Source organism: Ornithorhynchus anatinus, chromosome 7 (genome assembly GCF_004115215.2).
Source record: "Ornithorhynchus anatinus isolate Pmale09 chromosome 7, mOrnAna1.pri.v4, whole genome shotgun sequence".
In the NCBI taxonomy this organism is placed as follows: Eukaryota; Metazoa; Chordata; class Mammalia; order Monotremata; family Ornithorhynchidae; genus Ornithorhynchus; species Ornithorhynchus anatinus.
The window spans coordinates 82030164-82151858 of NC_041734.1; the positions used below are offsets into that span (position 1 = coordinate 82030164).

Sequence of the window (121695 nt, forward strand, 5' to 3'; positions counted from 1 at the left end):
TCAAGCGCTTAGTACGGTGCTCTGCACACAGTAAGCGCTCAATAAATACGATCGAATGAATAAAGGGAGCGAGTCAGGGCGACGCCGAAGGGAGTCGGAGAAGAGGAAAGGAGGGCTCAGTCAGGGAAGGCCTCTGGGAGGAGGTGGGCCTTCGATAAGGCTTTGAAGTTGGAGAGAGTCATTGTCTTTCGGATCTGAGGAGGGAGGAGTGTTCCAGGACAGAGGCAGGACATGAGTGAGAGGTCGGCGGCGAGACAGACGAGATGGAGGGGCAGTGGGAAAGTTGGCATTAATACTAATAATAATGTTGGTATTTGTTAAGCGCTTACTATGTGCAGAGCACTGTTCTAAGCGCTGGGGGAGACACGGGGGAATCAGGTTGTCCCACATGGGGTTCACAATCTTAATCCCCATTTTACAGATGAGGTAACTGAGGCCCAGAGAAGTGAAGTGACTTGCCCACAGTCACACAGCTGACAAGTGGCAGAGCCGGGATTCGAACCCAGGACCTCTGACTCCCAAGCCCGGGCTCTTTTCACTGAGCCGCCTGCTGGTACTGGTAGACAAACAAAGGAGCGTGTCTACCAACTTTCCTGTACCGTACTCTCCAAACTGTTTAGTACAGTGCCCTGCACCCAGTAAGTACTCAATAAATACCCTTGGTTGATATCAGATCGCCAAACAGCTGTCTGAAGTGGTTTGCAAAATGTCCGCCTTTCAAAACAGGAAAAATATAAATAGTCAAGGGGAGAAAGAAGTGATTTTGAATGAAAACAGGAACAGGATTCAGTGGAGCCTCTAGATTCTTTTAGGCTCGTTGTGGGCAGGGAATGTGTGTTTTAAATTCTTACAGTGTCCTCTCCCCAGGGCTCAGTAAAGTGCCCTGCACACAGTAAATGGTCGATAAATACGATCGACTGACAGAATGATGGATTGAGTAGGAAGCGGCGTGGCGGGGTGGATAGATTACGGGAGTCAGAAGGTCACAGGTCCTAATTCCGACTCGGCCACTCACCTGCTGTGTGACCTCGGGCAAGTCACTTCACTTCTCCGGGCCTCAGTTCCCTCATCTGGAAAATGGGGAATGAGACTGTGAGCCCCATGTGGGATCGGGACTGTGCCCAACCCGATTTGCTCGTGTCCACCCCAGGGCTCAGTTCAGTTCCTGGCACGTAGTAAGCGCTTAACAAGTACCATTATTATTATTATTATTATTATCAGAGTGAGAAATATAAACCCTGATCATCTTTCTGAAACACCATTAAGTCCAAATCTCCCCAGTCCTCAAAAACCTCCAAAGGTTGTCCATTCCACCCGGAACCAAGGAGAAACTCCTTTAATCCCACCCTATTTGGGTATAATAATAAGAATAATAATAATAACGGTATTTGTTAAGCGCTTACTACGTGCTGAGCACTGGGGTTCTAATCGCTGGAGCAGATACAGGGTAATCAGATCGCCCCACGTGGGGCTCACGTTTTTTAATCCCCATTTTTACAGGTGAGGTCACCGAGGCACCGAGAAGTGACTCGCCCAAGGTCACACAGCAGACGAGTGGCAGAGCCGGAATTAGAACCCACAACCTCTGACTCCCAAACCCGGGCTCTTTCCGCTAAGCCACCCAGCTTTAATGCGTGGGGGTTTCCGCTTCCCCCACCTCAACGCCCCTAGCTTACGCTCTCTTACTTCTGAATGGGTCATGCCTAAGCTCATCCTCAGATCTTATGTAATAATAATCATACTCATTATGGTTATGCTCCTCATTATGAGGAGCAGCGTGGCTCAGTGGAAAGAGCACAGGCTTTGGAGTCAGGGCTCATGAGTTCGAACCCCAGCTCTGCCACTTGTCGGCTGTGTGACCGTGGGCGAGTCACTTAACTTCTCTGTGCCTCAGTTCCCTCATCTGTAAAATGGGGATTAAGACTGTGAGCCCCACGTGGGACAACCTGATTCCCCTTTGTCCACCCCAGCGCTTAGAACAGTGCTCGGCACATAGTAAGCGCTTAACAAATACCAACATTATTATTATTATTATTATTATTATTTGTTAAGCGCTTACTATGATTCAGGCACTATACTGAGCGCAGGGGTGGATACGAGCAAACTCGGCTGGACCCAGTCCCTGTCCCACGTGGGGCTCACACTCTTCACACTCGTAGAGAAGCAGCGTGGCTCAGTGGAAAGAGCACGGCCTTGGAAGTCAGAGGTCATGGGTTCGAATCCCTGCTCTGCCATTTGTCAGCTGTGTGACTGTGGGCAAGTCACTTCACTTCTCTGGGCCTCAGTTCCCTCATCTGGAAAATGGGGATGAAGACTGTGAGCCTCACGTAGGACAACCTGATGACCCTGTATCTCCCCCAGATACAGTGCTGTGTACATAGTAAGCGCTTAACAAATACCAACATTATTATTATTAGTAGTATTCATCGCCATTTTACCGATGAGGGAACTGAGGCACTGAGAAATGAGGTGACTTGCTCTAGGTCACACGGCGGACAAGTGGCGGAGCGGAATTAGAACCCAAGACCTTCCGACTCCCAGGCCCGGGCTCTACGCACTAGAATCGACTCACTCCCGTAATCATTTAACAATATTTTGACTGTTGCAACTGCGCCTCTGTATTTTCCCCTGCTCTTTTGTTTGTCGTTTCGCCCTGCCTGTCTCCCACATTAGGTTGCAATCACTTTCTGGGGAGGATGTTATCTTCTACTTACTAATTAATAGCAATAATGTCAATTAATAATTAGGGTACTTGTTGAGCGCTATGTGCCAAGCATTGTTCTAAGCACTGGGGTAGCTACAAGGTCATCAGGTTGGACGCGGTTCCCAGCCCCTCGTGAGGCCCTCGGTCGTAGCAGGAGGGAGTAAGATTGAATCCCCATTGTGCGGATGAGGTAACTGAGGCACAGAGAAGTGAAGTAACTTGCCCAAGGTCACCCAGCGGACTCATGACAGAGCTAAGATTTGAACCCATGTCCTCTAACGCCCACTCAGTTACTCTTTCCGCTCGGTCACACTGCTTCTCTGCTGCGATTGCAATGTCACAGGCCCTCAGCCCGGTGCTCTGCAGACATTGATAATAATGTTGGTATCTGTTAAGCGCTCACTATGTGCAGAGCGCTGTTCTAAGCGCTGGGGTAGACCCAGGGGATCAGGTTGTCCCACGTGGGGCTCCCGGTCTTAATCCCCATTTTACAGATGAGGTCACTGAGGCCTAGAGAAGTGGACGTCCCCACAGTCACACAGCTGACAAGTGGCAGAGCCGGGATTTGAACTCATGACCTCCGACCCCAAGCCCGGGCTCTTTCCGCTGAGCCACGCTGCTTCTCCGTGGCACCCAAGTACTAATCATAACGGTACTTGTCAAGCGCTTACTGTGTGCCAAATACTATTTTAAGCACTGGGGTAGATACAAGTTAATCAGTTTGAACACAGTCCCTGTCCCACACGGGGCTCACAATCTTCATTCCCATTTTCCAGATGAGGGAACTGAGGCCCATTCATTCATTCGATCGTATTTCTTGAGCGTTTACTGTACTAAACCCTTGGAATGTACGATTCGGCAACAGATAGAGACCAATCCCTGCCCAACGACGGGTTCACAGTCTAAAAGAGAAGTGAAGTGACTTGCCCAAAATCACACAGCAGACATGTGGCGGAGCCGGAACTAAAACCCAAGACCTTCAGTCAATTGTATTTATTAAGCGCAGGATGATGAAGTGCTTTAAAGCCAATGGGGAGGAATTTTTGTTTGCTACAGAAACGGGTAGGCCACGACTGGAGATTTTGGAGGAGGGGGATGCCATGTCCCGAATGTCATTTTAGAAAGATTAGACTCCCCCTATGAATAATAATAGTGTTGGTATTTGTTTAGCGCTTACTATGTGCTGAGCACTGTTCTAAGCGCTGGGGGAGATACAGGGGAATCAGGTCGCCCCACGTGAGGCTCACAGTCTTCCTCCCCATTTTACAGAGGAGGTAACTGAGCAGCGTGGCTCAGTGGCAAGAGCCCGGGCTTGGGAATCAGAGGTCATGGGTTCGAATCCCAACTCTGCCATTTGTCAGCTGTGTGACTGTGGGCAAGTCACTTCACTTCTCGGTGCCTCAGTTCCCTCATCTGGAAAATGGGGATGAACTGTGAGCCTCACGTGGGACAACCTGATGACCCCGTATCTCCCCCAGCACTTAGAACAGTGCTCTGCACATAGTAAGTGCTTAACAAATACCGACATTATTATTATTAAGTGACCTGCCCACAGTCACACAGCTGACAAGTGGCAGAGCGGGGATTCGAACCCATGACGCTGACTCCCAAGCCCGGCCTCTTTCCACCGAGCCTCGCTCCTTCTCTAATTGGACCGCGAGCCGGTCACTGGGCGGGGATGGTCTCTATCAGTTGCCGAATTGTCCATTCCAAGCGCTTAGTCCAGTGCTCTGCGCATAGGAAGCGCTCAATAAATACTACTGGATGAACGAATGAATGAAAGATGATCCGGGCAGCGGCGTAAAGTACGGCCTGGAGTGGGGAGAGACTCCCAGGCCCCGACTCTACCCTCCAAGGCATGTTGTTTCTCACTAAGCCACGCCGCTTCTCCGGCCCAGTCCAGTGGTCAGCAGCACACGGTGGCCATTCGATAAATACCATTTTGCTATAAAAACAAAAAAGACCTCCAAACAATAGCCTGGGAGAATGTAGGTTCCCCCTGTCTGTTCTGAGGGATCTGGGGACTTTTTCGGGGCGGAGTTGGGTAGTTCTTCCTGCCATCTGGGGGGGGAGGAACAGTGCTTAATTCAGGGTTCGGCACAGAGTAAAGCGTTCAGTAAATAACACGGATTGGCTGTTAGGGGCAGTTCTGAAAGAGACCTGGATGGGGGGAGGAGGAGGAGGAAAGGGTGGCAGGGCGAAACGACAAACAAAAGAGCAGGGGAAAATACAGAGGCGCAGTTGCAACAGTCAAAATATTGTTAAATGATTACGGGAGTGAGTCGATTCTAGTGCGTAGAGCCCGGGCCTGGGAGTCGGTCATGGGTTCTAATCCTGTCTCGGCCACCGGTCTGCTGTGTGGCATTGGGCAAGGACCTTCACTTAGCCGCGTGGCTCAGTGGAAAGAGCCTGGGCTTCGGAGTCAGAGGTCATGAGTTCGACTCCCGGCTCTGCCACTTGTCAGCTGTGTGACTGTGGGCGAGTCACTTCTCTGTGCCTCAGTTCCCTCTTCTGTAAAATGGGGATTAAGACTGTGAGCCTCACGTGGGATAACCTGATTACCCTGTATCTACCCCAGCGCTTAGAACAGTGCTCTGCACATAGTAAGCGCTTAACAAATACCAACATTATTATTCTCTGTGCCTCAGTTCCCTCATCTGTAAAATGGGGATGAAGATCGGGAGTGCCCGTGCAGGACAGGGATTGTGTCCGATCTGATTTCCTTGTATCCACCTCAGCACTTACTAAAGGGCTTGACACACAGAAAGCACTTACATTCCACAATTATTACGAGAAACTGCATGGTGTGGTGGCTAGAGGGTGGGACTGGGAGTCAGGAGGCCATGAGTTCTAATCCTGCCTCCGCCACTTGTCTGCTGGGTGACCTCGGGCAAGCCGCTTCACTTCTCTGGGCCTCAGTGACCTCATCTGGAAAATGGGGATGAAGACCGTGAGCCCCACGTGGGACAACCTCATTACCCTTGTATCTACACCAGTACTTAGAACAGTGCCTGGCACATAGTAAGCGCTTAATAAAAACCATTATTATTATTATTATTAAAGGGAGGTGATAGGGAAGAGGTGGGGGAAGAAAGGGAGGAGGGGAGGGAGAGGAGGAGGTAGGGAAGGAGGAAGAGGAGGGAAGAATGGGAGGAGGGAGAGAAGGGAAGAGGAAAGGGAGGAGGTAGGGGAGGAGGAGGAGGGAAGAAAAGGAGGAGGAGAGGAGGAAAGGGAGGAGGTAGGGGAGGAGGAGGAGAAGGAGGGAGGGGAGGAAAGGGAGGAGGTAGGGAAAGAGGAGGAGGGAAGAGAGGGAGGAGGGAGAGGAGGGAAAGAGAAAAGGGAGGAAGTAGGGAAGGAGGAGGTAGGGAAGAAAGGGAGGAGGGAGAGGAGGGGAGGAGGAAAGGGAGGAGGGAGGGGAGGATGGAGGATGGAGGATGGAGGAGGAGGAGGAGGAGGAGGAGGGAGAGGAGGGAGAGGAGGGAGAGGAGGAAAGGGAGGAGGGTGGGGAGGATGGAGGATGGAGGATGGAGGATGGAGGAGGAGGGAGAGGAGGGAGAAGAGGGAGAGGAGGAAGGGGAGGAGGGGAGGGGGGCAGGCGGGCGGCGGGGGGAGGAGAGGCGGCGGCGGGAAGAGCCTCGGGCCATTGGTGGGGGCGCGGAGGCGGACGGGCGCGCGGGCGGGCGGGCGCGCGGGCGGGCGGGCTCCCCATTGGTGGGGGCGCGGAGGCGGGCGGGCTCCCCATTGGTCGGGGCCGGAGCGGGGGAGGGGGGAGTCTCGGGCCCCGCCCCCTCCACGCGCTGCCTTTTCTCCGCCGCCGCTTCGGTTTCCCGTCAGTCCGTGGGGGCCGCGAGCGCCGCGCGGGGAGGGGGAGGGGCAGAGAGGGGGAGAGGGGGAGAGGGGGAGGGGGAGGGGGAGGGGGAGGGGCGGCCGCCTCGGAGGGGACCGGCGCTCTCGCACACGCACACACACACACACACACGCACGCACGCACACACACACACACACGCACACCCCGATCCCGACCGAGCGAAGGTGCGTCGTGCGGACGGTGGGGGAGGGGGAGGGGGAGGGGGAGGGGGGAGGAAGACGCGGGGGGCACGAGCGCGGGCTGGGGAGGCCCGGGGCCTGGGTTCGAATCCCGCCTCCGCCCCCGTCCGCCGGCTGACTGGGGGGCGAGTCACTCGGCGGGGCCTCAGTTCCCTCCTCTGCCAAAGGGGGGGTCGGGGCTCCGTGGCAAGAGGCCGGGCTCGGGAGTCACAGGTCGTGAGTTCGAATCCCGGCTCGGCCACTCGGCACCTGGGGGGCGGGGGGCCAGTCACTTCACTGCTCTGGGCCTCGGTGACCTCATCTGGAAAAGGGGATGAACACCGGGAGCCCCACGTGGGACCGCCTCATCACCCTGTGTCTCCCCCAGCGCTTAGAACGGTGCTTTACACAGCGTAAGCGCTTAACGAATACCAACGTTATTATTATTATTATTATTATTATTAGAACAGTGCTCTGCACATCGTAAGCGCTTAACGGATACCAACATTGTTATTATTATTATTAGAACAGTGCTCTGCACATCGTAAGCGCTTAACGGATACCAACATTATTATTATTATTATTGTTATTATTGTTAGAACAGTGCTCTGCACAGCATAAGCGCTTAACAGATACCAACATTAGTATTATCCTGTGCAGAGCACTGCTCTAAGCGCTGGGGGAGATACAGGACCATCGGGTGGTCCCCCATGGGGCTCCCCGTCTTCACCCCCATTTTACAGATGAGGGAACTGAGGCCCAGAGAAGGGAAGTGACTCGCCCACAGTCCCCCAGCTGACGCGCGGCAGATATTATTATTGTTGCCTGCTGTGGGACCTGGGGCGAGTCACTTCCCTTCTCTGGGCCTCAGTGACCCCATCTGTAAAATGGGGATGAAGACGGGGAGCCCCACCTGATTCCCTTGCATCTCCCCCCAGCGCTTAGAACAGTGCTTGGCACAGAGTACGCGCTTAACACATACCGACGTTATTAGTGTCAACTGTGTGACCTTGGGCAAGTCACTTCACTTCTCTGGGCCTCAGTGACCCCATCTGTCAAATGGGGTTGGAGACGGCGAGCCCACGAGAGACAACCTGATCACCTCCTATCAACCCCAGCGCTTAGAACAGTGCTTGGCACATAGTAAGTGCTTAACAAATACCAACATTATTATTATTATTATTATTATTATTATCAGGTTGCCCCACGTAGGGCTCCCGGTCTTCATCCCCATTTGACAGGTGAGGTCACAGAGGCCTAGAGAAGGGAAGCAGCTTGCCCAAGCAGCAGACAGGTGGCGGAGCCGGGATTCGAACCCATGACCTCTGACTCCCAAGCCCCGGCTCAGGCCACTAGGACACGCTGTTTTGCTGGAAGACTCACCTCCGGCAATCTAATTCTCTTCCCCTCTTCAGATCCCTACTTAATAATAATAATAATGTTGGTATTTGTTAAGCGCTTACTATGTGCCGAGCACTGTTCTAAGCGCTGGGGGAGACACAGGGGAATCAGGTTGTCCCACGTGGGGCTCACAGTCTTCATCCCCATTTTGCAGATGAGGTCACTGAGGCCCAGAGAAGGGAAGTGACTCGCCCACAGTCACACAGCTGACAAGTGGCCGAGCCGGGATTCGAACCCATGACCTCTGACTGCAAAGCCCGGGCTCTTTCCACTGAGCCACGCTGCTTCTCACCTGCTTACCACGCTACTTAAAGCTCACCTCCTCCGAGAGGCCTTCCCAGACTGAGCTCCCCTTTTCCCTCTGCTCCCTCTACCCCCCCTTCACCTCTCTGCAGCTAAACCCTCTTCTCCCCGCTTTCCCTCTGCTCCTCCCCCTCTCCCGTCCCACCCCCTCGGCACCGTACTCGTCCGCTAGACCGTATAGAGCTTCATCACCCTATTTATTTTGTTTAATGAGATGTACATCACCCTGATCCTATTTATTTGCCATTTTTTTTTTTTACGAGATGTTCTTCCCCTCGACTCTATTTATTGCCACTGTTCTCGTCCGCCCGTCTCCCCCAGTTAGACCGTAACCCCGTCAAAGGGCAAGACTGAGCTCCTCATCTTCCCTCCCAAACCCGGTCCTCTCCCAGACTTCTCTATCACCGTGGACGGCACGACCGTCCTTCCCGTCTCTCGGGCCCGCGATCTCGGTGTCATCCTTGACTCGTCTCTCTCGTTCACCCCACACGTCCTATCCATTACCGAGACCTGCCGGTTTCACCTTTACAATATCGCCAAGATCCGCCCTTTCCTCTCCACCCAAACGGCTACCTTACTATTACGGGCTCTCGTTGTATCCCAGCTAGACTACTGTGTCAGCCTTCTCTCCGACCTCCCTTCCTCCTCTCTCGCCCCGCTCCGGTCTATTCTTCACTCCGCCGCCCGGCTCGTCTTCCCACAGAAACGATCCGGGCACGTCACTCCCCTTCTTAAACAACTCCGGTGGTTGCCCATCGACCTCCGCTCCAAACAAAAACTCCTCACTCTAGGCTTCGAGGCTCTCCGTCACCTCGCCCCTTCCTACCTCTCCCCTCCTCTCTTTCTACCGCCCACCCCGCACGCTCCGTTCCTCCGCCGCCCACCTCCTCGCCGTCCCCCGGTCTCGCCTATCCCGCCGTCGACCCCCGGGCCGCGTCCTCCCGCGGTCCCGGAACGCCCTCCCTCCTCGCCTCCGCCAGACTGATTCTCTTCCCCTCTTCAAAACCCTACTTAAAACTCACCTCCTCCGAGAGGCCTTCCCAGACTGAGCTCCTCTTCTCCCTCTACTCCCTCTACCCGCCCCCCTTCACCTCACTACAGCTAAACCCTCTTTTCCCCCTTTCCCTCTGCTCCTCCCCCTCTCCCTTCCCATCCCCTCAGCACCGTACTCGTCCGCTCAACTGTATATATTTCCATCACCCTATTTATTTTGTTAATGAATTGTACATCACCTCGATTCTATTCAGTCGCCATTGTTTTTACGAGATGTTCTTCCCCTCGACTCTATTTATTGCCATCGTTCTTGTCCGTCCATCTTCCCCGATCAGACCGTAAGCCCGTCAAACGGCAGGGACTGTCTCTATCTGTTGCCGACCTGTTCATCCCAAGCGCTTAGTACAGTGCTCTGCACATATTAAGCGCTCAATAAATACTATTGAATGAATGAATGAATGACTTTCTCTGTTGCCGACTTGTCCATTCCAAGCGCTTAGTCCAGTGCTCTGCACATAGTAAGCGCTCAATAAATACTATTGAATGAATGAATGAAAGACTGTAAGCTCCTCCGAGGCAGGGATCGTGCCTGCCAGTTAGGGTTGTGTTTTAGTCTCCCAAATGCTCAGTACAGTGCTCTGCCCAGGGTAGACTGTAAGCTCCTCGAGGACAGGGATCATGTCTACTAATTAAATTTTACTCTCCATCCAGGGCTTCTCATCCAGGAGACTGTCAGCATCTTGAGGCTGGGGGGGGGGGGGGGGGGGCGTCTGCTAACTCTAATGTACTCTCCCAAGCGCTCAGTACAGTGCTCTGCAACCCGTAAGCGATCGAGGCCGATTACGGGCTGATCGATTGAGGGGGATCGGGCCACCCTGAGTTCCCCGTGCCCCGTGTTGCTCAGAGACATGGAGGAAAGTTTTGTAAGGGAAGAGAAGCTTCCGGACCAGAGGAGTGCCAACTCCAGCTCGGGGGAGACGGGAGCCCTTTATAATAATTATATTATAAAATATAATAATAATAACGTTGGTATTTGTTAAGTGCTTACTATGTGCGCAGCACTGTTCTGAGCTCTCGGGGAGATCCTGGTCATTAGGTTGTCCCACGTGAGGCTCCCGGTCTTCATCCCCATTTGACAGTTGAGGGAACTGAGGCCCAGAGAAGTAAAGTGACGTGCCCGCAGTCACAGAGTTAAGTGGCAGAGGCGGGATTCGAACCCATGACCTCTGACTCCCGAGCCCGGCCTCTTTCCACTGAGCCACTCTGCCTTATCCTCGGGTGGGCAGGCGGGACTTTATCGGTCGTGGCGAAAATGAAAAGTCGCACCCTCCGTAACTTATCGGGCCTCGGTTCCCTCGTCTGTCAAATGGGGAGCCGCTCAGTACCCGTCGTCCCTCCTGCTGAGACGCTGAGCCCCATGGAGACTTGTTGAAGGCCCATCTCCTCCCAGAGGCCTTCCCTGATCTGATTTGGTGGTATTCATGCATTCAATCGTATTTATTGAGCGCTTACTGTGTGCAGAGCACTGGACTGAGCGCTTGGAATGGACAGTGCCTGGCACACAGTAAGCGCTTAACAAATGCCGCGATTATTATTATTATTCGTAGTACAGTATAACAGTGAATAGAGAAGCAGCGTGGCTCAGTGGAAAGAACCCGGGCTTGGGAGTCAGAGGTCATGGGATCGACTCCCGGCTCTGCCACTTGGCAGCTGTGTGACTGTGGGCAAGTCACTTCACTTCTCTGGGCCTCAGTTCCCTCATCTGCAAAATGGGGATAAACTGTGAGCCTCCCGTGGGACAACCTGATGACCCTGTATCTCCCCCAGCGCTTAGAACGGTGCTCTGCACATAGTAAGCGCTTAACAAATACCAACATCATTATGCAGAAACGATCTGGGCACGTCACTCCCCTTCTTAAACAACTCCAGTGGTTGCCTATCAACCTCCGCTCCAAACAAAAACTCCTCACTCTAGGCTTCGAGGCTCTCCATCACCTTGCCCCCTCCTACCTCTCCTCCCTTCTCTCTTTCTACCGCCCACCCCGCACGCTCCGCTCCTCCGCCGCCCACCTCCTCGCCGTCCCTCGGTCTCGCCCGTCCCGCCATCGACCCCCGGGCCGTGTCCTCCCTTGGTCCCGGAACGCCCTCTCTCCTCACCTCCGCCAAACTGATTCTCTTCCCCTCTTCAAAACCCTACTTAAAACTCACCTCCTCCGAGAGGCGTTCCCAGACTGAGCTCCTCTTCCCCCTCTACTCCCTCTGCCATCCCCCCTTTACCTCTCCGCAGCTAAAGCCTCATTTTCCCCTTTTCCCTCTGCTCCTCCACCTCTCCCTTCCCATCCCCACAGCACCGTACTCGTCCGCTCGACTGTATATATTTTCGTTACCCTATTTATTTTGTTAATGAATTGTACATCGCTTTGATTCTATTTAGTCGCCATCGGTTTTTACGAGATGTTCTTCCCCTCGACTCTATTTATCGCCATTGTTCTCGTCTGTCCGTCTCCCCCGATTAGACCGTAAGCCCGTCAAACGGCAGGGACCGTCTCTATCTGTTGCCGACTTGTTCATCCCAAGCACTTAGTACAGTGCTCTGCACATAGTAAGCGCTCAATAAATACTATTGAATGAATGAATGAATGAACACATTCCCTGCCCATAACGAGCTTACAGTCTAGAGGACGGGCTTCCATCCTCCCAGGCGTTCCCTGCCCTCGAGGAGCATCCAGTCCGGTAGACTGTTGTGAGCGCCGGCTCCTTCCCTCTTCCTGCCGTCTCCTACCCTGCCGGGTGTCCCTTCCTACCCAAAAATAGCGTTATTCTTTGCAGCTGAAACAGGCCCGCCGAGAGGCGGTCACAGCAGCCAGAAAGCCAGAGCAAACGGATGCCAGTGCTCTGGCGAATGACTTTCCCAAGCGCTTAATACAGCTCTCTACACCCAGAAAGCGCTCAATAAATACAACCGAATGAATGAATGAACCGGTCCTATTAACTGAACGCCTGGTATGTGCAGACCCCTTTGCTGAGCACTTGGAAGAGGACGGGAGAGTTAGAAGACCTGAGGCCTGCCCTCAAGGAGCTGCCAGTCTTCTGGACTAAGCGCTTGGGAGAGAGACTTAGTAGACAAAATCCCTGCCCTCATGAAGTTTACAGTCCACTCGGGGACTAAGCGCTTGGGAGAGTAATAATAATGATTGTGGTATTTGGTGAGCGCTTCGTGTGTGCCAGGCACTCTGCTAAATGCTCTACAAGCAAATCGGGTTGGGCACCGTCCCTCCTCCAAATGGGGCTCACTGTCTCCCTCCCCGTTTTACAGATGAGGGAACTGAGGCACAGAGAAGTGAAGTGACTTGCCCAAGATCACACAGCAGACCGGGACAATCCAATAGACTCGGTAGACCCGTTCCCTGCCCACAAGAGCTTACAGTCCAGAGCAGCAGCGTGGCATAGTGGGTAGAGCCCGGGCCCGGGAGTCAGAAGGTCTTGGGTTCTAATCCCAGCTCCACCCCTTGCCTGCTGGGTGGCCTTGGGCAAGTCACTTCATTTCTCCGCGCCTCAGTGTCCTTCTCTGTAAAATGGAGATTGAGATTGTGAGCCCCACGTTGGGCAGAAACTGTGTCCAGCCCGATTTGCTCGTGTCCTCCCCGGCTCTTAGTGCAATTCCTGGCTCATCCCAAGTGCTTAACAAATATCACAATTATTATTATTTTTAGAGGGGGAGACGGACCTTAATAAATTCATTTATTCAATCATATTGATTAAGCTCTCACTGGGTGCAGAGCACTGTACTAGGCGCTTGGGAGAGAATATAACAGACATATTCCCTGCCCACAATGAGTTTAATAATAGTGGTATTTGTTAAGCGCTTACTCTGGCTTCCGTCCCCTCCACTCTACCGAGACCGCTCTCTCTAAGGTCACCCATGACCTCCTTCTTGCCAGATCCGATGGCTCCTACTCCATTCTGATCCTCCTTGACCTCTCTGCTGCCTTTGACACCGTCGACCATCCCCTCCTCCTCCATACCTCATCTCACCTCGGCTTCACGGACTCCGTCCTCTCCCGGTTCTCCTCTCACCTCTCTGGCCGGTCATTCTCGGTCTTCTTCGCCGGCGCCTCCTCCCCCTCCCATCCTTTAACTGTCGGAGTTCCTCGAGGGTCAGTTCTCGGCCCTCTTCTGTTCTCCATCTACACTCACTCCCTCGGTGAACTCATCCGCTCTCACGGCTTCGACTACCATCTCTACGCGGATGACACGCAGATCTACATCTCCGCCCCCGTCCTCTCCCCCTCCCTTCGGGCTCGCATCTCCTCCCACCTCCGGGACGTCTCCGCCTGGATGTCGGCCCGCCACCTAAAACTCGACGTGAGCGAGACCGAGCTCCTCATCTTCCCTCCCGAACCCGGTCCTCGCCCAGACTTCCCTATCACCGTGGATGACGCGACCGTCCTTCCTGTCTCTCGGGCCCGCGATCTCGGTGTCATCCTCGACTCGTCTCTCTCGTTCGCCCCACGCATCCTATCCGTTACCGAGACCTGTCGGTTTCACCTTTACGATATCGCCGAGATCCGCCCTTTCCTCTCCACCCAGACGGCTACCTTACCGCTACGGGCTCTCGTTATATCCCGGCTAGACTACCGTGTCGGCCTTCTCTCCGACCTCCCTTCCTCCTCTCTCGCCCCGCTCCGGTCTATTCTTCACTCCGCCGCCCGGCTCGTCTTCCCGCAGAAACGCTCTGGGCACGTCACTCCCCTTCTTAAACAACTCCGGTGGTTGCCCATCGACCTCCACTCCAAACAAAAACTCCTCACTGTAGGCTTCGAGGCTCTCCATCACCTCGCCCCTTCCTACCTCTCCTCCCTCCTCTCTTTCTACCGCCCACCCCGCACGCTCCGCTCCTCCGCCGCCCACTTCCTCGCCGTCCCTCGGTCTCGCCCGTCCCGCCGTCGACCCCCGGGCCGCGTCCTCCCGCGGTCCCGGAACGCCCTCCCTCCTCACCTCCGCCAAACATTCTCTTCCCCTCTTCGAAACCCTACTTAAAACTCACCTCCTCCGCGAGGCCTTCCCAGACTGAGCTCCTCTTCTCCCTCTACTCCCTCTACCGCCCCCCCTTCACCTCTCTGCAGCTTAACCCTCTTTTCCCCCCATTTCCCTCCACTCCTCCCCCTCTCTCTTCCCATCCCCTCAGCACTGTACTCGTCCGCTCAACTGTATATATTTCCATTACCCTATTTATTTTGTTAATGAAACGTACATCGCCTCGATTCTATTTAGTTGCCATCGTTTTTACGAGATGTTCTTCCCCTTGACTCTATCTGTTGCCATCGTTCTCGTCCGTCCGTCTCCCCCGATCAGACCGTGAGCCCGTCAAACGGCAGGGACCGTCTCTATCTGTTGCCGACTTGTTCATTCCAAGCGCTTAGAACAGTGCTCCGCTCATAGTAAGCGCTCAATCAATACTATTGAATGAATGAATGTATGTGCCGAGCCCTGTTATAAGCGCTGGGGTAGATGATAATAATGTTGGTATTTAAGTGCTTACTATGTGCTGAGCACTGTTCTAAGCGCCGGGGTAGATACAGGTTAATCAGGTTGTCCCACATGAGGCTCACGGTCTTCATCCCCATTTTGCAGATGAGGTCACTGAGGCGCAGAGAAGTGAAGTGACTTGCCCACAGTCACACAGCTGACCAGAGTTTACAGTCTAGAGGGGGGAGACAGACATCAATACAGATAAATAAAATGACAGGGACATAAGTACTGTGGGACGGGGGGACGTGCAAAGGGAGCAAATCGGGGCGACACAGAGAGGAGTGGGAGAAGAGGAAAAGTGGGGGTTAGTCCGGGAAGGCCTCTTGGAGGAGGCGGGCCTTCAAAAAGTATTTGAAGATTGCCTGGCGGATTTGAGGAGGGAGGGAGTCGGACGAGTTTTTCATTCGCTAGAAATGAATAACTGAAAGATACGTACGTCAGGGCTGTGGCTCTGGGAGGGGGGATGGAGAAAGGGAGGCGGCCCCGGGGCCGGGCGCTGACCCCCACCCTCCTGTGTCCTCTGTCCCCTCTCCCCACCGCCCACCCGGCGTGGGTGGGAGCAGGCCCCGGCCCCGGGATGTCTCAGTGGGGCGAGCTGCAGCAGCTGGACTCCAAGTTCCTGGAGCAGGTCCACCAGCTGTACGATGACAGCTTCCCCATGGAGATCCGCCAGTACCTGGCGCAGTGGCTGGAGAAGCAGGACTGGTGAGAGCGGACGGGGGGGCCGGGGGCCGCGGAGACCCCGGCGGCGGGGCCCGGCCGGGCGGAGGGGGCAAGCCGGCGGGGTCCGCCCCGGGGACGTTGGTTCTAGTGCCGCGCGGGCCGGCCCGGGGCCACCGCCGAGCCTCGGACCCTCCGGTCGGTCGGGTCTCCCCCGGGGCGCGGCGGGCAGCGAAGTGGCCTCGGGCCCGGCGGTCGCGGGGTCGGGGTTCTGGTCCCGGCTCCGCCGCCCGTCTGCTGGCTGACCGTGGGCGACTCACTTCCCTGGGTCCGTTTCCTCATCCGTAAAATGGGGGCGAAGACCCGGGGCCCCGCGTGGGACGTGGACTGGGTCCAGCCCGATTACCTCGTATCTACGCCAGTGCTCGGTACGGTGTCTGGCGACTAGTAAGTGCTTAAAAAATATCGTGAGAAGAAGAAAAACCAGGTGAGGAGGCGGGCGAGAGGGCCGCCCGTGGCAGAGGGCGGGTAAAGGCTTTCGGCTTGGTGGGCGTGTAATCACGGGCCCGCTGCCGCGATCCCAGGAGCCCAGTACTGCGATCTCGGGGCCCCAGCACTGCAAAACGGGCCCGCTACCACAGTCCTAGTGCCCGGTACCCCAGTCCCAGGGGCCGATATCACCATCCCAGAGGCCGGTACCACGATCCCAGGGCCCCAGCTCTGCAAAACGGAGCCCACTACCACAATCCCAGGGCCCCAGCTCTGCAAAACGGGGCCCACTGTCACAATCCCGGGGGCCGGTTCCACAATCTCAAGGATCGATACCACAGTCCCAGCGCCGGTACCACGATCCCGGGGCCCCAGCACGGCAAAACGGGGGCCACTACCACAGTCCCAGTCCCGGTTCCACAATCCTAAGAGACAGTACCACAATCCCAGCACCCCGGCTCTGCAAAACGGGGTCGTTACCACATCCCAAGGGCCCCCGTACGGCCAAACGGGGCCCGGTACCACAATCCCAGGAGACGGTAACAGTCGCAGGGCCCCAGCTCTGCAGAACGGCCCACTACCGCAATCCCAAGGCGGGTACTGTGATCCCGGGGGCCGACGACACAGTCGCCAAGCCCGGTACCGCAATCCCAGGTTCCGGTGGCTCCGGACTTGGGAAAGCATCCACTTGACGGGGAAACTCCATCGGGGCCGGTTCCACGGAACCCCAGGCTTACTCTGTACCGGGCTCCGTGCCGGGCGCCGGGTAATCGGATCGGTGCCCGTCCGTCTCCCCCGCTCTCAGGGTGGCAAGATGGGTACAGAGAACGGTGAGGATGAATTTTGGACAACAGGCGCGTTAGAAACCCGGCGACCGAGGCGGGCGACGGTCCGGGGCCGAAATGGAGCTGGGATTAAAAACTAAAACAAAATAATGGTATCTGTTAAGCGCTTAACTCCGTGCCACACACTATACTAAGTGCCGGGGCAGATACAGAGTGATTAGATCGGTCCCCGTCCCGGTCCCACCCGGGCTCACAGTCTTAAGAGGAGGGAGAAGAGGTGTCGAATCCCCATTTTGGAGATGAGGCAATTGAGGCAGGAAACCTAGCTGACCTGCCCAAGGTCACACAGCAGACAAGTGGCAAAATAGGGATTAGAACCCAGGTCCTCTGATTCCCTGGCTGGAGCTCTTTCCACTAGGCCACGCTGCTTTCGTAGAAGTGGGTAGAGCCCGGGCCCGGGAGTCAGAAGGTCATGGGTTCTCATTCCGGCTCTGCCACTTGTCTGCCGGGTGACCTTGGGCGAGTCACTTCACTTCTCTGGGCCTCGGTGACCTCATCTGGAAAATGGGGACTGAGACTGTGAGCCCCATATGGGACGGAGACTGTGTCCGTCCCAATTTGCTTATATCCATCCTAGCGCTTAGTATGGTGCCCGGCACATAGTAAGCGCTTAACAGATACCGTGATTATTATTATTTTTCTTGTCCGGCAAGGTGGGGGCTTGGGATCACCACGGGGAGTCGGCTTTGCCCCGGCTCGGCTCCCGTTGGGGCCGGGGCGCCCCGGGGACCGTGGGCGGGTTTCCCAGACCCACCCGGAAGCAGCCGGAGGTCGTTCGGGGAAGGGAAGAAGGCAGGGAGGGCCGGAGGAGCGGCCCCGGAAGGTCCGAGGCCTCTCCCGGTGGGTGCCGGCCTGGGGCCCGGTGTCGGCGCGGGAGGGGCCTTCGGGCCACCCTGAGTCCCGGAAACCCCGACCCTTTCAGGGAGCACGCGGCCAACGACGTGTCCTTCGCCACCGTCTGCTTCCACGATCTCCTGTCCCAGCTGGACGATCAGTACAGCCGCTTCGCCCTGGAGAACAACTTCTTGCTGCAGCACAATATCCGGAAAAGCAAGCGAAATCTGCAGGTAGGTCTTGCCTCCGGGGCAGCCGGCCACCGCCGGACCGGCACCGGCTCCTCCCCTTCGGCCGAGGCCGGCCCCCGGGTGAGCCGGGCATCGCTCTGGGCCGGCCGAGGAGGCAGGAGGGCCGGGAGGGGGAAGCTTCCAGAACCAGGGCTCCGGTAATCAGAGGTGACCGCCCAACCAGAGCAGAAAGGCCAGGGGCAGACCCGGGGGCGGAGGGCTGCCAGCCCATTCCGATTCCGCCAAGGAAAGCGTGGAAGCCCTGGCTCAGGGCGGTGAGTGATGGCCGTACCGCTCTCTCCGGGCTGGGCTTGTAGGACAACTTCCAGGAAGACCCCATTCAGATGGCCATGATCATCTACAACTGCCTCAAGGAAGAGCGGAAGATCCTGGCTTGTGCTCAGATGTTCCATCAGGTGTGTGTGTGTTTTGGGCCGGTGGGGGGGGGGGTGTCTCTTTCCCCTGACCCGCCCCAGGACAGGGGCAAATCGCCCCCTCGCGGCATCAGCATCATTTGGGGTCCGCCCCGACCCAGGTGACGGTGGGGACGGAGGGGGGCGGTCTGGCGTCCCGGAGCGGAAACTCTCTGCCCCGCCCTGCCACCCGTCCCCAAGAATGACCGGGAGGCACCTCAGCGCCCCCTCTCCCATTTGGCAAGCGCTCAGCCAGTCCGTCGACTGACGAGTGGGGTGCGTCGAGCACTTACCTTGTGCGGAGCACTGGACCAAACCCTTGGGAGAGGGCAGTGCAGCAGAGTGGGTAGACGCACGGTTCTCGCCCACCGAGAGCTGACCTGCCGCTCGTGGCGGCTTGAGTTGGGGTGGGGGGGCCGGGGGTGGAGGGGGAGGTCCCGCGTAATCTCCTGACCCGGGGCACCTATAGGTCGGGAAAGCTCAGGCAGATAGCCAGCCGATGGCAGAGAGACTGGTGGACGGCGGGGGCATTTTCTTGGCTCCGTTGGCCTTCTCTAAAGGCCGAAGCCACTCTCGCCGCGGGGTTCGGTCAAGAGCCGCATCCAGGGTGGCCCGGGTCACGGTTGGCCGGCTCCTGTCGGGCGTCTCGTGGCCAGCTGGTTCCCCGATGGCCCGAAGGGCCGCCTCGGCGTGGTCCCGGGGACCCCCACCGCTCTGGGCGGACCGGACGGTAGGACAGAGCGGGTGGGCCGGACGCTCACGTTAGGCCTATGGTCTCCAGACCCAGGTGGGGAACGTTCAGAACACCGTCATGTTGGACAAACAGAAGGAGCTGGATATAAAGGTCAAATCCCTGAAGGACAAAGTGATGGTGAGTTTGCCGGGGGCGGGCGGCCGCGGGGCCCCGGCGGCTCCGGACGTCTGTGGCCTTGGGGGAGGGCGGGGGACGCGAGAGCTTCTTTTCCCAGGTGTCGCCGCGGGCCTGCCGTGGCGAATCCCAAACCAGAACGGGCTCGGCTCCCGGGGGGCCGACGGCGGAGCCTCTAGCCGGGCCCTCCCGGGGATGGGGGTGGGGCTGGGGAGAATCACACTCCCACGGGAGGGTGGGGGCGGGGCTCGTGCCCGGCCCACAGCGCTCAGTGCATCTCCCCTTGCCACGTCAGAGGGGAGGGGACGGGCATCTCCCTGAGTGTCCAGGGCCCGTGTCCGGCCTCTGGGCCCGGTGTTTCCGGGGCCTTCCCGGGCCCGGTCCCCCGTGACCCAGATGAGGGCCTGGCGCGGTGGACTGAGACGCCTCCGGCGACGTCACCGGGCGGCGGCGGGGATGAGGGGCGGCTCTTTGGGAAAGCCACCGGGAAGAGTCGGGTCGGGAGCGAGTCCCCGGACCCCCGGCCCTCCCGGAGCCGCAGCGGGGACACGCCGCACGCGTGCGCAGATACGCACGTCCGTCTCCTCCGACGCCACGGCTCGCCGGGTCGAGACACACGGTCCCTAGACCCACCGCCTGTCCGGCTGCCCTCCCGCCCACCTCGGACAGCCGAGCGGCACCCTGTGCCCCATGCCACCGGGCGCGTTTTCAACCCTTTCAGCGGCGGAGCCACCGGACGCGTCTTTTCCGGGGTGGCAGAGAGGCCAGGGGTGCAGGCAGCTGGGCCCGACGGCGTAGGGGCTCGCCGGGCCCTGCCGGACCGGGGGGTCGCGTGTCGGTCGCGGACCAGCGCGTGTCCTCCCGCGCTTCGTTTTCAGGACATAGAGCAGGATATCAAGATCCTGGAAGATTTACAGGACGAATACGACTTTAAGTGCAAAACCTTGCAGAACCGAGGTAAGGGAGGGATCCCATCCCAGGAGGCCAGGAGGACCCGGGGGCGGGACGACGAGGACCGTAGTTGGAAGAGAGAGGAAGCGGAGCCGATGGAGAGCGCTCAGGACAGCGCTCCGGCCCCCAGTAGGCCCCTGAGAAGCCGCGTGGCCTAATGGATAGAACCCGGGCCCGGGAGTCCGAAGGTCATAGGTTCTCATCCTGGCTCCGCCACTTGTCTGCTGTGTGACCTTGGGCGGGTCACTTCACTTCTCTGGCCCTCAGTTCCCTCATCTGTAAAATGGGGATTAAGACCGTGAGCCCAGTGTGGGACAGGGACTGTGTCTGACCCACCTTGCTTGTAATCCCCCCTCAGCGCTTAGTACAGTGCCTAGCACGTAGTAAGTGCTTACAACTACCAGTACCCCGTACGGCGTTCGGCGTGCCTTAGGTGCCCGCCACAGCGCTCTGCCCTCCGTCCGAGATGCCGGGCCGGAGTCCCACGGGCCCGACGTTGGCGATGCCGTGGCGTGTACGGCGAAATGGGCCGTGACGTGCGCTGGGCTGCGTTGGGAGGCGTCCGCCCCCGGGGGTCCTTTGGGGGGCGGCGGGGCCCCGGGGTCCGCGGTGGAGGGTCGGAGCGGGCCGGGGCCCGGCCGGGACCGGACGTCCGCGCGTCCCGCAGAGCACGAGCCCAACGGCGTGGCGCACAGCGACAACAAGCAGGAGCAGCTGCTCATCCAGAAGATGTACCTCGCGCTCGACCTCAAGAGGAAGGTAACGGGGCCGACCCTCCCCCCCCCCCCCCCCCGACCTCCGGGGTCCCGGGTGGGGGTGGGAGCCGGGGCGGGGTCCCCCCGGGGCCCGCGGAACGGGCTCGTCCTCCGAGCGGCCCCAGCCGGGCGGGGGGGGCGGCGGGCCGGAGGGCGGCGGCGGGCGGGGGCCGCCCCTCGCAGCGTCCGCCCCCCCGCCCGGCCCCAGGAAGTGGTCCACAAGATGATCGACCTGCTGAACGTGACGGAGCTGACCCAGGGCGCCTTGATCAACGAGGAGCTGGTGGAGTGGAAGCACAGGCAGCAGAGCGCCTGCATCGGCGGCCCGCCCAACGCCTGCCTCGACCAGCTGCAGAACTGGTGAGCGTCCGGGGCCCGGCGGGGTAGGGGCACCGCCCGCTCGCCCCCGGGCCGCGGGGACGCCCTCTGCCAACGCGCTCCGCTTCCCTCCCCGCCGGCCTCTGGGGTCTAGATCCCCGGGAGGGCTGGGCTGAGGGGGCCCGACCACATTCACCTGCCCTCGCGTGCTCCGGCACCCTCCCTCTACCTCGCCAGTACCCTGGGTAGCCCTCTGTCCGCTCTACGAGGCCCGGTCCAGGCTCTACTCAGTCGGTGCCCACAGTTTGCATGCAGCGAGACACCCGACCCTGCGTCCCAGTGTGTGCCCAGATACAGCGCAGTGCTCCGCACGTGCTAAAATGCCCAGTCCAGCGCTCTGCCCACAGTTGCTGCCCCGTAGAGTGCTCCGCACGCATAAAATACCCAGTTCAGCGCTCTGCCCACAGTCAGTGCCCAGTAGAGCACTCTGCACACAGTAAGACACCCAGTCCAGTGCCAGGGCTTAGAACAGATATAGCGAAGCACCTTGCCCATCCAGCGCTTGGCACGTAGTAAGCACTTAACAATTACCATTATTATTATTATTATTATCTTAACCCCCACCCCAGCCATCTTTAGCATTTGGGGTATTTCTTTCCATTTTCCTCAGCCCTTGTGGAGCTAGATGTATATTCCACTCAAGCGATCAGTAGTATTTATTGAGCGCTTACTGTGAGCGGAACACTGTAGTAAGCACCTGGGAGAGTCCTACGTAACCGAGTGGGTAGACAGGTTCCTTGCACCCGAGGAGCTTCAGCACACCCCGCGTTACTTACTCCGCTTACTCCTCCAGTGAAAACTTCCTTTCATTCATTCAGTCAGACAGTCGTATTTATTGAGCACTTACTATGTGCAGAGTACTGTACTAAGCGCTTGGAAAGTACAGTTCGGCAACAAATAGAGACAGTCCCTACTCAACTATGGACTCACGGTCTAGAACCGGACTCACAGTCTAGAGTCCATTCATTCTTGCAGTTGTGTTTGTTTCTTGAGCGATTACCGTGTGCAAAACACTGTAGTCGGCGCTTGGGAGAGGACAGTATAACAACAATCAAAACAAAACGAACGCGTTGGGTTGGTTCCCACAACGAGCTCACAGTCTAGACGGGGGGACAGACATTAATAGAAATAAAGGAATGGTCAAGTCGATCACTGAAGGCCGGCCGCGTTATAGTTCCTGGGCGGCTCCCCGGGGGCCCGTGGCCGCTGGGGTACGGTGCAGTGCGGTGCAGTGCGGTGCAGTGGCGGTGCAGTGCGGGCCGGGCCTCCCCGCAGGTTCACGGGGGTGGCGGAGAGCCTGCAGCAGGTGCGCCAGCAGCTGAAGAAGCTGGAGGAGCTGGAGCAGAAATACACGTACGAGCAGGACCCCATCACCAAGAGCAAGCAGGGCCTCTGGGACCGCACCCACGGCCTCTTCCAGCAGCTCATCCAGAGGTGGGGGCGCCCTCCCTCCTCCCGTGCCCCTCCCTCCGCCCCCAGCCCCAGGCGGGGGTCCCGCTCGGGACCGCGAGGAAGGGGTCGCGCCCTCCAGAAAATCCCCGGCCAGAAGGGGGGATTTGCCTCCTTTTGTGCCGAAGCTCCGAGTCCCCAAGGCGGTCTGCCGGGCCCCTCCCCGCGCCCCCTTTCCCTCCCCACGCCAGAGTCCACCCTGGCGCTGCCCCGTCCCCTCCGAGTCCTCAGGCCAGCGCAGCCTCTCGGCCCTGCAGCTCCTTCGTCGTGGAGAGGCAGCCGTGCATGCCCACGCACCCGCAGAGGCCCCTTGTCCTGAAGACCGGCGTGCAGTTCACCGTCAAGCTCAGGTGACCGAAGCCGGAGCCCCCCGGGGCTCCCGCTCCTGTGAGCGCGTGTGTATGTGTGTGTGTATAGAGTTGGGGGCCTACCCACGTGCGTCCGCATCTGCCCGCGTGTGTGCGTGTTTGCATACAGCGCGGCTCAGGGCCAGAGGCCGGGCTTGGGAGTCAGAGGTCGTGGGTTCTAGTCCCGGCTCCGCCGCTTATCAGCAGTGTGACCCGGGGCGAGTCCCTTCACTTCTCTGGGCCTCAGTGACCCCGTCTGGAAAATGGGGATGAAGAGTGTGAGCCCCACGGGGGTCAACCTGATTGCCTTGTATCTACCCTAGTGCTTAGAACGGTGCTTGGCACATAGTAAGAGCTTAATAAATACCATCATTATTATTATTATGTTATGTGTATAGGTGGATGTGTGCCTTCCCACATCTGGGTCCATGTCTGCCCATGGGCTTGCGTGTGTGTTTGTGTGTACGAGCGTGCACATCCATCAACTTCGTACTAGACTGTGAGCTCATCGTGGGCAGGGAACGTGTCCGCTAACGCCGTCGTATCGTCCTCTCCCGAGCGCTTGGTACAGCGCTCTGCCCAAAGTAAACGCTGTAGAAACAGCATCGATTGATTGACCGATGGATCGATTTCGCTGGACTTCAGCCAGCGAAACCGGGTCCGTGGCCGATCGGGGACCATCTCCCGCCCTTGTGTCTCCCCTTTCCAGGCTGCTGGTCAAACTACAGGAACTGAATTACAATCTGAAAGTCAAAGTCCTCTTCGACAAGTAAGCCGCCTCTCCCGTCCTAGACCCGGAGTTAGGGGTGCCGGTCTCGGTCCCCCCCAACCCGAGCCAGGGTGAGGCCGGCCCCGGCTGGCCTGCGGGCCGCCCGTCCGTCGGGGGGGACGCGGGATTCCCTCGGTGCGCACGGGGGCCGGATCTCGCCGGGCCTACCTCGGCGCACGGCCTTGTCCGTGGCGGCCATCCCCCGGACTCCGAGCTTTCCGCGCCCTGGGGCCCCGCTCCGCTTCCCCCTCAGCCTGTGTGTCTGCCCCCCGCCCCTCCCCTCCCCCACGCAGATCTACCTCGCAACCTGCCCTAGTGGACGCGGCCTGGGCCTGGGAGCCCGAGGACCTGGGTTCTCATCCCGGCTCCTCCGCTTAACCCGCTGTGTGACAGCGTGGTTCAGTGGCAAGAGCCCGGGCTTGGGAGTCAGAGGCCATGGGTTCTAATCCCGGCTCCGCCTCTTGTCAGCTGTGTGACTTGGGGCCGGTCACTTCACTTCTCTGGGCCTCGGTGACCTCATCTGGAAAATGGGGATGAAGACTGTGAGCCCCGCGTGGGACAACCTGATCACCTTGTATCCCCCCAGCATTTAGAACAGGGCTTTGCACATAGTAAGCGCTTAACAAATGCCATCATCATCATTAAAACGGGATGAAGACCGGGAGCCCCATGTGGGGCGAGCTGATTCCCTTCTATTTACCCCCAGCGCTTAGAACAGTGCTTCTTACCATTCCGGCGCTTAGAACAGTGCTTGGCACCTAGTAAGGGCTTAACAGATACTGTCATTATTATTATTATCACCTCGGGTGAGTCGCTTCACTTCTCCGGGCCTCGCTTCCCTCACCTGCAAAATGAGCATTCATCACCTGCCCTCCCTCCTACTTAAGACTGCGAAGGAACCCCACGAGGGACCTGACTTGCATCTACTCCAACGCTTAATGCAGTGCTTGGCACCTAGTGAGCCCTTAACAAATGCCACGATCAATAGTATCGTCTTTTTTTCTTTCTTCGCAGAGACGTGAACGAGAAGAACACCGTGAAAGGGTAGGCCGAGCCGCGGATTCCCACCATCTCGGGGGCGCTTTCTTTCTCTGGGCCGGACCGCGGCCGGTCCCCTCTCACGGGCCCCCGTCCCCTCCGACCCCGCCGCAGGTTCCGGAAGTTCAACATCCTGGGGACGCACACGAAAGTGATGAACATGGAGGAGTCCACCAACGGCAGCCTGGCCGCCGAGTTCCGCCACCTGGTAGGCGGGGGGACCCCGGGAGGGGAAGTCAACCCGATGCCCTTCAGTAGTACCAGTCGTTGGCATGTATTGAACGCGTGCCCTGTGAAGAACATTGGGCTAAGCGCTCGGGAGAGGACGGTGTCCCAGAAGAGTATAGTAGTAGACTGTGCGAGAAGCAGCGTGGCTTAGTGGAAAGATCCGGGCTTGGGAGTCAGAGGTCGTGGGTTCTAATCCTGGCTTCGCCACTTGTCTGCTGTGTGACTTTGGGCAAGTCACTTCACTTCTCTGGGCCTCAGTTCCCTCATCTGTAAAATGGGGATTGATCGATACATTAATTAACGATGGCATTTGTCAAGCGCTTACTATGCGCCAAGCACCGTTCTAAGCGCTGGGGGGCACAAAGTAATCAGGTTGTCCCTCGTGGGGCTCACAGTCTTCATCCCCATTTTCACCTGATGACCTTGTATCTACCCCAGCGATCAGAACAGTGCTTGGCACATAGTAAGCGCTTAACAAATACCATCATCATTATAATTATTATTATAGAGTGTGGATCGAGCACCTGCTAGGTGCAGAGCACTGGACTGAGCACCTGAGAGAGGACAGTGGAGTTAGCAGCTCTGGTCGCTGCCCTAAAGGGGTTTCCAGTCTACTGGGTGCCGAGCACTTGGACTGAGCGCTCGCAAGAGAGAAATAGAGACAGCAGCCAGGATCCCCGCCCTCAAGGAGCTTAATAGTCAGAACTGTAGTATTTGTTAAGCGCTTACTCTGTGCCAAGCACTCTACTAAGCGCTGGGGTGGATATAAGCAAATCAGGTGGGACACAGTCCCTGTCCCTCGGGGGGCTCACAGTCTTGATCCTCATTTTACAGATGAGGGAACTGAGGCACAGAGAAAACAAAAAATAAATAATGGCATTCGTTAAGCGCTTACTATGTGCAAAGCACTGTTCTAAGCACTGGGGGGATACAAGGTGATCAGGTGGTCCCATGTGGGGCTCCCAGTCTTCATCCCCATTTAACAGATGAGGTCACTGAAGCCCAGAGAAGTAAAGTAACTTGCCCAAGGTCACACAACAGACAAGTGGCGGGGCCGGGATTAGAACCCATCGGCCTTCTGACTCTCAGGCCCGTGCTCTGTCCACTACGCCAGTCTACTGAGTGCCGAGCGCTGGACTGAGCGCTTGGGAGAGTCCAGTAGAGTAGTCACGGTCTCTGCCCTCAAGGAGCTTCCTGTGTACGGAGCGCAGAACACCGGACTGAGGACTCGGCGAGAGTATCGCAGAGTGAGCTGACACGATCCTCGCCCCCTAGGAGCTCACAGTCTAGCAGGGGAGGACGGACGTTAAAATGAATTGAGAGTAGGGAGAAGCAACGGGGTTTAAAGGTATGGGCAGATGTGTCTTGCTAGGACGTGTATTTTGGAAGGGGGGCAGGGCGAGTCTCAAGGTTTCAGTGATGGGCCAAAGTGCGGAAGCGGCGGGAAGGAGAGAAAGCGAGTGGGGAGCTGGGAGATTCATCCGGGGAGACCTCCTGGAGGAGGTGTGATATTGGAAGGGCTTTGAAGATGGGGAGAGTCGGGGCGGAGGGAGGCGGCGCGGACAAGAAGTCAGTGCGGAGAGAGCCGAGAACGAGCCACAGTGAGGAAGTGGGTGTGAAAGGAGGGTAGTGGGTGTGAGCTGGGGCGGGGTGGGAGAGGAACGACTTTAGGCGGGAGGGAGAGGGAGCCGGTCGACTGACTTAAAGCCGACGGTGAGAAGCTCCCGCTGGATGCGGAGATGGTTGGGCAGCCGCCGGAGAGTTCTGAGGATTGGGGAGACGACGATTCAGAAAAATGAGGGAAGTAAGGACTGGAGAAGAGAGAAGCGGATAACAGAAGTCAAAGTCAGGGTAGGGCAAGTGCTTGGACCCGCATGGCGGGACACGAAAGGGCTTGGCTTAGTGGGAAGAGCCCAGGCCTGTGACCTCGGGCAAGTCACTGAGAACTTCCCTGTGCCTCAGTTTCCTCTATAAAATGGGGTTTCGATACCTGTTCTCCCTCTTGCTTAGAAGGTGAGCCCCAGTTGGGACGGGGACTCTGTCCCACCTGATTAACTCGGGTCTACCCAGTGCTTAGAACAGTGCTCGACACAGAGTAAGCGCGTGAGAAGTACCACACGAAAAAGTTTGGGTAGTTTGGAGGGGTAGATTCTGGAGACGTGAGAGAGAGATCTAACAGGTTTTGGAGGCTGAGCGAATACGGGGTCCGAAGGAGATGAGTCGAGGTTAACGTCCAGTCGACGAGCTCGGGAGACAGGAGGGTGGTGGTGTCTACGGGGATGGGAGAGTGAGAGGAAGGACAGGGATTGGGTGGGAAGGTGAGTTCGGTTTTGGATGTGTGAAGTTGGAGGCGTCGGCGGCACAGCCAAGTAGAGATGTCCCGAAGGCGGGAGGGATTGCGAGACTTGGGAGAAGTAGATTTGGGAATCATCCACATAGAGATGGGAGTTGAAGCCGTGGGAGCGAATGAGTTCTCCACGGGAGTGGGTGTAGAGGGGGAATTGAAAGGGACCGAGAACTGAGCCTCGAGGGACCCCCCACAGCTAGGGAGTGGAAGGCGGAGGAGGACCCCGTCAAGGAGACTGAGAAGGAGCGGCCAGAGAGCCAGGAGGAGAACCAGGAAAGGACGGAATCAGTGAAGCCGAGGTTGGATGACGTTTCCAGGAGAAGGGGGTGGTCCGCAGTGTCGAAGGCAGCCGAGAGGTCGAGGAGGATTAAGATGGAGTAGAGGCTGTTGGGTTTGACAGCAAGGAGGTCACTGGTGACCTTTGAGAGGGTGGTTTAGGTGAAGCGGAGCGGTCAAGGGGAGAATTGGAGAGCAAGAGGAGGCAGCAGGTGTAGGACAACTCGGTCAAGGAGTTCGGAGAGGAGTGGTAGGAGGGAGGGGGGACGATAACTGGAGGGAGGGATATTTGAGGACGGGGGAGACCTGAGCGCGTTTGAAAGCAGTAGGGAAGAAGCCACCAGAGAGTGAACAGTTGAAGATGGCGGTCAGGGAGGGAAGAAGGGAGGAGGCAAGCTCTTTGATAAGGTGTGACGGGACGGGGTCAGAGATGCGGGTGGAGGAGGTGGATTTTGAGAAGGCAGGAGATCTCCCCTTGAGATACTGCTGGGAAACATGGGAGGGACTGGAGAGGAGCAGGGGAGGTTTTCGGGAGATCCCGTCTGATGGTTTCAGTTTTCTCCGAGAAGGATGAGGCCGGGTCAGTAAGGGAAGAGATAGAAGGGAGGGTGGGGAAACGGGGAGCCCGAGGAGAGTTAAACGTCTGAAACAACTGGCCAGGGCAGCGGGCATGGGAGTCAGGGATGGAGAAATGATGTTGGCGGGCGGAGGAGAGGACAGAGTTAAAGCAGGCAGGACCGAATTCGAGGAGGAGGAGGTCGGCCTGGTATCGGGATTTCTGCCAGCAGCGCTCTGCGGCTCGTGCGCGGGAGCCGAGGAGGCGGATCGTGGAGGTGATCCGGGCCCGTGGCTTAGTGGAACGAGATCGATGAAGGGACAGGGGAGCGAGTGAGTTGAGTTCAGGAGAGAGCGTTCTATTGAGGCAGTGTTGCCCAGTGGCAAGAGCCCAGGCTTGGGAATCAGAGGACATGGGTTCTAATCCTGGCTCCGCCACTTGTCTGCTGTGTGACCATGGGTGAGTCACTTCACTTCTCTGGGCCTCAGTGACCTCATCTGTGAAATGGGGATTAAGGCTGTGAGTCCCACATGGGACAACCCGATTACCTCCTATCTACCCCAGTGCTTAGAACAGTGCTTGGCACGTAGTAAGCGCTTAACGAATACCATAGTTATTATTGATTGATGTGTTGATCGATGGACCAATTGATTTCTCAAAGGCTCAACGTGACCCCAAACTCCTGAGAAAGTCACTTTGTGTGTGGTGAGAGATGCCGTTTGTCTGTTGAGCGACTGAGTCTCTGTCGGCGGCGGGTCGGCCCCACCCCCCGTGCCCCCCGACCCCTAGCCGAGCTTGTCTTTCCTCGGGAAAGCGGTGGTTTTGTCCGATTCTCAGAGGCGCCTTTCTTTTACAGCAACTAAAGGAGCAGAAAAACGCAGGCAACAGGACAAATGAGGTGAGAGAAACCTTGGGCCCGGCCAGCGTCCCCCCCGAAAGGGTGTGAGCCCGGGCCGGCCGGAACCAGGGTCGTGGGCGTCGGTCCGGCTGGATGTCCTTGCTCGCTGGGAAGGGGCCTGGGCTCCGGTGAGAGCTGGACAGCTTCAGACTTGACCGTGGTCACCTCCCGCCGGGGACCGGGATCGAGTAGCTGTTGGAGGAGGGAGCGGGGCGGGGGACGACCATCACCTTCTCCCGCTGCTACCGCTGGGGAATGGGCCGGTTCAGGTCCACAGAGGGCCAGGGAATCCATTCCCGCACTCATCGGTTGTGTTGTGTGTGTACGTAGGTTCCCCTCTTCATTCATTCAAAAGTAATTACTGAGTGCTTACTATGTACGGAGCACTGTACTAAGCACTTGGAACGTACAGTTCGGCAGTCGGTCGGCCTGCGTACGTAGGTTCTCGTATTTACTGGTTGGCTTGTGTACGTAGGTTGTCCCGTTCGTTGGTTGGCTTGGGGGGGACACGCAGGTTCTCGTATTTACCGGTCGGCGTGTGTACGTAGGTTTTCACCCTCATTGGTTGGCTCGTGTCCGGAGGTTCTCGTATTTACTGGCTGTCTCGTGCGACTACGTAGATTCTCGTGCGAAGTGGTTGGCTTGTGTTGACAGGGTCCGCTGATCGTCACGGAAGAGCTCCACTCGCTCAGCTTTGAGACCCAGCTGTGCCAGCCCTCGCTGGTCATAGACATCGAGGTAAGAGCGGGCGGGCGGCCCGGGGCCCGAGGCCCGGCTGGGGAGGGCGGAGGAACCCCAGCCGCCTCTCCCGCCGTTTCCCGTCGGCTGCTTTGGGGCCGTCTCCGGCCCTAATTCAGAGCCGTCCGCCCGGAGGGCCCCCCGCGTGCCCTACCTGCCCTGTGTGCCCGCGGGGCGGCCGGAACCGGGCGACGTCTGTGCCACGGCTGAGCCCTCGCAACCTGCGGTGGGCTCACCGTGGCCACGTCTGGGTCACCGTCCCGCCGCCCCCCGGCCCCGCCTTCCTCGTCCTGGGCTCCTCTCCCGGAGGCTCTGCCGCCCAGGGCAGCCGCCCCAGCTCTCAGGCCCACCCAGGTGCCCAGGTGCCAGGCACGGAGGCCAACGGCCGCACCATCGCAGTTGGGTCCCGCTCGCCTCCCCCTTTCAACCCCAACCACAAGGCCACGGACCTGCTATTGCACGTGTCCGAGTGCCCCGGGACCGGGGCGCTCTGCCCGCACCAGGTCTCCGGCACAGCCCTCTGTCCGCACCGGACACTCGGTACAGTGCTCTGCCCACAGTAGGTGCCCAGTCCAGTGCTCTGATCACAGTGAACACTGCTCAAACACCGCTGATTCGAGTTCGGGCCCCTGGTTCCCACCGCCCCACAGCTCTGCTTCCTCTTCCAAAACCCCCCATCCCCGCCCCCTGCCCCGTCCTGCCCCGACCGCTACCCGTCCCTCCGCTGCAGGCATGAGCCCGCACAAAGCCGGGCCAGCCGACCGCGCAGACGGGACTACCCGTCGCCCGCCGGGGAGAGCCCGGGACGCCCAGCTCGGGAGGCCCGCGGGGGGCTCGCCCGCCCGTGTCCCCCCCGCGCCCTGTCCCTCCGCCATCCCACGGCCCGGGGCGCGGACGGATCGACCCCGGCGGGACGGGGGCATCTCCCGGCACTGACCAAGCGGGGCCGGGGCCTCCGCCCCCGTTTCCGTGTTTCAGACGACATCCCTGCCGGTGGTGGTGATCTCCAACGTCAGCCAGCTGCCCAGCGGGTGGGCCTCCATCCTGTGGTACAACATGCTGACCCGGGAGCCCAGGGTAAGGGCCGGGGCCGCGGGACCCGCTCCTTTCGTCGCGGCGGAGGTCGGGGGTGGGGCGCGGACCCCCCGGGGCCCGTCCTGAGGCCCGGCTCCTCGTGTTTCCCCCCCAGAACCTATCCTTCTTCCTGAACCCGCCGTACGCCCGCTGGGGCCAGCTCTCCGAGGTGCTGAGCTGGCAGTTTTCTTCGGTCACGAAGCGAGGCCTCCACGCCGACCAGCTGAGCATGTTGGGAGAGAAGCTCCTGGGTGAGGAGCCGAGCCCGGGCCGGCCGCCGACGGGAACGGCCCCGGGGCTTCCTCCGGCCCTCCCGCCTGCCCGCCTCTTCCTCGCGACTCGGAGCCGAGGGCGGCGGCGGCGGCCCCGACCCCTCGGGTGGCCTCTCGACGAGGGGGGCCGGGGGAAGTGGCTCCTCGAGGCCTCCGCCTCGGGCTCCCGAGTCGTGCCGCTGTCGTGACGTCGTCTCCGTTCGATTTAGGGCCCAACTCTGCCACCTCCGACGGCCTCATTCCCTGGCAGAGGTTCTGCAAGGTGAGCTGCCCCCGGGGCCTTGGCTCCGTCCTCTTCCCTGCTCCGCTCTGCTCCCAGACCTGCGGCCCCGTTCTCTCCGTTGGGTTCTCCCGGTGGTATTTATTGAACGCTTACCGTGTGCAGAGCTCTGTCCTAAGCTCTTGGGAGAGTACGAAATAAGAATAAACAGACACATCCCCCGCCCACAGGGAGATTCCCCGCCCGGCTCTGCCCCCGGGGCCGCGGCCTCATCCTCTTCCCCGTTCCACGCGGGCCCGCCATCTTCTTCACGGCTCAGCTCTGCTGCCCCGGTTCCGTCTCCTTCCCCTCCTCCGTTCCTGGAGCTGGGCTTGGAGCCGGAATTCTGGGGCACGGGGCTCTCCCGCTACTCTCCTACCCGCCCCCCAAAACACATACTCCCCGGGCTGGGGTCTCCACTGCCGCTCCCCTGACCCTCCCACCCCCGTTCCCCGGGCCGGGGTCTCGGCTCTGCCGGCACCGGGCGAATCACTCGCTCGGCACCGCTCTGCGCCGGACCCACAACCAGAATGCGCCGGGAAGGAGCAGGGGAGGCCGGGCCTCCCTTCTCCGTCGACCGCGAGGCCAAGGGCTTGCACCTCCGTCCGGCTACCGGGCCCCGGGTCCGTCCGGAGCCCCCTCCGGTCCTAGTGCTCCCGGGGGCAGGAGACCATTCGCCGGACACAGCGTGGCGGACCTGCGGCGACGGGCGAACGGGTGGAGAGCGTGTGCTGACCACGGGCTGGCCACGGGCCCAGACGGCCCAAGCGCAGACGGCTCCCGCCGCCCGACATCGGCGCATTTTTTTTTTTTCAGGAAAATATAAACGACAAAAATTTCCCCTTCTGGCTGTGGATCGAGAGCATCCTGGAGCTCATTAAGAAACACCTATTGTGCCTTTGGAATGATGGGTAATTAACCAGGCTGCCCCGGGACTAGGGGGAGGGAGGACCTATGACCCCGGCCGCCCCAGAATAATAACGATGGTATTTGGTAAGCGCTCACTATGGGCCGAGCACTGTTCTAACCGCTGGGGTGGATACGAGGTAATGAAGTGGAAGGGTCGGGGGGGCGGTGAGGGCTTGTCCTTGTAGCTCAGTGGAAAGAGCCCGGGCCTGGGAGTCAGAGGTCATGGGTTCGAATCCCGGCTCTGCCACTTGTCAGCTGGGTGACTGGGCGAGTCACTTCACTTCTCTGTGCCTCAGTGACCTCATCTGCAAATGGGGATTAAGTCTGAGCCTCACATGGGACAACCTGATTACCCTGCATCTACCCCAGCGCTTACCACAGTAAGCGCTTAATAAATGCCAACATCATTATTATTATTATTATTATTGTCCTCTCCGTAGGGGAGCTGCTATGGAGTGTGTGTAGGGACGTGTGCTCGGGCGAGCGTGGGAGTGAGTGTGTGCAATCAGTGGCATTTATCGAGCGCTAACTGTGTGCAGAGCACTGTACTCAGCGCTTGGGAGAGTCCAACACAACAGAGATGGTCGATACCTTCCCCGCCCACGAGGAGCTTCCAGTCTAACGCGAGGGACCGTCACACTCAGAGAAGCATCTCAAGCAGCAGGCTGGCCTAGTGGAGAGAGCCAGGCCTGGGAGTCGGGAGGACCTGGGTTCTAATCCCAGCTCTGCCACCTGTCTGCTGTGTGACCTTGGGCAAGTCAGTTCACTGGGCCTCAGTTCCCTCACCTGGAAAATGGGGACTGAGACGGTGAGCCCCAGGTGGGTCAGGGACTGTGTCCAACCTGATTACTTTGTATCTTTCCCAGCGCTTAGAACAGCGTTTGGCACAGATGAGGTAGCTGAAGCACCGAGAAGTAAAGTGACGTGCCCGAGGTTACAGAGCAGATAAGTGGCAGAGCCGGGATCAGAACCCAGGTCCTCCCGACTCCCAGGCCCGGACTCTGACCGTTAGAGCACGCCGCTTCTCTGTTAAGTGCTTACTCTGTGCCGGACACTGTAATAAGGTCTAATGTAGATATAAGATATCCGGGTTGGACACGGTCCCTGTCCCACGTGGGGCTCTTCATCCCCATTTTACAGATGGGGTAACTGAGGCCCAGAGAAGGGAAGTGACTTGCCCACAGTCACCCAGCTGACGAGTGGCGGAGCCGGAATACGAACCCATGACCTCCGGCCTCTTGCCACTGAGCCACGTCGCTTCTCTGTTGCATTTTTAACCTCAAAGGGAGGATGGCCACCTCGGCGCCGGGGGCTCGGTGGTGTCAGGGAGTTGCGGGGGAGGAAAACCCGGCTGTGCCCCCTCTCCCACCTTTTGCCCACGGTGCGGAGAGACAGAGACAGAGAGACGGACATAGAGACAGGGGGGATGGAGGTGGAGGGAAGACCGCCGTCGGAGACTCGGTCATTTGAAATCCAAGTTTCCGAGACCCTCGCGGGTTCCTGGAAGGCGGAGCGGGGCCCCCGGGGCGGGGCCGGGCGCTCACGGGCACCGCTCTGCCCGCCCCAGCTGCATCATGGGCTTCATAAGCAAGGAGCGCGAGCGAGCCCTGCTGAAGGACCAGCAGCCCGGAACCTTCCTGCTGCGCTTCAGCGAGAGCAGCCGGGAGGGGGCCATCACCTTCACCTGGGTCGAGAGGGCCCAGAACGGTCAGTGGGGCGGGCGGGTGGGGCGCGGGAGGTCAGCGGGGTGGCCGCGGGGGGCACGGGCGGCCTGGGAGATCGGTCGGGCGGCCGCGGGTGTGGTGGAGCTCGGTCGCTCCGTCGGGCGGCCGAGGAACTGGGCGGCGATCGGACGGTCGGTCAGCACGTCCTCGCTGGGGCCCGGGAGGGTCGGCTGGGTGGCCTCGGGGGTGGGGCCCGGGGCGGTCGGGGGGCGTCAGTCGGGCAGCCTTGATGGGGGCGACCCGGGACGGTCAGTTGGGCAGCAGCGGGGGGACCGGGGGTGGAGCGTGGGATCGTCAGTTGGGTTGTCTGCACAAGGTGGGGTGAGAGGGGGCGTGGAGAAGGCTCAGAGCGGGCGGGCCTCCGGGGGCCGGGGCCGGGCAGGTCTCGGGAAGAGCGGCAGGCCGGGGCGGAGGAGGCCCCGGGGCCGGGCTGGGGGCTCGTCGTCCGTCTCGGGCCGCTCCGCTTTACCTCTCGCCCCCCGGAGGGGTGTACCGAGCGCCCGCCCGCCCGCCTGTGCCGGCCGCCGGGAGCCGAGCCCCCCACGGCCCGGGCCGAGCGCGGGGGCGGCAGCGATCCGGCCGTCCCCCGCCCGGGCGGCTCGTCGGGGGCTCCCGGGGCTCACCTGTCGCTGTGTGTGTGTGTGTGTGCGTGCGCGCGCACGCCTGTCCCCGCGTCCCTCCGGGCGTCCGCGCGTGGGTCCCCGCGTCGGCCGGCAGAGGCTCAGTTCCACGCGGTGGAGCCGTACACGAAGCGGGAGCTGTCCGCCGTCACCTTCCCGGACATCATCCGCAACTACAAGGTCATGGCGGCCGAGAACATCCCCGAGAACCCCCTCAAGTACCTGTACCCCAACATCGACAAAGACCACGCCTTCGGCAAGTACTACTCCCGGCCCAAGGAAGGTGAGCGCCCCCCCGGCCCCCGGGGCCCCCCGTCCCCTCCCCAGCCGCCGCGGGGCTCCCCAGAAGCCGTGGGGCTCGCACACCTCGCTCCCCGGCGACCGCAGCGCTAACGTGCCCGTTCCCCTGGCGACTGCTGGGCTCCCACACCCGATTTCCCCGGCAACCACGAGGTTCGCACACCTTGCTCCGTGGCAACTAGACTGTCGGCCCGGTGTGGGCGGGGAACGTCTCTATTGCTGAATTGTACTTTCCAAGCGCTTTCTACAGTGCTCTACACACAGTGAGCGCTCAGTAAATACGATCGAATGAATGAACTACACCGTGAGCTCCTCGCGGGCAGGGAATGTCCCTTTATTGTTCTACCGTACTCTCCCAAGCGCTTAGTACAGTGCTCTGCACACAGTAAGCGCTTAATAAATACAATTGAATGAATAAGTACGATTGAATGAACTATAGAGCTAACATGCCTGTTCCCCTGGCAACTGCAGGGCTCTCTTACTTCGTTTCCCCAGAAACTGCGGGGCTCACACACCTTGCCTCCCTGGCTACCATACGTGGCTCAGTGGAAAGAGCCCGGGCTTGGGCTTCAGGGGTCATGGGTTAATAATAATAATAACGTTGGTATTTGTTAAGCGCTTACTATGTGCCGAGCACTGTTCTAAGCGCTGGGGTAGACATAGGGGAATCAGGTTGTCCCACGTGGGGCTCACAGTCTTAAACCCCATTTTACAGATGAGGGAACTGAGGCACAGAGAAGTTAAGTGACTTGCCCACAGTCACACAGCCAACAAGTGGAAGATCTGGGATTCGAACTCATGAGCCCTGACTCCAAAGCCCGTGCTCTTTCCATTGTTCTAATCCCGGCTCTGCCGCTTGTCAACTGTGTGACTTCGGGGACGTCACTTCACTTCTCTGGGCCTCAGTTATCATCTGTCAAATGGGGATGAAGACTGTGAGGCCCACGTGGGACGACCTGATCACCTTGTATCCCCCCCCAGCGCTTAGAACAGTGCTTCGCACATAGTAAGCACTTAAATGCCATCATTATTACTATTATTATTATTGCCATAGCGCTAACACGCCCGTTCCCCTGGCAACTGCTGGGGTCCCGCGCCCGGTTTCCCCGGCGACGGCGGGGCTCACACACCTGCCTCCCTGGCAACTCTGGGGCTCACAGACCTGTTCCCCCGGCAACCGCAGGGCTCAAACTCCTTGCCCCCTGGCAACCGCGGGGCCCGCGTGCCGGTTCCCCGGGCGGTGGCGGGGGGCCCCGTCCAACCCACCCACCTCAAGGGCAGAGGTTGAGCGGGTGAGCCACGGGGAGGGGGCGGGGGGGGTCTGTCGGGCAGGGACGACGGCGGGGGGTGACGGCCGGGGGTGACCGCCGGGGACCGGGGTCCGTCTGCCCCTCAGCCCCGGAGCCGATGGAGCTGGACGGCCCCAGGGGGACCGGCTACATCAAGACCGAGCTGATCTCCGTGTCCGAAGTGTAAGTCGGGGGCCGGGTCGGGGTGGCCGCTTGGGCCTCGCCGCGTCCGCAGGGGGTCTGTAGTCCGGGGCCGGGGGGCGGGGACCAGAAGGAGCCAGCGCGTCGAGCCCGGCGGGGGGTGTGGACCCCGGCCTCTTCCCCGGGGAGGCGGCCCGCGGGGTGAGGACGGGTGGGGCGCGGCTGAGAAATCCACCCCTTTCCCTCCGTCACTCGGGGGCATTTGCTGAGCGGCCCCCTGATGCGGAGCGCTGCGGTGAGCACCTGGGGGAGGACGGCGGCATTAGCAGATTCGATCCCCGCCCTCGGGGAGCTGACGGTCTGCGGTGTGCAGAGCACTGTGCTGAGCGCTTGCAAGAGGACAACAGGAGGAGCTGACGCAGTCCTGGCTCAGGGGAAGCTGACAGTCTGCTGTGTGCAGAGCGCTGAAATGAGCACTGCGGCGAGGACAATAGAGTGCCCGGAGAGCCCAAGCGACCCGCCTCAGGTCGCACAACGAAGCTGGGCTGCCCGGGCCACCACAGGTGAAGAGCAGCCCGGCCTAGCGGGTAGAGCCCGGGCCTGGGAGCCAGAAGGACCTGGTTTCTAATCCCGGCTCCGCCCCTTGTCTGCTCTGTGACCTTGGGCGAGTCGCTTCACTTCTCTGGGTCTCCGTTCCCTCCTCTCTAAAGCGGGGATGAAGAGTGTGAACCCCGGGCGAGACAGAGACCGTGTCCAACCTGGGTATCTCGCCCAGCGCTTAGAACGGTGCCCGGCATATAGGAAGCGCTTGACAAATTCCGTAAAGGAGGAGAAGGGTGGGACAGCCGAGGGTCCCAGGGGGCCCAGGGAAGAGGGGCGTGGGTCGGCGGTGGCTGACGGCAGTGTCGTCGCGCAGCCACCCGTCCCGGCTCCAGACGCCCGACAACCTCCTGCCCATGTCCCCCGAGGAGTACGACGAGGTGTCCCGCCTGGTGGGGCCCGCCGAGATCGACACCGTGGTGAGGGCCCGGCTGGGCGCGCCATCGGGGCGGGGGGACCGGACCCGGGGCCCGGGGGGCCGGGGCGGGGAGGAGGACGGGCAGCGGGAAGCCGGGGAGGGGGACCGGCTCAGCTGGGGGCCGCGGGCCGGGGGGTGGGGGTCCCCGGGGAGCGGGAAACGGAGCGGCATGTAGAAGCAGCATGGCGTGGTGGATAGAGCACGGACCTGGGTCCTAATCCCGGCTCCGCCCCTTGTCTGTTCTGTGACCTGGGGCCAGGTTTGGTTTTTTTTTGGTATTTAAGCGCTTACTATGTGCAGAGCACTGTTCTAAGCGCTGGGGTAGATACAGGTCAATCGATTAGACCGTGCGCCCGTCCAACGGCAGGGACCGTCTCTATCTGTTGCCGACTCGTTCATTCCAAGCGCTTAGTACAGTGCTCTGCACCTAGTAAGCGCTCAATAAATAATGTTGAATGAATGAAAGGTTGTCTCACGTGAGGCTCACAGTCTTCATCCCCATTTTGCAGATGAGGTAACTGAGGCCCAGAGAAATTAAGTGACTTGCCCACAGTCACACAGCTGGCAAGCGGCAGAGCCGGGATTCAAACCCATGACCTCTGACTCCCAAGCCCGGGCTCTTTCCACTGAGCCACGCTGCTTCTCAAGTCAGTTCACTTCTCTGGGCCTCGGTTCCCTCATCTGTATAACGGGGATGGAGACCGTGAGCCCCACGTGGGACAGGGACTCTGTCCAACCGATTGGCTTGTATCCACCCCGGCGCTTAGCACGCTGCCCGGCACCTAGTAAGTGCTTAACAAATACCGTAAATACCACAATTAGGGAAGGCTTTCTGGCGGACGGGGCTGTGCAGAGGGGGAGAGCTGGGGGTATTCATTCACTCCAGCGCTTAGAACAGCGCGTGGCCCATTGTAAGCGCTAAACAGATACCATCGTTATTATCCGATCGTATTTATCGAGCGCTTACCGGGTGCGGAGCGCCGTGCTAAGTGCTCGGGGGAGGACGGTAGAACAACAGACACGTTCCCTGCCCACAGGCAGGCCCGGGGGGTGTTCAGCCGGTCCAGGTGGCTGGTGGGGGTGAGGACGGGTGGCCCGGCCCCCACCCGCCGGGTCCGGGGGTCCGCGTCGGGCTCGGGCTCCGACGGCGGGGTCCCCGGGGGTCCCCCGCGGGGTCGGGCTGGGGTCAGCTAACGGGCCGCCACCCCCTCAGATGAACGCAGCCTACCGGACCTGAGCCGGCCCGCCGCCGGGGCGAGCCGCGGGAACCCGGCGCCGCCGCCCGGGGCGGCCGCGGACTCCTGCTGCCTCGAGGCGCCCCCGCCCCCGTCCCACCCCGCCCCCACGTCCCGCTCCGGGCGGCGCCGCCCCGAGCCGCCTGGCCGGAGACGTGACCTGGACTCGCCGGCCGGCCTCCCGCCTCCCGCCCCGCCCCGCCCGCTGTCCCGCTCGCTGTCCGGCCAGCTGGCCCTCGCTCCCCACCCCGCCTCCCAGGTGGACTGGGAACCGGTGGTCGTTACTGGGTCCGATCTCCAAGTCCTCAAGGTACGAGGTGGTGCGTGTGTGTGTGTGTGTGTGAAAGAGATGCCCCCTCTGGGGGAGGGGAGGGGGACCAAGCGGGAGCTTCCAGTGGCCCCAGCCCAGGGTGACGACGAGACAGACACGCGCTCCGCCAGTTCGGGCCCGTGCCCCCTCCCCGGCCCCCGCAGGCTGGCCGGTCAGCCCGGCGACCGCAGACACCGCGGCCCCGAGAGCACCCGGGGGGGGGGACGGGGATCCCGATCCGGCCCCTCGTCCCGGATTCCCCAACCTCGGACGAACCCCCGCTCGGGCGCGACCTCACGGCGGAGCCCCACCCCGGCCCCCGCGGAGCCGAAGCCGAGCGCCCGCCACGTACCGACCCCCGGACGGAGCGCCCGCCGGCTACGGAGACCGGGCCGTGACGCCCACCGCCCCTGGGGCCAGGGTGCCGGGGTGGAGCGCCTGAGAGAGGACTCCCGCCACACTGCAAAAACGCGAAACGTTTGCCCAGACGAGACCAGACCAGACGGGAATCCTGGCTCCGACGGGACGTGTGCTAGCCGCCGCCACACGCAGCACGTGCGGTCCAACGGACGACGTGGGTGTGACCCAGTGGAGCACACGTGCCGCATACGTGCCCAAGCCCGTGCGTGCGTGTGGGGATTGGGGGGGGGGTCTCTTCGTGCCTCACGGTTTGTCCTTCCACCCACCCGGGGTGCGGCGCCAGCCGCCAGCTTCTGTTGCCACGGCACTTTGCTTTACGGTGGACAGACGGACGGACGTGCGGCCGTCCTGCCTATTTATCGTCATCTCATTAAACCGTCTCCCAACTTCGGCTGCGGCGTCCGCTGCCCCCCCGCCCGCGACCCGTGCTGGAGCCGCGTCGCTCTCCGTCCCGGGGACGGACGGCGGAGTCGGGGGTCCCCGGTGGGTAGGGTGGCCCGGCCGGATGCGGGGGTTTGGGCCCGTGCCAGGGGTGGGGGTCCCGGGGACCGCGGGGGCGAGACTACGCCGTTGACCCGAAGCACCTCGGGGTCGCAGGGCCCGGAACTGTAACCGACAAAGTCCCGGGCCCTCCCGGGGCTCCCGTGGGACCCCTACACCCTCCCAACATTTGTGCCACCCCCCCGCTGTGCCTGTGCGGCCCGTAGTGCCCACCCCTCTGAGACACACACACACACAGCACCCTCTCTACTCACCCACCCACTCGGCCACCTTCACTTCTTCTGTCCGGGGCCTCCTCCCCTCACACCCGCTTGGGGCCAGCACCCGGTCTGGTCGGCGGGGGCGGCCCAGGAAAATCAGGGCGGGCCCCTCCCTCTCCCGCCACCCACTGCGGGGACCCCGAATGGGGGCACCAACCTGCTTGGGGTGGAAACGCATCCGCCCCCGGGGGGTCTCCACCGAGCAGAACCTTAGGCGCTCTCCGGTCCGGACCCACCCAGTGGGCCTGAGGCGTCCGTCCGTCCAAGCGTGCGCCGGCCGGCCCACCGGGCTCCAGCCCCCGAGCGTTGAGTGGGGACGCCGCGGCCGCCCTGGGGTCCGGGGCCGGGTCCTTTCCGGCCGCCCGGCCCACGTAACCGCCCACCGGGCCGGACGGGGCAGCGGTCCGGGAGGACGGACGGACGGTCGGCCAACCCCGCGGGGAGCCGGGTGGGACACAAGGATGGGGCCGAGCTGGTCAGACACTCCTTTATTTGGCCGGAGGACGCAGCGAGCTCTGATTTCGCGGACAACGAAGACGGCCCCGCTTCTGAATGTGATCACGGCTCCCGCGCCTGATCGGTCTGAGCGGCGGGGGGGGGGGGCCACGGGAAGCGACAACGACCGCCGCCGGGCACCTCGCCCACCCGGCGGGGCGGTCCGCAACGGGGAGCGGGGCGGGGGGCGGGGACAGCCGGGAGGCAGGGGAGATGGGGTGCCGAGAGCGGGGAGGGGGTCCTCGGGGACCCCGGCGGGGGCAGCCGCTGCCCCACGAGAACAACTCCGCCTCCCCCGCTGGGGTCTCCGGACCAGCGGCGACCACCGTCCGACGGGCGGGGGCTCGGCGCGGTGGGCCGGGGAGGGGCCGGGGAGGGCCGGAGGGGGCCCGACGGTGTGAGGGGGTGGGCGCCGGGTACCGCGGGGGTGGGGGGAGGGCAGCGGGGGCTCTGAGGGCCCTCCCCTCCGCAGCCGGAGGGGACGACCCCCAGCTATCTCACTAGCGGAGGAAGCCGAGAAGGCCGGGGCGGCCGGCCGGCCACCGGAGCCGAGCTAATCCGCCTCGCCCAGAAGGCCCCTCGTGGCCTCCCTCGGGTGGCTGGGGGGCTGGCATCATCCCGGAGGGGCGGGGGAGGGGGCGGGGCAGGGGGGCGGGCAGCACACGGTGAAGGGCGGCAGCGCCGGGTTGCGGTGGGGGTCGGGGGCCGTGCGCCCAGCCCGGGCCGCCCCCAGACCCCCGGCCCGCCCGGGAATGTGAAAGTTCGGTGCCTTTTGGTCAGAAGGGGCCGCTCCCGAACGTCGACGGTCCGGGCCGAACCGGCCTCCGTCTCCGCCCTCCGTCTCCGCCCTCCGGGCCCGCCCCGGCCCCGGCCCCCCACCCCGGGGCGGACGACGCCGACCCAACCCGGCCCTCCGGCCCCCCGTGGGTGGGCCCGGCCCGGTCCCGCTGGGACACGGGGCTTTGGGGGGCGGGGAGGCCGGCTCCGCGGGGGGGCACGGGCCACCCCCGGCCCCGGGGCCCAGCTGCAGCGCCGAGGTCGCACGAAGGACGGACTCACGAATAAATTAGGAAGACGACGGCGAGGGCGGCCTCGGCCTCCGCCTCACGCGGCAGGAAGCGACGTTGCTCACACGGCGGGGGGGGGGGGGGGGGGGGGCGGGGGGGCGGGGAGGGCCGGGGGCGGCTACAACAGCCCGTCCAGGTTCTTGTGCGCCGTCTGGCTGCCCTGGGCGCCGTCGTGGCCGGCGTCTCCGGGCGGCGTGTACTGGACCTGGTATTCCTGCAGGATCTTGAACACGTCGTGGTGGCCAAAGTGCAGCGCCTCGTCCATCGGCGTGTTGTTCCACCTGCAGCGAGGGCAGCGCGGCGTCCACGCGGGTGCCTCGGGGCGGGGACGCGGGGGAGGGTCCCGCTCCGCCTCCCGCCTCCCTCCCGCCGGACCCGGGGGGGGGGGGGGGGGGGGGTGTCCGTGGGAGCCGGGGCGGGCGGGGTTGGACGCACCTGTCCTTGGGGAAAGGGTTGACCTTGCAGGCCTCCAGCAGGAACTTGACGACCTCCACGTGCCCTAGAAACGCACGGAGACCGCTGAGCGCGGGGGGGCCGGGCCCGGCACTGCCGGGCTCAGAGGGCACCCGTGGGCTCGGTGTTCACACACGCACAGGCTCAGTGGGTACACGGGCTCGATGAACCCGCACGGATACGGGACACACACACACGCTCAGGGGGCACATCTCTACGAGCGCGCCGACGGACGTGGGCCGAGGGGGGACACGCGGGCGGGGCGGGCGGTACCTTCAGCGGCGGCGACGTGGAGGGCGGTGCGGGAGTCATAGTCACGCTGTTCCATGTCCATGGCCGACAGGGCGAACCTGGGGAGCGGCAGCGGAGCCCCCTCCCACAACCGCACGCCGCTCGGGCCTCGCCCCCTCCCCGGACCGCCCCCCTCCTCCGCCCCCCAACGTCTCCCCGGGTCTGCTGCGCGACCTGGGACGGGTCGCTTCGCTTCTCCGCGCTTCAGTTACCTCATCTATAAAACGCACATCGTCCCACTTGGGACGGGGACCGCGTCCGATCCGATTTGCTTCTATCCACCCCAGCGCTTAGTACAGCGCCCGGCGCATGGTAAGCACTAAACGAATCCTACGACCGTGATTATCATCATCGATCTCCCGGATGCTTTCCTCTCCCCCCGGCCCAGAGCGGAGGGGTCAGCGGGCCGGTCCCGGCCCTCCCCACTCCGCCCACCCCCCAGGCCGCCACGCCGACCCGCCGGGGCCGCGACCGGGATGGAGCGCACGGGTTCCGGAACCCGGCCGTGGCCTCGGAGGGAGCTGGCGTGTGCGTGCCTGCACGTGTGCGTGTGGCGGGGGGATGAGGGGGGCGCGGCGGAGCCGGCGGGCGTGCACGGAGCGGCTCACCTGCGCAGGGCGGACACGTCTCCCGTGTAGGCGGCGAACAGCAGGTTGATGACGGACTTCACCTGCGAAGGAAACGGGGTTTCTGGCACCGACTCCCACTCCTCGGGGTGGGCCCCGGGGTCGGGGGGCCGGGGAGGCCGCGAGGCTCAGAGATGCCCGCTCTGCTCCCCGGGGCTCCTTCCCTCCCTCCCTCGGAGCAAGCCCAGTGGGCCGCCAGGCGGGCAGACCCTCCCCCTGCCCCCTCGACACTCGAGGCAGGGCCCCGCTCTTTCTAGGGGCGCTCAGTCAGGGCCCCGCCTCTGCCCCGATGACCTGCTCTTCCCATGACTGCTGAATAATAATAATAATAATGTTGGTATCTGTTAAGCGCTTACTATGTGCAGAGCACTGTCCTAAGCGTTGGGGTAGACACAGGGGAATCAGGTTCTCCCACGTGGGGCTCACAATCTTAATCCCCATTTTACAGATGAGGGAACTGAGGCACAGAGAAGTTAAGTGACTCGCCCACAGTCCCAGCTAAGTGGCAGAGCTGGCATTCGAACCCATGACCTCTGACTCCAAAGCCCTCGCTCTTTCCACTGAGCCACTCTGCTTCTTATACAGGTTGTCCCATGTGAGGCTCACAGTCTTAATCCCCATTTTACAGATGAGGTAACTGAGGCACCGAGAAGTTGTGACTTGCCCAAAGTCACATAGCCGACAGGTGGTGGAGCCGGGACTCGAACCCATGACCTCTGACTCGCCAGCCCGTGCTCTTTCCACTGAGCCACGCTGCTTCTCTGAAGCCCTGACCTGCTCTTTTCAGGAGTGGGGACCCAGGGCAGGGACGAAGGACACGAGGGGTGGGGTGGCAGGGCAGGGGACGCAGGGCAGGGACGAAGGACACGAGGGGTGGGGCGGCAGGGCAGGGGACATGGGACAAGGATGAAGGACACGAGGGGTGGGGCCGCAGGGCAGGGGACCCAGGGCAGGGGACCCAAGGCAAGGACGAAAGACACGACGGGCGGGGCCGCAGGGCAGAGGACACAAGACAGGGACGAAGGACACGAGGGGTGGGGCCGCAGGGCAGGGGACACGGGGCAGGGACGAAGGACACGAGGGGTGGGGCCGCAGTGAGGGCAGGGGACACGGGGCAGGGACCCGGGACCAGGGACACAGGACCTGGGGCGGCGGAGACCCTCCCTCTGGAATCCATCTTAATAATAATAATAGTAATGTTGGTATTTGTTAAGCGCTTACTATGTGCCGAGCACTGTTCTAAGCGCTGGGGGAGATACGGGGTAATCAGGTTGTCCCACGTGAGGCTCACAGTTAATCCCCATTTTACAGATGAGGGAACTGAGGCCCAGGGAAGTTAAGTGACTCGCCCACAGTCACAAAGCTGACAAGTGGCAGAGCTGGGATTCAAACTCATGACCTATGACTCCCAAGCCCGGGCTCTTTCCACTGAGCCACGCTGCTTCTCTTGCTGCCATCCGTGGCCACCTTCTCCCCGGATCCTCTCCCGGGACCCTCTGTAGGAGCCTCCAGATCAGATTGATTTGGGGGGCGGGGGTGGCCACCAGGCCCTTCCACTGGCGCCCCAAAACTCCGACACACACACACCGGACACACTCAACACGCAAGGAAGCCCGACGATTAGACCGTGAGCCCGTCAATGGGCAGGGATTGTCTCTATCCGTCGCCAAACTGTCCATTCCAAGCGCTTGGTACAGTGCGGAGCAAGCGCTCAATAAATACTACTGAATGAATGACAGGAGCCGTGCGGCACGGGGGCCGGCGGGAAGAGGCCGGCGATGAGCCGGCGAGGACGGAGCGGCCTCCTCCCTCCCCCCGCGATCCGGGAGGGACGACGACGGCGGGCCGGCCCCCGGGAGGACGCCGGGAGGCCCCCGCGGGCCGACGCGCGACCCGCTGCCAACCGGCCGACCCCGACACGGGTCCGGCGGGGGACGTCTCCGCTCAGAAAACAGACCGGAAACTCAACTCGACGTTCCCCCCGAGCCCCGGCCGCCGACACGCAGACGGGTCGGGAGCTGCTGACGGACCAACGGGGAACCCGGGAGAATGGGGCGGCTCCAATCGATCAGTCGATCAATCAATCAATGGTATTTTCTAAGCGAGAGGAGAGCACTGTCCTAAGCGCTTGGGAGAGCATAGTACAACTGAGTTGGTAAACACGATCCCTGCCCTCAAGGAGTTTACGCTGCCAGTCCCGGCACCGGTGACAACGGGCAAGAGATGGGGGGGGGGGGTCCCATTTAATAATAATTACGGTCTCTGCGAAGCGCTTACTATGCGCCGAGCACCGTTCTAAGCGCTGGGGTAATAATAATGCTGGTATTTGTTAAGCGCTTACTATGTGCAGAGCACTGTTCTAAGCGCTGAGGTAGATACAGGGTAATCAAGTTGTCCCACGGGAGGCTCACAGTTAATTCCCATTTTACAGATGAGGGAATTTAGGCCCAGAGAAGTGAAGTGACTTGCCCACAGTCACACAGCTGACAAGTGGCGGAGCAGGGATTCGAACCCATGACCCCGGCTGGGGTAGACAGGTTGGACCCAATCCCTGTCCCACATGGGCTCACAGCCTTAATCCCCACTAAACCATGCCGCTTCTCTGTCCTAAAACAGCATCATTCCATCAGATGGAGTCTTTGTCATTTTACAGATGGAGAAACTGATGTCCTGATAAGTGCAGTGACTTGTCCAAGGTCACACAGAAGGCAAGTGGTGGAACCGGGGAGAAGCAGCATAACCTAGTGGATAGAGCCCGGGCCTGGGAGTCAGGTTCTAATCCCCGCTCTGCTGCTTGTCTGCTGTTTGACCTCGGGCAGGTCACTTCACTTCTCTGGGCCTCAGTTCCCCCATCTGGAAAATGGAGACTCAGACCGTGAGCCCCTTGTGGGACATGAACGGTGTCCAACCTGATTAGGTTGTATCTAACCCAGTACTTGGTAAAGTGCCTGCCACCTAGTAAGTGCGGGGGAAGCAGCGTGGCTCAGTGGAAAGAGCCCGGGCTTGGGAGTCAGAGGTCATGGGTTCGAATCCCTGCTCTGCCACTTTTCATTCATTCATTCAATAGTATTTATTGAGCGCTTACTATGTGCAGAGCACTGTACTAAGCGCTTGGGATGAACAAGTCGGCAACAGATAGAGACGGTCCCTGCCGTTTGACGGGCTTACAGTCTAATGGGGGGGGGGGGGGGGGAACGGGGGACACACTTGTCAGCTGTGTGACTGTGAGCAAGCCATGTAACTTCTCTGTGCCTCAGTGACCTCATCTGTAAAATGGGGATGAAGACCGTGAGCCTCACGTGGGACAACCTGATGACCCTGTATCTCCCCAAGCGCTTAGAACTGTGCTCTGCACATAGTAAGCGCCTAACAAATACCAACATTAAGTGCTTAACAAATACCATTAAAAACAAAACAAAAGCCGGAAATAGAACTCAGGTCCCCTGACCCCAGGCCCAAGCTCCTCCTACCGCAGATTGTAAGCTCCTTGTGGGCAGGGAATGTGCCTCTTTATTGTCACAGTGTACTCTCCCAAGCGCTTAGTACAGCACTCTGCAGGCGGTAAGCACTCAATAAATACCACTGACTGAACAGATCAACTAACTACCCGGCCGAGCTCGGCCTCTGACACGTTTTGAGACTTTGAGCAAATCAAAGAACTTCTCCCTCTCAGACTGTGAGCCCCGTGGGGGTCGGGGACTGTGTCCGATCGCATTATCTTGGATCTACCCTAGGGTGTAGCACAGTGCTCGGTGCATAGGAGGGGCTGAACCCACCTTAATTAACTAGACATCCATCTAGGACAGGTTGTCCCTTACTGGTCTAAAACTACAGGCCCAGGGGCAAATAATGATGTCGGTATTTGTTAAGCGCTTTCTATGTGCCGAGCACTGTTCTAAGCGCTGGGGTAGATACAGGGTCATCAGGTTGTCCCATGTGGGGCTCACACTTCTAATCCCCATTTTCCAGATGAGGTAACTGAGGCACCGAGAAGTGAAGCGACTCACCCAAAGTCATACAGCTGACAGGTGGAGCCGGGATTCGAACCCATGACCTCTGACTCCTAAGCCCGGGCTCTTTCCGCTGAGCCACGCTGCTTCTCGGTATCCCAGCCCCCTCCCATTGCTGGGGTGAGGGGCTTCAGACCTTTGTAAACAAGGCCAGGACACATGGGAACATTTTTGTTTTTTTTGTTCTGTTTTGTAATGGTACTTGTCAAGCGCTCACTACGTGTCAAACAGTGCTCTAAGCACTGGGGTGAGTACAAGTTAAACCGCTTGGACACGGTCCCCATCCCGCACGGGGGCTCACGGTCTAAGCAAGCGGGAGAACGGGCTTTTAATCCCCATTTTACAGTTCCTAGCTTGTACGCTCGCAGGGCAGGGACCGTGTCCGCTAATTCTGTTGTATTGCACGCTCCTAAGCGCTTAGTACCGTGCTCTGCGTGTAGTAAGCACTCCGTAAATACCACCGAGTGAGGAAACGGAGGCCCACAGACGAGGGGCAGAGCGGGGATTAGAAAGCAGATCCTCTGCCTCCAGGCTATATGCTCTTTCCACTAGGCCCTGCCGCTTCTCCTTAAGAGCGGGCTTTGTCGGAGGGCTCCCGAGCACCTCCGGCCCTCCGAGCCCCAGACAGCGGGCGCCGTTGCGGGCCGCCGGCTCGGCCCCGCACTTCCCCGCCGCCCCACCCGGCCCCGGCGGGCTCTCGCTCGGCGCGGTGCCGGGGCCCTCGATGGTTTCGGGAGGTCGCCTGCAAGCCGGCCCGGCTCCCGCAGCTGCCGGAGGGACGTTTGGATTTGTTGAAAACCGCCCTCCCCCGCCCCCGGAAGCGATGGCATATTGTGACCAGCCCTCCCGGTGCCCGCTCGACACGGGCAGGCCGGGCAACGCCGCGCCGAGCAGTCGGGGCCGGAAAGCAGCCGGGGCCGCCGGTCGCTTCAAAACGCCCCGTCGACTGCCAAAAACTCGGCCGAGAAGCCCGGCGGCTCTCGTCCGCTTGACGTGCCAAGTTTCTCGCGTCTCCGGCCGCTGGCCTCTTCGATCCCTGCCCCCTTCCCGTCCTCCCTCAGCTCCACGGCGCCTACGTCCATAGCTGTGATTTATTTATTTCTACTGATATCTACCTGCCCCTCTAATCCGTCAGCTCCTTGTGCACGGGGAACGTGCCTATCGCCTCCGACAGACTGTACTCCTCCAAACGCTTAAACTCTTGCTTCTCCGCACTCGGTAGGGCGCTCTGCACACAGTAAGCGGCTCAGGAAGTATAACTGATTGATTCCCCCTAGTTGCAATCTAAAAACAACACTAACTGTGGTATTTGTTAAGCCCTCACTTCGTGCCAAGCACTGACTAAGCGCCGGGGTGGATACAATCCCCATTTTACAGATGAGGGAACTGGGGCCCAGAGAAGCGAAGTGACTTTCCCAAGGTCACACAGCAGACACTTCAGTGTCTGTCTCCCCGCTTTATTGTAAGCTCCTTGCGGGCGGAGACTCGGCCTAATAATTCTATCGTTCTCTCCTAAGCAGTTAGTGCAGTGTTTGGCACAAAGTGGACCGTAAGCTCCTTGATGGTAGGGTTTGTCTCTACCAACCTCACTAAACTCTCCCAAGTGCTCGGCGCAGCGCTCTGCACACCGAAGACTCTAAGTTCCTTGGGGGTAGGGAGTCTATTTACTAATTCTATTGTACTCTCCCAGGCCCTGAGCACAGTGCTCTGCACACAGTAGTCCCTAAACTCCAAGAGGGCAGGGATCACATCTGCTATCCTGTACTCTCCCAAGCGCTCAGCACAGTGCTCTGCACACAGGAGACTAAGCTCCTTGAGGGCAGGGATTGTGTCTACTAACTGCATCGTCCTCTCCCCGCACTCGGTAGACTGTCGGCTCCTTGAGGGGAGGGAAACAAGGAAAGAGTGACCAGAAGTGCCCTGAGAACCGTACAGATCTGCAAAGGGACTGTGAATTCTGGGAAGAGCCAAATATTTCCTGGCTTTCTGGGAACAGAAGCCTCCGTGAATTGGGCAGTAAAGCAACTTGGCTCTTGAGAAAATGCAAAAAGAGCCAACTCTACTGTGAGCCATCAATGTCGCGGGCTGGAACGCGAGGGTCGGTCGATCGATTTGATCGAGTTTCTGTGTCGTTTTTGTTATTTAAGCATTTACTACGTGTCGAGCGCTGTTCTAAGCACTAATATACAAGGTAATCTGGTTGGACACGATTCCTGTCCCACGCGAGGCTCTCAGCCTTGATCACAGTCTTAGAGAAGTAGCGCGACCTAGCAGGAAGAACGCGGCCTTTGGAGTTAGATGACCGGGGTTCTAATCCTGACTCGGCCTCTTGCCTGCCGTGTGACCTTGGGGTAAGTCACTTCACTTCTCTGGACCTCACTTTCCTCAACCACAGAATGGGGATTCGATATCGCTCCTCCTTCCTCCCGCACTGTGAGTCCCATGTGGGACCTGAGTGTCTTGTACCTACCCCAGTACTTAGTACAGTGCTTGGCACACAGTAAGTGCCTAACAAATACCACAGTTTTTTGTATTTTTCATCCCCATTTTACAGATGAGGTGAGTGGGGTCACCCAGCAGCCAAATGGCAGGGCCGGGAATAGAACCCAGGTCCTTCTGACTCTCGGGCCCGGGCTCTACCCATTAGGCCACGGTGCCTCCAGGGCACCTGCTTATGCCGAAAACTGCCCGCCTCTCCTGAGAGATTCCAAGAGAAGGAGAAGATACAATTCCCGCCCTCGAGGAGCTGACGCCGTAATCGGGGAAGCAGACACGAATAGGAAGCGGACGAGAACGGGAAGAGGAGCACGTGGGCGAGATCCGAAAGGCCTACGACAATCGAGACGCTCCAGTGGGTTGCGGGCCGTTGCCGACTGCATAAATGCGGAGGTGGAAGTTTGGGTGGTGTGGTCTGGCCTGGGAGGTGTTTACTGAGCCCTCAACTCTCTCTCGAGAGCACCGTGCTGGGAGCCTGGGGGCCTGCCAGAGTGAAACCTCTTTTCCTCTTCTCCCTCTCCCTTCTGCGTCACCCTGACTCGTTCCCTCTATTCATCTCCCACCCCAACCAGCTCTGCAGTCCTTATGTCCATACCCGTCATTTATTTCTTTTTCTTAATGTCCGTCTCCCCCCTCTAGACTGTAAGCTCATTGGGGGCAGGGGATGTGTCCGTTCAATTGTTCTCTCCCGAGCCCTTAGTATGGTGTTTTGCACACAGTGAGCGCTCAATAAATACGATTAACTGACCAGATATAACCGCTGCCCTCAAGGAGCTTTCAATCTAGCAGGGAGACAGATACTAAATTCCAGGTAAGGGGCTCGACCACAAATCGAGATACGTACGGAAGGGCTGTGGGAGCGGGGTGGGTACGTAAGTACTCAGGGGGTTCGGACCCAAGCACGTGGGTGATGCGGGGAAGGGGGGTGGGGAGGAGAGACACTAGTCAGGGAAGAGATCCTACCTCAGTTTCCCCGACACTGTCCTTTCCTGGTTCTCCTCCTCTCTGGCTGTTCATTCTCGGTCTCCTTCTCGGGCTCCTCCTCCGCCTCCCACCCCCTAACCGTGGGGGTCCCTCAAGGCTCAGCTCTGGGTCCCCTTCTATTGTCCATCTGCATCCCCTCTCTTGGAGAAATCATTTGCTTCCACGGCTTCAACTACCACCTCTACCAGGACGACTCCCAAATCTCCCTCTCCAGCCCCGATCTCTCTCTTTCTCTGCAGTCTTGCATCTCCTCCGGCTTTCAGGACATCTCTACTTGGATGTCCCTCCCTACGCCTCCAACTTGACACATCCATAACAAAACTCCTCAGCTTCCCACCCAAACCCGGTCCCCCGACTAATTTTTCCCATCACTGCAGAAGGCACCATCCTACTTGTCTCGCAAGCCCGTAACCTTGGCGTCATCCTCGACTCATCTCTCTCACTCAGCCCACACATTCAATCTGTCACCGAATCCCGTCGCTTCTACCTTCACCACACTGCTCAAATCCATCCTTTCCTCTCCATCCGAACGGCTACTATGTTAATCCAGGCATTCAGTCTATCCCGCCTCGACTAAACACACCGGCCTCCTCGCTGACCTGCCTCTTGTCTCACCCCGCTCCGGTCCCTATTGCGTTTTGCTGCCCGGATCATTTTTCTACAGAGACGTTCGGGCCACATCTCTCCAGTCAAGAACCTCCAGCGGTTGCGCATCCGCCTCTGCATCCAACGGAAACTCCTTCCCGCCAGCTCTGAAGCACGCAGTCAGCTCGCCCCCTCCTACATCACCTCCCTGATTTCCTCCTCCAACCCAGCCCGGGCGCTCCATTCCTTTAACGCCCACCTATTCACCGTACCTCCATCTCGCCGCCTACCCCTTTCCCACATCCTCCCCCTAACCTGGAACTCCCTCCCCACTCCATATCCGCCAGACTCCATCATCGAAGCCTTATTGAGGTCACATCTCCTCCAAGAGGCCTTCCGTGATTAAGCCCTCTTTTCTCCGACTCCCTCCCCCTTCCCTCGTGGGTATTTTCATCTGTCTCCTTTAAGCACTGATACTCACCATCGGCCCCACAGTACCTACGTCCATAGCTGTAATTTATATCAAGGGCGCTCTCCCCCTCTACGCTATAAGCTCCTAGCGGGCAGGACCGTTTCTACCGACTCTGCTGTATTGGACTCTCTCAAGCGCTTAGTCCAATGCTCCGCACACAGTAAGCGCCCGATAAACATCGGTCGGTTGCTTTAAAGGTGGGGAGGGTGGCGGTCTGAGGATGTGAAGGGGGAGGGAGCCGGGAGGAGTGTGACAAACGATTAGTAGAAAGCTGAATGAGAGAAAGCCGCCTGGCCGAGGTGAGATTTCAATCACTGAATACTATCTATTCGGGTGCGTAAAGCACCGAGTAGGGCGTTAATAGCAGTAAAGCACAAAGATGGTCCTGTCTTATTGAACTGTACTCTCCCAAGCGCTTAGTACAGTGCTCTGCACACAGTAAGCACCCAGTAAATACGTCGGAATGAACGAACGAGCGTCCGATTGAGTGGGGGGGGGACAGGTAAAACTGATTTACAAATAGTGAAGGGGGAAGATTAAGGGTGTAGCAGGTAATATTAACAGCAGTAAACAGATCAGTGTGGAATAAGTGAATGAGCCAATTAACTAATCGATCAATCAAGAGTATATTTATTGAGCGGCGGAGTGCAGAGCACCGGTCTAAGCGCCTGGGAGGGAACCACGGAAGAGGACAGCGGGTTTCCCGATCCCTGCCCGCCGGGAGCTTACAGTCTAGCCGGGGAGACCGACGGAAGATCATTTACGAACAGGAGGAAGACGGGCTCAGACGGTAGGCAGCGCAAGGCTAATCGTACGGAGGGGCGACGCGAGACGCGGAGAGGGCAAGAGGGTGACGGTGGGTGGGGGCGAGGGAGCAGCGGGATGGTGGGATTCCGGGAAGAATGAATGGAGAAAGGCTTCTTTGGAGACGGGGGACTTGAACAGTTCTGAAGACAGTTTCTGACACCGAGAAAGGATACAACTAAATATACGTAAACACGTGCTGGAATACGGGGCCCGACTGCTAAGGGTGGATGCTGAGGGGTATAACTATCATTAACAGTGCTACTGGTTAAGCGCTGACTACGTGCTAAGCACCCTACTAAGTGCTGGGATAGGCCCTTTCCACATAGGGCTCGGGATCAAAAAGGGTGAGGGGAGGACAGGTATTGCGTCCTCATTTTTTAGCTCAGGAAACTGAGGCACCGAAAGGCGACTTGCCCAAAGTCACAAAGCAGGCGAGCGGTGGAGCCGGGATTAGAACCCAAGGCCCCTGACTCCCGGGCCTGGCCTCTTTCCACTGGACCATGCTGCTTCTCCTCCTTACTGGAGTGGGTTTTGAAGCTTGGGGTGGGGAGGCAGTAGGGTCTGGCAGAATTGGGCGGGGGAGGGGAGGCAGGGTGGGGGCGGAGAGGACGAGGCCCGGCGAGGTGGGGAGCCCGGAGGTCCGGAGAGTGCGAGCTGGGGTGCGGTGGGGAAGCGCGCTCTTCTCTGACAGGCTTGGCTTGGGCAGACCGCGGGCGCCTGACTGACCTGAGGATCGTGTATCTACCTCAGTGCTTAGCGCAGTGCTGGGCACGTAGCAGGCGCTTCACAAAGCCCACCGTAATCACCGCAAGGGCTCGGGAGCAGCAGAACGAGCCGGCGGGGCCCCCCCTCCCCCACGCCGCTCAGCATCGCTCGAAAAGCCAGGCTGAATGTCAATTGCCTGTACTCAATCAGTGGGATGTACTGAGCGCTTACTATGTGCAGGACAGTGTATGAAGCGCTTGGGAGAGGACAATACAACCGAATTAGCAATACATTCCCTGCCCGCAACAAGCTTCCAGTTTATAAGCAGAGCCCAGAGGGACTCGCCGAACCCCTTCTTTCTCTTGGAAAGATGAAATGGATCAAGTCTGGACCCTGTACCCTAAATGCCTACTCTCTCCTGGAAAAGATGGGAATATTGGCATGATTTCAGACTGATCACACAGTGTGGCCACCTGCCTAGGCAATCAATAGTATTTAATAATAATAATGTTGGTATTTGTTAAGCGTTTACTATGTGCAGAGCACTGTTCTAAGTGCTGGGGTAGATACAGGGTAATCAGTTGTCCCACATGAGGCTCACAGTTAATCCCCATTTTACAGATGAGGTAACTGAGGCACAGAGAAGTTAAGTGACTTGCCCACAGTCACACAGCTGACAAGTGGCAGAGCCGGGAGTCGAATCCGTGACCTCTGACTCTGAAACCCAGGCTCTTTCCACTGAGCCAGGCTGCTTCTCCTATTGAGCGCTTACAGAGTACTGTACTGAGCGCTTGAGAGAGTATACTGTAACGGTAAGAGATGGTCACCATTACTTCCCCACGACAAGTTTAATGTCAGACAGCAATCACTCCACAGTATTTACTGATCTCTTACTGTGTGCAGAGCACTGTACTAAGCGCGGGAGATTATAATTACAATTATTGATAATATTAATGAAAAATGGTATTTTTAAGTACTATGTGCCATGCACTGTACTAAGCGCTGGGGAAGATACAAGATAATCTGGGTGGACATAGTCCCTGTCCCATAAGGGGCTCACAGTCTTAATTCAATATACAATATACAACAAGAATACAATGTACATTATAGTACAATAAGTACAGTATAACAGAATTGGGAGCCACATTCCCTGCCCACAAGGAACTTACAGTCTAGGGGAGATCAGACATTAAAATAAAATAGGGTTAGGTACATAAGTACTGTGGGGCTGAGAACGGGGTGCATAGACTCAGTGGACATAATCCCTGCCCTCAAGGAGCTCCAGTCTACCCTGTACAGAATACTGGACCGAAGCTGGGGAGAATCCAATCTGCTGGAATTCACAGACACGATTCCTGCCCTCGAGAAATATTCCGTCTAGCGAGGCAGAATAAAGGATAGCACTGCCGTTTCAATACCGAATTACTTGAACTGTTGTGGATTTTACAATCGGTGTTCAGTTTATCCTTGCCCAAAGGGGAGAGCGGGAACAAGGAACGGACAGATCGCTTTTCATTCTGAATCAGACAAATGCACGACCCACCTCTCCTGGAGGAGAGATGTGTGCGTGCGGGCACGTGTGTAAGCATGCGGACACGGAAGCCGTTTGAAACGCGAACAGAATCAAGAGGCTACCCCGCTGATGGCAGAGAGCGGCCCAAACCCCAATCGTAATTCATTTTAAATGCGGTACCCCTCAAGTACGTACTATGTGCCAAGCACCGTACTGAGCGTTAAGGGTAGATGGAAGATAATCGGGTTGGACCCAGTCCCTGTCTCACACGAGGTCGCTGAGTCTAAGTCGGAGAGAGCACAGGTATCACATCCCCATTTTGCCCATGAGGAAACTGAGGCACACAGTAAGCAAGTGGCGGAGCCGGGATTAGAATTATCTATTAATCGTAGCTACTGACTGAGGGGACTTTGGGTCTTATTTACTTAATTTTATCTTAATACGTAGAGTAGATCAAATAGACATTTTCTCTAGAATACACACCGCACCTCGAGAGAGGTTTGGATGTGAGAGTCACTTGGGAGCATGAATTTCACCGTCCTCCCCATAAGCTTCAAATCTCTTTCCGGGGCCACTCTCGAGGGGGCGAAGAGAAATCCGAGGAGGCCGACACGGAGAGCCCCCCCCGGGCGGACGGCCATCCCGGCTCAGAACAACCAGTTCCCGACCGTGGACCGTGCCCTCGAGGAGCGCGGCCATCCACACCCCCGTCCTCTGCCCGCCTTCCACGCCAAGATCCGAGCAGCCGTTTCTCGGCCCGCGTCCCCGCGGGCCGGGAGCACGTTCTGCCCGTGATGCCCCGTCTGCCTTCTCCACCTGCCCGCCAAACACCTCCACCACGCTTTCACCTCCTCCCATCGCAAAGATGAGAGGAATTCACCGCCAGAAATCGTGCCCGCGCGGGCTTCTGGGAGTGTTCTACATAGACGGACGACAGGTCGGGGAGAGCTGAGCGCGGCGGAAGTTTCTCCCGCCCTCCTCGGAACTCCTCCGAATCGATAACCTAGACCGTAAACCTCTCGGGGGCAGGGATCGTTGTCTACCGACTCTACTTCGGACTCTCCCCAAGTGCTCAGTACAGCGCTCTGCTTGCAGCAAGCACCCACTCTATACCGTGGCTGGATTACTGAATTGGTCAATCAATCAATCAATCAGTCGTAAATACTGGGAGCTGGCCAGATCCGTTAACACGCACCTCACGTGGGCGGCTTAAAGACCACCCGGAGAAAACTTAAGGGCCCGAGGACCAACTAAGTTCGCGATTTCTACAGAGCGGTGAGTTTCCTCGACCGCCCTCCAGAGAGCAATGAACCCATTTCCCGGAGGAAGGGACGTCCTCCGACCTAGCACGGAAGTTCACGTATTTTCTCGTTAACTCTTTTCCCAAAAGAATGATTAAAAGCCCAGTTACCAAATGGAGAATCAAAAAAAAAAAAAATAATAATAATAAATAAATAATTCAGTGAGTGTGTGTGGGGGGGAGAAAACCTTTATTGAATTATTTCTAGTACAACAATAAAGAGCAAAAAAAAAAAAGCTACTGCACAAAAAAATGCAACGGGAATCCTTGTCCTTCCAGGTTCTTCGTTAGAGCAGTGTCCCATGATTAACAAAGAGCGGGCATTTTGGTGAAGAGTCTTCGGAATATGGGTTAAATCTTTGTAAATTAAAAACCCCAAATGTGCTGGTTTATATAAAAAGTTGGAGTTTCCTTCATCAAAGGGAACATAATAAAACCCATTAAACTCGGCATAAAATAAATTTATTACACAGTACCAAAACATGCATGCTGGCAAACGAGGACACATTAAATAATACACAGTGTGATGCAAGAGGAACGACGACAACGAAAAAAATTGGCCGAACAAGACTGGAAGGCAAATACTAAGGCAAAATGCACAACATTCATGCTAAAAATGAAATATTTCAGGAGTCGACATTTCAAATGAAATGCTGATGGTGCCAACGCAAGAGAAACACATAGGCTAACTTCTAAAATGCTTGAATATCAAGAACCGGAAATGGCATAATGCAGCTTAACCAACACCTTTGAAAACTTGGATTAAGAAAGGATCTCTGAAACGGTATTAGGAACTTAAGACTCGAGATCAACGTTTAAGGGCCTGGAGGGTGGGCTTGAGGTGGGGGGCGAAGGGGGATGGCGGGGACGGATGCCAGGAGCCCGGACTCGGTCCTGGGACTAAGAGAATCTCCGTGGAGCCTGTGGGTGGCCCCGGGGCCCCGTGCTCATCCTAGAGGGCTCTGGGAAGAATCCCTCTCTCTCTCTCTCTCCCCGTTCTGTGGGCTACCGGTCGGCTCCACCGTGAACGCTGGACCGTTTCTCAGGCCTCCCCCCGCTCCCTTTCCTCACCCCTCTCCAGAGACCCGGGGACGCCCCACAGCATCCAGAACGGCCCGCCCTTCCCCGTCCTCCGGCCCAGAGCTGCTGAGTCCAGAGTGGGTCCCCGCCCAAAGAGGGTTCTGCCCGACCCGGGCCCGGCCACGGCCAGGCACGACTCGGTGCCCCGCTGTGGCACCTGGTGCCCACCGGCCCCCTCCCTCGGGCATCTCCTGCCCAGACTAGAGCCGGGGGAGCCCAACCGTGCCCGGGGGCTCGAGCGACTCCCCGACGCTGCCAACGCCCCGTGCCGGGATCCGGCCCCGCCTGGCCCGCTTTTAGTTCTGCTGCGTTTGTGCAAAGTACGGAGGAGAATCAAGCCCCAATCCTCCTACGCTCACGAGTGCGGAGATAAACTATGGGAGAACGCACTGGGAACTGGGAGCAGGGAGGAAATGGGCTCCCCGGGTGTCCCGAGGTTCTGAGAAACCACTAGACGGCCCGGGGTGGGCTGCTTCTGGGTCGGTACTCAGCTGCCAGGCCGCCGTGGCATCACTGGTCTCCTTCCCGCATCGCACATCCCAAAGGCACTAGCACCCCGCCTCCTCTTAGCAGAGCGGTGTCCAGGGCCTGGGCGACCCCGGGTCGCTCGCCCGCCCGCCCAAGGGCCGGGCTGCCCCGGCCACGCTCGGGACAAGCTGCGGCCCCTCGGACTACCGAAACGACCCCTTCCTCGGTGCCCAACCGCCCCCTGGGGAAAAGGAGCCCGGTTCTCCCCCGGGGCCTCAAGTGACTTCCCGGGCACAGACCGGGAGCTTTCGAGTTCACGCCGCTCCCTGGGTGCCGTGACTCCTCCCGGAGAATCCCCTTCGTCCCCTCGCCCCCGTCGGAGCCACTCTGAGGGGGATCGGGGAGACGCAGGGCAGGGGCTGTACGGCAAGGGAGACCCCGGCTACGGCCGGCGCTCAGTTCCGGCTCTGGCACGGCTCATCCAAGCTCCCGGCAGGAAGCAACGGCGGGAGCCTAACAGAGAGCCGGGTGGAGCCTTTGCGCTGCGCATTCTTGGCCAGAATTCTCGGAGCCCCCTGCCCTGCCCCAGCCCGGCTTGGGCCCGAAGGCCCACGAGCCTGACTGTCCTAAGACACAACTGGGAGGGGCTGCCTATAATAATAATAATAATAATAATAATGTTGGTATTTGTTAAGCGCTTACTATGTGCCGAGCACTGTTCTAAGCGCTGGGGTAGACATAGGGGAATCAGGTTGTCCCACGTGGGGCTCACAGTCTTAATCCCCATTTTTACAGATGAGGGAATTGAGGCACAGAGAAGTGAAGTGACTTGCCCACAGTCACACAGCCGACAAGTGGCAGAGCTGGGATTCGAACTCATGAGCCCTGACTCCAAAGCCCATGCTCTTTCCACTGAGCCACGCTGCTTCTCCGATAATAATAATAATATTTGCTAAGCGCTTACTACGTGTCAGGCACCGTACTAAGCGCTGGGGTGGATACAATCAAATCGGGTTGGACACGGGCCCTGTCCCTCGAGGGGCTCACAGTCTCCATCCCCATTTTACAGACAAGGGAACTGAGGCCGAGAAGTGAAGTGACTTGGCCAGAGACATACAGCAGACAAGTGAAGGCGGCATCGGAACCCCAGACCGTTCTACTCTACACCCACCTGACTTCTCAAAGGGGGAAATAAAAAAAAGTGCTCAGCGGCCACCGCCACGCCAACAGGCCTCGCCTGACACTCCCCCGACCCCTCCCCGCTCCCCCGGCCACAGCTCGACGCCATCAGTGAGCCAGGCAGCCCACTCTGCTGTTGCCGTTGCCATCGATTGCGTCTCCCCCCGCGGAGACCACGGCGGTCGGGATTGGGAACGGGGAAAGGGAAACCGATCTTCCATCAATATCCCCCGGACTCTTTTCGCCCCGGGGGATCTGGCGGGTCAACGTCCCATCGGAGGCCGGGAACGGTCCGACCGAAGCGGGCGGTCTTTTGGAGTCGCCCTCCTCAAGTCGGGGGGTCTGGGGAAGCCGGCTGGTGGGAAATGTTAACGGTTTTCAGAAGAGCTCCCCGATCCAGTTTTCGACACAGTATCCTATCCAAAGAGAAGGCTGGCCCTGCACGCCCACCGGTGCCCCACCCAGCCTCGCCCTCGCCGCGGCAACCCCAGAGGCTCAGGGGAAAACAGGGGTCCGGGGTCGTGCGCGGGAAAGCGGGGCAGCGCGAAAGCCAGCGAGAAGCCCCCCCACCCCCCCGTTTCCCCGAGCCCCAGGCAGCGGTCCCTCTGGGTTAGCTTTTCTCGCCCAGGTTCTCCATCCTGTACACTACAGTGGTGGAGACGTCCTCGGCTGCCTCGGGCGACACTTTTTTCCACACTGTCTCCTTTAGAGCCAGTTCCTGCTGGAGGCTCTCACAGTCCAACGGTCCAAAGGCGGGCTGGTTGTTCAAGCGACAAGCACGCACGCACACACCCAATACACACACGCGCACACACACACAGAACGCATTAGTGCCCTCGAGGAGAGGAAGGTCCCCCGCTACAAGACGCCTCTCTCTGACCAGGCCGATCAGATCCCATCCGCCACTTGACGCCCGCCCACAACGTGCGCGGGAGCCCGTCCCTCCCCCGGGCCCCCGAGACTGGAGGACGACCACCGCATCGGGGGTGCTTAGCCCGCCCTAATTTAGCTTCTAGACAGACCGCTAAGGGCTTCGCTAGAACCACTGATTTCGGTAAACGTGGACACGTGGCAGCCCCGCCGGCTCCTCCAGGGGGCCGGACTGCGTCCGACCCCCCTGGCGGGGCCGGGAACCGGTGTCCGGAGGCAGACGCCGGCCCGCCGGCCCCCGGAAGGGCCGTCCCGAGCAGGACCGGCACCGGGCTGAGCCGGCCGGCCACGCTGCTTCGGGGGGCCACCGCCACCGCCGGACAGATGCCCCGACCGGGGAGGAAGTTGCCCGCTACCCACCTCCACCGGGTCCGGGTTTGCCCCGCGGTGGGCTGGGCAGCCCACCGGGTCCTCTCAGGCTCTGTGACTTGCCCCGGGCACGTTCAGGTGCCCGGATCCCCTTCGGAGCGCGGTTCGCTTCCTCAAATGGCACTAACGGCAGGGCCACGAGGGCTTGCCAGGCCGAGGCGCATCCCCTCCGCAATCCTCCCTGACCCCCGGGCACCCTCCTGAGGCCGGCGGCGGCGGGAAGGTGTCGCTCGAGCGATCCCTCCTCACCGGATGGCCACGACTCGCTCCGTGACGTGAACACCCAGAATCGAAGAGCTTTTTGAGAAAACTGGGCGGGGGGAAGGTGCCCTCCGCCGCCCCTCGCCCACCCGCCGCCCGCTGCCCCGTAGCTGAGAGGGCAACTGGAAATTACCACCCGGGAACCAAGATTCCCCGAGTCAACTCAAACGGGATTTTCGGCTTACCCTCTGATCTCCACCTTCTCTGCGAGGATCGAGTTTTTTGGCAAAGTGTCTCAAATTATCATAGTTGTGGAAATTGCACAAGGACACCAGATCCTGGAACAGTTAAAGAGATCGCGCGTCAAAGACGGACCGGGGCGGGGCGGGCGGCGGCAGTAGTCGATACATCCCCGTCTTTACGCTCGTTTCTTCACCGAGTCTGGCCTCGACGACTACCTCGCAAAACACCCCGACTGCTCGCGAAGCTTGGAAAACCATCCGCTGGCCCTCAGCCGGCTGGGAGAGCACGTTAGCCCGCGAGGGGTATAACTGGAAGCCCTCCGCGGGCGGGCCGGCCCGAGGGAGCCGTCGGGGCCTGGAGAGGGGACGCTCGGAGGGCTGGAAAGTGTGAAGAGTCCCGGGGCCGCTTAGCAGCGAGCGGGCAAAATGGAGGGAGAAGGCCGGGTCAAAAAACATAAGCTAACTGAAAATATTATATGGGATCGCAGCAAAAATTGCCGGCATGAGATCCTGGAACTCCAGCACCAGGCCACTCCCTAAATCCTGGGGATCTGGGGTTATCTCAGTCTCCGTCTCCCCACCCCCCCGCTCTCTTTCTCTCTCCCCCAGCAACCCTTGAAACTCCAGGATCTGGCCATTCCCGAATTCCCGGGGTGGTGGTCGGTTGGGGGGGGGGGGGGGAGGGGAGATCTCTGTCCCATTTTAAGGACCTGGTGCTCCTGCTCCCCAATACACAGGTGGGGGATGACAGGGGAGAGGCAATCAACTCTCTCCCCCAAGGGCTCAGCACATGCCACTGACTGCCTCAGCAAGTGCTCTGTACATGCCACTGACTCCTGGACCTCAAGGCTGGAGAAGCAGCGTGGCTTAGTGGAAAGAGCCCGGGCTTGGGAGTCGGAAGATGTGGGTTCTAATCCCGGCTCCGCCTCTTGTCAGCTGTGTGACTTGGGGCAAGTCACTTGACTTCTCTGGGCCTCAGGTCCCTCATCTGTAAAATGGGGATGAAGACTGTGAGCCCCACGTGGGGCAACTTGATTGCCTTATATCGCCCCCCGCGCTTAGAAAAGTGCTTGGCACATAGGAAGCGCTTAACAAATACCATTATTATTATTATTACATGTCACTGATTGAAGGCCTCCAAAGAGAGAGTAGAAGTCTTGGGTGCCTAGATAGGGTTGTTGTTTTTTTTTACTGGTCTTTATTAAGCACTTACTATGCGCCAGGCACTGTATTAAGCACTGGGGTAAATACAAGCTACTCGGGTTAGACAGTCCCTGTCCCACATGGGGCTCACATTCTTAATCCCTATTTTACAGACGAGGGAACTGAGGCCCAGAGAAGTGAAGTGACTTGGCCAAGGTCACCCAGCAGACAAGTGGAGGAGCCAGGATCAGAACCCCGGTCCTTCGGATTCCCAGGTCCGTACTCTAACCATCAGGCCGCGCTGCTTCTGAGGTCCACCTCACGTCTTATATTCCATCCCCAGGGAAAGGAGACACTGGAGCCGGCCTGGGCCGGTGCCGGCGGCTCGGTGGCTGACTGCTAGGATTGGACCCAGCTCCGAGAGATCTCTCGGAGCCACCCGACTCCCTCACCCCCCCGGGTGGCAGCGGTGACCCCCGGAAGGCCACGCAGAAGCAGGCTGCGTGTCCAAAGTTCTCCACAGTCCATCTGGCCCAAGGTGAGTTCTAAAAAGTCGGGGACAAGCCGGCCCCCGCCGGGGGGGGGACGGGACAGCGACCGCCTTTCCCAGGGGCTCGTCCCCGGGGCCTCCCGTCCACCCCCGGGACCCAACTCCGGCCGCAGTCGTGGGTGGGGAGGGAGTGGGAGGCCCCCTCCCCACTCCTGGGGTGTGCAGGGAAGTGAGTCTGTCGGGGCGGAGGGTCTCCACGGGTTAAGGGAGCGCGCTTACGTGACAGAAGTGGATTCCCTTGACGCTGTTGCCCATCTTGTCCAGGGGAGGGGACCAGCACATCATGCCCATGACGTTGGGGACCACCAGAAGGATGCCGCCGGCCACGCCAGACTTGGCGGGGAGCCCCACCTGCAAGCAATCCCAGAACGGTGACAGCCCCGCCCCCTCACCCGGCGGTGGAGGGGTTTCCATCCCGAAACAGGGAAGGCCTAGGGGGAAGCCGGGGTCGCGGGCTCCATCCTCTCCGGGGGAGGGGCGGGCACCGGCCCCCAGAGGCCCGACCCGGAAGCGAACCGCCCTCCAGCCGGCCCCGCCACGCCGGCGTTTCCGTGCCGGGATCTGGCAACGGAGAGATGGGCGCTCTCGCCTCCACGGGCGGATGTTCCGCTGCGGGCCGATTCATGTTTGGGAGGGGAGGGGTCCGTGGGGGTGCCAGTGAGGTGTCAAACAAGGAGGCCTTGGACCCGAACCAGTGTGCGGCCTCTAACGGGCCAGGGTGGGCAACTTGGTATCGAAAGGCGCCAGGCAGCGGACGCTCTCTGAGAGCACAACGACCGGTGCGGACATTTCCCGTCCTGGCTGGGGGCTGTGCCGGGGAGACCCCCACCCCACCACCCCTGAGACAACCAGAGGGTGGGAGGGGGCTTTACAAGTCTGCCCGGGGGCCAGCCGGGAGGAGCCTCTTGCCCAAGCCCATTCACCCTCACCGGTCTGGAGACTTGGGTCTCCAAAATGGAATCGGGGCTCACCGAGGCCAAAGAGAGGAGGAGGAGGAAGGAAGGTTCCTCCGAGCTCTGGGGGTCTGGGGGCGGTTAACCACCGGCGAGCTAAACATTAACGGTAGGTTTCCAAGGTGACCCCGGAAACAGGTGCGCCTCCGGGAGCGCCCATCCCTCCCTCCTCCGGCCTAACAGCGGGACCACTCAGCCGCCCGAGGACGGCAATAAACCCGACGAGACCCGTAACAAATTAACCTTCCTTGGCACACTCGCGTTCCATTCCCGATCCAAAGTGCAAATGCCCGGTCTGTCTAGACCGCGGCCGGTCGGGCCCGGCCCCCGGCCGGTCGGCACCGGGCCCCCGCCCCTCCCGCCCGCGCCACCGTCCCCCGTTTGGCGAGGTGCCAGGGCGGCCTTACGTGGAAAGCGAACTGCCCGGAGAAGTCGTACATGCCGCAGGAGTGCATGAGGCTCAGCGTGTTGCGGACGGCCTCGGGGCTCAGCACCCGCTCGCCGGTGATGGGGCAGAAGCCGCCGTTGGCCAGGGTGGCGGCCATCACGCTGGCGGACTCGCAGGTCACCTCGATGGAGCATAGCTTTAGGGGGAGGAGACACAGGGGGCACGGATGATGCGGGTGCACCGTGGGTGGAGCCCCGTCTCCTCACCCTCCAGCCGAGCTGGTGGCGAGCGCCCCGGGGGGCCCGGAACGCCAACCTGCCGCACATAACAGGAGGCGGGTGGTCCCTATCCCCATTCCTCCCGGGGGGGGTCCTGTTGGGGGTGGGGAGAGGGTCAGGGGAGTAAGACAGCCCCTCGGATAAGGCGCTGAGCCAGATGAGGGCAAGGTGGGGGGGTGCTGGAGTTGGCACGGGGCACCAGGCTCCTGTGGCAACCCAGACTTCCGGCTCAGTCTCTCGAACAAATTCCGAGGGCCACCTGGCTCCTTCTCCTGTCAATCCATTGATAGGATTTATTGAGCGTCTAATGCGTACAGAACACTGCACTAAGCATTTGGGAGAGTCCGATATGCCATGCTCCCTGCCCACAAGGAGCTCACAGTCTAGAGGGGGAAACGGACATTAAAATCAGTTATGGATATGGACAAAAGGGCTGTGGGGATGAATAGCCAGTACTCAAAGGGTGCAGATCCAAAGGCAGAAGGGAGAGAGTCGGGGAACGGGGGCTTCATATGTCCTCTACAAATGCCCGGCCGCAAGTCCAGCTCTACAACTTTTTCCTAGTGGCTAGAGCCCGGGTCTGGGAGTCACAAGGTCCTGGGTTCTAATTCCAGCTCTGCCATTTTTTTGTTGAGTGACTTTGGGCAGCAGGAACTGTAATGAACTATATGCTGCCGCTGGACGCCAACGAAACCCAACTAAAACCCTGACTGAGTGGCCAGTTCTAAGGTGATGATAAAATTAGTAAAGAGAAACACAAAGCAGCATGGCCTAGCGGAAAGAGCCCGGACCTGGGTTCTAATCCTGGCTCTGCCACTTTCCTTGCCCTCTAGACCGTTAGCTCGTTGTGGGCAGGAAACATGTCTATCGTTCTATTGTACTCTCCCAAGCGCTTAGTACGGTACACCGCACACAGTAAGCCCTTAATAAATACGACTGAATGAATGAATCCCGTGTGATCTTGGGCAAGCCACTTCATTTCTCTGGCCCTCAGTTTCTTCATTTGTAAAATGGGGATTAAGACTGAGCCCCTCGTGGGGCAACCTGATTACCTTGCATCTACCCCAGAGTTTAGAACAGTGCTTGGCACATAATACAGGCTTAATAAATACCATCGTCATTATTATTTTTGTTTTCCTAACCGACGTCGCTGCAGCCGAAAGACCTTAAAATCGTAGCTTTGTGCCTAAGGCAAATTGTGAAGGGCACAATTTCTTTCAGTCCCACAAAAATTCAGGGTCACAATTCCAGGAGACCCGAAACAGACCATTTCCAATCCCGGAGGGGATAAGGAAAAATAAAAATAATAATAGTAATAATCATAATAATCAAGAGACGCAGGGACACAGTCCATCTGGGTGGAGGGATCAACACTGCCGACGGCTATACGGGCAATTTCCACAGAAATGTTGGCAGAGGAAAAATCCCCACAGCATCGCGGGCCAAGGTGAAATGGAGATTTTTTTTTCAACGGCAGTGAAGGTCCGGTGCTATTTATAGCCGCCCGCCCGCCCGCCCGCCGTGTTTGAAGGTGAGCCGTCTTGCGGCAGCCCATGGAGGTCATCAAGTAACCGAGAATCTTGGCTCCCGCCCGGACACAGAATATCAGATGGGTCCACGTTTAGTTCAGAGCCCACCGGGCAAAACGGTCCCTCGGGCACCTGTCTCCGAGCGGGCCGGGACGGTCACGACCCCCGAGGTTCCGGGAACAGCCGTGGGACCCGCTGGGGACGCTTGCCCGATGACCCACACGTGGCAAGAGCGGCAGCGGCAGGAGTCCTCTAGACCGTAAACGCATGGTGGGCAGGGAATGCATCTGGTATATTGGTATATTGTCCTCTCTCAAACGCTCAGTACAGTGCTCTGCAAGCAGTGAGTGCTCAGTAAATATGACTGAATGACCGACTGACAGCAGAGGTGGTGGGCGGCTCCAGTTTTTGGGCAGAGGAGAGCCACGAGGCTACGTCTCTTCTTCTCCCGAGACGTCCGGTCCAGCAGGCCAGGCCTTGAGAGAAGCCAGCCCGGAGCACGCGGGGTGGGCAGCGTCCTCCAGAGTGGAACTCGCCAAGGTCCTCCCGACCCCGTGGGCCCACCCGTGTCGGGGGGCGGCCGTGGCCCAGTGGCGGCCATGGGGAGAGTCCTGCAATTGGAGGCCCGCCGGGACTACAGTCCCGCGCTGCGGCCCAACGGGGTTTCCGAAGTTGCCCTGGGCCGAGCTGCGGCCGCCCGACTGACCCTCGATGTGGGAATGGAATGATCCCGTTTATCATTCTACTGGACTCTCCCAAGTGCTTAGTACAGTGCTCTGCACACAGCAGGCACTCAATAAATACCACTGAATGATTATGGCATTTAAGTACTTACTATGCACCTTACACTGTTCTAAGCAATGGGATAGATACAAGGTAATCAGGTTGGACACAGTCCCTGTCCCACATTGGGCTCACAGTCTTAATCATGGCATAGTAGTTAGAGCCCAGGTCTGGGAGTCAGAAGGATCTGGGTTCTAATCCTGGATCCGCCACATGTCTGCTGTATGACCTTGGGCAAGTCGCTTCATTTCTCTGTGCCTCAATTATCTCAACTGGAAAATGGGGATTAAGACCGTGAACCCCACATGTGACAGGGACTGAGTCCAACTCGATTTGCTTTTATCCACCTCAGCGCTAAATACAGTGCCTAGTAAATAGCAAGCACTTAAATACCACAATTATTATTAGACTGGAAACTTGTGGGCAGGGAATGTGACTGTTTATTGTTGCACCGTATTCTTCCAAGAGCTTAGTACAGTGCTCTGCACATAGTAAGCGCTCCATAAATACGATTGAATGAGTGAGTGTATATTAATCCCCATTTGACAGATGAGGAAACTGAAGAACAGAGAAGTGAAATAACTAGCGTAAGGTCGGGGGGGGCATGAGGGGGCCCTGACCAGATCACTTGGGTTCTGGGGCTACCGTGAGTGTGCCCAATTTTGGGGGTTCAGATGCACTAGCCCCGCACTGCTGTGGTGAGCTGGGGACCGGACCTCCCCAGATTCGGGGCCGGAGCCTGTCCCCCAGGGTCCGGGGATGGTGTTGGGGGGCCCGAGCTGGACTCCCCAAGGCCGCGGTCCCTGCTGGTCTCCGCCTCTCCCCTCCCCTGACTTCACCAGGCCAGCTCACCTTGTGACCGCCCCCAACTATCATTTAGCAAGTTGCAGCGAGAAGTGGCCATCAGTGGTCCTCTTTCAGCCGCAGGATCACCCCGCCGGGCTGCCCGGCTGACAGGGCTCCTGTTCTGGCCCGAGGGCAACCCCACCCCGTGGCCCGACAAGAGAAAATTACCTGGAAGTAGAAGTCTAATATGCCGACCATGTCCGTGCCTTCGGGAAAACACTGTAAAAGAAAACACGGAATTTATTCACGTGGGCCATGGAGAAGTGTTAAAATGATAACCAGAATGTAAGCCCCCTCCTTCCCGGGCATTATATTTATATAAAATAAAATACATATAGCCCCAATGTTTAGTACAGTGCTCTGCACACGGTAAACGGTCAATTGACACCATCGATCTATTGATTGGTTTCCGGGCAGGAAGGCTTGCCCCGGTGGCTTCCGCACGGGAGAACGTCCACCGGAAACGGCAGAAAGCCCAAGGCCAGAGACCGGACCGGGCTACTCTGCTCGGCACCCCCTCCCCCGCATCCCCAACCCGGGCTACGTGACAGTACACACTCCTCTCTCAGGGCGGGCCGTTTCACACAATTTTCTCAGCCGTGAGGAAAATTTTCCTCTGTATAAACAAACCGGAGCCAACCCATGGGGCCGGTTTGCAGTCGGGTAGGGGGGAATCAATGGACTCAAAGCAAACCAAGACCCCTGGGGAGTCGAATTTTGGCCCGGACTCATCCCGCGTCCGTCCGCCGCCACGTTGGCAGGTGAGGAACTGGTGTGCCCGGGAGCCCACCGCAAAAATCCCCCGCCATCTTCCAGGGGTCCGGTGGCAGCAGCCGGTCTTGGACTCGGCCCCGGAAAGGAGTTGAGTCGATCGTTTGTTTCAAAAATGTCATCCGAGGGGGCGGGGATTCTACCTCTCATCTGAACACTCATTCATTCGATCGTATTTACTGAACACTTACTGTGTGCAGAGCACTGTACTAAGTGCTTGGGAGAGTACAGTAGAACAATAAAAGGACACATTCCCTACCCACAATGAGCTAAAAGTCTAGAGGGGGAGACAGACAATTAATATACATAAATAAATTTCAGCTATGGACATAAGTTTTAGGCAGGGAGGGGAATGAATGAAGGGAGCAAGTCAGGGCAACCAGAAGGGAGTGGGAGAAGAGGAAAGGAGGGCTTAGGGAAGGTCTCTTGGAGGAGATGGGCCTTCAGTAAAGCTCCAAAGAGGCAGGAGAGTAATTGCAGGATTTGAGGGGAATCTGAACACACACATTTGATTCAAAGGCCCATTAGACTGGAAACCAAGAAGGGCTAAAAGACCTTTTTTTCCTTCAGATAATATCCGATGGCAAAATTTCGGTCCCCACTTTCTCTTTCAGACTGAAACCTGGTGGGAAGAGAAAAAACAGGCAGGTTGGAGAGTCGTATTTCTTTTTTTTTATGATATTTGTTAGGTGCTTACTTTGTGCCAGGCACTGTTCTAAGCACTGGGTTCTTCAAAGGGTTCTGAAAAATAAAGGCAACTTCCAAACCAATTCCATGTCAACGTTCTTTGACTAATCTTTGTCCACGGGCAAACCCCTGCAGAGAGAGAAGTACTGCAGCCCTGCTGCCCTGACCAGACACTAGAAAACAGTGTCTGGCACATAGTAAGTGCTTAACAAGTACCAATAACAACAAGGGGTTGATTACTCCAGAGGAGGCGGCCTTGGACAGACAATCCCAGGCCACCAGTTCCCGCCCTACCCCCCAACACAATACAGCCAGAGTTTGTGAATGCCAACCATAAGTAATAGTAATAACAATGTTATTTATTAAACACTTATGCACTAGGCACTGGACTGAACGTTAGAGTAGTTATAGGCAAATCAGGTTGGACACAGTTCCTTCCCACAAGGGGATCATAGATTTAATCCCATTTTACAGTTGAGGGAAATGAGGCCCAGAGAAGTGAGGTGACTTGCCCATGGTCACACAGCAGAGCCAGGATAAGAACCCAGGTCCTTCTCACTCCCAGGTCCATGCTCCATCCACTAGCTGCTTCTCCATACACAGCGGGGACCAAAGGCGGGTTCCTCACCTCCATCCGCCAAGTGGATTTGAACCCAAAACTCAACCATGTGAAACCTGTGCCTAATCTAGGCCGGCCCAAATCATCACCAGGGAGAACAACCACTACGGTCTATCGGTTAAGCACTTACTCTATGCCAAGAGCTGGCCTACATACTCTACCGCCAGGTGGAACAGAGTCTAAGTGGGAGGGACAACAGGAATCTCAGCCCCATTTTTCAGGGAACCGAGGCAAAATGAATTGAAGTCACTCTCCCAGGGTCACCCAGCTGGCAAATTGTGGAGCCGGGCCTAAAAGCCGGGCTTTCCGACTCCCCACCTTGTGTCCCTGTCAGAGCGGACTGGAGGGCCAGACGTCAGCCCCCAGCCTGGCCCCACGTCCAATCTGGTGTGGCGACCCCACACTCCCCTCGGGGATCCCCCAACCAAGCCCGTCGGCTGCGGAGGAGCCTACGTTCTCAGTAAGGCCGCACCGCCGCGGGACCACCACCCGCTCCTCTCCACCCCTCGGAGCTGCCTGTCCTCCACGATGTCGGTACCCGCGGCCCGGCCCGGTTCCCCGGGGGCGGTCCAGATTTCTCTCAGACTGGCCGTCTCTGCCCCTGTCTCAATTCGGGGGCCCCTGCGGCCCTAACTCCTCACAACAACGCTTCTCTGGCTCTCGCAAGGGGCCAACAAGTCCTCCAAAGATCCTGCCTTTTCACCGCCCGCTGCCGGTGATGACCCGGGATTGGGGGAAGGAGGGAGGGAAGCAAAGCAGTGGCTTAGGACCTTGTGTGACTGCTTTCCTGGCTTTCTCCATCCAGCCCCATCTCCTTTTATGGCTACCACTTGTCTCCATGCAGCTTTTTCCTGCAGAGGAGCACTTTGCTCACCAGCTCTAATTCCTGGAATCTGCCCTGTTTTAACCTATTCTATCTTCCCCTGCTTCGCTCATGACTTATCAGCTCCAAACTGCTTCAGAGCTGGCTCGAGAGCACTCTCTTGCTGGGGGTACCTTTTCGCAGAGATTCAGCCCAGGTCACTCTCGCTTATACCAAATTTTACCACAATTTTACCACAAACAGAAGCTCCTCTTTCACCCACCTCCTGCCTCTGGCCTGCAATGCCCAGGAATGCATATCCAACAGCAGAAAACACACACACACACACACACACACAAAAGGCAGGCAATCCAGACATACACACACAAACACATCCACTCCTCCCCTCATACACAGGCAATCCAGACACAAACACGCACCCTCACCGCCCCCAGACAGGCATCCTGACACACCCACTCTCACAGACAGGCACTCCAGACAGACAGACACACACACACTCTCTCCCTCTCTCAGACGTGCAATCCAGACATACTCACTCCCACACCCAGAGATAAGCAATCCAGACACAGAAAGGTGCCACATACACAGAACCTCATATGCAGCCCTGCTTTCCCTTCACAAGCTCTCAGAGGCAAAATCTGTCTCTTCTCTAGACTTGTTGTGGGCAAGGAATTCTGTTGCAGAGTCCTCCAACAAGCGCTCAATAGAGTCCTCGGCACACGGTAAGCACTCAATAAATAACACAGATGGACTGATGGACCCTACAGTCACTTCACAGCTCCGCTCCCATGCTCGCCTCTCACTGTGACCCAAGGGGAGGGGCCTGAACATCCAGTGTCCAGCCTGAGGCTTGTGCCACTCTGCCTTCACTTCTGGAGAGTTTTCCCCCAGCTCGTTTTCCAACATGTCAGGGCACATTCATAGGAGAAGAATGAAGAAGAAAGTAGGAGGAGGAAGAAGGAAAAAGAAGCAGAAGGAAGAAGACGACTGCCACTTGAAAAGGCACATACGAGCATGGCCTAGTGGACAGAGCCCAGGCATGAGAGTCAGAAGGTCATGGGTTCTAATTCTGGCTCCGCCAACTGTGTGCTGCGTGTCCTTGGGCACGTCACTTTACTCCTCTGGGCCTCAGTTACCTCATCTGTGAGCCCCATGTGGGCCAGGGACTGTGTCCAACCTATGAACTTGAATCTACGCCTGTGCTTAGTATAGTAGCTGGCACAGAGCAAGTGCTCAAACACCACAGCTATTATTATTATTGTTGTTACCTCAGAAACACATTGATCTCCGTCCCCAAAATGATAATGATGGTAATTCACTGAGCCCCTTCACCTCAAGCATCGGGGTGGGACCGAGATCAGCGCTGCTGAGGCTCCAACGGCTTCCCCAGGGGAAGGTCAGTGGCTGAAAAGATCGCCGCGGGACCTTTCGTCCTGGCCACCCACCCGCCACGTCACTCGCCCGCCCGCTCCCAGCCGGAAAAAAATCCCAGACTTACGTGGCATTGCTGAATCCAACGTACTCGTTCCCCGCCATCTTGTTCAGAAACTGCATCACCTGGAAGACAGCAGGGATGCCCTCAGGGCTGGCTCTGATGCCTTGGGTGGCACATAGGATGGGGGGGTACTTTGGGTGGAGGGTGGCCATGGAACACGCATGTTTGTGCAAGGAGCACCCTACTGCCTGGGCAGCTGCCATGTTTCCCCTCTCCTGAAGAACCTCCAGTGGTTGTCCATCCACCTCTACATTTAATAGAAACTCCCCACCATTGGCTTTAAAGTACTCAATCCCTTTGCCCCCTCCGACCTCACCTCACAGATCTCCTACTTCAATCCATCCTGCACGCTTTGTTCCTGTAATACCAACCTTATCACTGGACCTCGATCTTGTCTATCTTGCCGTCGACCCTTTGCCCACCTCCTGCCTCTGGCCTGCAATGCCCAGGAATGCATATCCGATAGATAATTACTCTCCCCCATTCAAAGCCTTATTGAAAGCCCATCTCCTCCAAGAGGCCTTCTCTAAGATCTCCTTTCCTCTTCTCCCGTTTCCTTCTGCATCACCCTAACTCACTCCTTTTATTCATCCTCCCTCCCAGCCCCACCGCACTTAGGTCTATATCTGTCATTTATTTATTTAGATTAACATCTTCTCCCCCTTTGGACAATAAGTTCGTTGAGGGCAGAGAATGTATCTGTTTATTCTTACATTGTACTATTCCAAGTGCTCAGTACAGTGCTCTGCACACAGTTAGTGCTCCATAAATGACTGAATGAATGCCCCAACAGGGCACTCCGAGGTTGGCGAAACCACCCCGAAGTGGGTCTGGCAAGGGGCCCCGGGGAGAGGTCCAGCCACCGGAAAATTTTCGCTCCAGAGCAGGCTTGGAACCCGGAGGAAGATTTGTAGAAGGGGCCCGGGAGAAAGAGAAGATTTACTTACATAGTCAAATTTCTCCGCGTTGTTTACTCCTTGCTGCAAGGAAATGAGAGAGGAATGAAGGCCCGGCCCAAGAGAACAGCCGGGCCGGGCCGGACCGGGCCGGACCAGGCTGATCCGTCCCCGCGCAGGGTCCGCTTTCTACTATGACACTGGGGACATTAGTGTTTTTAGAAGCTACGGAAAATCCATTCCACTAATTCCTTAGGTACCGAAAGAAAGTCTGGCCGGGAATGGATTTCAACCCTGAGAAAGGGGTGCTTTATTTTAAGTGTTTTCTCCCCCAACGCAGGCAGAAAATCCGCTCTGGCTCGCCCAAGGCCGGCCGGCCCCGGCGCTTTACCCTCAAAATCGCCAAGAGACTGGCTGGGATTTGCCGAAACCCCATTTAAGTGATGTGAGGACTTAAAATAAAGTTTTACCCTTCGCAGAGAAATTATTACCTTTAGACGACCATCTGCAATTATGTTCTAATGGTCTACTTACAGCTCAACTTAAAAGATCTAGAGTTAGACAAATGAGTTATTTTTCCAAACGAACTGAGGCGGGATGGTTTCGATAGTTTTTAGGAAGCAAAGACGGTCTAAGAGAGTCATGTTTTTTCATCCGGGATGGGAACGAGGGAGAAGGGAGGAGGGGTCGAGGGGTCGAGAAAGGCTGACCCTTCGTCTCATCTGGCACCCGGCACTTTGGTTACAGTGGACGGGTCGGTGGCTAGAAGATCAGATCGGGACTACGCGGCCAACCCAATTGGCAACTCTGATCGATGTACCGTCCCCGCATCCATCTCCGACTGCATCGACGGGAGAGAGAACCGAGAGGTTCCGTTTTACCTCCACGAGCCCGCAGAGCAGTAAGCTGCAGACCTGGAATCATAAACGTCCCCGCCGGCGACGGGGACCCTAACAGAAACAATACATCTCAATTTCTCTTTCAATAGATTTAGTATCAAAGAATTTTGCTGTTTTACTGGGAAACGGGTTCAATTGTATCTCCGGGAAAAAAAAAATTGCAGACAATTTTTAGGAGGAGGAAGAATGGCAAAACAAAACAAAAAGAAAAAATAAAACCCAAAACCGAGTACCAGCGTTTTTATTTAAAGAAATGAGTAAGGCCGGGTTTGTTCCCACTCTCTACTAAATGGAATGGGGTGCTGTCTTGAGCGATCTGGGAAGTCCAACCTAGCTAACAATAAGGATGCGTCATCATATACGCACCATCATTGGCTAAAAGGAATACAGACTGTCGTGGGTCAAAACTAAAGGCGGATGGAACTGAATGATAAAAGCAAGATAGCTAAGGAAAAAAAAAATATTGTAGCCAATTATCTAGAGCTTAGGGTTCCTCCCCGCCACCCTGCTATCCCCGACCCACCCCCACCCCAAAAAGCTTCCTTCATGGAACTTTTCCAATCAGTCTGCTTCTAGAATACCACAATACAAACTGCAGAAATGTAACCTCCAGATCTGTTCAATGAAAAACAATTAAAAGAAGAAATTACCAACTTCATTGAACGGTTGCAGGTGTCAAAATATTCCACAGATTCCTAATGCTGGAAAATACGTAACAACATTTAAACCACACAACCCTGTTCAACGCACAGTCAAAATCTTTCTGGAAAAAGGCGGTGAGCGATACGTTTCTGGGGCCGCCGCCACGCCGGGAGCTGGACTATTCCTGGACCCAACCGGAAGAGAGGGAGAACTCGCTCCATTCTTGGGGCTTGGGAGGTCGGTGCCGGGCCCAGCACTGTAAGCGCTCAATAAATACCACCGACTGATTGGGTGACGGACACCACACACCAGTACGGAACCCTAGCGGGAGTCTTTTAAAGGTGCTTGAAGAAAATCAAACCATCGCACGTTTTCAAACCTTGGGGGGCGGAAAAGAAAAATCACTTGGACACCAGGTCTTGTCTCTGTCTGGGCAAACCCTTCCATCCTGCTGCTCTCCTTTCTGCAGTCAAAACCCGAGGGCTTTTTGGGTCATCAGCCCAGGCACTGTCGCCTCTCTCCTTTGGGCCTCTGCTGACCGCTTCCCTCTCGGGCCCTAAAAGCCGCTATTCAAAAAGCCATCACCTGCCCTGCGAAACTCCGGGAGAGTCGACGGCTTCGAAGTTTGGGGCAGATGCCAACCGCGCACCTCAAACCCTGGGTTTAGTTGTCGGGATGTGGGGGCTACCCTGGAGACTTGGATGATCCAGGGGAACTGGGAACTGGGAACTGGAACTCATCTGCTGCTGGAGGGCATTTGGCAACTGGGTCATTTCTCGGCAGAAATTCCTCTGGGGACTTGCTCCCGAGAAGATCATTTGCAAGTTTCGGCTTTGTTTGCCATTCTGGGCTTTTCTTCTCGGTTTCCAGTTGAATTATGTGAAAGCAGTATATCTGCCTGCTACATTTAAATGAGAAAACTCAGACGGTGAAGGCTTCCGTTTGACAACCCCTGGGTAAGCATAAATGTGTGTGTGTGCGCGAGCGCTTGTGTGTCCGCACACCTGTCATATCTATGAAAAAAGGTTTCTTAATACAAAAGCGACTGCATTTGAATTTCCTGCCTCTGCTATCGGACCATCTCAATATCTGGTACCAACTCATGGGCGCACAATATACACACAAATGGGTTCTCTGACCATTCCGCTTGGACTGTTTAGGCCTCGAAAAACGAACATGTTAGATCCTCTAGACTGTAAGCTTATTGTGGGTGGGGAACTTGCCTACCAAGTCTCTCAAACACTTAGAACAATGCTCTTTCCACAGCCGGCGTTCAATAAATATGACTGATAGATTGACTTGGAATTTTTACTTTTAAGACTCAGTCTTCTAATTTTCTGGCCCAGCACAAAAAAGGGAAGGTATTTTCACAATCTCCCCCAGGGCACAAGAGATGGACGACCACAGACAGATGCAAGATGGAACTGGTGGAATTCAAGTTTCCCTAGAATACAAAGGCCTGTCCTCGTGTCAAATTTGTTTTTGATCCCAAAGTGCCTGGCTAACTGACCATCCATCAGTGACCTGGACGCTTCCTGGAGAAGACGGGATTTTTGTGGGGCTTTGAAGATTGAGGTGGAGGAGGGGGGTGTACTGGTCTGTCAAGAGAGGGAGCTCCAGGCAGGAAGGAGGGCAAGAGCAAAGGGTGGACTGCCGATGAGCTGAGAGTGAGGGACGGTGAGCAGGTTGGTGTGAGACGAGCAAAGTGAGCGGGCTTGGGCGCTGACCCAACTGGACTCGTTCTACTTCACAGGGCTGCTCTCAAACGGCGCTCCTCCATCTCGTTGGCTTACATCACCTGGCATGGGTTGAAAAGGCATGACGTCCGAAAACTCTGCCCCTCTGCCCGCTCAGCCGGCCAGCCAGCGTTGAAAACCTCTCCTATTGGATCTTGTGGATTTGCGTTAGCCTGCTAGCAAAAGCCTAGAAATCAGAGACTCCCAGCAGGCTTATCTTCATCTGAAATGTGCATTTCTACTTAGGGAAACCATGGCAGGTTTGTTGATTGTACACCTTGTGTTAATATTGAACCAAAAGCCAGCATAACCGCAAAGTGGCAGGAGCCTGAACTGGCCGTTTCAGGCATTTTCTCCCAACTTTTCCTGGGAGAAATCGCTGCTCTGGTGGATGAACAAGGCTTTTGGGAAAGTGCCAGAGGTGCGCCCCCCCCACCACTAGCTGTGTCCTGTCAGGAAGCCATCATGCCGACGCAAAGCAACACCAGTTTCTGCTCGTTTGGGAAATCTCCAGCGTTTTTTCCCCACAATCCCAGAGGATTGGAGGATGGGGTCCTAACTCTTTTCAAATCGACTGAGACCAAGATAACTCTCACACAGAAAATGACAAACTGTGGCAGCCCACTGCAATGCCAAGGGGTTTAAGAGCTAAGGTAGATTCAAGGTAATCAGGTCCCACATGGGACTCACAGTCTCAATCCCCATTTTCCAGATGGGGAACTGATGCCCAGAGAAGTGAAGTGACTGGCCCAAGGTCACACAGCAGACAAGTGGCGGAGCCAGCATAAGAACCGAGGTCTTTTGGACTCCTAGGCCCATGCTCTAGCCACTAGGCCACGCTGCTTCTCCAAGACTTCCGGTAAAGCAGAGGCATGGATTTTCTTGCTTAAATCACCTAGGGACCACCCCCCAGCTGCACGCACGCACACAAACACACACCTCTCTCTGAATCTATTGCTCCTGGTTAACACTCCTCATTCAACAGCTGGGGTGCTGATGCCCCCATGGGCCTTTCCATGCTTCCAGGAAATCTGTGGATGGGACCTGGGAGTGAACAACTAGCAGATACTTGGCCTAAGAACACTCTGGCCTTTCCACTTCCCTGCATCCTCCTCTTCCGAGGAGCCTTACAAAAACAGGGGGCCGTGGTCACCGAGGGTGATGTCCGGCCCGTTGACGGGAGCTGACCACAGGAAACAATGCCTGCAACAAAATGCCTTTCGACACCTCGGTTACATGCCTGTTAAGGGGCTGACCAGCAGCTATTTCATCGAGAGCCACTGACCAAGAGGAGCCTGGTTTTTTAAAGTTAAAAAGAAAATGGGAGTTTTCCTCTAAGTTGAGTCGAGAGCTTATGTGGTGGCTCCTTCTGTCCAGATCCTCTGATGGACAAAACTATAATAACAATAATAATAGTAAAAATAATAATAATTATAATTGTGGTATTTGTTAAGCACTTCTTATGTGCCAGACACTACTAAGCACTGGGGTGGATACAACTAAATCAGGTTGGACACAATGCCCCGTCCCACGTGGGGCTCACGGTCTCAATCCTCATTTTATAGATGAGGGAACTGAGGCCCAGAGAGTGAAATGACTTGTCCAAAGTCACACAGTAGGCAAGTGGCGGAGCAGGGATTAGAACCCATGACGTTCTGACTCCCAGACCTGTGCTCTATCCATTACGCCATGCTGCATCTCTAAGACTTTTCTTCTGCCTCTTCCCCCGCTTCCTGAGATGCCCATCAATCCTAACCCAGGAAAAAGCTGGGTACTATGAAACTGCCAGCAAAGAATCGGGGGGAAAGTTCATTTTTAAAACTGTCGAATCCCGGATGGACGGGGGTCCGAATCTTAACATTGTAGTGGGGAGGTGGTGACTGTATCTCTTTGAATATCCCAGGGAGCCAAAGACAAAAGGTAGGTCTGCTCACAGTTAATTTGACAGCAATACACCAAGTGTGCAGCTGGCAGACCTAAGGAAAGACTGCCTAATCTGTGGAAAGTCACCCTGACCACTGATGGCGACCGGGCCTGCAGCGATCGGAGCCTTGAGTAAGCAAGGGGTGGGCCCCGGGGGCTGGTTCTAATGACACAAATGACATTTCCACTCACTCCACTCTGTCCCCTTTGGGCATTTGGCATTCACCCCACCCTCAGCCCTACGGCACTTACGTAAATGTCTGTAAATTATTTATATTAACGTCTGTCTCGCTCTAGTCTGCAAGCTCGTTTGTGGGCAGGGAATGTGCCTTCCAACTCTGTTGCACTGGACTCTCCCAAACCCTTAATCCAGTGCTATGCACACAGTCATCGATTAATTACACCTTGATTAATTGATCGAGCAACAAAATGGGCCCAAATCACTGAGCATCGTCCTTTCTTTGGGGCAAAAGCTCTGGGCCAAATGCGGACCAAGAAATCTCATCTTGTTTCTCAACGAATCATCTCATAGGGTTTTTTATATAAGGAAAAAAAATTAAAACCATTTTCCTTGAGTTCGTTAGGTAGTGACTATTTTACAATGAGTGGTCAACCTGATGTTGCCGTGGATTTTTGCCAAGTCCCCACTGAGCCAAGTCAGGTTGAAGCGTCTTCCGGATCATTCGCTCACGTTTCCCTCCGGCTAAATTCTCTCGGTGAAACGAGGCTGATCGTGTTGTTCTGGAAAGAAAGATTCGACCGATTCTTCTGCCCTTAGGCGCTGGAGCTCCGAGCATCCAAGCAAAAATGACTTCCCGAAAAGACTCCGGGCCTCTGTGGAACCGTGGGCTGCAGAGGGTGGGGGGTGAGTTGTCTCGACGTGGAGTCTCACGGGGTGGCCCTCGAGAAATCCATCCGCCTAAAGGTGGCCCGTCAAGAATAACTCTCATTCCGTGTGCATCGGGACTCTTGTCCGAGTTACATTCCGGAGCCCCAGCCTGGGGAGCTGCCAGGGAAGGTGAGGGGGGCCGGCGTGGTCCCACCCCAGTAATTCCCACTCACAGCCCACCGCTCTCCACGGGGCACCACCGCCCACCTTTACCCCAGGAAGCCCACTCGGCTGGCTTTCGCACAGGATGTTTGGAACGCCTCACGGCTGTTACGGACTCTCCTAATAATCGATCGATGGCATTCATTGAGCGCTTACTTTGTGCAGAGCACCGAACCGCCGATCCTATCATAACTCGCAACACTTCAGGCATTTAGACAGATTGAGAAATGGAGAGAAGTGGAAAGTGAAAGCTAGCTAAAATGAGGGACAAACAGGACCGTCTCTTGCTCTGTGGCGCTTTCAGAGTCTTTTTTTTGAAGGTGACCATGGACAACTCTTAAGTATCAACTGAAGGGAGAGGCGAAACGTTGCATTAACTATTCAAGTACAAACACCGCACTCTCCTAACGGACGTTGCAACACAGGCTGGGTAACTTTCAAAGTTCTCCTGTAACAGACATAAAAAAAAACCCTCACACCACCAGGCCGGGCCAGCACACTCGCAGATGATTTCATTCGATCCAAAGCTACAGACACACGAGCCTCTTAAAATGGCGGTACGCATGCTAACGCTATTGTATTGTACTCTCTCAAGCGCTTGGTACAGTGCTCTGCACATAGTGAGTACTCAATAAACACGACTGATCGATTGCTAGCTAAGCCCCAGAGATGCTGAGCAAAGTGTATTTGGCTTCCAAAAATAAATTAAAAATTAAATTAAACCCCTCAAGACATTAGAACAACAGGATTTCAGCGTAAAGAGCTGTCGGTCAATTCATTTTGAGGACACCTACTAAAATAACCCTAACCAGATCCCGATTATCAGATGAAATCAAGCCGCCGAGAAGTCCTCAAGACTGTAAGCTCCTTGTGGGCAGAGTGTCTACTGACTCCATTATATCGGACTCCCCCAGGCACTTAATACAGTGCTCTGCACCCAGTAAGCACTCAATAGACACCACTGATTAACTGATTGAAGTACGATGATTTTAAATGGCTCCCAAAGCATTCTGGAATGCTACCCAAGTACCCTCTGGGGCTCTCAGTTGTGATGGGAAGTAGAAAGAGTGAACTGTACTCCATCACAGCCCCCGGTGTGTGTTGGCGATGGCAGGGGAGGGGAGAGCAGAAGGGTAGAGTGGGGAGGGTCCACGCGGGGGTGGGTGGGGAGGGGATGATGAGGGGATGATGACTCCTTGACCACTGCCCTAGGGGAAGAAACCCAGAAAGCTCCCGAGTAACTGACTGGAAAACAAGTTTGTTAAATAAATTCACCCTAGCAGTGGGTCTGTTCATCCAACAGGAAGCACACTGAAGAGGACATGATAAATGAATATCGCGACGAAATTAAACGTTTCGACAGGGCACTTTTCCGGTTGTTCCCAAGGCCCCGGCAGGGCAACTACAGTCCATCGACTTGGACCTGTGGGAAACCTGAGACTCGGTCCTGTAGACGCAGGCTCGTGCCCTGGACTGTGCTTATTTTTCCTTTGGAAAGTCCCGATGCCCTCACCCCCACCCCCATGTTGCCAGTTTTCCAAACGTGGGACTGTTGCCCCTCCCAGACCCAGCTCAGCAGACTAACAAACACCAACGTGATCGGTTTACAGTCCCAGGCGGCCCCCACCACCCGCCCTGAGCCATCTCACTACCGCTAGCCCGGGCCGCGAGGGTGACCGAGATGAAATGGGAGCGTTTTACCTTGATCAGTGACGTGATGACAATGGCTCCGGCGTTCACCATTGGGTTGTGCGGTCTGTCTGTGGGACACAAGAAGGCATCTTAGCAATCTCTAAGTCCCAAGTGCCTAGTACAATGCTTTGTACACAATAAGCGCTCAGTAAATCTCACTGAATCAAGTCACTTCCGTTGGCGCCGACTCCCACCACAGCGGGTGGCCCAGGGGCTGAGCTGGGGGTCTGTCAGCCGGGAGACAAGCTGGCAGCCAACAGGGTGTCGGGGTTGCTTTATCAGCACTGTGGCCACTATCTGAAGCCCACCAAGTCCTGGGATTCTCCTCCCTACACAAAAGCCCCCAAAGCCCGAGTTGTCACATTTCACATTTGAGAAGCAGCATGGGCCAGTGGCTACAGCCCAGGCCTGGGAGTCAGAAGGACTTGGCTTCTAATCACAGCTTCGTCGTCTGTCTGTTGGGTAACCGTAAACAGGTCACTTCACTTCTCTAGGCCTCAGTTCCCTCATCTGTAAAATGAGGGTGAAGACTGTGAGCCCCATGTGGGACAGTGACTGTGTTCAACCTGATTGTCTTGTATCTACCCCAGTGCTTGGAACAGTACTTGACACATAGTAAGTGCTTAAAAGTACCAGTATTATTATAATTATTCACAGCCAGGGAGTAGAGCCAAAACCTGTACAGTCCAGCCTAGGTCACTGCCCGGAGCTACTCCTAACAGGCCGAGGGCTGGCCTTACCAAAGCCCGATCTCGATCCTTTATCCGATCCCGGCGGGGAGGTCAGCAAACAGGCGAATGGTCTACCCCAGACCGATGCCTCGGGGGTGAGGTGGACCCCATCTCATTAGTCTAGACCCAAAAAATACTGTTTCTTCAACACTGAACATGGCACTGAGCGATGTGGTCAAGTCTTCCCTCAATTCACCAGAAGCATCGTCAGCATCACAATGGGGACCGAGAGCTTATTACAGGCCAAGCACTGTACTAAGCGCTGGGGAAGATACAAGAGCTCGCAGTATCATGGCCTAGTGGATAGAGTACAGGCCTGGGAGGCGGAAGGACATGAGTTCTAATCCCAGCTCCGCCACATGCCCAGAGAAGTGAAGTGACTTGCCCAAGCAGACCTCAATTCCCTGATCTGTAAAATGGGGATTAAGACTGTGAGCCCCATGTGAGACATAGACTGTGTCCAACCTGATTAGTTTATATCCACCCCAGTGCTTAGAACAGTGCTTGACACATAGTAAGTGCTTAACAAATACCATCATCAGTATTATTACCTAAGAGGGAGAACAGGAGTTGAATCTCCATTTTGCAGATCAGGGTATTGAAACCCAGAAGTGAAGTGGCTTGCCCAAGGACAAACAGCAGACAGTACCAAACCCTCGGTGCCCGGACGGAGCCAGGTGGAGGGCGGGCCGCGGAGACGTCGCCGAGATGGACCTGACTGATAAGGGATCCTTGGCCGGTTGACCTTTACCACTCGGCTGCCGAGCGGGCTCGTAAACCTACGATACGGGCTCTGGCCACGTGTCCCCTCTCACTGAGAGGTTCGCAAGTCCACCCGGAAAGCGTCCTGAGTTCCCTGACTCACCCACGCTGGGGCCGTCGACCCAGGCGTTCCCACCCGTGGCCACCCCCGCCCTGAGTCCTCTGAACTGTAAACTTGTTGTGGGCAGGGAATGTGCCTATTTCTTGTTAATAATTATTACGGTATTTGTGAGGGGTTTACTATGTGCCAAGCACTGTTCTAAGCTCTGCGGAAGGAACGAGGTAATCAGGTTCGACGCAGTCCCTGTCCCACATAGGGCTCACTGTCTTAATTCCCATTTTGCAGATGAGAGAACTGAGGCCCAGAGAAGTGAAGTGACTTGCCCAAGGCCACACAACAGGCAAGTGGCAAAGCCGGAATTAGAACCCATGACCTTCTGATACCCAGGCCTGGGCTCTATCCACTACACCATGCTGCTTCTATATATTGTCCTTTCCCAAGTACTCAGTCCAGTGCTCTGCACAAAGTAAGCGCTCAACAAATACAACTGACTGACTGAAGGACACCCCTGCAACTCTACCGCCCCAAATCCCCACAGGGCAGCTGGAAGAGACGCAGAAGAGACGCAGAAGAGACCCAGGCCCCTTTGGGGCCCCGCTCCTTTCGGAACGACCCTCGGAGGCACAGAGAAGTGAGGTGACTTGACCAAGGTCAGATGGCAGACATACGGAAGACATGTGGCAGAGCTTGAATTAGAACTCAGGTCCTCCTGACACCCAGACCCGAGCTCTATCCACTAAGCCATGCTGCTTCTCGGGCTTCTGTGGGCACGTCCCCTGCCCCCGACTGCAAGCGTTTCAGTTCCGGTGCTGTGCGTAATACGCGTTTTTCAGCAGGGACTCTGGGCTTCCTCCACAGAGCACAGAGGGGAGCGATTCACAGACCGATCGATCGGTCAATCGGTGGTATCGATTGAGCCTCGTCCTGTGTTCTCCCATTCTAGACTGTGAGCTCACTGTGGGCAGGGAGTGTGTCAACCAAGTCGGTTGTATTGTATTCTACCAAGCGATTTGTAGGGTGTTCTGCGCCGAGTCTGAGCTCAAGAAATACCACTGACTGGCTGATTGCAGAACACTGTAGTAAGCGCTGAGGAGAGTCGAATATAACTGATTCCCTGCCCACAAGGAGCTCACAGTCTAGAGGAGGAGACCACGAGAAGCAGCATGGAGTAGGGGATAGAGCCCAGGCCTGGGAGTCAGAAGGTCATGGGTTCTAAACCCGGCTCCACCACTTGTCTGCTGTGCGACCTTGTGTAAGTCACTTCACTTCCCAGGGCCTCGGTTACCTCATCTGTAAAATGGGGAGCGAGACTGTGAGCCCACGTGGGACAGTGAGCCCCACCCAACTCGCTTGTATCCACCCCAGCGTTTAATATAATGCCTGGCACATAGTAAAGCCCTTAATACTACAATTAATATTATTTCAGAAGTCAGCAGTTTGCCAAGGACAGTTTATATGCCCTTCGCGTTCATTCTGTGACCTCCACACCTCCAACCCCAGAGGCTGATGGGTCTCCTCTCCTCTAGAATGATCGCAATAATGATTACTGTAGCATTCCGCTACAGGTTTACAAAGCACAAGAGAAGCAGCATGGACTAGTGGAAAGAGGCCCGGTCTGGGAGCCAGAGAACTTCGGTTCTCATCCCAGCTCCGCCACATACCCGCTGTGTGATCTTGAGCTAGTCATTTCACTTCTCTGGGCCTCAGTTCCCTCTTCTGGAAAATGGGGATACAATACCTGTTCTCCCTTCTACTTAGAGTGTAATTCCCATGTGAGACTTGATGATCTTGTCTCTACCCCAGTGCTTCACACATATTAAGCGCTTAACACAATTTTAATTATTATTATTATCTGGAAAAAAGGGACAGGGACATCCGTGCTCTCACCCCTCCACTAAGCTCCTGGTGGGCAGGGACTGTATCTACCAACTCTGTTATATTGGTCCCTTCCAAATGCTTAGTACAATGCTCTGCACACAGTAAGCACTCAATAAATACCATTGATTGACTGATTAGGACTGATTTCCTTGTAGGCCAGAGACTTTGTCCAGTCTGACCAGTCACCTTAATAATGATGGTATTTGTTAAATGCTTACTATGTGCCAAGCACTGTTCTAAGCGCTAGCGTAGACACAGGGGAATCAGGTTATCCCACGTGGGGCTCACAGGCTTCAGCCACATTTTATAGATGAGGGAACCGAGGCACAGAGAAGTGAAGTGACTTGCCCAAGTTCACACAGCAGACAAGTGAAGGAGCTGGGGTTAGAACCCGTGACCTTCTGACTTCCAGGCCCGTGCTCTATCCACTGGGCCATGCTAGAGAGGGGACCATGAATCAACGCTCCAGCTGACAGGCTGCAAATACTTCCAGAAAAAACCCAGAACAAAGTGATATTTAACTCACGATCCTCTTCCTCTATATTAATTCTAGTAATTATGATTTTTTTAAGGATTTGCAATGTGCCAAACACAAGGTGAGAAGCAGCGTGGCTCAGTAGAAAGAGCACGGGCTTTGAAGTCAGAGGTCATGGGTTCGAATCCCGGCTCGGCCACTTGTCAGCTGTGTGACTTTGGGCGAGTCACTTAACTTCTCGGTGCCTCGGTTACCTCATCTGTAAAATGAGGATTAAGACTGTGAGCCCTGTGTAGGACAGGTAATATGTCCAAACCGATTATCTTGTAACTACCCCAGCGCTGAGAACACTGCCCGGCACACAGTAAGCACTTAACAAATACCATCATTATTTTTTTTTCTTATTATTAAGTCCATAATGGGCAGGGAATGTATCTGCCAACTCCGTTGTAATTTCCTCCCCCAAGCACTCAGTTCAGTGCTGTACACATAATAAGCTCTCAAATATTATCCATCGACTCCCTTCACGCCATCATTTTGTCTGCAGCAATTTGAAAAATGAAGTTCTCGTGCAGTATTTCCATTTAAGCGATCAACTGCTACTCTTTAAATGTTAATGGCAAACGCCATGGTAACGGCACCCAGCTCGAATTGCAGCCGGGCAAGATAACCCAGGGAATGCCGACCGGTTTCCAGTCCGGCATGGCCAAAGGCTTTGGAATCGGAGCCCAGCTCCGCTTCCTTTGCCTCGTGGAGGCCGTTGCCCCAGCAGGAAAATGACCAGGGCCTACTAAATGTTTTTCATCCGTTCTCACGCCCTAATCAGGCTTTTGCTGGTACAATTTCAGGGTAAGTGTTTACCTTTAATAATGTCTTTCCAGTGATGCTTTTCACTGAAACCGTATTATATTATTGGCACTTGTACAAAACGGAGCTTATTTACCACAGGGGCCAATAGAGAAACGTCACTTTGGGCTGGAAGAGGAAATGAAGCAGTGTGGCCTTGTGGAAGGAGGCCAGGCCTGGGAGTCAGAGGACCAAGGTTCTAATCCCAGCTCGGCCATATGTCTGATGGGTGAGCTTGGGCAAATCACTTTATTTCTCTGGGCCTCAGTATCCTCATCTGTAAATGGGGATTAAGACTGTTAGCTCCAAGTGGGACAGCGACTGTGACCAACTCAACGCTTAGTACAGTGCCAGGTATTTGTGGTATTTGTTAAGTGCTTACTTTGTGCCAGGCACTGTACTAAGCCCTGGGGTGGATACAAACAAATAGGGTTGGACACAGTCCCTGCTCCATGTGGGGCTCACAGTCTCAATCGCCATTTTACAGATGAGGTGACTAAGGCACAGAAGTGAAGTGATTTGCCCAAGGTCACAGCAGGCAAATGGTGAAGCTGGGAATAGAACCCACGACCTTCTGACTCCCGGGCCCATGCTCTATCTCCTACACCATCCCTGTTACTCAAGCGTTTAACAAATAGTAAGTGCTTAACGAACACCACAACATAACAATAGGTCTGTGAGCCCTACGTGGGACAACCTGATTATCTGGTATCTACCCCAGTGCTTAGAACAATGCTTGGCACATAGTGTTTAAACAAATACTATCATTATTATTATTGTAATTATTAATAATAATTGTTATTACAATATAATAATAAACAGACATTCCTTGGCCACAGTGAGCTTCCAGTCAACCCATTTTATTGCCATTGTTCTTGTCTGTCCGTCTCCCCCGATTAGACTGTAAGCCCGTCAAACGGCAGGGACTGTCTCTATCTGTTGCCGACTTGTTCATTCCAAGCGCTTAGTACAGTGCTCTGCACATAGTAAGCGCTTAATAAATACTATTGAATGAATGAATTGAATGAACCCCCATCAGCGGGGAGAGGAAACGGAGCTGCACCGATGAACGGTGCCTTCTAGCAGCCAAAACACCCCGTCCCCAATTTATTTTACCGTCTTCGTTCAGGAACAGCTTGTTAAAACGCAGTCCACTTGGCTCTTTGCCCACGTAACGGTGCACGTACTCCGTTCCCAGGTCATTCACGGAAATGGCGTATTTCAGGGGCTTCACGCAGGACTGCAGGCAAAATGGCACCTTGGTGTCTCCGATCGAGTGCCTTGTGAATGAGACAGAGAGGCGGAGGCCATGAGCGCGGGCCTCGGATTCCCGCCCCCGCCGGTTCCACCCCGATCATCGTCTTGGATCGACGGGGATGGATGAACATGGAAAATCCCACGTGATCGGCGTATTTGCCGACCGATTTATTCGGAGCCATTAGAATGGTCCAGTGTTTGTTTTTCTAGGCCAGCTCCAACCAAGCACGCGCCCCAAGGTACACTTAGGCCAATGGGGCTACGAGATCTATGGCCCGTGAGCTCAGCTTTCCGAGTGCACAGCCGATACACCTTCAGGTCATTGAGCCTGAAGATTTTATCCCTCTTCCTGAAACCTGCCAGCCTTCGCTTGAGCCTTCGACCACGAACAGCATTTGCGCCCAAGGGGCTGGCGAAAACGCACCCTAGTGAGTGTACCCCAAAATGTCCACCAATATTCTGCAGTCTCCAAGATGCCAGCGGTGGATAGGGTCGATAAAGGTCTCATTCACATTTTGGAGGGTGCTGAGGAGGGCCCAATTAATCAATCAATAGTATTTACTAAGTGCTCACTGTGTGTGGAGTACTGTACCAGGAGCTTGGGAGAGGACAACGTAACGGAGTTGGTAGACAAGTTCCCTGCCCACAGGGAGCTTACAGAGGGGGAGGCAGACATTAATATAAAGTAAATTATGGGTAAGGACATAAGGACTGTGGGTCTGAGAGAAGGGAGAAGAAAGGGAGCAGATCCGGGTGAGGCAGAAAGGGAGTGGGAGAATTGGGAAACCGTTACCTCTGTCCATCCACCGTACAAACCGACACTCCCCACAAGTCAGGGCTGAACTTGGCCAGTTGAGGGATATAGTCGGCCACCTAGACAAGAAATAGTTCTTCAGTCCCCCGGACAGGTCCCGCGGTGGGCGCTCGGCCTTCCTCTGTCACGTGGCCCGGCCCGGGGCTGGAGGGGCCTCCCCAGTTGGGTCCCCGCGCTGCCGCCACCCTCTGAGACTGTCGCACGACAGTGAACGGGATGGCCCTTCGCGCCCAGGAACAGAATCTCCGCCCACTTAATTAATTAATTAATGTTGGTATTTGTTAAGCGCTTACTATGTGCCAAGCACTGTTCTAAGCGCTGGGGTAGACACAGGGGAAGCAGGTTGTCCCACGTGGGGCTCACAGTCTTAATCCCCATTTTACAGATGAGGGAACTGAGGCACAGAGAAGTTAAGTGACTTGCCCACAGTCACACAGCTGACAGGTGGCAGAGCTGGGATTCGAACTCATGAGCCCTGACTCCAAAGCCCGTGCTCTTTCCACTGCGCCACGCTGCTTCTACTTCTTCCCCGGGACCCTGCCGCTCCCCAAGCCCTGGCCAAACTCATTGGAAAGCGTTCTAAAAGGATGAGGCCCCAACGGAACGGCTGCCTGGGACCACCTGACCCAATCCCGGGCCTTGGCCTGATCTGGGACTGGGAGGACTGGCTGGGCCGGACTTGGAGGACTGGAGGGACTGGACTGAACCAGATAGACTCAGGGCTACCCATGATGTCAAATGACTTAATGCAATGATTCCTCTGAAATATTCCTGGGAAGACTTGGCAGAAGCAGTGTTGCTTAATGGACAGAGCACAGGCCTGGGAGACAGAAGGATGTGGGTTCTAATTCTGGCTCCACCACGTTGGCTGTTTGGTCAAGTCACTTCACTTCTCTGAGCCTCGTTACCTCATCTGTAAAATGGGGATTAAGACTGTAGGCCCATGTGGGACAGGGATTGTGTCCAAACTGATTATCTTGTGTCTACCCCAGGGCTTAGAACAGTGCTTGGCACACAGTAAACACTTCACAGTTACCATAATGATTATTATTATTATTTGGAAGGAAATCTGACTCCTGCTAATGCTAACCTGAACGCCAGTTAAAAAGTTTTCCAAACAAATCAGTTGGTCTTAGGATTCCCGTCCTGATTTCATTTTGAAATCAAGTGACCGCAGAGTCGATGGTTTGGTTTGGTTCTCTGTGGTTCAACGCTTGCTAGAGCGACTGGGTGGGAAATGAAATCCGCATTCAGAAAAGGTACCTTTCCTCCCGACTGCTTCTTCGCGCTTTCATACAGCTCGTCGATGTGAGAGGTGAAAGACATAAAGTCTGGAATGACAAACTTCCTTCTGAAGGCTTGAGTCAGCAACACAATGTTGCTTTGTACACACCTGCACAGCAAGAAGAAAAAAGATGTTATAGCCCAGGGTCCTTCTGGAAACCGTACAGAAACACCAGAGGCCCAGTTTCCATTTTGAGAGCTGGGGGGGCGGGGAGGGTGGTTGTGGGGAGAGACAGAGACAGAGGGGAAAGGAGGGATATAGACAGAGAAAGAGAGGGAGATGGAGGAAAGGAGAGAGAGAGGACGGGAGAGAGGACGGGAGAGAGGACGGGGGAGGGGGAGAAAGAGGCAGAAAGGGAGAGAGGGAGAGTGGGAGGAAGGGAGAGAGAAAGAGGAAGGGAGAGAGAGGAAGGGGGAGAGAGGGAGGAAGGGGGAGAGAGGGAGAGAAAGGGAGACAGAGAAAGGGAGAGGGAGAAAGGGGGAGAGGAAGAGGGAGAAAGGGGGAAAGAGGGAGGAAGGGAGGAAGAGGAGTGAAGCAAGGGAGAGAGATGGGAGGGAGGGGGAAGGAAGGGAAAGAGAGCAGGACAGAGAGAGATGAAGAAGAAGGGGGGAGGAAGGGATGGGGAGGAAGGGAAAGAGAAGCGGGGAGGGGGAGAGGGAGAAAGGGAGGAAAGAAGAGATGGAGAGAGGGAGAGGAGGTAAGGCAGGGAAGGGAGGAAGGGAGCGGAGTGTGCCTTGGGAGCAGCCAGCGATCAGTCTGCAAAGAACAAATGCGTCAGGAGGATATGATCGGGGGTGGATTCGGCCCACCCCCGGGAATAGCTGCCTGCACGGACCCGGCCCCAGGACACCAGGGACGAGTGAGGGCTCGGGAGTGTCGCTGAGGGGAGGAAAACAACCGCTTGGGCCTCCACACCAAGAAGCTACTGTGGGGATCCTGGCCCCCGGCACTGCCACACACCCGTTCAAAGGCTATTAGGCCAGAGGCCGCTATTTAATAACAACAACAATAATCATTCAATAAACTAACCACCATACTCGTTTAGTACTTAAAATGCACTAAGCATTGGAGAAGATACAATGTTGATACAAGGTACAAGAATGTGTCTGTTGTATTGTACTCTCCCAAGTGCTTAGTGTAGTGCTCTGCACATAATGAGCGCTCAATAAATACCATGGTTTAAATGACTGACTCAACTTTGTGATAGGAACCCCCTTGAGACCACAGTAGAAAGAAGTGAACTACTTTTCTTGGCTTTTCCCCTCTCTTTGACTCCTTTTTTTTTCCTTTTTCTTCTCCTTTTCTCCCGTTTCCCTTATTGCTAGGCAAGAAATATTTTACCCAAGAAATAGCCACCCTCACAAAATGATGCCCAAACTACGAACCAGTAGCTGCTGTAGCCACATGGCCTAGTGGAAAGATCCCGGGCCTGGGAGACAGGTCATGGGTTCTAATTCTGGCTTCGCCAGCTGTCTGCTGTGACCTTGGACAAGTCCCTTCGCTTCTCTGGGCCTCGGTTACCTCATCTGGAAAATGGGGATGGAGACTCTGAGCCCCACATGTGACAGGGACTGTGTCCAACCTGATGTACTTGTTTCCACCCCAGCACTTTTGGCACATAGTGAGTGCTTAACAAATACCATAAAATAAAATAATAAACAAATACAAAAAATCAGATCAGACACAGTCTCTGACCCACGTCGGGTCTTCCGGTCTAACGAGTTTTGGAGTACTGAATCCCATTTCACAATTGAGGAAACTGAGGCACAGAGAAGCAGAGTGACTTGCCCAAGGTCGGCCGGGAGGCAAAGAGCAGAGCCGGCATTAGAACCCAGGTCCCCTGATTCCCAGGCCTAGGCCACACTGCTTTCCCCTAACTCGGTCCAACAAGAGCAACAAAGCCGTTGTGGAAAATGGTGCTGTGCTTAGCTTGCTTGTCACATTGCCTTCTCTAACCCTGGCTCTAGTTGTGCTTGCTAGACTGGACACTCCTCGAGGACGGGGATCACATCTGCTGACTTGCTGGACTCTGCCAAGCGCTCAGTCCAGGGCTCAGCGCAGACAGTCAACACTGTCAGCAAACAGATTTTGTTGTAGGTTTCTACAAGGAAGTGTCCCTGCTATCTTCCCTCTTAATAATAATACTAATAGTGGTCTTTGTTAACTGCTTAAGATGTGCTAAGCACTATACTAAGCACTGGGATGGTTACTACCCAGTCTCTGTCCCACATAAGGCTCAGTCTCAATCCCCATTTTACAGTGAGGTAACTGAGGTCCACAGAAGGAAAGTGACTTGCCCAAGATCACACAACAGGCCCGAGGTAGAGGCGAGATTAGAACCCAGGTCTTTCTGACTCCCAGGTCCATGCTCTACCTACTGGGCCACACAGCTTCTCCTCTTCCCAACTACTCTCACAGCTCGCCGTTTGTCGGGCAGAGAGGGCAGCGATGTCCCGGTTGGTTCATCAGCCGTGTCAAACTGGGCTGACACATTGGTCTTGGGAAGGGAAAATTCCCTCCAGAGCACTGAGCTTACTTTGAGGGAGCAAGCCTCAGCTCCTGAGGGGGGACTGATTCAGCTTCCAAATCGATCCATTAACGGTAGCAGAAAGAGCCCGGCCTGGGAGTCAGAGGACCTGGGTTCTAACCCCAGCTCCGCCGCTGGCCTGCTCTGTGACCTTGGACAAGTCACTTCACTGAGCCTCAGTTCCCTCATCTGTAAAATGGGGACTGACTAAATCCTACTCTCTCCTACTTCTAATGTGAGCCCCACTTGGGAGAGGGACTGTGTCCAACCTGATCATCTTACATCCACTCCAGTGCTCCGAACATTACTTGACACATAGTAAGCGCTTAACAAGTACCATAACTATCATTAATTCTTATTGAGCGCTTACTGTGTGCAGAGCACTCTAAGCACTAGGGAGACTACCCTGCAAAAGTTGGTAGACGCCTTCCGTGCCCCCGAGGAGTTTACGGCCTATAGGAGCTTACACTTGCTGAACCCCAAAATGAAATAAAGAGAAAAGTGATTCTTCATGACAAAGACCCACTTGTCAACAGAACTCATTAAAAGGAGCAGTTGGCCCGGGGGTGGGGTTAATAATCAGCCTTTCTTAAAGAGGAAGTTTATAATTAACAACATTAAGCCACTGGCCATGTATTACGAGCAGAGACTCCCTCATCTGCGAGGAGATGGAGTGTTACTAGGTAGGAGTCCCCCATTGCCAACGTTTGCCTTTAACTTCTGAGTGGATTATTTAAGTCTTAAATTTCTAAGGGCCACACAAGTTGTGTGTGTGTGTGTCTATGATGATGATGGTGACGGTATTTGTTAAAACCCTTATTATGCGCCAAGCACAGTTTTAAGAGCTGAGGTAGATACAACGTTATCAGGTTGGAGGCCGTCCCTGCCCTACGTGGGACTCCCGGGCTTCACCCCCATTTTACAGAAGAGGTAACTGAAGCCCAGAGAAGTCAAGGGACTTGCCCAAGCCCACACAACAGACAGGTGGTGGAGTCCGGATTAGGACCCAGGTCCTTCTGCCTTCCACGCCCACGCTCCATCCACTAAGCCACAGCTTTGTGTGTACATGTGTGTGTTTTAAATTGATTGAATAATCTGAAATGCTTTAACCTAATCTCATCTGCCAAAAACCAGAAACAGCAGGAGCCATGCAGGTGAACTGAGCCTGTGAGATTACGACATTCCAAAGCAGTGACTATTTTAAACTGCCAACGGAGTGCCTTTCCAACAGTGGATGAAAGAGGGCTAAATAGGACCCTGGTGGGCTGGAGCACCAAGACACGCACTAAGGCCAAGCTCAGTGATTCCGGCTCACAGTCGACTGACCTGAAGTGCAATCCCTGTTCAGAGCTGTGCAATCTGTACAATCCTATACCAGTCCTCCAGGAAAATTCTTCAAATCTTCTGGGCGGACGGCCTGGCAGAGGGTCTGGTGACCGGTGCCATCCGTCATTATTCCGCCAGGGCAGGAAGCTTCCTCTGAGGAAGTCAGGGCTTTCGGGCCTCTTTCGGCCTTCCTGAACCGTAGCGTCGGTGCCCACGGCCGCCCACACTGGCTGGGAGATTAAGGAGTCTACTGAGAAGAGCCCGGGCGGGGGAATCAGTGGACACTCTAATCTTAGCTTTGCCCTGCCCCGCCTGCTGTGGGACCTTGGGCAATCACTTCCCTTCTCTGGGCCTCAGGTACCTCATCTGTAAAATGAGGATTAAGACTGTGGAGCTCCATGTGGGGCAGGGACTGTGTCCAACCTGATCACCTTGTATCTATCCCAGCGCTAAGGACGGCACCTGGCACCTTGGAAGCACTTAACAAACACCATTATTATTATTATGACCTTGGCAGAGTTGCCAAGTGGACAGAGCACAAGCCAGGGAATCAGAAAGACTTGGGTTCTAATCCCAGCTCCGCCACTTGTCTAGTGGGAGACCCTGGGCAGGTCACTTCACTTCTCTAGGCCTCAGTTCTCTCAACTCCAAAATAGGGATTAAGATCGTGAGCCCCATGTGGGACAAGGACTGTGTCCAACCTGATAAATTTGTATCTACCCCAACGATTAGAACAGTTCCTGGCACATAGTAAGTGCTTAACAAATACCATAAAAAAAAGTCACATCATTTCTTAGTGCCTCAGTTTCCTCATCCTCTAGACTGTAAACTTACTGTGGGCAGGGAATGTATCTATTTATTGTTATATTGTATTCTCCCAAGTGCTTAGGACAGTACTTTGCACACAGTAAGCCCTCAATAAATTTGCCTGAATCATCTCTACAACAGGGACTGGGTCTGATCTGTTTCTCTTGGCTTAGTACGGTGCTTGGCAAAGAGTAAGCAAGCATGAACAGATGCCCCTGATACAAAGAAAGAGGGCGGGTGCCAGCCTGCCGCCCGTGCCTGTTGGCCGGCAGAGACAGTCTCTCTCTCCCCACAACCCTGCAGAGGCAGCCAGGGGTGGCACCCATCTTTAAATGACTTCCCTCGCCCGCCCTGGCATCAAATCTGGCACTAGTGGAAGGGCCAGACCTGAGCCCCCAGCAGCCAGATCCCCACCCCACTGTGAACCCCAGGACCCGTGGGGGATGGAAGGGCTGCCCCACTCTCAATGCCCCCAACAGAGGAGGGAGAGCCTAGGATCCCAGCTCCCCGATCTGTTTCATTCATTCAATAGTATTTATTGAGCGCTTACTATGTGCAGAGCACTGTACTGAGCGCTTGGAATGAACAAGTCGGCAACAGATAGAGACGGTCCCTGCCGTTTGACGGGCTTACGGTCTAATCGGGGGAGACAGACAGACAAGAACAATGGCAATAAATAGAGTCGAGGGGAAGAACATCTCGTAAAAACAATGGCAACTAAATAGAATCAAGGCGATGTACATTTCATTAACAAAATAAATAGGGTAATATATACAGTTGAGCAGACGAGTCCAGTGCTGAGGGGATGGGAAGGGAGAGGAGGAGGAGCAGAGAGAAATGGGGGGGAAAGAGGGTTTAGGTGCGGAGAGGTGAAGGGGGGGTGGTAGAGGGAGTAGAGGGAGAAGGGGAGCTCAGTCTGGGAAGGCCTCTTGGAGGAGGTGACTTTTAAGTAGGGTTTTGAAGAGGGGAAGAGAATCAGTTTGGCGGAGGTGAGGAGGGAGGGCGTTCCGGGACCGTGGGAGGACGTGGCCCGGGGGTCGACGGCAGGATAGGCGAGACCGAGGGACGGAGAGGAGGTGGGCGGCGGAGAAGCGGAGTGTGCGGGGTGGGCGGTAGAAAGAGAGAAGGGAGGAGAGGTAGGAAGGGGCAAGGTGATGTAGAGCCTCGAAGCCTAGAGTGAGTTTTTGTTTGGAGCGGAGGTTGATAGGCAACCACTGGAGTTAAGAAGGGGAGTGACACGCCCAGATTGTTTCTGCAGGAAGATGAGCCAGGCAGTGGAGTGAAGAATAGACTGGAGCGGGGCGAAAGAGGAGGAAGGGAGAGCAGAGAGAGGCTGACACAGTAGTCTAGCCGGGATATAACGAGAGCCCGTAGCAGTAAGGTAGCCGTTTGGGTGGAGAGGAAAGGGCGGATCTTGGCGATATTGTAAAGGTGAAACCGGCAGGTCTCGGTAACGGATAGGATGCGTGGGGTGAACGAGAGAGACGAGTCGAGGATGACACCGAGATCGCGGGCCCGAGAGACGGGAAGGACGGTCGTGCCATCCACGGTGATAAGGAAGTCTGGGAGAGGACCGGGTTCGGGAGGGAAGATGAGGAGCTCGGTCTTGCTCATGTCGAGTTTTAGGTGGCGGGCCGACATCCAGGCGGAGACGTCCCGGAGGCGGGAGGAGATGCGAGCCCGAAGGGAGGGGGAGAGGACAGGGGCGGAGATGGAGATCTGCGTGTCATCTGCGTAGAGATGGTAGTCGAAGCCGTGAGAGCGAATGAGTTCACCGAGGGAGTGAGTGTAGATGGAGAACGGAAGAGGGCCAAGAACTGACCCTTGAGGAACTCCAACAGTTAAAGGATGGAAGGGGGAGGAGGCGCCGGCGAAGGAGACCGAGAATGACCGGCCAGAGAGGTGAGAGGAGAACCGGGAGAGGATGGAGTCCGTGAAGCCAAGATGAGATAAGGTATGGAGGAGGAGGGGATGGTCGACAGTGTCAAAGGCAGCAGAGAGGTCAAGGAGGATCAGAATGGAGTAGGAGCCATCGGATTTGGCAAGAAGGAGGTCACGGGTGACCTTAGAGAGAGCGGTCTCGGTAGAGCGGAGGGGACGGAAGCCAGATCGGAGGGGGTCTAGGAGAGAATGGGAGTTAAGGAATTCTAAGCATCGACTGTAGACGACTCGTTCTAGGATTTTGGAAAGGAAGGGTAGTAGGGAGATAGGGCGATAACTGGAGGGGGAAGTGGGGTCGAGAGCGGGTTTTTTTAGGATGGGGGAGACGTGGGCATGTTTGAAGGCAGCGGGGAAGGAGCCGTTGGAGATTGAGTGGTTAAAAATAGAAGTTAAGGAAGGGAGGAGGGCGGGGCGATGGTTTTAAGAAGGTGAGAGGGAATGGGGTCCGAGGCGCAGGTGGAGGGGGTGGCGCTTGCGAGGAGGGAGGAGATCTCCTCTGAGGATACTGCAGGGAAGGATGGGAAAGTAGGGGAGAGGGTCGGTGGGGGGGAGGGGAGAGGCGGAGGGGTGACTTTGGGGAGCTCAGACCCGATCGTGTTGATTTTCGTGAGGAAATAGGTGGCCAGATCATTGGGGGTGAGAGATGGGGGAGGGGGAGGAACAGGGGGCCTAAGGAGAGAGTTAAAGGTCCGGAACAATCGGCGGGGGTGACGGGCATGGGTGTCGATGAGGGAGGAGAAGAAGTTTTGCCTGGCGGAGGAGAGGGCAGAGTTAAAGCAGGAAAGGATAAATTTGAAGTGTGTGAGGTCGGCTTGGTGCTTGGTGCTTAAAGTGCCAGCACTTTAACCACACAACAGTCTTCAACTGGCAATTCTGCATTTCCTGGTGGTTCCCGCCCAGCCCGGATCTGAGCTGCTGTTTACAGGTGGCTTCCCCAGCGCTCGGTCTACCGTGTTGGGAGGAGGGCCGGGGACAGGCTGGTCCGCGCACCCCAAATCCTGCCCGAAGAAGTGAGGCATTTGAAACACCACTGGAAAAGGGAACGAACATCCACTTGAGGAAGTGCTCCCCAAAAGCATGATTCACCGGGCAGGGGGTGAGGAGAGGATCCCAGGACTATTTGGATGCCGGCTGGTGGTCCATGGAGATGGCAGCACCTGCTGGGGCTACAGTGGCCAGAGGGATGCCCTGCAGCCTGGGAGAGGGAGGGAGCAGGGAGACTCACCAACCGAGCGGGCCCATGAGGATCATGGTGCCGCCCAGGTGGCTCATGACCCTACAGCCCGCGGAGCACTCAGTCCGTCCCCCAGGGCCTTCTGGTCAGCCCGGGGACTCACCGCCATCATCCCCGGTGAAGAACAGGGATGGGACCGGGAAAATCCAGCCGTGGGCAGAAGGGCTGGACCGAGGCCTCCCCGGTTGCTTCCTGCGTAGCCGATTGGCCCGAGTCACCGATCCCTCAGGGGGCCCAGAGAGCAGGACCAGAGGGCTGGAGCAGGGACCTGACCGGGGCCATGGGGGCAGGGGGTGCTAGTCCAGAGGCCTGGCTTTGGCACTCCGACCAACGTTCCTGGGTCTGGGGCCACAGATGCTGGCTTCTCTGACTTCTCCAGCCCAGCCCGGTTGCCCAGGCCCAGCTCTGTGGCGGGGAGCCAAGCCCCGTGGCCAGAAAGCCAGCAGCTCTCTCACACCCTGCTCGGGGCGAGGCGGTACAGCCTAACGGGGAGAGTCCAGGGCGGGGAGTCGGTAGACTTGACTCCGTTACTTCCCTCCTGGGTCACCTCGGGTTAGTTCCTTTCCCTCTCTGGGCCTCTCGGTTTGCCCGTGTGTTCAGAGGAGATAAGACACCTGCCCCTTCTCCCTCCCTCCGCCTCCCCTTTAGACCATGAGTCCTGTGTGATACCAAGACCAGGACGATGTCTGAGCTACCTTGGATCAGTCCCAGGGCTCGGTCTGACGCCTAGCACTGAGGAAGCGGCGAGTCAACATCGTCCTTATCTTCTGTCCCTGACCCTGAGACACAGGCCCCCCCGGGCCTTCCTGTCATGTTGACCCCCTGAGATGACGTCTCTTCCTGGGGATGTTTCAACTGTAGGTCTGAAAGGCCTTTCTTGGCTGGGCCCACTTGCCGTCCCTCCAGGAGTGGACTGGGCAGGGCAACATCCTTCCCCTCCTCCTGCTACCCTGCCCTGCTGACCCACACTCTTTCCCCCTCGCCCGTCCCGCCCGGCAGGTCTGGAAGAGACGGAGGAAACAGGGACTGAGATGGCGGAGGAGAGGGAACCGCCCACCAACCCGCCCACCAAGTCCACCGCAGGATCCCCTTAAGGCAGACGCCCCGACTTGTGGTTGGGGGAGGGGCTTCACGGCTCCCCGCCTCTAGGCTCCTCCGAGCCAGAGGGGAATCAATTATCCATGAGTCACTGGACAACAGGAGGAAGTGAGTGAAAGCGGCCTGCCCGGCCAGAGTCTCCTCAGCTGCAACCACCCATGTGCCCCTGGCTATCGGAGGAGCTCATCTGGGGCCGGGCGGGCCAGGTCACGTGCCATTCTCCTCAGGAGAGATTCAGAGGGACTTCGCCTCAGCGCCACAGAACCACAAGCAGGCTCCGATTTCAGGGAGTCTCACATTTCATCGCCCTCGTGGTTCCACGAGCACCTTGCCTCAGGGGAGTCTACTGTCCCAGTAGCAGCACAAGGGCCTAGTGAAAGCTTACTTTTTAAAAAGATCCTTGTCCAGCATGACGCCATCCGAGGTGGTCTGGAGAGTTAATCGTAGCATGTCCATGCACTCCTTCAGCCGGGGATCGGAGGTGCGCAAGCCCGTAGATTTGAGCGCCTGAGGAGACAGAAGACAGTCCCTTGCTCACCAAATTTATTTTCATTCATTCAGTCGTGTCTACTGAGCACCTACTGTGTGCACAGCACCGTACTATGAGCTTGGGAGAGAACACTGCAAAAATAAACAGACACATTCCCTGCCCACATGAGCTTACAGTCTAGAGAAGGGAAGACAGACATTAACACCAATAAATAAATGACTGATAGGGACATAAATGCTGTGAGGTTGGGTGGGGATGAACTAAGGGAGTAAATCAGGGCGATGCGATGCGGAAGGGAATAGAAGAGGAAAGGGGGATTTGTCAGGGAGGGCCTCTTGCAGGAGGTGTGCCTTCAACAGATCTTGAAGGAGGGGAGAGTCACTGTCTGCCGGATTTGAGGAGGGAGGATGTTCCGGGCCACAGGTAGGATGTGGGCGAGAGGTCAGCAGCGAGACAGACGGGATTGAGGCACAGTTAGAAGGTCAGCATTAGAAGCAAGAAGGTTACTTGAGGGTATAGTCTAACCACTGCACACCCTCTTATTGCCTTGTCTTATGCCGTCGAGTCGTCTCCGACCCATAGTAACTCCATGGATACATCTGTCCCAGAACGCCCCAACTCCATCTGCCATCATTCTGGTAGTAGATCTAAAGAGTTTTCTTGGTAAAAAAACGGAAGTGGTTTATCGTTGCCTTCTTCCATGCAGTAAAAACTTAAGTCTCCACCCTTGGCTCTTTCCCAGGCTGCTGCTGCCCAGGACAGGTGAGTCCTGTTTTCCCCTCGCTAGCCACTGCCCAAGCTAGGAATGGAAACCCTCTTATTACTCCAACCAAATTCCTCTTTAGTGGGGACCATCCTTGCTTAATGCACTGATAAACCCCAAATGGTCAAGGGAAACAAGAAAAACGAGAAATAAAATGAGGAAACGGAGTTGAGGGCGACGCCGGCAGTCCTAAACACAACTTAGGGGAAGCAGCTGGGGAAGGAGTACGACTTAGTGGACGGAGCCCAGGCCTGGGAGTCAGAAGGACCTGGGTTCTAATCTCGGCTCCGCCAATTGTCTGCTATGAGACCTTGAGCAACTCGTTTCACTTCTCTTAACCTCATTTGTAAAATGGGGATTAAATTGGAGCCTCATGCGGGACAGAGACCGTGCCCAACCTAATTATCTTCTGTCTACACCAGAGCTTAGTACAGTGCCGGGCACATAATAAGCACGTAAGAAATACCATTTAAAGAAAAGGAAAACGCACACACAGCAGGAGTGTTTCACCAGAATTTGACTCCCATACTCCTCCTTGAAGTACTGGGGGAGGGAGGGGGAAAAGGAGAGGGAAAGGGAGAAGGAGAGAGAAAGGGAGACAGAGAGAACGAACAACTCACCGTGATGAATTTGTGGACGGGTATTTTCTCTTGCCCTTCTGCAATGGTATAGAACAGCAAATCCTCCAGACTGGGGAGAAGACCCTGCTTTATCTTACTAAAAAACAAAGGAGAGAAAGAGAAACAGACACAAAATTAATCCCTACTCCAATTGTCATTCTGAAGAGAAGCACACTTGTAATGCCAAAAGCTAGATTTTCATCCCATCAGAACTCTGCATTTCCGGCTACCAAACTCACGACCATCGTCGAGGGCACTGACTGTCTACTGTGTGCGGAACAATGCGCTGAGTGCTTGGGAAATTTGTATGGCATTATCAGACACAATTCCTGCCTTCAAGGGAGCCAGAATACTTAAATGAATTACAGATAGGGAGAGTATAAAAGACATGTACATAACTACTTCAGGGGGTGGAGGCACTTCAAGGCCTAAGAAGAACGGAAGGGTGATGGTGGAAAATGCGGGGTTAAAAATTGGAGGGGAAGCAGCGTGGCCTAGTGGATCGAGCATGGGCCTGGGAGTCGGGAAGACCTGGGTTCTAATCTCGGTTCCATCACTTGTCTGCTGCGAGACCTTGAGAAAGTCACTTCACTTCTCTGGGCCTCAGTTACCTCACCTGTAAAATGGGGATTAAGAGTGTGTCCCCCATGTGGGACAGGGACTGTAACCAACCTTGATTAGCGTCTATCTACCCCAGCATTTAGTACAGTGCCTGGCACATAATAAGCGCTTAGGAAATACCATAAAAAAACAAAAAAGCAGAGTGGCCTAGTGGAAAGATCCCAGGCCTGAGAATCAGAAGACCTTGGTTCTAATCCCAGCTCTGCCACTTGCCTGCTGTGTGACCTTGGAAGTCATCTGACTTCTCTGAGCCTCCTCAACTGCAAAATGGGGATTCAATCCCTGTTCTCTCTCCTACTTAGACTGTGAGTTCCATGTGGGTCAGGGACTCAGTCCAACCTGATTACTTTGTTTCTGCCCCAGGACCTAGTGCAGTGGCCCATAGTAAGGGCTTAACAAATTCCATGTACACACAAAAAACGGTGCAGTTACAGATGGGCTTTGCAGATGGGGAGAGCCTCGTAGGGGGTTCCGGGGAAGGAGAACGAGACCCCATAGAGGTCAAGCGGCTGGCCCGAGGTCTTGTAGTAGTGTGCTGGACGCCCCCTTCCCCATTTACCATCTGGACCCATTTCCTCCCTGTGGGTCTCAGGCAAGAGTGCACTAATAATAATATTGTTAATGGTATTTCTTAAGCGTTTACTGTGTGCCAGGATCTGTACTAAGCACTGGGACGGATACAGAAGAATCGGGGTTGGATACAGCCCCTGTCCCATGTGGGGCTCACAGTCTCAATTCCCATTTTATAGGTGAGGGAACTGAGGCACAGAGAAGTGAACTGACTTGCCCATGGTCACACTTCAGACAAGTGGCAGAGCCGGGATTAGAACTCATAACCTTCTGACTCCCAGGCCTGGGACTCTACCCACTGCGCCATGCTGCTTCTCCAGCAGAACTCCAGCCCACCCACCCTCTTGTCCCTTAAAGACCCGGAATCCCGCTGAGCGACCCCGGGATGCAGGAGAGGGTCCCTGGGCAGCCCAGTGAGGCTTGGGGGGGACCCAATCAATCTGGTGGCCTCAGCCTCACAACCCAGGTGGCAGAGAGGGGTGTTGGGTGAGGGGCACACGGGAAGGAAACATGGGGGCTCTATTGGATCATCCTCTCCCAAGCGCTCAGTCCAGTGCTCCACACACAGTAGGCTCTCAATAATTACCACTGATTGACAGATTTATCTGGGAGCCAAGAGAATCCGATCCAGTCCACCTCGCCGCCACCCTGCAGCCTCCTCCAGAGGGATCCTCTGAGCCCCCTGCCTCAAATAATAATTAACAGTAAGTATGGTACTTGTTAAGTGCTTACTATGTGCCAAGAACTGTTCTAAGCACTGGGTAAATACAAGCTAATCAGGTTGGACATAGTCCCTGACCCGCATGGGACTCACAGTCTCAATTCCCTTTTTACAGATGAGGTAACTGAGGCAAAGAGAAGTGAAGTAACTTGCCCAAGGTCACACAGCAGACAATTGGCGGAGCCGGGATTAGAATCCATGACGTTCTGACTTCCGGGCTCCGGGCTCTATCCACCAAGCCATGCTGCTTCTCTCTCAAAGCCCCCATGCCCCTCCCCTCCCAGCCACCACCCCCAAATGCCCTTTCCCCACCCTCACGATTATTTGATTTCAACACACTTCATACTGAAAACTCACCAACATGGGAAAATTTCGACTTAAAGCCTTTTACTTTCTATGGGAAATGAACAAGAAAAACCCTTTCCCCCTGAAACCGAATCGAGGCCCTCCAACCCGGGAAGAGTCCCAGGCGGGGGCGGGGTGGGCAGACTGACCGGCGGGGGCCGGTGAGGACCAGTGGGGGTGGATGGGCAGAGAACACAGCCCGTCTGTCCCCGCTGCCACGCCGGCCCGCCTCCGTGCCAGAGAGTCGAATTCCGAGTCTGCGAAGAACGTCTCTCATCCACGGCGTTTTCTGGGATGCCGAGAGCTTACGGTTATGCAATGTTTCCAATTTAGTATGTGCCAGGGAATGATGGGAGGGAGTGGAGATTAGAACAGAGTAGAAACATCCCCTGATTTTATGGGTTTCAGTTAAAATTTTTAAAAAGCCTCCTAGATGGCCTTCTCAAATGTAAATTCAGACTTCAGAAAGCTGGAACGTGTAGATGCTTAAGGAAAATCTCGACTCTTTCAAACTTGAATGTGACTGTTCCTTTTTAAAGCTGGTCAGTGATAGAAACTCGAGTCAACACTTGCAGATTTCTAAGCTTTAACCGCTTCTAAAGTTGCAAGTCAAAGCCTTAAAAGTTCAAGTTGTAATTTACTCAAAATCATCTAAAGCTTATGTGCCAGATATTGCTAAGATCAACACTTGGAGATATTTAGGCATCTTCAATTGTTTTGCTCATTTATTCTGATTCCCCTTATCAATGAATGGCATTGAGTGATTACTGTATACAGAACACTGCACTAAGCACTTGGGAGAGGACAAAATAACAGAATTGGTAGCCACGTTCCCCACCTACAAGGAAGAAGCAGCAGTGACCTAGTGGATAAGAGCCCAGACTTGGGAGTCAGAAGGAGCTGGCTTCTAATCCCTGCTCCACCACTTGTCTGCTGCGTCACCCTGGGCAAATCACTTCACTAGGCCTCATTTCCCTCATCTGCAAAATGGGGATGAAGACTGTGAGCTAACCTCATTAGCTTGGATCCTTCCCAGTGCTTAGTACGATACCTGGCACATAGTAAGTGCTTAACTGTACTCAATAAATACGACTGAATGAACTACCATTTAAAATTTTTTTTTTAATCTTACAGTGTAAAGGATGGAGTTACAGTTTAGGGGGCACTTATTTCTTGGCCTGGCTTTCCCATAACAGGTTAGAGCTTGTGGCGGGCAGGGAACAGGTCTTGAGTGCCTGATAATAATAATAATTTTGGTATTTGTCGAGTCCTTACTATGTGCCAAGCACTGTAGTAAGCACTAGGGCAGATATAAGCAAATCAGGTTGGACATAGTCCCAGTCTGACCTGGGGCTCATAGTCTCAATCCCCATTTTACAGATGAGGAGAATGAGGGACAGAAGTGAAGTCACTTGTCCAAGGTCACAGAGCAGACATGCGGAGGAGCAGGGTCAGAAATCCATGACCTTCTGACTCCCAGGCCAGTGCTCTAGCCACTATGCCCTGTTTAGTACCATAACTATTATTAGTAGTTGTACAGCCATCGTTTCAGCATCTGACTGAGAGCGTGTTGCTCAGTTCAACGTCTAAAAGGATGCCCAGGTGGTCGCTCCTCGGACAGGAAGGGATTCTCTCGTTGCCAAGCGACCCCACCAAGGTGCTTGGAAGGCCTCGTCCAGCGGCCCAGGTAAAAGGCCACCCCCACCCCGGGTGCGATTGATGAGCCGCTGAAGGAGGACATGGCACCAGCTGTCCGAGGCAGTGCCACGGGGGCTCACGTGCATTTGGCTGGGAGTCCGGGGCCGACCCACTCCCGGCGCCTGAGGCCGGGTCGCCCGGAAAACTTGCAGCGCCAGCCTTCCGCCCCACCGCCCCGCGAGCTGGCTTGTTGTTTGCCCAGGAGCAATGCGCCGTGAAGCTCTCGGGTCGGCAGGAAGTCTGGGCGGCCCTGCCACCTGCTGCTACATGACGCGCCGCCACACGCGAATGGAAGGGGGGGGTCGCCCTTACGAAGCGGGGGATGCCAAGGACAAAGCTCACTTCTCCCCGGTCCCCCCGCCTCACCCGGCCGGCGCAAGGTAGCCCTGACTCCCAGCCAAGATGAGTTGCCACAGCAGCACAACTGGGTGACCACCACCCTGGGCCCCTGGCGTGCGAGTGCAGCGTATGTGCCTAGGCCCGGTGCCCACCTCCCTAAGATGGGGAAGACTCGGGAGAAGGTTCAGACTAATCGATGAGCAGTGGGCTCCAGCCCCCTTCCGTGGTCTCCCACCGTCCTCTGCACTGAATGGCAACTCCTCACCATGGGCTTTAAAGCCCTCCACCACCTTGCCCCCTCTTACCTCACCTCATTGCTCTCCTATTCCACCCCAGTCCCAAAGCACTCCGCTCCTCTAATGCCAACCTAACCACTGTGCCTTGATCCAGTCTCTCGCCACCGGCCTCTCGCCCACGTCCTGCCTGGCCTGGAACTCCCTCCCCCTTCATATCCGACAGACCACCGCTCTCCCAACCTTCAAAGTCTTATTGAAATCACATCTCTTCCAAGAGGCCTTCCCTAACTAGCCCCTTATTTCCTCTTTTCCCATTCCCTTTCACATTGCATTAGCACTTGAATTTGAACCCTTTATCTACCCCTCCCTCAGGCCCACAACCCTTATGTCCACATCCCTAATGACTTACTTTACTGCCTGTCTTCCCCTCTAGACTGTAAGCTCCTTGTGGGCATGTCTACCAACTTTGTTGAACTGTACTCTCCCAAGTGCTTAGTACAGGGCAGGACCTTACTCAGTAAATACGGCTGATTGATCCGAGAGAGAGTTCCACTGAGCGATCAGGTGCCTCCATCTCGTCTACCTCAAGGCTGACCTCTTGTCTGCCTCCTCCCTGGACCTGGAGCTCCCTTCCCCTTCATATCTGACAGGCCGCCGCTCTCCCCACCTTCAAAATCCTCCTAAAAATCACATCTCCTCCAAGAGGCCTTGCTAGACTAAGCCCTGACTTCCTCTAGTATCCTCCCCTTCTGCGTCGCCTATGCGCTTGAGCCTGAACCCCCTTAAATACTCTGATAATCTCCCCCACCCTCAGCCCCACCTCCTTCACGTCCAGATCCTTACCACATCAGCCCCCTGTATGTCTAATTTATTTTTCTGCACGGCTCCACCACCAGACCGCAAACCCCTTGTGGGAAGGGATCGTGTCTGCCAACTCCACTGGACTGTACTCCCCCAGAGAACTCGGTGCAGTGCTCTGCACAGGGTAAGCGCTCAATAAAGGTCCCAAGGCTGGGAGGCCAGAGACCTGGGATCTGGCCCCAGCCTGCTGTGTAAACTTCAGCAAGTCACTCAACCTCTCGGGGTCTTAAAGGTCCTCATCTGCAGAATGAGGAGAAGACAGATGGTGAGGCCCAGCTGGGACGGCCTACTCCTGGTCTCATTCATTCATTCTTTCAGTCGCATTTATTAAGCGCTTACTGTGTGCAGAGCACGGTACTAAGTGTTTGGAAAATACAATTCAGCGACAGAGACAATCCCTGCCCACAACGTGTTCACAGTCTAGAAGGGGAAAGACAGGCATCCAAACAAGTAAACAGGCATCAGTAGCCCAAATACAAATAGAATTATAGATATATACACATTAATATAAACAGAATTGTAAATATGTTCTTACATATATATAGATAGATAGATATACACACACAAGTGCTGTGGGGTGGGTGCGTGGAAGAGCAAAGGGATTGAGTCAGGGCGATGGGGAGGGGGACCAGAGGAAAAGGGGGGCTTAGGCTGGGAAGGCTTCCTGGAGGAGACGAGTCTTCAGTAGGGCTTTGACGAGGGGGAAACTTGATTGTTTGGGGGATTTGAGATGGGAGGGTATTCCGGGCCAGAGGTAAGATATGGGCCAGGGGTCGATGGCGGGACAGGTGAGAACGAGGCACAGTGAAAAGGCAAGTCCAGCCCTCAGCACCCAGTGACAGCTGGACAGGTGCTGTGATCAATCTGTATCTACCTCAACAGTTAGTACATCGCTTGGCACCTAGCAGACACTTAGCATATACCACAATTATCACTACTCTTCACTATTCCTGTAGAGGAAGAAAGGGAGAAAATGCACAAGTGTTGTGACTCTTCTAACTGAAATCTGAGAAAAACAGTGGGTGCCCTCTGCCCTTCTCTGGGCCTCAATTACCTCCTCTGTAAAAAAAAAAAAAAAAAAAAAAAAGGGGGGGTGGATTAAGAGTTTGAGCCTAATGTGGCTGTTTGTTCCACAGCGGAACAAAGTGGGATGGGAGAGGAGGGGCAGAACAAAGCCACATTAGCATTTATTCATTCAATCATAATTACTGACTGCTTACTAATAATAATAATGGTATTTGTTAAGTGCCTACTATGCGCCAGGCACTTTACTAAACACTGGGGTGGATACAAGCAAATAGAGTCAGACACAGTCCCTGTTCCTTGTGGGATCACGGTTTCCATCCCCATTTTACAGATGAGGTACCTGAGGCCCAGACAAGTGAAGTGACTTGCCCACGGTCACACAGCAGACAAGCGGGGGAGCTGGGATTTTAGAACCCATGATCTTCGGACTCCCAGGCCCATGTTCTATCCACTGTGCCATGCTGCTTGTCACTGTGTGCAGAACTCTGTACTAAGCACAGTGTAACAGACACACTCCCTGCCTACATGGAGCTTGCGGTCTAGTGGGAGAGACGGACATTAATAAAAACAAATTACAGATATGGACATAAGTACACAGCCCGAACAGCCGCCGGGCACCCACTGGAGGCTATGAAGCACTGTTCTAAGCGCTGAGGCTGCTCAGAAGAAGCAAGAGACATTTCCTGCGCTCCAGGGACTTCCACTCTACTGGGAATCAAGACAATGTCACAGTTCCTTGAGCTCCCAAACCCCCAGGGCAGCACCTTCCTAGGGATTGGCCCCAAGAGACCGTTTCCAACTCCGGAAGTGGGACGGGACGGGTCCCGTAAGGTCAGTTCCCACGGGGATCCAAGGATCCCATGGCTACAGAATGCCTGCTTCTGGAATAATGTGGAATATGAGAGAGTACATTCCCAAGACCCATTGTCACGTCCCCTTGGGTGGAGGACAGGAGGTACAGAGACGGGATTTCCTGAGAGCATGCTGTCCTGAACCCTAGGGAAACTTCCACAGGAAAAAAAAAACCCTTCCCCTCCCACAGGGGACACAGATTAAAATCCTGACAAGAAGCAGTGTGGCCTAAAGGATAGAGCAGGGGCCTAGGAGTCAGGAGGTCATGGGTTCTAATCCCGGCTAGAGCCACTTGTCTGCTGTGTGACTTTGGGCAAGTCACTTCACTTCTCTGGGCCTCAATTACCTCCTCTGTAAAAAAAAAAAGGGGGGGGGGTTAAGAGTTTGAACTTAATGTAGGACAGGGATTGTGTCCAACTTGATTAACTTGGGATCTACTCCAGAGCTTAGAACGGTGCTCAGCATATAGTAAGCACTCATAAGTACCATAATTATTATTATTACTACCATGTGAGACAGGGACTGTGCTCAACCTGATTATCTTGCATCTACCCCAGCGCTTAGTACAGTGCCTGGCAGATAGTAAGTGCTTAAAAAAAAAAACCACTTAAAAAAACTGTCAGGCAGAGAACGTGTCCACCAACTCTGTTGTACTGTTCTCTCCGAACTGCAAAGTCGTGCTCTGCACCCATTAGGCGCTCAATAAATACCACTGATTGATTCAAGGGAATGAAGATCGGGGGGCTTCCTGTAGGAGGAATTGTTCTAGGAGGACAAGTCTGCTCTAGAACGCATTTGGTGGGCCAAGAATTTTTCTTCCACAACCTTCTGGCTGAGTTTAAAAAAAAAATTCAGAAGACAATAAATAATAATAACAATAATGGTAGTATTTGTTAAGCGCTTACCGTGCGCCAAGCAGTTTAAGCACTGGGGTAGGTACAAACTAATTGGGTTTTGTTTTTTTTTAAAACGGTATTTGTTAAGTGCTTACTATGTGCCAGGAACTGTACTAAGCACTGGGGTGGGTACAAGCAAATAAGGTTGGACACAGTCCCTTGTCCCACACGGGGCTCACAGTCTTGATCCCACTCGAGGTAACTGAGGCCCAGAGAACTGAACTGACTTGCCCAAGATCCCAGAGTGGATGAGTGGTGGAGCCGGGATTAGAACCCAAGACCTCCTGACACCCGGGCCCAGGCTCTATCCATTAGCCTACCCTGCTTCTCACCAGGCTTTAAACCAGGGGCTCTGGAGGAGGTCCTTGGAGGGAAGAATTCTGGCAGACAGGTGGTCCCGTGGCCCCCTTGGCCGGCTCACGGCATGGCACCGAGGGGCTTCAGTCCCCGGGGCCGCACGGGGCGGATTCCCCCAGCCGGACCTGAGAGAAGGAACGAGCCTCCATCTGGGGAAGCATCTTTGCCGTCACATGGGGCTGCCTCCCCCCACTACTGGTGAGGAGGGAAGTGACCGCCTTGGGACTGGAGAGTTAGTCGGCATGTCCGACATCCATAATTTCTCTATATCTGTAATTTATGTTATTTATACCTGTAATTTATATCTAATCTATGCTATTTCTGAAATGTTTATATCTTATTTATTTATGTGGTTTATGTTATTTATACATACTGCTCTTATTTATACGTATTTATCTTACTTATATCTATGATTTTATTTATACTAATGTCGGCTTCCCCTTCTAGACTGTAAACTTGTTGTGGGTAGGGAGTGTGTACTGTTACTGTGTATTCTCCTGAGAGTTCAAGTACAGTGCTCTGCACACAGGAATAACAATAATGGTATTTGTTAAGCACTATGTGCTGAGCACTGTTCTAAGCGCTGGGGCGGATACAAGGTAATCAGGTTGTCCCACAAAGGGCTCACGGTCTTAATGCCCATTTTACAGATGGGAAAACTGAGACACAGAGAAGTTAACTGACTTGTCCAAAGTCACACAGCTGATGAGTGGCGGAGTCGGAATTAGAACCCATGACCTCTGACTCCCAAGCCCGTGCTCCTTCCGCTAAGCCACGCTGCTTCGCCCAATAAATGCAACTGACTGATCCATTTGAAAGTGTAAGTGGGCCGTTTCCAGAACCCTTTAAGAGTCACCGTGTGACTCTGTCCCAATTTGTTGCGGCTCCCAAACCCAATCGGGTGCCCTAGGCCCAAGCCCGTCCGGCTGTGACCAGCATTTGCTCTCCATGCCAGGCACTGTACTAAGCTCTGGGGTAGATACAAGCTAGCTAAGGCTGGACACAGTGCCTGTGCCACATGAGGCTCACAGTCTTAAACCCCATTTTACAGATGAGGTAACTGAGGCCCGGAGGCCTGCTTCCCTTCCATCCAGAGGACATCACCGTCTTCTGACGCGGAGACGTCAGGCCGATAGGTCCAGAACCTCGGCACCAGCCGCTCCAGGGCGGCAGGTCGTGCAGGGTGCCTAATAATAATAATAATACTAGTAATAATAATATCTGTGGTATTTAAGTGTTCACTGTGTGCAACACACACTGTACTAAGCACTGGGGTAAACACAAGCAAATCGGGCTGGACGCAGTCCCTATCCCACCTGGGGCTCCCAGTCTCAATCCCCATTTTATACCAGGGAACTGAGGTCCAGAGAAGTGAAGTGACTTGCCCAAGGTCACACAGCAGACAAGTGACGGAGCCGGGATTAAAACCCATGAACTTCTGCCTCCCAGGCCCACGATCTATCCCCTAGGCCACGCTGCTTCTGGCCCGGGCCGGCTGGCTCCGGGGCTGCCCGGTGGCTGCCAACTCTACCCCTGCAGCCCGTCGAGCATGGATTCCACGACCGTGACTCGACTTTCTGGTATGCGTCATTTCCTTTGCTTGAATTCATGCTCCCCTGGCAAAATAAAGAGAGTGCCAGCTTCTACAAGCGGGGTTCTCCATTAACTCCTGCCGTGCCCCAAGGAAAGCGGGCACCCTGGGCCTAGGTCCACGCAGGGGCTTCCGGTGCCAGCCCTCTGACATAATAATGATCACGGTATTTGTGAAGCGCTTTCTCTGTGCCAGGCACTGTACAAAGCTCTGGGGTAGATACAAGCTAACCAAGGCTGAACACAGTCCCTGTCCCACATGGGACTCAGTCTTAAACTCCATTTTACAGATGAGGAAACTGAGGCCCAGAGAAGTGAAGTGACTCACCCAAAGTGACGCAACAGAGAAGTGGCAGAGCTGGGATAATAATAATGACGATATTTGTTAAGCGCTTACTATGTGCCCAGCACTGTTCTAAACGCTGGGATGAGAACCCAGGTCCTTCTGTCTCCCAGGCCCGAGCTTTATCCACTAGGCCATGCAGCGTCTCAGCTGACAGGACTTTTTTTTTTTTTTTGGTTTCCCAAGCATTCGGCCGCCGCACAGAAAAAGCTTGAATTCTGCTTGCGGCTCATCTCCAGCACTGGCTGGTTTCCAGGCGGGCGGGCAGGCGGCGAGCGGATCTTGGCGGGAGCAGAAGCCCAGACGGGACTGACCAATTCCAAGATCTGATTAACCCTTACTGCCCAACATCGCGATCAATTGGGAAAGAGTGGCTACTGCTGGCCGCCCATAGGTCCTCTACCGCTCAAGACATCAGCATGGGATGTGTCTGCTGGTCCTTCAACGGCATGAGAAGCAGCATGGCCTAATAGATCAAACCGGGCCTGGGAGTCAGAAGGTCATGGGTTCCAAACCCGGCTCTGCCGCTAGTCTGCTGGGTGACCTTGGGCAAGTCACTTCACTTCTCTGGGCCTCACTGGCCTCATCTGGAAAATGGGGATTGAGACTCTGAGCCCCCCATTGGGACAGGGACTGTGTCCAAACCAACTTGCTTGCATCCATCCCAGCACTTAGTAGAGTGCCTGGCACATAGTAAGCGCTTAACAAATACCACAATTATTATTATTCCCTAATATAAACTGGGTGCTTCCACTTCCCAATCATTCACGAGAAAGAGAATCGATTACCTGTGCCTTGGCAGCGTAAATTTAGCAATACCAAAGAATATCACAAAGTTCCCCTCTACACTGCAAGCTCCTCATGGGCAGGGAATATATCCATCATTTCTACTATATTGTGCTCTCCCAAGCACTTAGTACAGTGTTCGGTACACAATAAACACTTAACAAATACCACCGGTTGGTGGACTGAAAACAGTGGAATGCAGGAGTGGAGTTGAAGTGGGAGTCTGGATAAGAGAGACCAAATATATTTTCCAACTGTCTTGGATGGTAGAGCTTTCTGGAAAAAGCCTATCTGAATACGAAGTTACAGAAGCTTTCAGAGCCCACATCGTATTTGTCGAGAAAGGACAGCCCCAACTCAAATCATCAGTGGCATTTATTGAACCCTGAATACTTTTCACTAAAATCCTTCTTACGGAGTCTGCAAAACCTGGTTCTTCTGCAATTAACTTATACTCTCCCCACCTTTCCCCAGCTGCCAATTCAGCACCACTTAAGCACGTGGGAATTTATACTCCACCTCGCCACACACCCCCGGCCAGCACTTAGATCCAAAACTTTTGCCCTCATTCCTCCTCCTATCTGTAATCTATTTTAGTGTGTCTCTACTGCTAGGTGGTAAACTCCTTGAGGGCAGAGGCCAGGCGGACTCTACTGCACTCTCCCAAGTGCTCAGGATAGTGTTCGACACACAACGTCTTTGATCGGTTGGTGAAAATATCAGGTCCCAAATGTCTCTGTGGAACGGGCAAAACTTGAAAAGCAGGTTTTCCCTAAAAGTGACTTAGCTCGCCTCCTGTGGGAACTGAAATCTGCAGACCAGCCCGTTGAGGAGTTGAAGAGGCCGGGCAGTCTTGCCCGGGTGGGGAACGACTCTCTGAACCCAGATTCCGGCAGCCATCTCGTTGCCCAAGTCCCCACTAGCCCGGGAGGCCACGGGGCCTGTCAGCGGCAAGCCGAGTGGGCGCTGCCCTATCGGGGGGCAATGTGGACACTTTGCCCCACCACCCCTGAAGGATCCCAGGCCCCAGCTGGCTCTAGGCTCTGAGAGGGCAGGGGCCAGTCCATCAGCTGGACAGGAAAGCCATCAGGTCTGGGCAGAGTGCCATCTGCTCTCTGCCCCACACAAATGGAAGCTCCTTAAGGGCAGGGATCACGGCATCTACTTTTATTGGTGGCTTCCCAAATGCCCGCCCAGGGAGGGGAAGTGCACGAAGAATAACTGAGGTATCTGACAAGTGCTTACTATGTGCCAGGCACTGTACTGAATGCCGAGGTGGATACAAGTAAATCAGGTTGGACACAGTCCCTGTCCCAGCTAAGGCTCACAGTCTCAATCCCCATTTTATGGACGCGGGAACTGAGGCACGGAGAAACGAAGTGACTTGCCCAAGGTCACGAAGCAGACAGGTGGGAGAGCCGGGATCAGAACCCAGGTTCTTCTGACTCCCAGGCCTGGGCTCAATCCACTACGCCACTCTGCTTCTCACCACTTGGCGAGGGAGCACCACAGAGCTGGAAGATGCAACCCTTGCCCTCAGAGGGACTTCCAGTCTATTGTGTTCGAAGCACTGTACTGAGCACTTGGAAGAGGGCCAGAGTTGGAATTCTGACAGGAGCCCTGCCCTCCAGGAGCTCGGGGTGGGCCTCCCCATCATCCCTGCCCGCCATGAGATAAATCGGTTGACACCGAGCCAGGGCCGCCTGGGCTCGGATTACTTCCGTCCACCACGGCGGGTGGACTAGTCAGACACGAGCGGTGACGGTTCCCCCTCCTGCTCACCCACACACCTGCCCCCGGCTCTGGTGGGTCCCCCTATCTTTTAACTGATTCAGAGGCAGAGCACCCGCGTTCCTGCGGGAGGGTCCTTCGGTTAGTTCCCCCTCCAGCTCTCTGAATGGCGGCCACGGCTGGGGCCAAGAGGGGCGACACTGAAGGCGCACCTGCCTTGGGGACCAGGAGGCCGTGCCAGGAGGCCGGGGGAGGCCGGCAGCAGGGGCCACTCGAGGCCCAGGAGGCTGCACAGGCCCAGAAGGAGAGCGGCAGATGGCGGCTCTGCGAACAGGAAGCTACGCGGGCCCAGGAGGAGGCGGCAAGAGGGACCAGGAACCACAGAGAAGCGCTGGGGACCCCAGCAACAACAAGTCCCCAGACTTGACTTTGCTTCAGCGCTGGCTTCCGATTAGTAGTGAGTAGGAACGGCAGTATCGATTGAACATCCGCTGGGTTCGGGGAACTTTGCTAGGTGCTTAAGAAGAACAGATTAAAGAAGAATTGACACGTTCCCTTCCCATGAGGAACTTCCATTCTTCGGGGAAGATGGACATAAACCTATTCCCAAAAGGTGCCAAAATAAATAACTGAACATAGAACAGCCGAGTGATCTCCCTCAGCCTGCTGTGAGGCGACAAAATAGAGATGGCCCCTATGGGATGGGGAGGAGGATCGTGGGGCAAGCAGCACCAGGCACAGTGGTACCAAGCGGTTTCAGGTGACCCCTGGGAAGACCACAGAAGCACAAGTGTGGAAGCATCCACACCCAAAAGACCATAGTCGACCGGCCCAGGTTCCACAAGGTGTAGACTAGTGGTTTCTCTACCACGCCTGGCATCTGAGACCAAGGGAAGGGCCCCAGGCTGAGAGTCAGAAGGGCCGGGCCTACTACCAGCTCAGCCTCTGGCCTGCTGGGCGGGGCTGAGAAAAAAAAAAAAGTCACTTAACCTCTCTGGGCCTGTTTTCTCCTCTTTTTTTTTAAATGGTATTAGTTAATGGCATTTACTGAGCTCATGCTTTTGCAGAGCACCGTACTAAGCACTGCGGTAGATAATCGGGTTGGACACGGTCCATATCTCACATGGAACTCACACTCTTTATCCCCATTTAACCGATGAAGGAACTGAGTCCCAGAAGTGAAGTGGCATGCTCAAAAGTCATTCAGCAGACAGGTGGTGGAGCCGGAATTAGAACCCATGACCTTCTGATTGCCCAGCCCGTGCTCTGGCCACTATGCCAGGCTGCTTCCCTCACTCCCAGGCCCAGGCTGTTCCATGGGGAATGAGACGCCTGGCCTCCCTCCCCCTCAGACGACGACCAATTCCATGATCCCGTATCTAGGACTTAGGGCCGCTGGAAGCCGGTAAGCCCATATTAACTAATAGCATGCCTACAAGAAATCCCCTCCGCCTGCAAACTTGGGTGGCCAAGGGCAGGTCCCTTCTTCCGCGGAGAGGGTGACTCCCCACTGACCAGAGGGTGACCCCACTGAGGTCCCAGAATTTCAAATCTAAGCCCGACATAATAATAATAATAATAATAGTATTTGTTAAGCTCTCTGTGTCAAGTTCTGTTCTAAGTCCTGGGATAGATAAAAGGTAATCAGATTGGACATAGTCCATGTCCCACCTGAGGCTCACAGTCTTCATCCCCATTTTACAGATGAGGATACTGAGGCACGGAGATGTGAACTGACTTGCCCAAGGTCACCCCAGCGGATGAGTGGCGGAGGTGGGATTAGAACTCAGGTCCTCTGACCCCCAGGCCTGTGTTCTATCCACTAGCCCATGCTGCTTCCCAGGCCCCTAATACCTGCACAAAGGAGACCCTTATCCTGTGACCAAGACTCCTTTCCAGACCAGGGCCCCGTACCAGAATGTTTTGCTAGTTAAAACTTAACCAATCCCCCACCTCCCAACCCAGGGGGTAAAAAAAAAAAGGGGGGGGGCGAAGGAGGGGGGAACGAGCAGGCTTGAACACAGAACGCTTTAATCTGCTTTTCTAAATTTAAACTTGTGGGATGCACATTAATGATTTCAGCTGTTCTCACCTGTCTTGGTTGTTGAAAAAGAAAGAGAACAGTGTAAAACTGCAGGGCGCAGTGGCTATTTGGGTCTCTATGCGGCAGGCAGAGGGAAGGATAAGCCTTCTCCGAAGACGTAGGGGATGGGTTTTGTTGTAATTCTGGGCCTGTGATCACGCGTCCCCCGGCCACCACACACTTCTCCGTTTCTCGTTCGTGAGAATAGGGGCCCAGGGCTGAGGTTAAGGGCTGAGGACAAGAGGTGACCTGTCCACACGGGCCCTTGAGGGAGGGGGATGTGCCCGCCCTCCCTCTCCCGTTCGGGGGGGTCTCCTTCACACGGATAGCAAGGGCTTGGGATGTCGGCCTTAGCCTTGAAGTTCTGGAAGCCCGAAACGGTCGGGGTAGCGGTGGTCGGTCACCCCCTCCGCGTTGGGGGACAGGTGGGGGGCCCCTCCCCTTGGCGGCCCAAGGTTACAGGCTGGGGGGAGGGGGGTCCCACCGTAGAGGGGCTACAGGCTGGGCCGACCACCGTCTTGATGCTTGAGGTCCGAGGGGACAGGAGGGTGGGCGGACGCAGGGGGGTACGCTCCCTGGGGGCCACCCACTCTCCACCCACCCTGGGGGGGGCATGGACACATGGCCAGACCCGATCCAGCCCGTCTGGTCCTTTGGGGTCCCCGATGAACGGGCTGCGTCAGTGAGAGCAGACCCCACCTGCGGCCACCAAACTGATGGGGGTTGCAGGGATTTGGGGCTCAGCCCCCAGACTGATGGGGGCCCTGGGGATTTGGAGCTCAGACCCCAGGGCTGCTCTGCCCCCGGCCCCATGTTCCTGGTTCTGGGAGAACCCCCCGGACCCTCAGACCTCAGGGAAGAAGGGAGGGAGGAAGGGAGGGAGGAAGGGAGGGAGGAAGGCAGGGAGGAAGGAAGGCGGTTTCCTTGGACGTCACCCAAGGAGGAAGACCACATCACCACCACCTCCACCATCATCACCACCATGAGGGCCAGGTCAAGGAAGAGGAGGAGGAAGAGGACCGGGAACAGGAGGTCGAGGACCGGGAGGAGGAGGAGGAGGAGGAGGAGGAGGAGGAGGAGGAAGAGGGTTGGGAGGAGAAGGAAGTAAAGGGGAAAGAGGATAGGGAGGAGGAGGAAGATAGGGAGGAAGAGGATGAGGATCGGGAAGAGGAGGAGGAGGTCAATCGCGAGGAGGACAAGGGCGAGGACCGGGATGAGGAGGAGGGGGAGGACAGGGAGGGAGGGGGGGAGGACAGGGAGGGAGGGAAAAAGAGCAGAAGAAAGGAACCAAGGGATGGAGGGGGAAGGAAGGAACGGAGAGAAAAAGAGGAGGAGGGCCGAAGGAAGGAGAAGAGGAGGAGGAGGATGGTGGTGGTGCCGGTGGGCCCACGTGGAAGGCGCATGTGGGGCATCGGCCCTGGGGGGGGGGGGGGGGGCGGGGAGGCCGGGGGGTCCTGGGGCCCGCAGGGGGCAGGGGAGGGGGGCGGTTGGGGATCGAGGGCCGCTTCCTCGGGGTCCGGGGCGGCGGGAGGGAGGCCGGGCCTAACCACATGGCGCAGGCGGCGGCGAGGCCCGGAGCCCCGGAGGTCCGGGGGTGGGGGGTCCGGCGCCCCCCGGCAGGCCGCCCATCCCCCGCGGGAGGGAGGCTCACCTGTCCGGTGGCGGCGGGTCCTTCCCTTCGGCGGCGGCGGCGGCTCCTGCGGGTCCCGCGGGCCCGTCCTGGGGGGGGCTCTGCGGCGGGGCCCCGGCCGGCGGCCCGGCTCCGGCTCCGGCTCCCGCTCCGGCTCCCGCTCCGGCTCCCGCTCCGGCCTGGCCCAGCTCCTGCAGGATCTCCGACGGGGACCCCGACAGCGGCCGCCACGGCGTCCGGACCGTCCCGGGCCGCACCGACGCCGACCCCGACGCCGACCCCGACCCCGACCCCGACCCCGACACCGCCCCGCCGGCCAGGGGCAGGACCAGCCGCGCCGCCTCCCGCAGCCCCGCACAGCCCCGCAGCCACATCGTGCCCCGAACGCGGGGGCGGGGGGCGGGGGCGGGAGCAGGGGCAGGGGAGAGAAGACGGGCGGTGGCCGGTGAGCGCCGGCGGGTCTGCAGTGAGAGGGATCGTGAGCGAGAGCGCCAGGAGCAGCAGCAGCAGCAGCAGCAGCAGCAAGAGGGAGCGCGGCCGAGGGGCGGGACCCGCCCGCCCGCCGCCGCCTCCCATTGGCCCCGCGCCCCGGGATTCGGACGCTCCCATTGGCCGGAGGGACGCGTCCGTCAAGCTCCGCCCGCCGCCGCCGCCGCCTTCGCCCGCGCCCCGCCCCGCCCCCCTCACCCCTCCGTCGGGCGGCCTGCTGCCAATCAAGGGGCGCCTACGCTGCGCGGGGCGCTGTGCTGAGCGCCTGGGAGAGGGCACCGTAGCAGGCACCCCGGGGGCGGCGAGGAGGAGGAGGAGGAGGAGGAGGAGGAGGAGGAGGAGGAGGAGAGGGCGCCTGGGGCGGGGCGGAGGGACAGGGATGAGGGCAGTGGATGAGGGAGGGGGATGGATGGGGAGGAGGCACGGAGATAAGGGAAGTAGATGAGGGAGGGGAATGAGGGACAGGGATGATGATGATGGAGGGAGGATTAGCGACAGGAATAAGGAGAGTGGATGAGGGAGGTGGGATGGATGCGAGTGAGGGACGGGGATAAGGGAAGTGGAGGAGGAAGGTGAATGAGGCAAGGGGATGAGGGACAGAGATGGAGGGGGGATTAAGGACAGGGATAAGGGAAGTGGATGAGGGAGGGAGGATTAGGGACAGGGATAAGGGAAGTGGATTATAACCTTAATTAATATCTGTGGTATCGGTTAAGGGCTCACCATGTGCAGAGCACTGTTCTAAGTGCTGGAGTAGATACAGGATAATCAGATTGTCCCACGTGGGGTTCACATTTTTTTAATCCCCATTTTTGCAGATGAGGTCACTGAGGCACAGAGAAGTGAAGTGACTTGCCCGAGGTCACACAGCAGGCAAGCGGCGGGGGCGGGATTAGAACCCACGCCCTCTGACTCCCAAGCCCAGGCTCTTTCCACTAAGCTGCGCTGGGTGGGGGTGAAGGACAGGGATAAGGAAAGTGGATGAGGGAGGGGATGAGGGACAGAGATGAGGGGGGATTAAGGACAGAGATAAAAGGGAAGTGGATGAGGGAGGGAGGATTAGGGACAGGATTTCATTCATTCATTCAATAGTATTTATTGAGCGCTTACTCTGTGCAGAGCACTGTACCAAGCGCTTGGAATGTACAATTCGGCAACAGATAGAGACAATCCCTGCCCAATAAAGGGCTCACAGTCTAAACGATAATGATGGCATTTGTTAAGCGCTTACTATGTGCCAAGCACTGTTCTAAGCACTGGGAAGGATACAAGGTGATCAGGTTGTGCCACATGAGGCTCACAGTCTCAATCCCCATTTTACAGATGGGGTCACTGAGGCCCAGTGCAGTGACTTGCCCAAAGACACACAGCTGACAAGTGGCGAAGCCGGGATTAGAACCCATGACCTCTGACTCCCAAGCCTGGGCTCCTTCCACTGAGCCCTGGTGCTTCTCTAGGGGATAAGGGAATAATAATAATGTTGGTATTTGTTAAGCGCTTACTATGTGCAGAGCACTGTTCCAAGTGCTGGGGTAGATACAGGGTCATCAGGTTGTCCCATGTGAGGCTTTTTACATCCCCATTTTACAGATGAGGAACTGAGGAGTGGATGAGGGACTGGGATGATGGAAGGGGGATTGAGGGATGACTGCTTCCCCCGCCACCCCCCAGACTGTAAGCCCCGTGTGGGTAGGGACTGTTTCTCTTTATAGCTGAATTGTACTTTCCAAGCCCTTAGTACAGTGCTCGGCATACAGTAAGTGCTCAATAAATACGATTGAATGAATAGGGGGAAAGGCAGAGTCTAATGTTACTACTTAAAACTCACCTCCTCCAAGAGGCCTTCCCAGACTGAGCTCCTCTTCTCCCTCTACTCCTTCTCCCACCCCCCTTCACCTCTCTGCAGCTTAACCCTCTTTTCCCCCCATTTCCCTCTGCTCCTCCCCCTCTCCCTTCCCATCCCCTCAGCACTGTACTCGTCCGCTCAACTGTATATATTTTCATCACCCTATTTATTTTGTTAATGAAATGTACATCGCCTCGATTCTATTCAGTTGCCATTGTTTTTACGAGATGTTCTTCCCCTCGACTCTATCGCCATCGTTCTCATCTGTCCGTCTCCCCCAATTAGACCGTAAGCCCGTCAAACGGCAGGGACTGTCTCTATCTGTTGCCGACTTGTTCATTCCAAGCGCTTAGTACAGTGCTCTGCACCTAGTAAGTGCTCAATAAATACTATTGAATGAATAATGTTCTGTCTGTACATAAATTCTGTGGGACTGAGGCTGGGGTGACGATCAAGTGCTTAAGGGGCACATAGATAATGCAGAAGGAAGGGAAAATAAAGGGACCTGAGGGCTTAGTCAGGGAAGGCCTCTTGGAGGAGGTGTGATTTTTATAAGGCTTTGAAGGGAGGGGGGAGTGGAGGTCGGCTAGATAGGAAGGGGGAGGGAGTTCCAGGCCCGAAGGAGAACTTGGGCAAGGGGTTACTAGCAGGAAAGATGAGCTCGAGGTCCAGGGAGTAGGTTGGTGTTGGAGGAGTTGGGTTGTTGTAAATTAGTGAGGTTAAGTCGGAGGGAGAGAGCTGATTGAGTGATTCAAAACCAACAATAAGGTGCTTCTATTTTATGTGGAGGTGGATGGGTAAGCACTGTGGGTTCCAGAGGAGTGGGGAGCCATGGACTGAGCAGTTTTGTAGGAAAATGATCCGGGCAGCAGAGTGAAGTAGGGACTGGAGAGGGGAGAGACAGGAGGCAGGTAGGTCAGCGAGGAGGCCGATGCAGAAGTCAAGGTGGGATAGGATTAAGTGCTTGGATCACCACGGGAGTATTCATTCGTTCAGTGGTATTGATGGAGCGCTTACTGTGTGCAGAGCACAGTACTGTGCGCTTGGAAAGTACAATTCAGCAACAAAGAAAGAATCCCTGCCCACACCGGGATTACGGTCTGGAAGAGGGGGAGACAGACATCAAAACAAGTAAACAGGCATCAATATAAATAAAAAGAATTATAGATATATACACCTCAAAAGAAGCAAACAGGCATTAAAACAAACAAATAGAATTATAGATATGTACATATATACACAAATGCTGTGGGGTGGGGAGCGGGGGTAGAGCAAAGGGAGGGAGTCGGGGCATTGGGGAGGGGAGAGGGCAGGCCTGGGTGGGGTGGGGAGGAGGGGAGAGGGAGGAGGTTTTTGTGAGGGGATGGTGGGGGGACGGACAAATGTGAGGGGTCATGGAGGGGAGGGGAAAGGTCTCGCTGTTCTGAGGTAGCGGCCAGCAGTGGGGGACAGGAGGCCCGGTGGGGGGGGAGGGGTCCTCAAACCGGTGAAATCTCAGGATTTCAGGCCCAGCCTGTGACTTTGCTGGGGGTTGTAGGGGGAGGGGAGGGAGGGCCCAGGGAACATGAAAGGCTTCTCCTTTCCCTCTCCCTAGCCTCTCCTCTCATTCATTCATTCAATTCAATTGTATTTATTGAGTGCTTCCTGTGGGCTGAGCATTATACTAACCACTTGGAAAATGCAATACAGTTCCTCTCCTCTCCCTCCTCTCCATCTCTCTCCTCCCCCTTTCCCTCTCTCCTCTCTTTCCTCTCTCCTCTCCCTGCCTTCCTTTCTCCTCTCCTCTCCTCTCCTCTCCCTCTTCTCCTCACCTGTCCCTCTCCTCTCCCCTCCTTTCTTTCTCTCTCCTCTCCCTCTCCTCTCTTTCTCCCTCTTCTCTCCTCTCTCTCTCCTTACCTTTCTCCCCTCCTCCTCCTCTCCTTTCCCTCTTATCTCCTCTGTTCTCCCTCTCCTCTCCTTTTTCTCTCCCCTCCTTTCTCTCTCCTCTCCTTTCTCTCTCTCTCCTCTCCCATTTCTCTCCTCATGTCTCCCTCTCCTCTCACCTCTCTTCTCCTCTCCCTCCTCCTCTTCTCCTCTCCTTCTTCTCTCCTCTCACCTCTCTTCTCTTCTCCTCTCCCTCTTCTCTCTTCTGCTCTCCCTCTCCTCTGCTCTCCCTCTCTCTCTCCTCTCCCTTTTCTCTCCTCTCCCCTCACTTCTCTCCCTTCCTCCTCCTCTCCGGGCCCATCCCTGTGCAGAAACTTTCCGTGGCCTGGCCTGCAGCCAGCTAGGAAATGTTTTGGAAAGATTGAGTAAAATCCCTCCAACTATGTGATTTAATCCAGGCAGGGGGAGGAGCGTGAGCGAGGCCGGGAGGGAAATAAAGGGAAATAAAACACAAGCACATTTTTCTCCTTTCATTTCCGACGGCCAGACCCCACGCAGTTTCCTGCCAAGCGTCGAAATGTTCCCCGTGCAGCCTTTCGGCTAGGACTGCTCTCCCTGCTCCACCCACCAACCCACACCCCCGGCTTGAAAATAAAATGGAGATCCTTTTAAGTGTATTAAATTTGAATTAAATGGACTTAATTTAGCTCTCCGTTCAAGGAAATGTCAGAGTTTTCAAAGAACAGGATGGGGTGGAGTCTTGCGGGAAGGGTATGTGTCTGTTTACTGTTATATGTACTCCCCCAAGCGCTTAGTACAGTGCTCTGCACACAGTAAGTGCTCAACAATTACCATGGCTGACTGACACTCGGATCCTAGCCTCCCTCCCTTCACCAGGACACGAGGGCTCCCTCCTCACCCTCCCTTTTTTTAAGTGGCATTTATTAAGTACTTACTATGTGCCCCTCAGTGAACTAAGCGCTGGGGTAGGTACAAGCTACTCAGGTTGGACACAGTCCACAGTTCCTGTCTCCCATAGGGCTCACAGTCTTAATCCCCATTTTACAGATGAGGTAACTGAGGCACAGAGAAGTTAAGTGACCTGCCCCAGGTCACACAGCAGAAAAGTGGTAGAGCCGGGATTAGAATCCAGGTTCTTCTGACTCCCAGGCCGGGGCTCAATTCACTAGGCCATGCTGGACGTGGGTTCTAATCCCAGCTCCGCCACTGGTCTGCTGTGTGACCTTGGGCAGGTCACTTAACTTTTCATTCATTCATTCAATAGTATTTATTGAGCGCTTACTATGTGCAGAGCACTGTACTAAGCGCTTGGGATGAACAAGTCGGCAACAGATAGAGACAGTCCCTGCCGTTTGACGGGCTTACAGTCTAATCGGGGGAGACGGACAGACAAGAACGATGGCAATAAACAGCGTCAAGGGGAAGAACATCTCGTAAAAACCGATGGCGACTAAATAGAATCGAGGCGATCTGTGCCTCAGTTAGCTCATCTGTAAAATGGGGATTAAGACTGTGAGCCCCACAGGGGACAAGCTGATT

At 56.3% G+C, this 121695-nt stretch overlaps 2 protein-coding genes across 8 annotated transcripts; one reads left to right on the forward strand and one right to left on the reverse strand.

Moving 5' to 3' along the window:
* The first annotated feature begins 6607 nt into the window (after positions 1 to 6607).
* On the forward strand, positions 6608 to 39990 carry STAT1 (signal transducer and activator of transcription 1). Of its 3 annotated transcripts, none has more exons than XM_029069002.1 (24): positions 6608 to 6736; positions 15523 to 15664; positions 17876 to 18020; positions 18335 to 18433; positions 19212 to 19301; positions 20177 to 20255; positions 20917 to 21008; positions 21213 to 21364; positions 22658 to 22816; positions 23089 to 23181; positions 23888 to 23947; positions 24962 to 24991; positions 25100 to 25193; positions 29249 to 29290; positions 29945 to 30028; positions 31007 to 31105; positions 31218 to 31353; positions 31584 to 31636; positions 32450 to 32544; positions 34110 to 34249; positions 34984 to 35169; positions 36583 to 36658; positions 37533 to 37635; positions 38848 to 39990. In XM_029069002.1, exons 2-24 carry the CDS (start codon positions 15537 to 15539, stop codon positions 38869 to 38871), a joined length of 2259 nt encoding a protein of 752 aa, XP_028924835.1. In that variant the 5' UTR covers positions 6608 to 6736; positions 15523 to 15536; the 3' UTR covers positions 38872 to 39990. The 3 variants fall into 3 exon arrangements, with proteins under 3 accessions (XP_028924835.1, XP_028924837.1, XP_028924836.1); XM_029069003.1 differs by lacking the exon at positions 6608 to 6736 and adding an exon at positions 14836 to 14868; XM_029069004.1 differs by lacking the exons at positions 37533 to 37635; positions 38848 to 39990 and having other exon boundaries at positions 36583 to 36662.
* A 2027-nt stretch (positions 39991 to 42017) lies between these two features.
* GLS (glutaminase) lies at positions 42018 to 116451 on the reverse strand. Of its 5 annotated transcripts, XM_029069952.2 has the most exons (18): positions 115959 to 116451; positions 99253 to 99349; positions 97765 to 97886; positions 88425 to 88554; positions 87141 to 87220; positions 86207 to 86370; positions 80347 to 80405; positions 72446 to 72478; positions 71502 to 71560; positions 68430 to 68496; positions 67272 to 67322; positions 63687 to 63863; positions 62546 to 62677; positions 60637 to 60729; positions 43275 to 43336; positions 42649 to 42725; positions 42358 to 42421; positions 42018 to 42203 (listed from the first exon to the last, which is right to left on the reverse strand). In XM_029069952.2, the coding sequence occupies exons 1-18, from the start codon at positions 116309 to 116311 to the stop codon at positions 42041 to 42043; spliced, it is 1983 nt and encodes a 660-aa protein (XP_028925785.1). In that variant the 5' UTR covers positions 116312 to 116451; the 3' UTR covers positions 42018 to 42040. The 5 variants fall into 5 exon arrangements, with proteins under 5 accessions (XP_028925785.1, XP_028925790.1, XP_028925789.1 ...); XM_029069955.2 differs by lacking the exons at positions 42018 to 42203; positions 42358 to 42421; positions 42649 to 42725; positions 43275 to 43336 and adding an exon at positions 56332 to 56575 and having other exon boundaries at positions 115959 to 116450; XM_029069953.2 differs by lacking the exons at positions 42018 to 42203; positions 42358 to 42421; positions 42649 to 42725; positions 43275 to 43336 and adding an exon at positions 59463 to 59648 and having other exon boundaries at positions 115959 to 116450.
* Between the last annotated feature and the right edge of the window lie 5244 nt (positions 116452 to 121695).

Excerpts from the sequence above, each read along its gene's own strand:
- STAT1 (XM_029069002.1), top strand. The coding sequence starts at position 15,537 with ATGTCTCAGTGGGGCGAGCTGCAGCAGCTGGACTCCAAGTTCCTGGAG. Across the intron at positions 31,354-31,583 it reads GTTGGGAGAGAAGCTCCTGG|GGCCCAACTCTGCCACCTCC; the intron begins GTGAGGAGCCGA and ends CGTTCGATTTAG. Across the intron at positions 35,170-36,582 it reads CTACTCCCGGCCCAAGGAAG|CCCCGGAGCCGATGGAGCTG; the intron begins GTGAGCGCCCCC and ends TCTGCCCCTCAG.
- GLS (XM_029069952.2), bottom strand. The coding sequence starts at position 116,311 with ATGTGGCTGCGGGGCTGTGCGGGGCTGCGGGAGGCGGCGCGGCTGGTC. Across the intron at positions 99,350-115,958 it reads GACCCGCCGCCACCGGACAG|TAAGATAAAGCAGGGTCTTC; the intron begins GTGAGCCTCCCT and ends TTTGTTTTTTAG. Across the intron at positions 88,555-97,764 it reads GACAAGGATCTTTTTAAAAA|GTGTGTACAAAGCAACATTG; the intron begins GTAAGCTTTCAC and ends CTTGCTGTGCAG.